The sequence below is a fragment of the Perognathus longimembris genome, chromosome 21 (assembly GCF_023159225.1).
Source record: "Perognathus longimembris pacificus isolate PPM17 chromosome 21, ASM2315922v1, whole genome shotgun sequence".
Lineage (NCBI taxonomy): Eukaryota > Metazoa > Chordata > Mammalia > Rodentia > Heteromyidae > Perognathus > Perognathus longimembris.
The window spans coordinates 18,515,329-18,659,507 of NC_063181.1; the positions used below are offsets into that span (position 1 = coordinate 18,515,329).

Here is a 144,179-nt window from a genome sequence, read left to right on the forward strand (position 1 = left end):
CAATAACATATTTTCCTATATTTAAATGTATTTCAATATTTCTTCACATGCTATATAAATTTGTAAGATTTTGAGTGCTCGTTGGAATTGCTTGCCAACATACCCATATTTGTCTAAAATGCTTAGGATTTAGGAAACAGCATATAGATTGACCAGGAAATTTCTCAAAAGTTTACTATATTTTTCATGACAAGATGTAATAGTCCATTTATATAACAAAATCGATCGCAAAAATGCTCTTGCAATTGAAGAGCTAGGGAATACTTACACATTAGTCCCTAAAAGTATAAGTCCCAACTTAATATAGTTCCAACAGTGCAAAATTTTGAAAAGTTAAATATGATTACCTCATAAAGAATTAACTTTAGTTTAATTTTTTTTTTTTTTCGGCCAGTCCTGGGCCGTCAACTCAGGGCCTGAGTACTGCCCCTGGCTTCATTTTGCTCAAGGCTAGCACTCTGCCACTTGAGCCACAGCGCCACTTATGGACGTTTTCTTTTTTCTTTTTTTAAGATTGTTATCTTTTTCTTTTTTTGCGGGGGGAGGGTTTTTTTTTTAATTGTCAGACTGATGTACAGAGAGGTTACAGTTTCATATGTTAGGCATTGGATACATTTCGTGTACTGTTTGTTACCTCCTCCCTCATTTCCCCCTCCCACCTCCCCCTTTCTCTTTTTGCCCCATGAGTTGTTCAGTAGATTTACACTAAACAGTTTTGCAAGTATTGCTTTTGTAATCATTTGTCTTTTTTACCCTGTGTCTCTCAATTTTGGTATTCCCTTTCAGTTTCCTAGTTCTAATACCAGTATACACGGTTTCTAATATACTCACATAAGATACAGTGATAGTACAGGTACAACCACAGAAAGGGGATACGAGAGGATCATCAATGATAGAAGCTACAGTTTCACATCGCATGTTGAAAGTAATTACAACAGTGATATAACAGTCATTTCCATAACATGGATTTCATTTCACTTAGCATCATCTTTTGTGTTCATAAGGGTATAGCTCTTGGGCTCTTGTGATCCTCTGCTGTGACTAGCCTAAAACCTGTGCTAATTATTCCCTATGAAGGAGACCATAGAGTCCATGTTTCTTTGGGTCTGGCTCACTTCACTTAATATAATTTTTTCCAAGTCATTCCATTTCCTTACAAATGGGGCAATGCCATTCTTTCTTATAGAGGCATAAAATTCCATTGTGTATATGTACTACATTTTCCTGATCCATTCATCTACTGAGGGGCATCTGGGTTGGTTCCTGATTCTAGCTATGACAAATTGTGCTGCGATGAAAATTGTTGTGCTGGTGGCTTTACTGTGATTTTGTTTGTGGTCTTTTGGGTAGATGCCCAAAAGTGTGGCTGCTGGGTCACAGGGGAGTTCTATGTTTAGCCTTCTGAGGAATGGCCATCCACTTTCCAGAGTGGCTGAACCAGTTTACATTCCCACCAACAATGAAGTAGGGTTCCCTTTTGGCCACATCACCTTCAACATTTGTCATTGTTAGTTGTTTTTTTTTTTTTTTTTTTTGCCAGTCCTGGGCCTTAGACTCAGGGCCTGAGCACTGTCCCTGGCTTCTGTTTACTCAAGGCTAGCACTCTGCCACCTGAACCACAGTGCCACTTCTGGCCATTTTCTGTATATGTGGTGCTGGGGAATCGAACCCAGGGCCTCATGTATATGAGGCAGGCACTCTTACCACTAGGCCATATCCCCAGCCCCATTGTTAGTTTTCTTGATATAGGACATTCTTACTGGGGTGAGATGGAATCTCAATGTTTTTTTTTTTTATTTGCATTTCTTTTATGGCCAATGATATAGAGCACTTTTTCATCTGTCTTTTGGCCATTCTCATTTCCTCATCAGAGAAGTCTATTTTTAAGTCTCTAGCCCACTCTTTGAGGGGGCTATTGGTTCTTTGCGGTTTTGTTTTGGAAGAATATAATTTTTTTAGTTCTGCATATATTTTAGGTATGAGGCCTTTGTCCGTTGAATGGCTGGCAAAGATCTTTTCCCAATCTGTGGGCTTTCATTTTATCTTGCGAGCTATGTTCTTTGCCCTGCAGAAGCTCTGCAGTTTGATGCAGTCCCATTTGTCCAACCTTTCTTTGATTTGTCACATTTCTGGGTCTTTCTTAAGGAAGTTCCGTGCTGTGCCAAGGAACCCCAGTGTTTCTCCTACTCCTTCCTTTAGTGTTTTCAGGGTATCTGTTTTAATTTCGAGGTCTTTGATTCATTTGGAATTGATTTTGGTGCAGGGTGATATATAAGGATCGAGTTTTCGTTTGTTGCATGTGTTGAACCAGTTTTCTATATATGTGGTGCTAGGGAATTAAACCCAGGGCTTCATGTATATGTTGCAAGCACTCTTTTCACTAGGCCATCTTCCCAGCCCTAGTTTAAAATGTTTATCATTCATTTAGGAAAATAATTTGCATGGTCACTATTGAATATTTCTGGTATTATTGGATTATTTTTGATTATCCATTTATTTACTTAGGCCATACTCCATTTTCATGGAACAATTACTAACTTGTCTTCCTAAGATAATTTCACATATACAGAAAATGGCTAGAAGTGGCGCTGTGGCTCAAGTGGCAGAGTGCTAGTCTTGAGCAAAAAGAAGCCAGGGACAGTGCCCAGGCCCTGAGTCCAAGCCCCAGGACTGGCCAAAAAAAAAAAAAAAAGAAAGAAAAGATAATTTCAATTACTTAGTAATACCTTTAATTTGTTTAAATAATTAAAATAATTTGGTGGGTCTAGGAACCATGTAGTATGGGGATAAAATTTGCCCCCCAATGACATGTTTTGTTTAGTTTAACATGCCATGCATGTGATTATTGTATACATGTGATTGTAGGGATTTAACACTCACACATCAAAACAACTAGAATATCAATGCCTAAGTCAAACTGACAAGTTAACATGAATCTTTAACTGATAGCAACAGCAGATTATAATAATAATAGTGATGAATAGTTAGCTATGCTAATTAAGAGTATACTACTAAGTAAGATGCTTTGAAGAGGGGATAACTAGTTAATGACACTAGTTAATGGAAGACAACTAGTTAAGAGGGCTAGTTAAGAAGGATGACTAGTTCAGAAGATGCATTAAAGGAGTCTAGGTAAGAGCTGTCAAGGAAACACAACTAGTTAATGTGAACACAATTATCAGAACAATTAAAATCAATGCCTAAGACAAAAGAATAAAAAGTAATATTACAATGACTATTTAACATAAACACTTAGGTCAAAATGACGAGTTAACATGAGCACTTAGTGTGAGATAAACCAACTTTTCTATCAAAGTTAGTTGCTTAAAAGACCTTGCTTTGGCCTGGTGTCTTGGGTTTTGTTGATTATTCTGCTAAGATGGTATCAGCAAGTAAAGAAAGTAGCAAAGTGTGCAAGTAAGACACATATGAGGTTGTTTCTTAAAAAAAAAAGTAGCAAAAGGAATACTGTATTTTATCTCTCAAGCCAATAATTTCAGTTTCAATAAACTATTGAGTAAAACCAACTTCTCTATGGTATATATGGTATATATATATATATATATATATATGTACATTGAAATAAAGAATTCTTCATTAAGCAACTAAGCAACTAAGGTGAGGGAAAATTTCAGGTCACAGGGGAATCTAATGTTCAGACTGAATACTAGAGTTCTTCATGTCACTCAGATTCAATAAATCCATTTGTGAATTAAATATGATGAATATGGGCCTGAACCACAAATCTTTCAAATTCTATGATTGCAGTAGCACATGCTGAATAACAAAATCTTTGCATCATGAGGAAAAGAAGTAAGGATCATTGCTTTGAGACTACTCAAAAGAAAAAAAATCTAGCTGTTTACCAGTAGCTTACCACTATAATCTCAGCTAGTTGGAAGTTTGAGAATCAGAGGATGATATTTAGAGGCTCGCAGGCAAAAGATTCATGAGACCTTTCTCAACTAATAGCTAAAAGGACCCTGAGATGTACAGGATCACGATTCCAGGCCTGCTCCTGCAGAAATGTCTGGGAGGTTCTCTCTCAATGGGCAAGTTGAGCATGATGGTGTATACCTGTCATCCCCACCATAGTGGGAAGCAAAAATAGGAAGATCTCCATCCAACCATATGCTTAGGTAGAAATACTAATTTTAACATGCTGAATAAATTTACTTGGTCAATATTTGGGACATAAATTATATACAATATCTATTATATTTATAGGTATATCTATTAAGAACTATTTCAATTAACTGTCCTTATATCTAGTACATTTTTAAACTCTAGATTTCCATGAATTTAATTCACATTTGTTAGGTAAGATGTTTTGGCCATAGTTAGTATGTTCTTATTTGTTACATTAATAATAATGTGGTAAGTCCTCTTAGACAGGAAAATCTGAAGTCTTTTGCTTATATTTTCTTAAAATTTATTTTAAGTAGTTCTTGGTTGTATTGTATTGAAAATATCTGTTAAAATGCCGCTTGTCATGTTAAATTGCATTGAGAAACCATTCTAGAGCCACTATTCTTGAAGAAACCTTGCCTTGAAGATGAATTGACTGGACATTTCCCTAATCATGCTGCTTTTAATGTTCATCATGAAGAACTTGATGTACTTGAAATTTTAAGAACTAACAATTGCCCTGAAAATGCCAATTAGCCTGAGAAGCTGACATTCTTTTCCTTCTGAGATGAGCACCACATTAAATCTTAATGAATAGAAGAATGAAAATCAGCAAGAATGCATCTTTTTGGGGAAATTAGGTTATAATATTTCTCTAGATCTAACTATGGCCATATCTGTTTCAATCTCTTGTTGCAAACTATCAAGCTAAATGCTGATAAAAGGATAAGATTATTGCTCGCTTCAGCAGCACATATACTAAAATTGGAATGATACAGAGAAGATTAGCATGACCCCTGAACAAGAATGACACGCAAATTCGTGAAGCCTTCCATATTTTTTGCCCCATTCGTAAGGAAATGGAAGGACTTAGAAAAAAATTATACTAAATGAAATGAGCCAGACCCAAAGAAACATGGACTCTATGGTTTCCCTCATAGGGAATAATTAGTACATGTTAAGGCTAGTCATAGCAGAAGATCACAATAGCCCAAAAGCTATGTCCTTATGAACACATGAGATGATGCTAGTTGAAATGAACTCCATGTTATGGAAACACGTTTTATAACATTGTTGTAATTATTTTCAACATGCTATGTGAAACCATACCTTTTTGTGTTGTTTCTCTCATATTCCCTTCCTGTGGTTGTCTCCCCGATACTGTATATATGTGTATTAGAACTAGGGAAGGGAAAAGTAATATCAAAATCAAGAGACAAAGGATAAAAAGACAATGATACCAAAAGCAATACTTACAAAACCATTTGGTGTAAACCAGCTGTACAAGTCATGGGGATGGGAGGAGTGGGAAAGAGGAAGAGGGGAGGCGGGAAGGAGGGAAGGAGGGAGATGGTAAAAAGTTGAACAAGAAATGTACTCACTGCCTTACATAGGAAACTATAACCCGTCTGTACTTCACTTTGACAATAAAGGGAAAAAATGAAAAAGAAAAAAAAAAAGCACATCCAAAAAGAAAGGATAAGATTACTAAATGTAAAAACTAGGATCTTGGTACTAATTCTGGTACTCAATCTCAATACATTATTTTTAAATTGCGAGTGTACTAGAGAACTAGATACTTATGAATGTCTGATTCAGTTTTGTATTCTTACCTGCAGAGATTTTTCTCTTTAATTGTATTATCAACTATTTAGCTCTTCTGAGAAATGTTGTGAACACTGTGTGCGGCAGCTTATGCTGTAACCCCAACTATTTGGAAGGCACAGAAAGGGTTGTAGTTTGAGCCCAGATTAGGTCAAAAGGCCTAGATCATAACTAAAATATAAGTAAACATAAAGAGATGGAGCATGGCCCTGAGCTCAATCCCCTGTAAACTTTAGATAGATATCATGAAACATGTAGTATATTTTCACATGAATATTTCCGTCATCTTTCCCTTCATCATTGTTTCTTTCATTGCTTTATTCTAGTCTATTAGCCTATTTGTCATTGAACTTGAGGTTTTCTCCTAATCAAATATGGTTTTCATCACTCTATATGCATATGTGCACAACCAATAATTTCAAAGCACCTTTCTTACAGTAAAGCCCCAATTTACTCATTGTAGTGGCTTCCTGTAGCTTAGAGTTATTAATGTTTAGCTGAAATATGGACTTCTGTATTCTTCCCCAAGGTAGCTTTCTTATTTTTAATCTTCCCTTTTACAAATTTGTATCTCCTTTATATTTTGGATAACCTCTCTTCATCCTCCAGAAAAAGCAAACAATTGAAAATTAAGTAAAGTAGCCATGTACTTTCCCCCACATTGTGTTTTGGCAATGATATTTAGTGTGTTCTTTCTCCTTTTCTGCCATGTGAAATACTAATTATTTATTAAGTCTGTTAACATATCACTCTTAAATTTATCTTTTAATACCATGGCAGAATAATGCTTCCTTTTTAAAAATAATGTCACAGTGTTTTTGTATAATTTTATTTGAAAAAGTGTAACATAGTCACATTTAATGCTGCTCTTGTGATTTTACTGATAGATTTCTCTATCCATCTATTTATCCAACATTGATTCATCAATACCTGAGAATCACCAGTTGCCTTTTTAAAATATAGGAAGCAAAATTGTAGGACACAAGTTTGTAGCCGGATACTGTGGTAGCCCAATAAGCTCCCTTCCCATACCTTAACATGCCCCTTTCCTAGGCAACAGTAGGCCCATTTAGTGAGGCAGGAAATAATCAGCCTCCCCCCCTCTTTACTTTGAGATGACACTCCTTTGGGGCAGCTACACCATATAAGGCAACAAGATCTCCTTAGAGTGACCTTCAGGCCTGGACAGCTGCAAGACCCCTTATCTACTACTTGGGCAGCAGCCATAAATCCTAAGTGGCCATGGTGAAGCCCCTGGTCCACACATCCACACCAAGGTCCCTGCCTCCAAGACCGCCCAGGTTATATATGTCATCCCAGACAGTAGATGGCCCTTCTTCTCAGTTCTCCCTTGTAAGAAGGGGTCTTGCCGGTCCCATTGCTGGCAATAAACTTTTCCTTTGTTCTTTGTACCTGGATGTCTCCGTGGTTTCTGGCAAAGTCTAGTAGATTCTAACACATTGGTGACTCATACTTGTAATCGAGGGTGGGGAAAATCCACAGGCAGAGAAGTTCAGGCGATTCCATCCCCATGGAAGAATTTGGGTATGGTTGCTTTAGTCGGTCGTCTAAACTACAGTAGAACAGCGCAGGTGGGCACCTCTGGAAGTGAGTGAGACCATATCTCAAAAATAAGCATCCAGTTACAAAACGGCCTTTGAGGTGTGGCTCAGCTTCCCAGCATCTGCCTAGAAGCACAACCTCAATCCCCTGTCGTCCAAAAGGAAGGACCTTAGCTTTTAACAAATGCATTGTCTACCAAGAAATTCAACACAAATCTATTTCAATTTGCAAAATCCCTAGGATAAATCCCATGGTAGGGAATAATCTCTGCAGAAAATATCTTGGAACAAAGGAAAAGAAAGATGTGCTGCCTCCAGAAGGTAAGAAGCTCGTGAGATAATTAAAGTCCAAAGTATTCACTATTCAGTGCAATGTATTCCCCAAACAGGAAGGCCGCCTATTTTGTCCAGCGTTTTGGGATAAAAGTCATAGATAGATTTCAGATATATGAACAATCTAAAAGGAATGACAAGCACCAAGCATTTCCATTCAACCAGATTCCACAGGGGAAATGGGTGTTTTGCACCCTGGGAGATGTTAACCACAAAGAGCTCCATTAGCAAATCCCACCCACAGAGATTTCCAGTGGGGATGCCTGAGTTCAGTCAGACAGTGAGAAGTGCAAGATCGCCATTCTGCACACCCTTTCCAAGATGTTGCCAAGTTAGCCCTGAAAGAGGCTCATTTTCCTCCTTCTGCGGGCTGCCTTGGGAGAAAGAGTGCATTGCTGTCTGTCTGCCTGCCTGCCTGCCTACCTACCTATATCTCATTTTCCTAGAATGTATAGTACACACTCCGTATGGAATGGTAGGTAGTGACAACTCTGATAGTTGACCGTTTTTCTCCACTTGGAATCTCTGCAAATCTCTCAAGCTTTGTCCCAAAGCCTGGGTCCTGAATCTTCCCCCACAGCCTTCGCGTTGCCAGGTAACCACCTCACCCACCGGCTAGTTTCCAGGGTCACCAGCTACTTCCGCCTCCTCTTCCCCGGCTCTCCAATCAACGTCAGGTATGGCTGTCACGTGGGGGTGGAGGCGGGGCCTGGAGAGCATTGCCCCCGCCCTTTCCACGCGGGCGTGCCAGAGTCGGCTTAGCAGAATCTGATTTCCCGCCCCACGGAATTGGCGGGCTGGGCCTGGCGGGGCGGGGTGCGGCGAGATACAGCGGGGCTGGGCGGGGCGGGGCGGGGCGGGGCGGGGCCCCGGGGCGCTAGCATTGTCACTGTGCCTGCTTCAGCACCTTCCACTGTCAGCGCCTGCGGCCTCTGCCTGCCCTCCTCCAGGTAAGAAGACCAGGGGCTAGGGGGCGGGGCGAGTGACTCAGGGGTGGGGACGCTCAGGTGAGGGGACACTCAGGTGCAGGGCCCCGGCCAGTGGCGGGCAGAACCGGGGTAGGTGCGGGATTGTTGGTGCTCCAGGCTTCTTGTAAGGAGCCTGTGACGCCAGGGATGGCAGACTGGAGTTAGGTGCGTCCTCAGGGGCTTTGCACACCATGCTAGCTTCCTAATTAATCCCCTGATGATCAACAAGCCACATCCAGAAGCCAGATCCACGCTTGTCAGCTACCCCTGAGTGTGAACCGTCACCGTTTCTGGAGGTAGTGCTTGCTTTTTCCTGTTGGAGGCTGTGAATTTATAGTGGATGTCTAGAGTCCAGGTGGTTCATTCTCATCAGTGAGCGCCCATCTGGAGACATCACTTACCTCACTTAAAAATGGTTTTAGTGTTAGGGTTGTACCGAGAAAGCTTTGATTGCAAAAGGAAATGTGTTACAGAATTTTTTTTTAAAGTCAATACAGAATTTAAAACAAGCATCTCATATATTAAGAAAATATTAAAATTACACTTTTTGTCCCCCAACACTCATACGCTTGCATGCACACACTGAATGGAATAAAAATTTAAACTGGATTTAAAACGGGGGTGGGGTGGAATAAAATTTGGTGAAAAGTTCAATCATGTATCAAAAAATCACATTTTTATATATATCGATTTGAAGAGAGATATGATACATTTCTAAGTAACTCAGAAGTATACTTCAAACAAAAAGTAACCCCAAACATTCAAATTCACTGTTTAGAAGGCATGAAATAGAATCCATTTAAAACTCAACATGATGAGATTATAATTACTATTTTCAGCCCTTTAATAGCATTTCTGTTACAGAACTGGTTAAGTGAAAATGAATTAATGAAGGTTGATAAATGTAAGCTCAACAGGAGCTTAAACGTCCTACGCATTTGTGATTTCTGGAGTGTCTTATCATTGCTCTGTATGAGGACAGAAGCTGTATTGATGCTGGACCAGTGGTGGTTATAACCTAATGGTAAAGACTTTCTGTAGCATCCTTTTTTTTTTTTTTTTTTGGCCAGTCCTGGGCCTTGGACTCAGGGCCTGAGCACTGTCCCTGGCTTCTTCCCGCTCAAGGCTAGCACTCTGCCACTTGAGCCACAGCGCCGCTTCTGGCCGTTTTCTGTATATGTGGTGCTGGGGAATCGAACCTAGGGCCTCGTGTATCCGAGGCAGGCACTCTTGCCACTAGGCTATATCCCCAGCCCTGTAGCATCCTTTTGAGACATTGCCTCAGTGGCCTAGATGTGTATGAAAGCAGAAGTCTGACACAAGTGGTTTCACAACTTTTGCTATTCTGTGATCTGAGCTCCAATGTGGTCATTGAGTGATTATGAAAAATTGTCAGCTCAATAAAATTTTCGAAGTACATTTCAGTGTATTATTTAGAATCACATTATAAACTGTAGTCTAAGGACATTGAATTAAGAGTTCCTGGGAATTGGAGCAAATAGTGACCTGTTTGAAGAACATACATGGAGAAAAATCACATACTTCTTGAGTGAATTGAACAAACTTAAATTATATGAAAAGAATAGTCAAATTTTAGCATTTATATGGATCTGACTTTACCCTGTGTTGATATTAATGGAAATGCTTAAAGAATCACAGGACTCTGAAGAAAATAGTAATTATAGTACTTGAAAAATTTTAAATTCTTTATTTTTGCAGTTAAATATAGATTAAACTATTTTAGTGGCTCATTCTTTACATAATAATGTATTGTATTAGAAAGACATAAACTTATTTAGGTTAGGACAAAACAAGTTTTAAATTCCATTGCTTCTAATAAAAGGAGCATTAGTAGGGCTGGAGGGTTTATGTTGTTGCTGATTTCTAAAAACTACTTTGTGATCCTAAGCCTGAACATAGATAGGCTAATAATAGTTTTTAATTTACTCAGAGAATACTAGGAACTCTTTTATGTTTGCTTGTTTATATGTTTCTTGCTTTGCTTGACTGAGAACTAAGACTCCAGCATGAATGATTAACTTGTCCTCATTAACAACATATACAAACTTCCCCAAAATCCACTATTCTTTTTCTAAACATTGTAATGAAGACTAACATGAGATTTCAACAATTTGAAGGATTTCTATTTTCTTCCTGTATTTGTTGAAATGTGACATATGCAAAAAGGATATAAAATAACCAGCATAGCCAGCCGTTCACTGTTATTGAATATTGAATGTAAGCATCACCCCTAGGCTCTACATAATTGTCTCATTTTACATTTTGTACAATTGTTCCATTGGAAAGTTTGACATACTTAAGTGAAGTCATGTGACTTTGTCTTCATGAAAAAATATTTTATTGAGGGCATTTTAATTCATCTCAATCTTTTGAGGAAATTGAGGAAGGGTTCTTATTAACTGAAGACCCTTTTCTTTTGTATAAGAGATATTTAACTAAGAGTTGGTTTCACATCCAAAACACTGTTCTGTGATGGTAGTGTGGCCATTATTCCTTCACTGTTAATGAGACTATGCCTTTGAGATTTATGAGAATAAATTAGATATAGATGCCTAATTTTTTTTGAGAAATTCCCCAAAGAATCTGTTTTGTGGAGTAACAGAATATGTAATAAATATGTCTTAAGGGTTTGGAGAAAGAGTTGTAACTTTTATAAGTAACAGATTGGTAAGGAAATACTACAAAATAATCACATACATATGTGGGTGTGCACATACACAATCATGATGGACTTGCTTATATGTAAAAGATTGATTAAAAAATTTTAAAGTTCATCTGGTAATGGGATATTACAATAAAAGTTTTCAGTGTGTTGTCATCTGATTTTGCTGGTTAGTGACTAGACAAATACAATAAAAGAGAAATTTAAATATTCAGATAGACTGGTCCTTGCTCCATGTATATATGTTTGTATATATGCATATGTATATATATGTGTGTATATATGTGTGTATATGTGTATATACACATATAAATATACATATATGCGTGCATGACTGCGCATGTGTGTGTAGAAGAAAGGGAGCCTGAACACTGGAACTTGGAACCATAGCTAGCACTTGCCAGTCACATCATCAACTTCTTAAAATAACTTCTTTTTGTATAGAATGACAAGTATTTTACTTTTTATTACTGTAGATGTACTTAGATAGTACAGTCTTGTAGGTTAATTACCTACTAAAATTCGGGGATTATGTATTTTAACATAGAACTAGAAATAAGCAACAATGTAAATCTTCCACAGTAAGATAATATAGGAGATAATTTATCAATATTTTGTTATTAAAAGGATGTTTTGTTAATTGTCATGTTAGGAAAATCCTGGCAAAAGATATACAAAATAATGTTGTTTTTTTGTGTGTCAGTGAAGGTGTTACAGCATTCAGTGCGTGTTTCTAATTTCAAATGCTAAGAAGAGGTGAACTCACAACAGTTCTTAAACAATATTATTTATGCTTAGACTTGTTTTATTGTGCAAATTCTTAGCACTTGAACTTGTGAGCATATATTCATATTCCAAGAAACTTCTGTAAATGAGGACCAGTCATGTAAAGATTGTTTTTCCAAGTTAGTAATAGGAAAGCTGGTCTACAACCTCCTATTCTAATACTTAGTATTAAAGACATTCTCAAGATTTATGTAATATATTACCACATGGCTTTATTTTGCATTATAATTCTTCAAGCTACTGACTCAAAAGTTAAAAAATTAAAATCACTTTAAATTTTAATAATAATTGTACATAGCATCCAAGTTTTATCTTATATGAGTAATATGCTGAAAATATTAGCAAGTACCTTCTTAAAATTCATAAAATTTATTGATTTGCCTGTAAATTTACTGGAAGTGTTGCTGTAGAGTATTTGACAGTTTCTCATCTGGTTACCTCAGGAGATGTTATTCCAGTGTAGCTCATAAATGTACATAATACATAAAATACATAAAATGTACATAATACACAAATACATGTATTTACATGTTAAATATAATATACTCAAAATTAAGATGCTTAACTGAAGCCTAGATTAGGCTTACCCTTAGGTAAAATCTTAGTTGGAGAAATTTATTTTCTTGGCTGTTTGGGTACTTCAGTGCTAGACGCCATCAGGGGCTCTGTTACTGAACATTTACTTTGCTAGCAGCTGAAGCATCTCCTGGGAGCTTGTTAGACTTGCAAATTACCTGGCTACACGTCTTTGAAGTGAGAATTCCTGAGGGATAGCTCAGGAATCTGAATTTCAACAAGCATCAAGTAAGTCTCTTGAAAGGTAGTGTTAGAAGTACTGGTGGCAAGTACATTATGACACTGGACTCAGTTACTTCTCGAACTAGTAATGTGCATGTAGCATTCTACTTCTGAAACTTGAGTTGGACATACCATGAAGTACTAGATAAACCTTATAGTGGACATATTTCTCTGACATTCCTATTACAAATATAGCTTTATTTGAATGTAATGTCTCACTTTCATATTTAATTGCATTTGTTGATGATTGGGGAACATTCTGTTGTTTAAGAACATAGTTTTGGATGAGTAGACTACAAAATAGATTATTAACCTGCTAGATCTAAACGTAGACCTCCCACAGTAGCAGATAAAATATTTCAGACTTCTGTTAAAATATCAGATACATATACTACTGTTTGTTGGTTTGTTTGTTTCTACTGCAAGTCCTGGTGCTTGAACTCAGGGCCTAGGCTCTGTCCTTGAGCTTCTTTTGGTCAAGACTAGTGCTCTCCTCTTGAGCCACAGGGCCACCTCTGGCTTTTTCTGACTAGTTTACTGGAAGTAAGAGTCTAATGTCTAATGGACTTGCCTGGTTTTGAACTGCGCTCCTCAGATCTCAGCCTCATTTCTAGCTTTGATTACAGGAAGGAGCCACCAGCACCCCACTTACATTTCCAAGTTTAGCAGCTTTAGGTAGCTATTTTAAGTTTCTAGCTGCCAGGCTTCCATTTGGGATTTCTCAATTTACTTCCCCAGATAATAGTTTAACACCTTTCCCAGAATATGAAGGTGCCAGCCCAAACTAGTTTCTACCAAATGAGTTTCACAAGCAGTTAAGCCCACTGGGCTTTAAAATCTCATGCAACACTTAGCTCATAAACTAGATTAGAGAGGAACTGGGTTCTTCACATTTCCAGAATAACTTGTACCATAGCTCCTTAAGTTACCTTTAAGGAAGAACAATTCTCTTTTTCTGTTAAGCCTTATGTAAGAAATAATCCCATATCTTTCATGACAAATACTTGTTTTATTTCATACTCTTCTGTCAATGACATATATATTTCTCCCATCCTATTTTACAATTGAATATGTGATTTCTCTCACCTCTGTTTTTCTTTGCCTAACTCTTACAGTGGTCACACCGAACATATGATGAATCAGCTTGTTTAAGCAAAAGTAAATTAGTCCTGCAGTGAAATCAAACACCATTTCCATATTGCATCACACAGTTCTATCATTTTCCAAAGACCGAGATAACTTTAACTCTGTAGTTCAAACCCTTGTGTTTTTAGTGGTTGAAATATAGGAAAGTGTATTGATAAATTTATGTATATGGATGGCAAAAGCAGCTGCAGACAGTCTCTACTTTTTTGAATCAATATCTTGCTATTCTGTTTTACAGTACTTGATTTTGTATAAAAATCCTAGGTTTTGCTGACTTAATTGGAATCTACATAGGTGTAAGTGGTCATTTTGCAAGCTTAGACTAAAATTGCTGTAAATAACATTGGTTTTTTTCTACTTGCTACCTAATTTAGGATTTCAATGTAGGCTAATACGGTACTTGACTTGCTGTGACCCATTTTGCAATCTAATCTTTTAAGAACATTACGATTTGACACATACTGAGAATGAATAGATAAAATGCTGTGTCAAGTATGGAAAAGTTAAACTCAAGAGCAACAGAAATGTATGAGATTAATCTTTGTTAATAGAAACTGCTAGACATAGTTTTTGAGTCCGTTCTTAAATTTTGCTATGCATATAAATCACCATGGGGTAATACTGACAACTCTCTACCCCTAGATTCTGATACATTAGAATCAGACACAGAAATCTGCATTGAAGAAAGTTTTTGCATTAATTGTGTTCATGAATTATTTGAGTAATATACTTCAAGTCAAAGTGAGATAATCAGCCTTCATAAAATATGACTATATATTACAGTGAGAATAGTATTGTTATTTCAAATTATGGATTCTTGAAATAGGAAGACTTTCTGTTAGGGAGCCAAATGGCTGATTTTAAAAAATACTTCCAATTTTCTATACTTTCCAGTTTTATTGAGACAATTATTATATGCCAATTATATCATTACATAACATATTTGTTGCAAAGCTCTGATCATATTTATCAAATCAACTTTACATATTAATTTTAGTGAAATATTTTAGTTTTTAATAATAAGAATATGCTTTTGTTTTTTTAGAAAGTATAAAAATCCAGAACAGTATAAAGGTGAGCTTAACAAAACATTCTTGAATCTTTACTTCCTCACATATATGTGACCTTTTATTCTACACTTTATATAACATTATTATATTATTATATATATATTATATATATAATATATATATTATAACATTATTATATATTATATAACATTATAACATTATTGTCTTAAATTTCGAGAGATATGGCTACAGTATTTACTTTTTATTTTTTACTTTTGTTCCTTCCTCTTTCTAGCAGATATTTCCATCAGAAATGATTATATTTTGACCTTCTATCTTCTTTCAGTTGTTTACTCAGTGTCAAGTGTGATGTTATTTCATACCATATTTAAAAAGACTGTAATAGGAGACCAATATTCAAAATTTCTCATTGTCTTTTGCTATATGATTATTTTTTATACAAAATATTCTCTTGTATATCATTTACTTGTTGGTTTTACTTTGGCTTACTTATGGATTATCTCCTGTACAAGTTAAAGTGATAGCCAGACAGGACATTCACTGGTTTTGTTGAGTGTTTTCTTCCTTCATTCTTGTCTTACACTGACTATTATTCAGTAAGTATTGAATGACTTGAGAAGTGATTGGTGAAGTTATGAATGTAAATGCATTTAAAAATTTTCACATAACTAGTATGTCACTTAAGTTATTTGCATAGACAGTTTCAGATATTAATTTTAAAAAATTGTCTCATGGGGCTGGGAATGTGGCTTAGCAGTAGAGTGCTTGCCTAGCATGCACAAAACCTTGGGTTGATTCTCAGCACCTCATAAACAAAGAAAGCAGGAAGTGGTGCTGTGGCTCAAAAGGTAGAGTGCTAGCCTTGAGCAAAAAGAAGCCATGGACAGTGCTTAGGCCCTTAGTCTAAGCCCCAGAACTGGGGGAAAAAAAAAAAATTGTCTCATGATGTGTTATTTCATGTTTGCTTTCAAATGAATATTTTTTACTCTATTTCTACCTAATATTTTGAATCTAATTCTTTTAAAATAGCAAAATTTTAAAAACTGTCTTTTGCTTATATTTATAAAATGAAAAATCCATTATAATCTTTGCCTTTTAAATTTCCCTAAATACCTAATATCTAAAAATTACTTTGTACTTTGATTTTTTCAGTGGTAAGGAATGAACCTAGGGCTTTACATATGATAGGCAAGTGCTTTACCACTAAATTATAGCTTCATCCCTAAAATTTTATAACATCTTATATTTGAAAAATTCCTGTAGCATTTGAATTTTTGAAATATACTCATTTATTACCTTAATAAATACTTTAATTAAATTTCATATTTCATTTCTGTTTTGATCAAGGATTTATATTTTAGGATGAGTTCATGGATAAGGTATCTTTTAAATTCTTATATATATTTAATTCACTTTTTCTTCATTTACAGATTGTATTTTGTCTCTTAAAGTACTGTGAGATCACAAAAGTTCTTCAGTTGAATATTGTTCTTATATCATGGGGATCTTAATTGTATGCAGTGGTGAGAAATAATGCTGAACTTGTGTTTCTCCACTTGAACATCAGATTTTAAAAATCCTGAAAGGATGCTTAGAGAATAATTTTAAAAATTCAACCTCTGAATTTTCACTTTATATATATTGTATGCATGTGTACACACACACACACACACACACACACACACACACACACACATTTCTAATCTGATTAATCAGTCTTTTCCTGATCCTAAGAAGTTATTTTTGGCTGTATGTTGGGTCTGCCTTTGTTCCTTAGGTATCTCTAAAATACTTAAATATGTTTACCATGAATTTTTATTCCTTGTATATAATAATTCTGAATATTTCTCTCTAATCTTTAGAACAACAACAACAACAAAGAAACAAAAATATTTCTCCATATTGTGTGGAAGTCTTTTTGTTGTTTTGTTGTTGTTCTTTGGACAGACTTTACACTGCTGTAGAGATCAAAAGTAAGAGATCTATTAATTACTTTTTTTTTTTTTTTTTTTTTTGGCCAGTCCTGGGCCTTGGACTCAGGGCCTGAGCACTGTCCCTGGCTTCTTCCCGCTCAAGGCTAGCACTCTGCCACTTGAGCCACAGCGCCGCTTCTGGCCGTTTTCTGTATATGTGGTGCTGGGGAATCAAACCTAGGGCCTCGTGTATCCGAGGCAGGCACTCTTGCCACTAGGCTATATCCCCAGCCCAGATCTATTAATTTCTAATGAGCATGTATCTTTTGTTTTTAAGTTGAACACATATAGTGACAACAACACCAAAAAGGTGTACAAACTTGCCGGGGGAAAGGCTTTTTAAATTTTTAATTTAAAAAAAAATTTCCAGCCGCATTGTGAATGGGTCATCTCAGACACTGTATGTTATCTTTCACATAGTACTTATTGTACTATCTATGTACCTGTATGTACTTATTGTACTTTGTACCTATTGTACTATTACATAGTAAGTATTGTTACGAAGTGGAATGCCTTTTTCTATTTTGTGGATAGTCCTCTTAGATTTTATACTGGATCAGTTATGAATCACTATTGCCATCATTGAATGAAATCTTATTTCAATACCTTAATTGTCAGTGTCTAACTTTAACTGTATAATACCTTTTACATAGTACCTATCAGAATAGTTATAGTGTCTTTTGTATTTTATGGAAATTCTTAGATTACAATGTTGGTTCTGAGACCTTTTAGTGATACTATGAAATTTTCTTTCTTTTATTTTTTGATGTGTTTCTCTTAATTTGTTACCTATGTTAATGAGGATTCTTTTAATTGTAAACAATATAAAATACAACTTTTACTACTAGCTTACAATAACTAAAACGTCTAAGCACATAACTAAACGATTATAATTGTAATTCATAATTATGTTCTGTGTTCAGTTCAGCTTTGTCAATGGGTAGGCCAGGTTAAGTGTATTAGGAGAGAAACTGGAATCAGTAATATCATTAGAGTGGTTGGTCCAATGCTAGATCTGCATTTGAAATAGAATATAAATGTATTTGACAGAACTTAGATGTAGAATTGCATACCAAAATAGGATAAGTAGTAGATGAGAAACAAAAAAGGGGAGTAGGAGCAGACAGGCATCTATCACTTCGAGCAGACAGGCATTAAAAAGGGTTGTGAAAACTAGAAGGACAGGATAGAGAAAACATGGTTTAGATTCGAGGAAGATAACAAAATGTAAAGAAATTCACAAAAGGTATTCTCAGACCAGATACTACCTGTGGAAGCATCAAGAAGGGGTGATATTGAAAACACTTGTGGAGAATAAGAAATCACAATGGAGATAAAACTTTTTATAACTAGTTACAATAATACGTACATTTCATCCAAGTGTATTATATATGCTAGAGCAAAGCGATTTTAGATTTATACTGTAAAGAAGGAAACAAATTGTTCTCTTTTCTCTCCCCTCCCCCATTTTTCTTTTTTTCTCTCCCTCCTTTTCTCTCTCTCACCTTTCTCCCTTTCCCATTTCTCCATTTCTTCTTCAATTTCTTTGTCCTTTGTCCCCTCTTTTTTTTTTTTTTGCTGGGCCTGGGGCTTGAACTCAGGGCATAGACTCTGACCCTGAGCCTCTTCTGGGTTTTTCTGAGTAGTTTATTAGAGATAAGTGTCACAGACTTTCCTGCCTGGGCTGGCTTCAAACCCCAATCCCCAGATCTCTGCTTCCTGACTAGCTAGAATCCTCCTCCCTTTTCTCTATTCCTTCCTTCCTTCTTCCTTTCTTTATTTTTCTTTCTTTTGATCTCTACAGCAGTGTAAAGAGTAACTGATCAATTCGATGAATTTGGTCAGATAAAGATGAATTTGAACCTGATATGTTGGTTGAGCATTTAATTTCATAGAAAAGATTTTGAAATATAAGTCTTCTCCACTATGGCTAGACATTTTTTTTATTTACAATGGCTTGTAGTTGACTTCTTCTATGAGTGAAGAAAAATAAAATAAAATTCATATGGCTTTTGTTTTCTTTTGAACATACTAGCATTATAATTAGTTATGGTTCTAAATTTTCTGAGGCAGTAAGGTGATGAATAATCAGCTAAGTATAAAATTATTTAACTCAAGCAAGTGAACGGAAAATAAACAGATTAAAAAGATTGACATTACATTGTATCCTTTTTAACCTAGGAGCTCTTTGTGTCTAACTTTATGTCTAACTCCTAAGGGTGAACTAAGAACTAATCTTCTCATTCCTTTTTCTTTTCTTAGATTTTCTTTAAAAGTCAGTAACCACTAGAAATCATTTACCAATTTGTTGCAGAGGCAAATTTAAGATACTTTTTGGTATATAAGCTAAAAACTAAAAAATTATTTTATACACTAGGCTGTAGAACTAGATAACAAATCTTATTTTATATTTTGTTACTTAGAGACTTTTATTTTCAGACTTAGCATCTTTTAGCAAATATTATTTGTAAATTATTGAAATGATTTTAGCTGGAAATGTTATGGGGTTCAGGGGAGGGGATTCCCCATCCCTCAAGTCCACTACTCAGAGACAGTCTCCAGCAGAAAGATGGATTTATTGGGGAAGTAAAAAGTGAATTGACCAGTTCGGTTAGGGACACAACACAGACTGTAACTGCGACATTCAACAGTCCTGGAACTGGGGTTTATAATAGGTAGAAGCTGTGCATTCTACAGCAGGTGGTCATGTAACACTGACACAGGGGGTTAACACAGGGGGTAGAGCAAATCACAAATGGGTTAAGCAAGCCATTTACAGAAGCAGAATTTTGCAGTCAGGATGACCTACTGTCAACTTTATTTTAGCAATTGCTAATATGTTTTCTTATTACCAATAAGCAAGCATAAGTGGGCTAAAACAATCCAGTACTCAATCATAAGTAAACCAACCCAACAGTTACCATGGCATTCCTATAACTACTATTATGATTATTTCTATAGTCTATGACTATGATCATTTTTTACTGTCTGTTACTCTGGTTGTTACCTAGGTACAGAGGGGAACAAGGGCTCCCTATATTTTTATTTTTATTTTCCTTTATTGTCAGTGTGGTACAGAGGGGTTACACATTCATATGAAAGGCAGTGAGTACATTTCTTGTTCTACTTGTTACCTCCTCCCTCATTTTCACCCACTTCCTCCCTCCCCTCTTTCCTCTCCCCCCCAAGAGTTGTGCAGTTGTTTTACACCAAATGGTTTTTGTTTTTTTTTTTGTTTGTTTTTTTAGTTTAGCACCATTTATTTGTGATCTCAGCTGTTGTTGTAAGCTGCTGTGTGTCAGCCTGTTCTCAAAGCATAGCATGCTCTTCCATTCATTCCTCTTGTCGGGGACAGAAGGGTCTTCGAGGCGGCACGCCAACAGAACAAGAGACTCCCATGACGCCAGCTTCAATGATGGTGCCATCCAGAGAGTGAGAGGGTCATGGCACATTCAATCGCGGCTTCCAGAGGTTTTGAAAAAGGAGCCTTTGGGGGCCCAGCCTGCCTGGCATTTTGATGCTGTCGGTGTGAGTTTTGTATTCCATATGGTGTTGGGAGGTAGGTTAAGCACACGCCGAAGTGTATCCCGAATTCGGGCTGTGGTGGCTTGGTCGCTGGCAGTCTTATTCCATATGGAAATAATGTCCTCCTGAAAGCGGACAGAGACCACAGCCCCACAGATCTCCTCCCCAACCATGAACTGTTCTCCTAGCATGGCCAGGATGAGGTTCTCCCAGCAACGGGAGGCCAAGCCCTTCCGCAGCCGAATGATCCACTTGCCGCCATTTTCATTTGCATCATCCTCCCACATGGGCTTAATTCCTTCCTTGAAGAGATGGAAGTCACTGTGGCCTGTCAGGTCCCCAGGCCGCACCATGTGGCTATAAAACCTCCAGAACTGCTCCACAGAGGCAAAGGTGCCGATCTGCTTGATATTCTGCTCATAACTCTGGGAGCTGGTGGGACGGCCTGGAGTCCTCCTGGAGTACCAGAAAATATAGTTGTACTGTAGGGGATGCTCTGCCGGTCCAGGGACAACAGCCTTCCTCTTACTGCTGCTCTGGCTCTTGTCTCGTTCCATTTTTTCCTTCTCACCATCTTTCTGTGTGCTGTTTTCTTCATTCTGATCGTGGTCCCCACTGTCATCATCTTTCAAGCTCATCGCGGTGGCGCACCTCGGCGGCCCACAGCCCGTTACCGTCCCCGCCCGTGGACCACGGAATCCCGGCTCCGAGGGGAGGCGACCTTCCCGGGCCACGGGGTGCGTGCACGACCCCAGATCCGGAGACAAGCAGGCCGCCACGGTGCCCACACCCCCCCTCGTCCACGCCGCCGAACCCACGCCCCGGGGCGGGGCGTCCAATCCCCTCCTTCCGGGCGGCGTGACCAGCCCGCCCCCCCCCCCCCCCCGCTTCCACCCCCCCCCCCACGCCGCGGGCCCCCTTCCTCCCTCCCCACCGAATGGTTTTGTAAGTGTTGCTTTTTGAATGGTTTGTCTTTTTGCTCTTTATCTCTCAATTTTGGTATTCCCTCTCCCGTCCCTAGTTCTAATACACGTATAAACAGTATCCAGGGTACTCAGATAAGATACAGTGGTAGTAGGGGGTACAACCACAGGAAGGAAATACAAGAAAAACAAAACTAAACAAACCAAGCAAACAAGTAAACAGACAAGGAAAAAGAAAAAAAGTACGACTTCATATGGCATGTTGAAAATAATTACAACAGTGGTATAACTCTTGTTTCCATAATGTGGAGTTCATTTCACTTGGCATCATTTTATGTGATCATATGGGTGTAGCTATTGGGGTATTTTGATCTTCTACCATGACTAGCCTAATCATGTACTAGCTATGCCCTATGAGGGACACCATAGGATTTATGTTTCTTTGGGTCTGGGTCACTTCACTTAGTATGATTTTTTTCCAAGTCCTTCCATTTCCTTACAAATGAAGCAGTGTCATTCTTTCTGATGGAGGCATAGAATTCCATTGTGTGTATGTACACATTTTCCTGATGCACTCCTCTGCTGAGGGGCATCTCGTTTGGTTCCATGTTTTAGCAATGACAAGTTGTGCTGTGATGAAAATGTCAAACTGCAAGGAACTAGTCTCATGGTGGGGGGGGGGGGGGTGCAGCCCTCTATCATAGAGTCATCACCAGGTTTTAGAAGCTGTTATAATTTTAACATTAAATCTTACTATATTTCCAGCTCTAAAAACCTCAGGCACCTAGTTCTAAGAAAACTGAGGGATCCGGCTATGTTCACATTTTTTTTCATTTCTGTGGGTGGGAGGCGGGGGGGTGGGGGAACTTAGCACATTCAAGATGGAGTCAGCTCTGCTCCCTCCTACAAAATGTTTGTACAGTATTAACTTCTTGTACTGAGCATATTTCACAAAGGAGGTTTTGAGAAAGCTTATTTGGCTGAAATACGTTATTGTTACCTTAGGTGCTGACTGTTCTGATGGCGAGTTTCCAATTGCCTTGATTAATATAGAAACGTTCTATGGCTTGGATGACTTACGTTTCACATTGGTTTGAGCAAGATGATTGGTATGAAGGACTACAAAGAGTAAGAGATACATTTATGTTGTAATTATGATTTTCTGTGATTTTTTTCATGCTCTTCTTCTTGTGCAGCTATATTATCATTAGTGTGTGGACACATTTGCATTACAGAGTTCTGGGGGTAACTAAGATAGTTATTAGATAATTTTAAAGTAGAAGTAAAATGATGGTTGATAAGAATAGCTGTAATTATATATTGAAGAAAAGTTTTAAATTTTTCCTATCCTGAGTTTAGATGAGTTCTTAATAATGTTTTTAAATTGTATTTAGACATGTTTCATAAGTAATAGTTTGCATATGACTCATCAGTCATAAAATAACAATACTTTCAAGATTATTTGACATACATAAAAACATTTAATATATGCCAATAGTATTTGTCATAATATAATGGAAATGTAAAAGTATTTGAAGCATATTGCACCTAATAAATTTTAAGTTAATTAATTATATTTCAGAAGTAATTATATTGTTATGATGGCAACTCTAGGATTTTAAAAATAGTATTTTGATTTATTATTATAACAGAAAAGCATTTTTAAATGTACTGCATCAAATTTGATTTAGTTTATAAAAATAGTTCACTTTTAAAATGCAGAACTTACTAGTATTTAAATGAAGATTGTATAGTGTTTTCTTTTCTTTAAATTGTGAAGGATAGAGCCAAAATACATCTGTCCAGTTTGACCACGTTTTCCTCATTGTTATTCAAGGGCATATGCTTCTACAGATTTGCAGTAATTTGTTTCTCTTCCTTTTCCCTGTTCTGCTTTCTATCATCATAATCGTACTTTGTGATTATACCAATCAGACATTTTCTCATTATTTTACTCCTTTTGAATTATTAACACTCGGCATTTCATAGACTCTTAGGCTTTTAATTTTATTCCAGGTAAATACTTGGGCTTGAATTCTTGGCCTGAGCACTGTTCCCGAACTTCTTTTGCTCAACGTGAACGCTCCACCACTTGAGTCACAGCTCCAATTCATGATTTTTTGAGTAGTTTATTGGAAATAAGAGTGTCATTGAACTTTTCTGCCAGGGCTGGCTTTGAACCACTGTCCTCAGATCTCCTGTGTAGGTAGGCCTGTAGGTGTGTGCCACAGGACACAGGTGTAAACCACTAGCAGTTCCCCGATGTTCTTGAAGGTTTTAACATAAGGGTTTCTTTCCTTTCTTTCTTTCTTCTTCTTCTTCTTCTTCTTCTTCTTCTTCTTCTTCTTCTTCTTCTTCTTCTTCTTCTTCTTCTTCTTCTTCTTCTTCTTTTTCAAAATTTTGTGTGGTCTACAAGCTTCTCCATTAGGAAAGAATAGAGAGAATAGTCTGATTGGGGAGGTAAGAGGGACTGATGCTAATAAAATATCTTTTAATAAAATGTATGTTATTTTAAAGTGACTTTGGAGCAGTCATGGAGATTATGAGGATTATGCTCTACAACTAGAATCCCAAATTTTGAGATCTGAATAATTTCTCAAAGATTTTATTTCCAGTTTTTAAGTTTAGCACAAAAATTAATTTATTTCTTCCTGTAAACATTTAAAGATAATCAAAAAGTCTTATATGATAAATGGTGATTTCATGAGAACGTGCTTACATTTACACAGCTCCTAAAGAATAGGAGGCTGTATAGTTAGAAGAAATTAATGCTAATATTCACATGCCATTTTTCATTTAGAATGCGATCTTTCATTCCTATTTATATCTGTACAGGAAGTGACCAAAACTTGAGCAAGAAGAAACTCAAACTTTACTCAACATTCATGTATTATTCAGTGAGCTTCAGTGCTTTGTAATTCTTCAGTAAACTGTATGTTATTTGTAGGTCAAAAAGATTAGTTCAGAATGAACAAATGCATCAATTACATATGGAAACTCAAGCCATTCACAGATTATGCAATATTCTGAAGTTAAGGTGATAACGGGCTGATAATAATTTTCGGGAATGTATAACTTGCCACAAATGTTTGTCTATATATGTATATTAATGTACTTTCAATCGAATATTTTTTCTTTTCAGCAATGCAAAGTCATTCATTGGGTCATGCCAAAAACAAACATATCAAAAGCATGGGGGCATTTCATTTTAAGATAACATTCAGTGCAAGCTATAGCAGTTTAATGTATTTTATTATCTTTCTGAATAAATATTCTAGATATTTCAGATACTAGCAGTTGTTTGAATTCATGATGTTTTTTTTAAACTACTGATGTACATACATATTTAATGATCTATAGTAACTTTTTATATTGTACTATTAGTCTTATCTACAGAAGAAAACTTAAAAATTCATTTCCCCCCTGTTGTGGATATATGAACTTGGTAATAAGAATGAAGAGTGTAGTTTTTAGATTAAATTAACAAAGGCTAATGACCCACTGAAAAAAATGCCACCATTTGCTAATTGATGATCATTAAGAGGAAGAAGAAAGATAGCATATTATCATTACATGATTCCTCCTGATGAAACACGAGAGTTAATTTTCCAGCAATATTAGTTATTGGTTCTAGCTAGCATACTTTAAGCTCCTGGGTAGTAAACTAGAAAAAGAAAGAGTAGCTAAATTGAGTAGAAAACATTCCATGGAATATACTGAACAAACTGGTGACTTGCACTGCATATATATTTAGGTATGTGTGCTTTGTGTGTGATCATTTTACAGATGATGTGTTTGACATTAAGATAAGGCTCTTAGGATAGTTTGAATATTTTATCAGAATAACCTAATGTAGACTAAATAGTGACTAATTAATGATACTTGGGTAAAACCAAGTTAATTATGTCTCTTGGATTTTTATTTAATTTCTCTGGATAAAATGTTTTAAGGTTATAATTTATATATACATTTTTGTTATTTTAAAATAAAGTATGAAGTTCACACTAATGAAAATGGATACTTAGAAGAGATAAATTGATAGTGCAAATTTAGGTTGTTTATCACATTAGGAGCTATTGTCTTTCCTTTGAGAAAAGTATTTTTAAATTTCATTTAGAAATATCTAATACTCTTCTGGATTCTAGCTTTGAAACTTCTTTGTTAATAATTTGTTGACATTATTCTTGAATATTATTCAATGGATAACTATATAGTGTAATACTCTCCATAGATATGCATTTTGCCTGATGATTTTCTGTAATGATTTTCAATATGATCATAGACTTGTCAACAGCCTCTCTCTATGATTCCTTCTTTTCAGTATCTGAGAATTTACTTTATACATAGATTAATAGAACTTTTAAAGATGAGAGAAATCTTGCAGAAAATCAAGTTCACAAACTATATTTTTGGTGCAAGAAATACGAGTCCTAAATTAATTGCCTGCCTCTTATCCATACTGTATGTTTAGTGCACAACTGAATCTTATTTATTATTCATTTCATATTAGCCCTGGGCAGTTTCTCCTGACAATATCATCTTCATTTCTGGAGTTGTTTAACGTCAAGTCAATTTTTGTTAAATATAAACTAGTTTCCAGCTTTCTTCTATCCTCTCCTAATAATGAGGAATATTTTTAACACAGCTTGCATATGTATCTAATGTACATCATATAGCTTTTATGGAGATGAAAAGTCAATGTAAAACCATGAAGTTCTAAAGGAAGTCTACAAGGCCTGCAACATTGGCTCATAAGATTTGAAATTTGAACTTGCTGCCTTGAGTGAGTTGCCAAGAATTTAAATTGATACATGTCACAGAAAATTCAGGATAATTCAATTTTTCTGGGAGGGGCACCCATCTGACATCATGGAGTAGCCTTCTCCATGGAAATAAGATCATTTAGATAGTCTATGCCCATTTTCTTTCACTATAGTCCTATCACTTCTTGTACATTTCTCAACCTGGCCTGGAGTCTATGCTATCTGTCATTTTTAAATCATTTCTTTTCGAACTGAAATTACTTGCCATGATGTCTATACATCTGAAAATTCACCTACTTTTCTCTGAAAATAGGAATTGAGTTTAGAAATATTAGCAGATTTTTGTCAGAGCATAAAAGAACTGAGGAAATATGTAAAATGATGAAGAAATGTATCAAATAATACAAGTGACTGACATTTCTTCAAATTTGTTTTAAAGGCAAATATGTCCCAGGTAAGGCAAGTGGGATTGCTCGCTGCTGGATGTCAGCCATGGAACAAAGACGTATGTGCTGCCAGTGGAGACAGGTTTGCATACTGTGCGACTCTGGCCATCTACATTTACCAGGTAAAATGATACTAATTGTTTTCAGTTGTTTATTATAATAGATGAGTTATTTATTACACACTTTAAGTCACTGTTACATGAAAAGTATACTATAACTTGATTTGCTTTTTTATTTATTAATTGTTATTTCTATTATGTTTGAGTTTTTAAACTTTTCAAAATGTTTATATTATTAAATTCCGATGTGAGGGACTTACCTTACCGGATATAGAATGTAAATTGTCTATTACAAATTATCAAAATTATTGCAGCTGTATTTTGAAATAATCTTTGCAGGGAAAAAAACTTTTATAACTACATTTGTCTTAACATCCTAGCTATGTTCAGTTATTTCTTACTAGCTCCCAGTTAAATGGGTCTGTGGCCTCCTGAATTTTTTCTTATACATGAGCCATGAGATTTATAACTCAAAGTCTTGTCTTTCTTTTTAAACCCAAAGTCAATAATGCTGTACCACCAGCTAACTTTTGACCTAAGCCAGAAATGTGAGTCATAATGGACTCTCCCTTCTACTAACATGCATTATCTCTATAATCTGAATTCTAGGCATTTTTGTATCTTTCCATGTCTTCCTTATATCCTCCTACTTGATGTATTACAAAGTTTTCTGTAAGTAATAGCTTCTCTACCTCTAATGACTCCTCGTGTACTCAATCTAAACTTTTATATCTGTATTTGTTATTCAGTCTGTAATATGAATGCCCAAACTTTACAGTATGGATTTTAGGACCCTAAGTGATCATTTGTAATCCCTTTGAACCTTCTGATATACCAAACAATAAACGTTTTGTAAATATTTCAGATCCTATGTGTCTTGGCTTTGATTTTTCTGATTTTTCACTTTGCCTACACTGTGTGTCTGGAGAACCTTTCTCATCTTTCAAATCTTAAACAAATGATATAAACTCTGTTACATAGTCTACTTTTTCCCTTTCTTGTGAAGCCTTTTACTAAGATAGAATGCCTCTGTACGTAATTTCATTTACTAGGAAGAGTCTTTCTGTTTATAAGTCTTAAAGTTTTGTATACTCTTGGGTGTTTAGTAGGGCATTTGGTTGAATTGAATAAATGAGGTTTTTAAAAGAATCTTGAAACATAAACTCATTTTGATAAGAAAAGTCTCATCCTGAAGTAATGTAATTTAATGATAGGTGATCACTAGGAGTGCTATAATTTATAGACAATTAGAGAAATAATAGCATTAATTAAGATTATTCCATTTTCCACAATTTAGAATAAGTTTTATGTAGTCTGTTCATCAATACATAATAATAGAAGTATATGTTTAGTATAAGTTAAGTTATTTCACTTCCTGTGCCTCCTATATAGAAGACAGGAACAAGCTTTCTATATATTTCCTCTCTTTCCCATTTACTTCCTTGTATTCTTCATGTAGCACAAACTTCTCTCTCAAATATCTCCTATACATTTCCCCCTACTCTTAAGTCCCTATTTCTTTCCTTCCCTCCTAACAAGAACTTATCAGGCAATAAAAGTATTCTTCTCAAGTAAAGATAGGAAGAACCAAGTAGATGAAGGCAGTACCTAATTCTTCTCAAGATTTTATGTACCTGAAATGTTATGCCATTTAGTGACAATGATGTAGAAAGACTAAGCTAAAATTTTGAACATTAAAAAAAAAGTTAAGCACATTTGCACATCATTAAACTAAAACAACCTAACACTTATTTTCTTTAAAAGTTAATATAAATAAATTCAGGTATCTAGTATAGCACCTTGCTTCAAAATACAACAGTTGAAATGACATTACTAAATGGGTGACGTTATGTCAATTAAACATACTATATTTTTAAAGGTGATGTTTAAATTAAAGTGCTTTGAAAATTATGCCACATAAACAGAAAATGTTACAATTATTTTCAGAGGGAATGTTTATCAATAGCATCTGCTCCCCTGTACACTGCATAGTCAGAGTTGGATAACCTGTCACATTATAGAAAATGACACAATGCATTATCTTTTTTTGCTGAACTATTCAATGGTATTTGTCAATGGTAAGATGACTTTTCTTTAACTTGATTTTATTCCATAAGCATAGTGTTATACTGAGTAAAATAATCTATATGATAATATAGTCTCATTAGACTAAATAAAGTAGACTTTTAAATAGTTCAATATTCTATGATGTGCTTACAAATACTATATAGATAATTTATAATGTAAGTGGTCACTGATGTGTAGCATGGCTTTTTAATGCATTTATTGTAGTTATCAGCTCTTCCACTGAATTTCTAACACAAATAGCAAGTTTTTCTAATATTCATTGGTTCTATTTGCAGTATCCACTACAGATAACTTAAATTGCCTTAAATTTTAAATTGAATTTATTGTCTCCTCTTTTTGGTACTGGGGATCGAACCCAGAATGTTGCACTTCCTAGGCAAGTGCTTTGCCACTGAGCTACATCCCAGCCCTTGATGAACTAAACATAAAGAAAACTACTTAAAAATCACTTAAATCGACTAATTTAAAATCACTACTACTTTAGTGCTAATCAGGTGAAAACAATGCTACTCATTATTTGTTTTTAATATTGCTTGCATCACAGTTGTACAAGAACATCTGAAGTTATAGAAAGACAAAGAAATTGCAGAAGAAATTATATAACTGCAGTTATAGAAAGACAAAGTATAGAAAATAGGTCATTAGCTAAAATTTCATATATACAGATTTTCCATTGTGATAGAAAAAGTAGAATTTATTAAAACACTAAACAAGAGCTTGAGGGTTATTCTTTCAATGTCAATTGATTCTGTTCTACTGATCAAAAATTACTAGACACTGGAAATGCAACTATAAGCAAACCAAACAAATTCTGTTTGTGGGACTTCCTTTTTTTTTGTAAGAACAGAAGACATGGAGAGGCTATGAATGAGGAAGTAAAAACAAAAGCTTATGGAACTATCACAAAGGCTGGAAAACAGGAAAGTTAGAGTTTAGATGCAAAGTCAAGGCCTGATATCTTTCTATAGAGGTACTTTTGAACTCAGATATGAATAAGTGAACGGATATCTGCATTAGAGATCAAGGGAAATGGAAGGGTAAGTTTGTAACACAAAAGTAAGTTTTCCTTAGAGAAACAAGTGCTTAACAAATAGGAAGGACAAAAGAACAGATGTTTGATCATTACTGCATAGGAAATTGAAGGTTATATTAGAAGTTAGAACTTTCCTGCAAAAATATGTACTTAAAGAAAGGTTGATAACATGTTGAATATATTGACTTAAAGATATTTAAGCAGCCTTATGAAAGGTTCATTATATGTTAAAGGGAAAAAAAACTGACTGTTACAAAATGACATACACAATATCATCTAATACATTATAAGATGATAAATAAATTAATCTACTGTTTAATGGAAGTACATTTACAAGTGAAATAGGGCATATAGCCTATTCGTTTCATCTACTTGCAAAGGAAAACACAACTTTATACCCAACTAAACAGCACATTAAAGGTCTGTGATTGACCCAGGCCAATTATACAATTGCAAATAGTCCATGAATAGTGTAGATGTAGCTCAAATGGTGGAGTTCTAGCCATGAGCAGAAAAAGCTGAGAGAAAACTAGAGCCTCTTAGTTCATGTCCTGGTACCAACACACACGCGCACACACACACACACAAACACAGAAATATCTATGATACTATTTTAGTGTATGCACAAATCATCTTAGTACTTTAATAGTAAACAGTCTTACTCTTTAACAAAATTTTAAAATTAAAATATAATGAAAATAGTTATGGAGAAAATCCAAAATACACCCTATAAATAGATTTATCTGTGTAAAATATAATAAAGCTCTGAATGTTAATATTTAAAGGTAAAATATCAATTTAATGGACATATTTTATAATTGTTTAATATTTTCCTAAATGGCTTATTTCAACAATCTGAACACATTTGAATGTAAACCAAGGCTTCATTTGTATTCATATCTGGATTATTAGGTGAACTAATTTTGTGCAGGTAGCTTTTGTTCATACAATTGTGGTTGTCAATGGATAGTGTATTATCTAAAAAGGAGCAATAAAATGTTTCATTTATATATTTTGTTTTAGTTGGATCACCGTTATAATGAATTCAAACTTCATTCAGTTATGTCTGAACATAAAAAAACAATCACAGCCATCTCTTGGTGTCCACATAACCCCGATCTGTTTGCAAGTGGCAGTACCGATAACTTACTGATCATTTGGAATGTTCCAGAACAAAAAGCTATTGCTAAACTCAACAGTGCAAAAGGTATATTACTTTCTTAAATAAAATACTTTTATTTCAGTAAGCATGTAAGTTTTATTAAAGTAATATTCTAAAACTTTTTTATAGTAACCTGTGTAAAAAACTACATTTCGCATAACTTTTGTGTAGGTAAACTCCAGACTAAAAGAAACTTTCTGACATAATTATACTTAAAATATACAATTAAGAATAAATAATTTTATTAATATATATAATATTAACATTTCAGAATACATATGAAATTGTAATTAGAAAAGACTGTCTTCATGGGACAAGTAACAGCCCTTGCCTGTTCCATTCCAGTTTTTACAAAAAGACAATACTGTGTATATATTTGGAATGCTTTGTGAACTTATTGTAATTTGGTCAAGGTGGATATTCCTAGTTTCCAGAAATAGGTCTTTTGAATTTGAACAATATTATCCTACTTCGCAGTTTCGCACTGAGATTTGTTACTTTGCCTTACCTCACAATGATAGTATGATTAAGTAATCGTTTTCCATGTTAACTGTCACAATAATTTACTCTATGATCAACAAATATAATTCAACTGTTGATGATGGATTTGTAAGTATTTCTGTAGGTGTATATTCAGATTTACTAAAAAAAATGATGATGGAAATCAGGCTTAGCAATCTCATATCTTCATTTTATTCAGAATTTTCTTATAATTATATTTAGCTGCAACTCACTGGCAGTTTTCTTTAAATTTCACTTCAATAGTAATATTAAAGTCCTTCAGAACTTTTAGTTGTGTTTAACATACTCAGCATTACTTTTGCCTTGTCCTTTCTGATTTAGGTCAGCAAAATGTTTTAAAAAATCAGTAATTACCCAACTGTGAGCTAAAGTATTTTCCAAATGAGGTTAGTTTTAAACTACAGTTTGGAAATTTCATTTCCAAATTCACAAAGCTGATTTTTAAATTTTCACTTGTACTAATTAAGCTAGTACACAGTAAATCACATTCCAATCTGAGTAAACCATATCTTAAAATTAACTATTCAGTAAGTTTCTGTGACTGTAGATAGCAGTTTTCCTTATGGTTTTTAGTATATGAATTTTTAAAAAATACTTGAAATACTTTTAGCAGTAAACTTTGTGGAATCTTAATAGTGGGAGTCTCAATGAAGATGTTTTCCTATTTCTCCATATTTTCTATGTCTCTTCCAATCAAAATCCTAAAAATTATTCTAGTGTTGTCCTTTGTGATCAGCTATGCTTTGAATGAAGTTTAAAAGTGAGATTAATCTTCACATTATTTAAAATTAGTTTTATGTGAAGTAGACTAAAATATTATATCATATCATTGTTCTCATGACATAGCAAAAAGTCCATACCACTGTAAGAAACATGATGCTTTGTAGAAGTACTGGTTGGAATTCATAGTACCCTTGCTAGTGATTTATCATTAAAAACTTTGCATATCACATCTCTGTGGTTAGAGATATTTTTCATTCGTTATTTATCTGTACTGCAATTTTCCATACCACTGAATGTGCAATTAAATATCAGATGTAGAATAATTAAATAGTTGTAACTTTGGATAAAGTTTGTGTTATAATGAGTAATTTTCAAATATTATTTCCAAACATGGTTTTAGTTTGAAGATTGAAAGTATTCATATTTTATTGGAAAAAATATTAGTAATTCTGAACATTTTAATTTAAAATGACACTTAAAATATTCCATTTAAGCAAAGGAGAAATTTACATTAGATAAGCTCTTTTTTTTTCAATTTCCATATATAGAATTTGACTTTGATTTTTTTTCTTGGCCTTTTTTTTACTGCATTATTTTTTCCTAACAATCAAACAATACATTTAACATAAAATGAGTATTAGTTTGCCCAATTATAGATGTTAGAATTGTTACCAGCTTTTAAAGTGTCACATTTTGAACAAGAATGGATAATCATTGTTCCTATTTTAAAATATTGTTGAGTGAATTACACATGTTGGTACTTTTGGAGCTCTTACAAGTTACTGTACATAATATCTCATCAGGGAAATATTTCCAATTGTTATTATACAATAGTATTTCTGATTCTTCACTTTCTTCACAGTGTATCTTTACTGTGCATTCAGTGAGTCAGTGTTCTTACTGCCTTCCTTCAAGTGCATAAGGGTGACTTGATTGATAGGAAGTAATTTATTCTTTACTTGGAAAAATCTGTTTCTACTTATATATTCTAAAACCCCATCAGCATTTTTATTGGTCTTAATTATGAATTTATGCATTCATTCACCCCGCAAATATTTAGGGAGATTCAATTATATGTCAAACCCTGATCTAAACATGATGCTTCCAGTTTCTGCCTCTTGGAGCACATAGGCAACTGGCACAAATTGAACTTTACTGTAGGCCAGAAACTTCCAAGTAGTCATTATTTGTATTTCTATCTTTCCCTTTCTGGGTATTGTTACCCACTCTATATTTTTAATCTCTATCTGTCCTTCAAAGTTTAATTCAAGTCCAATTTCTTTTTTTAGAGTACTAGCCAAAATGATTCCCAAAATTTCTCTGCACTGTTGGAAAACCCTATTAAGAATGGATTTCTAGGCCTTAACTCCACATAATCTCATATCTTATATTCATGTGGATGATTCTGATATAGTCAATGTATCTCTCTCGACAAAGTCCATAGTTTCTGTCTTTACTCATGATTTCCTGTGAAACTTGTTTTATATAAGATTTATTTCATTACAACAAGAGCAAGGATATTAGCAATAAATTGTGTACTCAATTTTAAACCTTAAAATGCCTTTATGTACGTTATTAAGCTTTCTTTTCTAGACATTTATGTAACTTAGATGGTTACCAATTTGTACTGGTATCCCCATTTAATAAATTAGGAAACAGGTTTAGATAGAGAAAATCACTTAATTCATCTAAGACAAAGCTGGGATTTGAATCTAAGCTTCTCAAAAAGCAAAGATTGTCCTCACTGTTAAAGTTCATTCTTATTAAATTTGTAGAATAGCTTTTGTCCTTTCATATTTTTCATTTCTACTCAATGGATCATTTACAAGATTCAGTCCCATTCTATCATTATACCTAGAATATCTATAGCAACATTTTATAAACAGACATTAAATATATATTACCCTAACATACCCTCTATTGAAATACTCTATAAATTTCTTTGACTACATGAAGTATATGGTGACTGAGTAGTATTTGAACTTGGCTAAATGTTTTTCTTTTCACATTGGATATTCTCTCCATCTACCTTTAGAAGTCTTTGGATAATATCTAATTCCCAACTAATCAAACAATGCATTTTTAAAGTGGTAATCTTATCTCACATTTGAATTTGTTTCATAAATTCACAATGAAAACAATATTTATTGGTATAATCTATGACACACATTTCTGTTACATTATCTGTATGTTTCATTTATTCCAGGAATGCCTGCCTCTCTGAGCTGGTGCTGGGATACACATGATGCAGTGGCATTTGCTTCCAACAGAGGTCCACTGTTCATTTGGACCATCTCAGGACCAGACAATGGAGTGACTGTACACAGAGAAGCTCAGAACTTCTTGTCTGATATCTGCATATTCAGATGGCATGCCCAAAAAAAGGGGAAAATTGTATTTGGTCATATGGATGGAAGTCTATCCATTTTTCAGCCAGGTGAGAACATAATTAGTCTGATCTCCTTATTCATTTCTTAGCATATACCCTTCTTTATTTCTATACATAAATAGTCTCCCAAAACATAAAACTTCCTACTAAAACCACCTTTTAAAGCATTTTTTTTAATCATCCTTACATATCGCCATGGTTAGGGAATTGAATCTTAAACACAAGGCTTTTGGAGGACATTCCAGGTCCAAACTATACCAATACTTGAAGGTAAAGTAACAGAATGTTAACATAAAAATAATAGTTTGAAAATACAGTTAAGGAATATACTTCAATCAAATGTTCCTTTGAAGTAAATTTTATTTATAGGCATGTGGTACATTTACCTTGGGTTTGTAGGTCTTTCTTTGCATGAATTCAATATTGCATGAATGCAATATTCATAATTTTGAAATTCATTTTCTAGCTTTAACAATAAAACATCAGTATTCTTGACAGAAAAATAAGTTATCATGGTAAAATTTTACTAAATAAGTACATGATTTTGAAGAAATAAAATTCAGATATCATCAAATCATTATTGACAGTTCTTCCGTTTTATGTTGTTATTTTTTTGAATTTTTAAATGCTAGAAAGTTTTATGTAATATTTAGGCATGAACTGGCACAATAAATGCCTAAATATTTCTCAAGAAACAACTACTAATGCTTTGGTTAATATACCACATTTTGCCTCTTATATTCTTGTAATTGGCTATCAATATATATCATTATATTATATCAAATAGAAATTCCAACAGATACTTATTTGGTAAAGAAAAACTAAAGTTTGTAATGGTTTTAGGCATAGTTTTGATTAAACCATAGAGAGGATCCTCTGTCTTCTATGATTATGCATACAAAAATTCTAAGTAAAATACTAAGATCAACATTGTATTGAAAGGTAGCATACCCTAATATTTAATATCAAAGTGGCCGTAACAAGATATTCAGGCCACTTTAAATAAATATCCAATAGAAATGATTTCTTTTGTGTCTTGGTTTGTTGAAAGTTATGTATAATTATGGAATTTCAGTGAGAGCTAAGGCATCGTTTCCTGGTATTATTTTTTCAGGGGAGGTGATTGATAAACACCTCATTTGAAGTTCATAATTCTTTGGCTTAATGATTGTTTTTTCTGATGTTGCAGTCTCTTCAGCCATGTATTTATTTATTTATTTATTTATTTAATTATTTATTTATTGTGTGTGTGTGTGTGTGTGTGTGTGTGTGTGAATGAGAGGACTAGGTCATTGGAAGTCACATATGGTTCATATTCAAAAATCTGCTTATTTTATCTTGACAATTATAAATATACAATTTATTTAAAAAAACCAAGTAGATCATTTGGTGGCTCTTTTTTACTTAACTACCCCTGTTTTATCTATTTTAATCTATATTCTGACTTTCCTGTTTAAGTTGATTCTCAGCAAATGTAATTATGTGTGAGAAAGGAATTGTAGCACATAATGATTCATTACAACATATTTCACTGTCCTAAACACATTAGCTAACTAACTTGTTTTTGGTAATTTATGAGATTAGTATTATGTCCTCCATTATAAAAATGAGGACATTTAGGTGATCAGAGAAGAACACACAGCTAGTGAAGAGTAGAACTATGATTTAGACCTGGGCAGCTAGCTCCGAAATTTATGCTTCCAATCACTTTCTGACACCCTCCTTTCCAGTACGCCTGTGTTGACCTAAGTGAAATTTGCTGTTGAGATTAACTTGTGTTATTTATATGTATCTTTCTCTTACAGCTTTCAGTAACAAATAGGAGACCTACCTATTCAAGGCACTAGAAACTACCAATGCACTTTGAATTACATCATTAGGATGAATTTATCCTCTGCATTCACATGTCAGTTTTTCTCCCACATAAAATGTGTTCTTAGTACATTCATAGATGGTTCACCAATGAGGAAAAATTAACATGCTCAAAGTTATTGATTTTTGTGACTTTTTTGAAAGAAATTTCTATTTTAATAGGCAATAAAAATCAGAAACACGTTCTGAGACCTGAATCTCTTGAGGGAACAGATGAAGAGGATCCAATTACAGCCCTGGAATGGGACCCACTGTCAACTGACTATCTTCTTGTGGCTAATTTGCACTATGGAATTCGACTAGTTGATTCTGAATCACTTTATTGCATAACAACATTTACTTTTCCAAGTGCAGCAGCTTCTGTACAGTGCCTAGCCTGGGTTCCCAGTGCTCCTGGCATGTTTATAACTGGAGGTAATTGTAATTTCTCTTCCCCAGAGTTGTGTGTGTGTGTGTGTGTGTGTGTGTGTGTGTGTGTGTGTGTGTGTGTGTGTGTGTGTGTATTCTTCAACTGATTTAGTGAAATCGTAGTCTTTTCTTGGTGAATTGGCACTTAGTTTACTTTTAGCTATATAGTATGTTACTAACATAATTACAAGTAAAAATTAAATTAAAGCTCCTTTCCAGGTTTCTGGAAATGTGCACACATGTGTGCACAAAAGAGAAAGTTCAATTTCAGATATAGCAGGATGGCAGTAAAGATGCTGACCAGAAAAGTTATTTACCTGTAAAAGATTCTATGAACCTGAAAACTGTGAGCCTAAAAGCTGTTACAAAGTCCGTTTTCTTCTCCTAAGTCCCACCTTAATAGTTGCTTTGGAGGGGCTGGGGATATGGCCTAGTGGCAAGAGTGCTTGCCTCATATACATGAGGCCCTGGGTTCAATTCCCCAGCATCACATATACAGAAAATGGCCAGTAGTGGCGCTGTGACTCAAGTGGCAGAGTGCTAGCCTTGAGCAAAAAAGAAGCCAGGGACAGCGCTCAGGCCCTGAGTCCAAGCCCCAGGACTGGCCAAAAAAAAAAAAAAAAAAAAAAAAATAGTTGCTTTGGAGAGTACTCTGGTAGGTATCTCCTTAATCAAAGATAAAATTACCATTTGGACTCGCAATTTCATTCATGTGTATGCACTCGACAGAATTATATATTTACACTCCTGTATGTAACATGGTAACAAGTTAACCATAAAAACAGATAGTAAATAAAATGTAGTTAATGAACAGTAGCAGATACACACTACAACATTGTGATCTTGGAAACTTTAGGACAAGTGGTAGAAGACTCTGAGGCAATATGTACAATGATTCCATTCATATGAAATGTCCAGAGTAGCCAAACCAATACATAGGAAATTGATAAGCAGTTTATGTATGTATATGAGTGCACCAGGGGGTGGGGATACTTAGATCCTTTCAGCAGTTTCTTCTATTGTTATCACTGTACCATATTATTGTTGAAAAGTGTCAATAACTGCTGCTAACATTTATGGAAGTTAAAAGTCTGTTGTTATTTTTATGTCTGGTCATCTTGGTTTCAAACAACATTTGTAAACATATGACGTTTTGATGATCTGACTAGACTCTCAAGTGGGTGTTTTGCGCATTTGGAATGTTTCCAGAACAACGCCTATTGATAATTATAAATTAAAGAAAACAGGATTTCACTGCTTACATGTACTTAATTCCCCTCCAAGGAAAAAATGTAAGTAAGAATATAAAAAATTTAATATTTTAAAATATTAGATTTTCTGTCAAATACAGTAACATTTAGTGATGTAAGTGCATCAAATACCAGATACTAGATAAAAACTTTTTAGATATAGCCTTGACAATATATATGTATGTAATGTACATGTTTATGTATATTTGAGTATATACAGAATTGTATAAAAATGTATTATACAAAGGAACCATCAACACTACACAACAAAAATATTACTGAATTGAAGATATTTAGAACCAAATTAGGTTTGCAAAACTCTACTAAAGGAGAATAATTCCAATTTGACAAGATATCTCTGTAAGAAACATCAATGATATTAGAGAAGTAGAATTATCAAGAGTGCTAGGATTAAGTTGATCTGACTACAAATATTTAAGTGTTCACATGTTTAAATTATAGTTTGTAGAGTTTATTACTTAAGTATGACAATGCAAATATGCCAATTATAGAGTCTAGAAAATATAGCTCCAGTTAAAAAATAGTAGATAGTAATTTGAATTACAGTTATAATATAGATATAATATAGAATTATTCTGTATCTGTTTCACTGTTTGAGTTCTTTTTCTGGTTATTATTCTTGATTTTAATTAAGAAAGGAGTAAAGCATGCTATAAATGAAAAAAATATTGCTTTAGAATTGACTTTTTATTCAAAGTAAGGACAAGTAAACTGACTTCTGGCTAGATCTGTCATTGGTTGCTCTGCACAGTAGGTAGTGTTACTGTTTTGTGTGGATCATTAAAACAAATGTGGGTGAGAAATTATGTCTTAAATTAAGAGCTATTGATTCTTCCTCACTCAAACGTGTTTCTCTTTTACATGTAAGAAGTAATTAGCAATAACTATTACCACTTATTGTAGCATCTAACATAAAATTCAGTATCAGCATAGTATCTAATTTAGTGTAGAAAAATCCCTATAAATGAACCTTGAGCCTTTCTATTGATTTAAAATGTTAATGTGGAGTCCCATCATTTCCAGAGCCTGCATGTTGAGAATCTAGACGTATTCGGGCTGGTGAAAAATATGATGAAGACTGGCCTACTCTATTTATTCCTATGAGTTTAGTATTTTTGTTTAGTGACTCTCACCTCTCATATCATAGAATGATTGAGCCATTACACATATTTTTCTTTGTTTTTTTTTACAAATATTTTCCATATTTTTAGTCAAAAGTTAGAAAATATATTGATGCATATGCCCATCTTGTCATTGTTGAGTAAATTTTTTCAGGCAATGTATTGTTAGACTTTACTTTTCCCACAAAATTTTCAACTTTTTAAATTTCTTGTTGCATACTGTAGCAGTATGCAATAAGAAAACCTATGAAAATGAAATTTTTAATGTGTTCACTGAAGATATATATTTACTGATTTCTATAAAACATGAATTGTGAATAGATTAATACAAAGATTCTCAAGAGCTACACCTGCAGTCCCATCCACTGAGAGGCAGAGCTGTACCTCAAGTGGTAGAGCACTTACCTAACATGCATGGGAGTCTTGATTCAATCCCCAGAATGGAGAGAGATAGAGACAGAGACAGAGACAGACACACAGAGAGAGAGAGTTGTTCAGTATAGTCTGGACCTCTTCTCACAGAATTTAGAAAAAAGGGTATTATCCATAATGAATACAGAAAGAAAGGCTTAATTATATTTATTTTCCCTCTCCCAAATCCTGGGAAACATTTATCCATATTTAAATATATAATTGATAATTGATCAGTCAAGTAATTTATACTGATTCTATTTTTATTGTGATTTCAAGAAATACTCAAATTCTAAGAAAAGCTTCCAAAGGACAAAATACAGGATAAAGAACATATACAAATATAAGTAAACAGGGAAACATTTACATATTTAAAAGTAGAAGACTGTATTCTGTGGACAATTTAGAAAAATTGAAAAAGTTGATATGCAAATAAGTCACATAATTCTTAGCTTAGATACTAAAGTAAACAGTACATCTGAAAAATAATTGTTTCTTTCCATTGATTAGAAATTAGTGTCAGAGAGTTACTTGCTTCAAAAGAAACTCACACACATATCCATATAGTTTATAGATGTGGAAGGGGAGGGGATATGGAAAAAATAATGTATATTTATAGAAATAGAAGAGATCAAACATGCACAACAGATTGTGGTTTTCACTCATTTTCTTCTGTATTCCTCCATCTGCATTGCATACCACGCAAAATGAAATCTAGCAAGTGCTTATGATTCCACATTCTGGCTGAGATTTGTGATCATTGATCCCAGTAATGGACTTTAAGCCAGTGAAACATCCTTTATATGTACAACTCTGTGGTTTCATTCCAATGGCAAGCTATTGTTATAAGTGCTTACTTTCCCCTCTTCTTTGTTAGTTTTAATCCAGTCTCCAAACAAAAATCATTATACATCCTCTACAAGCGAAGCAGTTCCACTCCCAGGCTTGACACAGAATCAATCATTTTCTCTTCCTCCTGGTCATGCTGTGTGCTGTTTCTTGGATGGCGGAATTGGACTTTATGACATGGGAGCCAAGAAGTGGGATTTTCTCAGGGACTTGGTATGTCTGAAGCAATTCTATTACACAGTACTTATTTTGGGTAAACCCATGATGTGCATTTTTTCACTATGTTAAAATTGATAGAAGTTATTTTTGTAAGTATTGATGCATTAAGACTTTTTAAGTCAGTTGAAATACATTAGAAAGAATATACAGAATAATGACAAAGCTATTAATATTCATTAAATGTTAAAAAATTAAACCTTAGGATATTAATATTTACACAGCTTGATAGTAATCCTTGCCCCATTATCCCCTTGTTTTATTGCTCTCATCTTATTTGTGAATTAAACAATGCTGTTTCTGTGGCAACTAAGAGGACTCACATTAAAGCAAGGTTCATTTTAGCTCATGGTTGCAGAAGTTTCAGTCTGTCTGGCTGCATTGCTCCTGAGTCTGGGATGAGACAGAACTTTTAGTGAGGAGTATGTGTTGATTCATAGCTGCTCATTTTGCAACAGCCAGGAAGCGCTAGGCCCAGCATCTGGAGTAGATGGTAATGGATTTGATTAATATGTTTGCCTTCCTAGCTGCAGCCCAAATGGCCAGTCTCATGGTATGGCTATCTTCACTGCATACTGCCTGCAGCTTCTTTGATCATTTTTAAATAAAAATACATATTTTGTTGTTATTATAGAGGAGATGTACAGAGAGGTCCCAGTTAAATAAGTCAGGTAATGAGTACATTTCTTTTGAACCATGTCACCTCCTCCCTCACTGTCTCCCAGTTTTCCTTCCCATCCTCACCCACAAGTTGTATAGGTCATTTTCCATATAGTGTCTAGTGAGTATAACTTGTGTATTTATTCATTTTTTATGTTCTCTTTTACCCTCACAAAGACAAATATACTAACAAGACAGAAGCAAAAGACAACAAAAATTTCTGTTTCCATTTCTCAGAGTTCATTTGGAAAAATATTGTTTTACATGATCATACACACATAGCTATGGAGCCTTTGTCATCTGTTCCTATGCATATCCTCCTTTGGTTTTACTGTGTGAATGACTAGTGACCCTTATAATTTATCATGTCCCAGTATATTTTCGTTTTTACCATACAATGTATTTACTTGTAGATTTATAGGCACATTCTAGTTACCAAATGTGGGAAACCATGCAACCTGTTATTCTTTGGGTCTGTCTTACTTTGCCTAATATGATTTTCTCCCCAAGTCTTTCCATTTCCTTACAAATGGTACAATATCATTCTTGCTGTTGGAAGAATACAATCTCATTGTGTGTGTGTGTGTGTGTGTGTGTGTGTGTGTGTCTGTGTGTGTGTGTGTGTGTGCATGCTACATACTCTTGATCTGTTTGTCCCCTGAGAGGCATTTGCATTGATGCTGTATCTTGGCTATGTTAAACAATACTTCAACAAATGCGATTGTGCTGGTAGCTTTAGTGTGGCATTGTTTGTTCAATAGTGTATAAATGCCCAGGAGTGGAATTGCTGGGTCATAGGGAACAAGTTTACATTCCCATCTTTGGTTATGTTTTATGTTCCTGCATCTCCCCCTTCTTGGTGCCTATTACTATATAGAATTCATTCCTTTTCTTGGGTCTTATCTTGAGGCCTGAGACTTGTAGGGCAGGTGCTCTACCATGAGTCACAATTCTAGTTCCCTGCCCTTTTTGCTTTCATTATTTTCAGAAAGTGCCACACCTTTGTGCTTGGAGCAGGCCTCAAATTAAACTCCTCCTCAAAGCTGAAAACACAGGTATCTACCTCCATGCATGGCACATTGTTAACATGAACTTTTGCTAATATTTAGCCCAAGCTGGACTTGAAGTTCAGTCCTCCTCATTTTCACCTCCAAAGTATCAGATTGCAGTGTAAGCCACCATGCCTCACCTTCTCTCCATTCTTTTAGCTGTATACATTGCCCTCTTAGGAGCTGTCCACAGGGATACTGCCACATGCTATGTCACCCAGGCCTTCCTTTAAAATCTAGATGGAAGCCTCTATAACCCAAAGACCATTATAAATTGGGACCTAAAACTGAATGCTAGTGGGTGGCTTACAACTGTAATTCTAACTACTCACAATTCTGAAATATAAGGATTGCGGCTGTAGGATGCTAACCTGGGCAGGAAAATCTGATTAACCACCAGAAAGCTGTAAGTTCAAGCTATCAGGAGCTATAAGTAGCTATGGTTCCACTGGTAGAGTGCTAGCCTGGAGCACAAAAACCTCAGGGACAGGCACATGTGCGTGCACGCGAACACACACACACACACACACACACTTTTGGAACCTACTGGGCATAGCTCAGTCCTAGCTACACAAGAGGCTGATATCTGAGGTTTTAGTTGTTTGGAGATAGCTTGGTTAGAAAAACAAGAGATAGTCTTATTGCTAGTTAACCAGCATAAAGCCAAAGTTGCCAAAGTGGAAGTGTGCCTCAAGTGAGCTCACTGTGAGCATATGAAGCCAAGTGAGAGTGCAAGGCCCTGAGCTCAATCCCCACTGTTACACACACACACACACACACACACACACACACACAGAGTTGTCTTCAAGGTATACAAATAAATTATATATGAAACACAAACAAATTTCATGTTTATACCTGGGTGACAGTATCAAAGTATCTCATTATGCAAAGGAAATATCCAAAATCTAAAGATACATGAAATCTGGAATACTTCAGGTCTCAAGCATTTTGAATAAAGAGCACCAAACCATTATTCAAAACTTAACAGCAACTCAGATTTTCCATATCATTTTTACTGATACTTTTTAATTACTGTCTGAAAACCTATAGCATATGTATGTTTAATGATTCATTATTCTTTGTTTGCTGATAATTAGTGTTTTCTCAGTAGTTAGGAATTTTTATACTGTGTTCACAGGGCCATGTAGAAACCATCTTTGACTGCAAATTCAAACCTGATGATCCAAATCTTTTAGCAACGGCATCGTTTGACGGCACAATAAAAGTCTGGGATATAAACACATTAACAGCAGTGTATACTTCCCCTGGCAATGAAGGGGTTATTTACTCACTTTCATGGGCTCCTGGTAAGAAGTATTTTATTAAGATCATGAATACAATTAAGTGACTTTTAAACTGAATTTGAATTATCATTTGAATTATCTTCTTTCTCTCAATTTCATGTTGTCTCAATTTGTATAAACATATGAGTAGGGGGCTGGAGATATGGCCTAGTGGCAAGAGTGCTTGCCTTGTATACATGAGGCCCTGGGTTCAATTCCCCAGCACCACATATACAGAAAATGGCCAGAAGTGGCGCTGTGGCTCAAGTGGCAGAGTGCTAGCCTTGAGCAAAAAGGAAGCCAGGGACAGTGCTCAGGCTCTGAGTCCAAGCCCCAGGACTGGCCAAAAAAACAAAACAAAACAAACGAGTGCCCACCATTAGGTACTTCAGTTTTAAGGAGGTTTCAGAGTAAATCACAGCCATAGTCGCTTTCATTCTTGAATCCTTTAATATGACATAATTACATAGAAAAATCACAAATCTAGATTTTAGCTTTTATTTCTATATCTATGCCTCTAAAACTGTGATTCATTTTGCAGGATAAAAGTTTTCCTGAATCATTATGTGAATTAAATTTGTGATATATGAATCATGTAATTTTATTTGAATCAAATTTATATTACCATGGCATTTCAGCAACCATCCCTTATCTTTTTTTGACTTACTTCTTTATACATCAGAATGATTAACATTAATTCATGGGCCTTCAAAGTATTTGGATGTCTTTGGAGAAAAAAATCATTTTCCTTGGGGCTGAGGATATGGCCTAGTGGCAAGAGTGCTTGCCTCATGTACATGAGGCCCTGGGTTTGATTCCCCAGCACCACATATACATAAAATGGCCAGAAGTGGCGCTGTGGCTCAAGTGGCAGAGTGCTAGCCTTGAGCAAGAAGAAGCCAGGGACAGTTCTCAGGCCCTGAGTCCAAGCCCCAGGACTGGCAAAAAAAAAAAAAAAAAATCATTTTCCTTAAGTTTTAGAATGGGCGTGTATGTGCTTGGTTACATAGATCATGGTGCATTGTACACATAAACTGCTTTGTTAAACGGTGAAAAATTCAATGCATAACCTAAAATTAAGATAAGTAAGGGAAAGGGTGACTTGGGAGAGGTGGGTAAAAATGTTGAAAGGGTGACATTGATCAAGATGCACTGTATTCATAAACTACTTTGGGGAATGGGGACTCCTACTTAATGGCAAAGAAAGAAAGGAATGTCAAATGCTACTCAGTGGAAGAGATTCACATAACTTCTTGGCTGCTAGGCTGGTAGGTGCTTTTCCACCTGAAAGCCACTCTCAAATCCAAGCTTACTCCTACATTTGAAATAACTAGAATCTCATGATATTTTCATTTTAAAACACTGGGAATTATAGAGGAATGTAATCCAAGTAAGGGTTATATGTGATGTAATTTTATAATACATAATATAAATAATATTTTCCACTTATATCAAAACTATAAAAAATATTTTCTAGCCTAGCACTGATGGCTCATGCCTGTAATCTTAGCTACTTAGGAGGCCAAGCTCTGAAATCTGCAGTTTGAAACTAGCTCATGCAGACAAATCCAAGACACTTTTATCTCCATTTAATCAGTAAAAAGCCAAAAATAGAGGTATGGTTAAATGACAGGTTGCCAAATTTGAGTGGAAAAAAGCCAAATGAGAGCACAACTGAACTCAAGTCTCAGTACTGGCACTTTTTTTCTCATAATAATTCCAGTAAATCTTCTAGAATAATGTCAGCTGTCTCCCTTTCCTAATATCTCTGTGTTTCTAAACATCCAGGTATAATCTATAAAGTATCTTTACACGAGACCACTTGTTCTGGAATGTGTCTTAATTCAGTATTGCTTATATCATATGTAATCCAGAAATGAATAAAATGATGCAGTCCACAAGCAAAAGAAAAAATGCAAGTCTAGAGCCCAGAACTCAAGTAAAATTGGTTAATCCATCAAAATATAAACTAAATGGCCAATCTTACTGAGAGTATAATTCATTTTGCATTGAGAATCTGCAACAGGAAATAATTTTTTTGAAAAGCTATTACTTTTTGATGTATGGTTACTAATTAATTAGCTTTTAGATAAATGCAAATGAAATGTAAAATACAGTTTGAAATATGATATGATGTAGATAGCTGTATAATTTCATCTGTATTTTAGAATAAATAACAGGAAAATAAAAACTGTAAATAAATTTGTAAGTAAGAACCTCCAAAAGGTAACAGAATAGAATACTATAAAATACTACAGGTATGATGAGGTATTTTAATGCTGATAAATCATCCATGATAAAGAAACTCCTTTGTAATCTTTTGAAAGAAATCTTATTTTTGTCAAATATATATTATGTATTATCTAACAAGGATATTGTTTCCTAAGGTGGATTAAATTGTATTGCTGGAGCAACTTCCCGAAATGGGGCTTTTATCTGGGATGTTCATAAGGGCAAAATAGTACAGCGATTTAATGAGGTAAGATGTAATTACTGCTGTTGAGTAAGCAGAGCACTTCATACTTTGTAAATGTTTTACTTCTTAGTTTAATAGTAAAAAATATGCTGATATGTATATTCTCTCAATGACTAATCTATTTGAGGAAATACTTGCATTCTCAAATGTAATCTGAGAATTTTGCCTCAGACTATAAAGTTATACTCTGAAGTTATATTAGAGATTGAGAAGAATTTTAAGTCATCTTCCACAAAATCTAGGCAAAGATTAAAGGATGAAAAAGAATAAATTCAGAAGCCACAAATTATAGTTCTGATTCTCTTGATAATATGCTTCAGCACTGAATCCTTTTAATGACTTGATTCTGTTTCTTCACTTAGAAAATAATGAGCTTAGAGCCCATCATTTCTTTTATTTCCCTCTAGTCCTTGAATTACCTCACTGTAGCAAAAGTCTTAACATTGTCCATCTTCCTATGTGTAATGCCATGTATTGTATTATCCTTAGGCTTAATAATCATCCTATATTTTACTGAGTTTCATTAACATTCAAAAATTATATACAGCGGGGCTGGGAATATGACCTAGTAGTAGAGTGCTTGCCTTGTATACATGGAGCCCTGGGTTCGATTCCTCAGCACCACATGTACAGTAAAGGCCAGAAGTAGTGCTCTAGCTCAAGTGGTAGAGTGCTAGCCTTGAGAAAAAGAAGCCAGGGACAGTGCTCAGGCCCTGAGTTCAAGCCCCAGGACTGGCAAAAAAAAAAAATACATGCAGCATAATATGTACATTAGGTGTGCATTGGAGAACATGAGCAGAATACAGGCTTTTCTTTCACTATCGTGAAATTCTGTTTACTTTAAATTTAAATTATTAAGCAAGTAATTTCTTTGAACACTGCTTGCATGTTGAAGGCTTTAAAACATTTATGCAAAAGCATAGGGGCTGGGGATATAGCCTAGTGGCAAGAGTGCCTGCCTCGGATACACGAGGCCCTAGGTTCGATTCCCCAGCACCACATATACAGAAAACGGCCAGAAGTGGCGCTGTGGCTCAAGTGGCAGAGTGCTAGCCTTGAGCGGGAAGAAGCCAGGGACAGTGCTCAGGCCCTGAGTCCAAGGCCCAGGACTGGCCAAAAAAAAAAAAAAAAGCATGTTTATTGCTTTGAACACTGCCTAGCAGCTTTGATCTCCCAGAGGGGATTGCTATCATGTAGTATATGGAAATGTTGCCAAGCACTGCTAAACAATTGTGCTCTCCAAAGAAGAAACATTTATAAAGATTTTTAAAAAAAATTCTTCCCTTTTCCACATACTACACAACAGCACTTTTCTGCTAGGCAATACCCAATCTGGTCTTCACATTACCATTGCCGGGACAGTAGCTTATCTCATAATAAATAGTGAAAGAAATGAGTCTGGAAATTAAACTTGTGATCAAGAGTCAAAATATTTGTTCTTACCTTAAGTTCATTTCTTCTGATGAAAAAGTAACGTTTCTTTTCATTAGCACTTAAGTAGCTCTGACTAGTAATCCAAGCTATTAGTATGAAGGACACATCTTATATTCTTTCAAGGCTTCCCTAGCAGTCCCAGCAGGATATTAACTCAGTATCAAAATAGCCCCAACTCTATGTTACAAATATGGAGAAAATTAACAACTTTAATGAACTAAAGTATTTGTGACCCAAAAGAGAAAATGAAAGAAATTTAAACTGCTATGGATAGATGTACTTCTCATGAGAAAGGAAAATTAAGCCTCTGTCATTTAAACTGAATGAATCCAAGTCTTCCTTCCTTAACCTAGTGAAAGAGCCTTTCAAACCTGGATATTGCCTCAGGAAGTTGAATCTCTGTCTTTATAAAGCAAACTGAAAATGTGCACTAAGAAATCACTTTAGGTTTACCTTAATGGCAGCAAAAAAAAATTTTTTTTTTTTTTTTTTTGGCCAGTCCTGGGGCTTGGACTCAGGGCCTGAGCACTGTCCCTGGCTTCTTTTTTTGCTCAAGGCTAGCACTCTGCCACTTGAGCCACAGCGCCACTTCTGGCCATTTTCTGTATATGTGGTGCTGGGGAATCGAACCCAGGGCCTCATGTATATGAGGCAGGCACTCTTGCCACTAGGCCATATCCCCAGCCCCAAAATCTGAGTCTTAAATCAAAAAGAAAATTTAAAATCGACATCTAGAAATGGGTCAATTTTTGTTCACCCTGCAGACAGTTGACAAATGACATCCTAAGCATCTAGTGTACTCCTTGTGTCTTAGAAACTTGAATAGCACTAGCTATCTCCATAATATGTCTTCAGGTTTACAGGTAAATGGTGAATAAATTACTATAGGAAAATTTTGTATCTCTTCTCACTTCTCAACAAAAATGAACTCTTGAACCTAAAGGAACAACTAGTAATAACTATTACTCACTACATCTCTTATATTATACTTGGAGTAGCCTTGGTTTGAAATTCAGCCTAGAATTCACAGTAAAAGAAAGTAAGCAGACCTTAATTCTATGGATAACTGAAAATGAAGACTCTTTTTATCTGTGCCCCTCCCCCAAAAGAAACAGATCCAGATAATACTTGTCTTTAAACAATAGATTTGTTTCTTAAGTGTGACAGCTTTGCAAATTCTTAGATTAAATTAGCTATTTGGACTGGCTGCTGTGAAAAGCCATCTTTGCACTGTTCCTGCGTCTTGCTCGCCTCGGCCTCCTCAGCCACTGCCGAGACTCTGGCAGCTCCCTTGCCTGAGTCCCCCCAGCTCTCCCTTTCTTTTTTTCCTCGCTGCACCGGATCACCGGCGTGCCCCCCACCATGTCAGACGCGGCTGTGGACCCCAGCTCTGAGATCACCACCAAGGACTTGAAGGAGAAGAAGGAAGTCGTGGAGGGAACAGAGAAAGGAAGAGACGCCTCTGCCAATGGGAATGCTAATAAGGAAAATGGGGAACAAGAGGCTGATAATGAGGTAGATGAAGAAGGTGGAGAGGAAAAGGAGGAGGAAGAAAGTGATGGTAAGGAGGAGGATGGAGATGAAGATGAGGAGGCCAATGCAGCTACAGGCAAACAGGCAGCTGAAGATGAGGAGGAGGAGGATGTTGATACCAAGAAGCAGAGGACTGATGAGGATGACTAGACAGCAGAAAAGGAAAAGTTAACTCAAAAAAGGCCGCCATGACCTGTTCCCCCTCCACTTCCCGTTTCAGAATCTAAACGTGGTCACCTTGGAGTGGAGAGCCTGCCGCGCTCTGCGGGCGGGCAGCGTCACCAAACTCTCCACCACCCCACCAAAACTACAACGAGAATTTGCAACAGGGGACGAAAATTCCAAACCTTCAAGGCCCTGCTTTTTTTCTGAAAAGTACTTTAAGAAGGAAAATTTGTTTTTATTTTTATTTACATTTTATATTTTTGTACATATTGTTAGATCATTTTTAATGATCTCCGATGACCAAACCAGCCTTCACAGCATCCCGTCCTACTTCTGACTACTTGTGGTGTGACCACATTCATTATAATCTCAAAGATGGGGAAAAAAATCTTGTAAAAATAAAAGCAAAATAACAACAAAAAAATCTTATTCCGAGCATTCCAGTAACTTTTTTGTGTATGTACTTAGCTGTATTATAAAGTAGTTGGTTTGTATGAGATGATTAAAAAGGCCAAAGATAAAAAGGTTTCTTTTTTTTTCTTTTTTTTGTCTATGAAGTTGCTGTTTATTTTATTTTATTTTATTATTTTTGGCCTGTTTGGTGTATGTGTGCAATGATGTTGTCCCACAATAAACCGGAATTTTATTTTGCTGAGTTGTTCTAACAACAACAAAAATTATCTATTTGTTCTACTAACAGTAATGTCTCTGTTAGTATTATTCATAATAGAAAAACAATACTTAGAAGTCAATAAATAAGAGAAAAAAGGGGTGAATTATTTCTTATTGATAGGTATTTTGCATTTTTTGAAGCATGGAAAAAATGGAATATTCTGCATTGCCTGGAGTCATAAAGATTCCAAAAGAATAGCCACCTGCAGTGGAGATGGTTTCTGGTAAGTACTACGTATCATATTATGACATGCACTTGTCTATAAAAGATGTATTTGATCATTCTAAATTTGTATCAATGAGATTTTATTTGCATAGTTCTATATGTTATATATCATATTATATATATATATATATCAGCCCATGTAGGTGCACGTTGTATTGCTATATCACTAATTAGTAACAATGAAATGGTGTTTAAAAATACAAAATTGTTTTCCTATTAACATATTGTAATTAATTTTAGTATTATTAGAACAATTGATGGCAAAGTTCTACACAGATACAAGCATCCAGCTGCAGTCTTTGGTTGTGATTGGAGCCAAAACAACAAGTAAGTATATTTTTCCAGTAATCATTATATTCGGGAGATATTTACAGAACTATAAAATTTGGGGCTATTTGCATGTAATTCCATTATAATCTGGCATTTAGCTCACTTCATTTCCAAGAATTTTTTATTTCAAACTTTTCTTTGATAAAATATAAAGTATATGTGAAAATATGAACTTTCTCTAGATCTTGTGAAAATAATATGAATTGTGATTTTGCAGACCAAATGTAGGAAATGTGGAATAGTAGCACCTTATTATGCTGTGTTCTGAGTGAAGTCACATATACTTCACTAAATATAGAATTGCATTGTTAAGTTATGCATGAAATGGCCTGCTGATTAAACCATCTGCCATTATTTCCTATTTAAAGAATTAGTGATTGCTAATTAAAAAAAAACAAAATAAACAAAAACTAACAGTATCCTGAGCCTATTTTCTTATTCTTTATTAGGTCAAAACTTCCGTGTCTAGTCAACCAGTAGAGCTCATTCTAATTTCCGTTTAAGTGTTCTTTCTCATGACATCTACCTTCCAGTAAATTAATATGAGTTATGTTTCTGAAAAATCGTTTAATAAACAATGTTAACAGAATAAATGGCTAATGATTTATATAACCCTAAATAGATTAAGAAAAAACATGAATAAAATCTGGCATTTATGAGTTTTTTTTAAATCAAGAAATAAAACAGCACTCTTATCCTTTTAAGGCCACAGTCTACTAAATGAAAACAATCTATTATGTGATTACATAGTAGAAATTTTCAGAATTCATATTATTTTTGAAAAGTATATCATACATGGGCATTTACTTTGTGAAAAGAATACACTGTAATACCTAAACTTTTGGAACACTGATGAGAGTTTAAATTAAGACATTGACTATATAATATTTCAGATTTTGTTTTTATCACTCTCAGAAGCCTTTTAAATCATTTCCATGCTTTATATGTTTTATTCTACTTTTAGCTTGCCCTACTTTTTTTTTATGTTTCAGGGAGAGTACACATTTAAACAAACACATCTGAGCACACCAGTCTACTGATTAAATCCTTCATAGTTTTACACTGATTACAGAATAAAACTGAAACTCCCACCTAGCCTTATAACAAAGTCCTTGTGTGATCTTGATTCCAGTCTGGTTAATTAATCTCATCCAAGCCTTGCTCACATTTCTTCGGGCCATAGTGACTTTCCATTTCTTAAACTAGCCAGACAGTTTTCATCTCAAGACTTTTGCTCATGCTTCCCACCATTATGTATGACTCTTCTCTCCACTACACACTACAGACCCCACATCTCACTCTCAGCAAAAATACAACATTTACAGTCCTTCGTGACTTCAATATTAGATAACCTTCCCTTATAATTGGCCTTTAGAGCAGTTATTGTTGCTTGTTTTTGGTTACTAGAGATTAAATTTAGGGGCTCACTATGCCACCTGAGCTACTCTCCAGTCATCTTGCTTTTAGTCTGTTTTTCAGGTCACACTTTCCACTACTTTTGCCCCTTCTGGTGTCAGACTGTAATCCTACTTCCTCCTCTTTGTAGCTGGAGGCTTATGTCACCACACTCAGCCCTAAAATAAAATATTTAATTATGTAATTAGTTGCATATTGGCTTCTCCCCCACTACTGACATGTAAGCCAAAGAGATCACCAGCTAGTTTCTGTAGAATATTCATAGCAAAACATAATGTTGTTAAATCTCAGTCTGTTAAAAAAAAAAGGTAGATTAAATGTCCTATAATTACTTGTCAAGTATACACAACAATAGGATTAATTTATAGCTGAAAAAAACAGAACAGTTATACATTCTTATCCGCTTTATGGAGTCAAGATTTGGGCACTTGAAATAAAAATTTTAGTGCAGCATTTTTAGTTAAGAAAAAATTTTAGAACTACAGGTCCATTATTCTTAAACTGTTATGAACCTGTCTTATTGCCCATCTGTGTATTTCTCATATGTATTTTTAATTTATAAAATATAAAATTATTCCCCATGTATTCATATTCTCCTTTGCATTTTAGCAGAAAACTAAAAATAGCCTCTACTTACAAAACTGTATTCAAAATGCATGGAATTACAAGTTGGATATGTTTTGTGCATTGTTAATGCTTTTGATATTTCTCGAAGATCATGTACCAGAATCTGCATGTATGCAAAATACATTGTGTATATAAATCTATGTATAGAAAATAATTTTCCAAAATGTGAAAATTGGTCTGTTTATCAGTGACCCTTACAAAGATGTAATCTGTACATGTCAGTTGTAATTCTGCATGTGAATATAAAATATAAAACTCATGTGACACAATCTGCAATTTGAAATTTTGCAAGAATTTTAATGATGGTTAAAGTCCCAAGCATGTAATTCTTTAGCTTTAGCATGAGGAAACTATTTCTATGAAGCATAGAACAGATGCTCCTCAATTACACTCTTGACTATATAATTTCCGTCACGCTTTCCCTAACAATATTCAAAACAGGGAACAAGGAGTGTTATACTCTCACTCTTGTGAGAATAATGAGAAAATAACATTAAAAGTCACTCTTGTTAGAATAATGAGCAAATAACAATAAAAGATAACAGTATATTTCCAGAGAATCTTTAGATTTCAACAAATAGAGCACCTCAAGGAAGTGAAGGCACACCAGAAAGAAATGGAAAACTGGACTGTGTCTTACTATCTGTTGAGACAGCCTGTTCTGCAGGGAGCTTTTCCAGCATTGTTCTACATGAATCATAACAACCAGTATTCACACTATCTACAAAATACGTAACAATATCCAAGGCATATCGTTAATTTTTTTTTACCTACATCAAGTAACCAAGCATCACTCATACTGAAAGGACCTTTCTAAGATAAAATAATTGGAAAGTACAAGGTTCAGGAAATTATAAATCTATACCTACTAATAAATAACCTATAAAACCCAAATGTATTACCTGTGACAAGATAAATAAAATCAAATGCTAACAATAAAAGTGAAACATTTGAGGAAAAACTCTTCCTACAGGTATGCAGTTTCTACAGACAGACAGTGGCATGCATTATTATCTATATAGATATATAAATATATGATGTCTACATTTATGTATCTCTATATAGTTGCTCTTTTGCTAAGGAAGCAAAAGATTATATGTCTATATAAATTAAAGCTGTTGTACATTTTTCAATTACTAATAAAAAACAATATAAAACTAACCTGTTTTAATGCTCCACTGTTGGCATTTCAGAGACATGATAGCCACTGGCTCTGAAGACAAGAATGTTCGCATATATTATGTAGCCACCAGCTCTGACCAACCACTGAAAGTTTTTAGTGGACATACAGCTAAAGTGTTTCATGTTAAATGGTCACCTCTGAGGGAGGGAATTCTTTGTAGTGGTTCTGATGATGGGTATGTATTCTTGCATTCTAATTTTCTTGAACTTGAAATAATAAATATATTTTCCCAGAAATGTATGTGTGTATATAATAAAATCATACATGAAAATATTTAAGGCAGCTGTGCTTAACAAGTAGACATTTCAAAAAGAACTAATACTAAACTCCAACCAAAATTTAATTCTACCATACTTATATAATCTTTTTGATTCTTACTTGCCTATTTATTTTACTCACTCTTTATGCTTATTTCTAGGTTATCTTCAGGAAAATTAAGAAAGATAATTTTAAATGAACGTGTGGAAAAGAAAAAAATATTCAAATCTTATTTATAAGATATAGAAATGAGTTATGTTGCATTCGAATATTGAGAGAATAATGACAAGAAAAACATTCAATATATTAAGTACAAATACAATTGTAGTTTTTAGTATTATTGATCCATACTTGGTTAAATATATGGATAAAAACCATGGACATGGAGGTCTGATTATATTATTATACACCTCCCCCCCCAAAAAAAAAACAAGTGAGGGAAATAAAATGAATCTTTTTATGTGAAACACAGACTTGTCATAGAGAACAAAAGTATATATTATAATTTGAATTATATAGATAATATTCTATTTCCAGTTCTGTTCGAATCTGGGATTATACTCAAGATGTTTGCATAAATATTCTGAATGGACACAGCGCACCAGTGAGGGGATTAATGTGGAATACTGAGATTCCCTATCTACTAATATCTGGCAGCTGGGACTATACTATAAAAGTATGGGACACTCGAGAAGGAACTTGTTTGGATACTGTGTGTGATCATGGTGCAGATGTATATGGTAAAATATTTTTCATGTATATTTGTTACATATGTTAATGAGACTTATAATTCCTGGGCAGTACCACATTCAATATTTTCATGTATATTTGTTACATATGTTAATGATACTTATAATTCCTGGGCAGTTCCACATTCTAAAGAAGTCACAATTTTCTCTTGAAATAAAATTTCTTCTCATTGATAATTAGCATATAGAAATATCAAAGTATAAAAATGATAGTTGACAGTCATCAGAAATCATCAGAAGATGTTTATTGTTCACATTGAATTAGTCTGTCTCTGCAGGTGTGTTTATGTTTCTGTGAACATACACATATGTACCAAGTGCATATGCACTATATATATAAAATATTTATAGGTTAAATTTTCTTGCTTTACTTACAATGACTGCAGAGTGTAACATGTGGAATAGGAAATTAATCATAATGTAAATACAACTTGTTTAATCATTTCCCTATTTTTGTATACAAACAGCTATATATACAAAGTATGCACCAAGTTGCAGTAGATGTAGAAACTCAGATGACTTTTCTGTTATACATCATTTATTCTCACTTGTACTTGTGCTTGCTCTCATTCCTAATCCTTGATTCTAGTGAGTAGACTAAGGATTAAAAATAACAAATCCTTAAAGAATAATACAAATCCCTGGCATTATCCCAAAGGCATCTGCCTTGAGGCAATGTGGGACTGAGTGTAGGAGAATCCTTTTTTCTTGATGTTCTTTATTCTGGAATGCAGTTTCCAGTCCTCCATCTTGTAACTGGAACTCCCATTAACTCGTGTAGGCCATGTGCTCTATTATGGCACACTCCGTGCTTAACCAAAAAAAAAAAAAAATGCTGTTATAGTATATACATTGAGGACCATCTAGTTTTTAATAATTATATATTCATGTTTACAGAATGTGTTAAATAATGGATTATAGTTTTACATTATAAGCTACCATTTTAATTTAATGTAGGCAGAAAGTTGGCCTCTGAGAATTTCTCAGTTATTCACATTTCTTCATCATTTCAATTCTAAAGAAGATTAATGAGGTATTTATAACTTCCATTTTTCAATATTTATTCTTCTTAAACATACGTTTGTTTGTTTTCTATCAGGCTTAACATGTCACCCAAGTCGTCCCTTCACCATGGCCTCTTGCTCCCGTGATTCCACAGTGAGACTCTGGTCATTAACACCTTTAATCACTCCTTTACAAATAAACATTCTGGCTGACAGATCCTGGGAGGAAATTATCGGGAACACTGGTATTGAACATATTAAATTTCATTATTAAATAATATTTTGTAAGAAGCATTTACTTATGAGATTATATATCTTCTTCAGATTATGCTATTGAACAAGGCACTCCTCCTCTATTGTGTGGGAAAATGTCAAGAGATATTAAACAAGAAATAGAAAAGCTAACTGGTAATCCTCGAGCAAAAAAATTAAGATGGTTTTCAGAATGTTTATCAGTAAGTACTGTTAGAATTAAAACATAAGCATTATCCCTTTAGCTAAAATGAACCACCAAAGCTCTGATTCATTGCAGCTAAAATATGTTTAAATGTGGATCATATTTTGCCGAGAAAAAGTATTATTTTTAAATACATAGTTTCTCGTTCTATATGCTTTACAAACATCCATATAGTTGTATTCATCACCCCCAATTGATTTTGTCTCTTCTGTCATAGTCTGTGTAGTAGAAGAAATCAAATGTTGCCTGATAGGCCGTGGTGCCTGCCTATAATCCCCACACTTGGGGGCTGAGTCAGGTATAGGGTCATGAGTTCAAAGCCAGCAAGGGCTGTATAGTAAGAGAAAGGTGAGGAAGTGAGGGAGGAAGGAAGGGGAAAAATATACAATGAGAAATAATAAATGAGGTTATATATAGTTATACATCATCTAAAAATATACAATTAAAATTACATGAATCTACCTTGTAGGTAAATCTACATTATAATTGTGTGAGGGTTTTTTGTTGTTGTTTTTTTTTTTTTTTTTTTTTTTTTATTATCAATTGAACATAAATTTTTTTTTTTTTTTACAAGGTGCTGTGCAAAGAGGGTGCAGTTACATAGTAGGGCATTGTGTACATTTCTTGTGATATCTTACAACCTGTTTTCCCATCCCTTGTCTAGGTCAGGTAGACCCATATGCAGTATACAATGTATCAAGCACATATACAGTGTTCACAGACTTGGTCTCTACTGTCTCTCCATCTCCCTTTGTTAACAGTCATATATCAGGGAGATCATGCCCCTTTGTTTTCTGTGTTCTAGGCTTGTCTCACTCAACATTATTTGTTCGAGTTCTGACCATTTCCCTGCAAATAACAATATTTCACCATTCCTAATCGCTATGTAGTATTCCATTGTGTATAAGTACCATATTTTTTGGATCCATTCATCTGTGGAGGGGCATCTGGGTTGTTTCCAAATTTTGGCTATTGTGAATTGTGCTGCGATAAACATGGAAGTACAAATGTCCTTTTGATATCTTGGGTTTTGCTGTTTAGGATAGATGCCTAGGAGTGGTATGGCTGGGTCATAGGGTAGGTCTATATTGAGCTTTTTGAGAAACCTCCATACTGTTCTCCAAAGTGGCTGTACTAATTTGCACTCCCACCAACAATGGAGAAGGGTTCCTCTTTCCCCACAGCCCCTCCAGCATTTGTTGTTTCCTGAGTTCAGAGTATAGGCCATTCTAACTGGGGTGAGGTGGTATCTCAGGGTTGTTTTTATTTGCATTTCCTTTACTAGCAGGGATGTTGAGCATTTCCTCATGTGTTTCTTTGCCATTTTTATATCTTCTCTTGTGAAGTCTCTCTTTAGCTCTTTTGCCCATTTCCTAATAGGTTTATTGGGCTTGGAGGGGCTTAGTTTTTTGAGTTCTCTGTAGATGACAGATATCAGGCCTTTGTCTGTTGCTGTGCTGGTAAATATCCTTTCCCATATCGTTGGCTGTCTTTCTATTTTGGTGGCTATGACCTTAGCTGTGCAGAAACTTTTTAATTTGTAGTAGTCCCATTTGTTGAGTCTTTCCCCTATTTGTTGTGCGCCTGGGACTCTATTCAGGAAGTTCCTTCCTGTGCCTATAAGTTCTAGTGTCTTTCCTACTCTGTCCTTCAGTAGTTTCAAGGATTCAGGTCTGATGTTGAGGTCCTTGATCCATTTTGAGTTGATCTTGGTGCATGGTGATAGGCTTGGGTCTACTTTGAGTTTTCTGCATATGGCTGCCCAGTTCTCCCAGCACCAGTAGTTGAAGAGGCTATGTTTATTCCATTGTATGTCTTTAGCTCCTTTGTCGAATATCAGTTGGCTGTAAGAGTGCGGTTTTATTTCTGGGTCTTCAATTCTAATCCACTGGTCTTCCGATCTGTTTTTATACCAATACCATGCTGTTTTTGTTATGATGGCCTTGTAGTAGAGCTTGAAGTCTGGTATGGTGATACCTCCTGCACTATGTTTTTTGCCTAGAATTGCTTTGGCTATTCTAGGTTTTTTGCTGTTCCATATGAACTTATGGATTGGTTTCTCTATTTCAGTGAAGAATGTGGCTGGGATTTTGATAGGTATTGCATTGAATTTGTATAACAATTTGGGCAGTATGGCCATTTTCACTATATTGATTCTGCCTACCCATGAGCATGGGAGGTCTTTCCATCTCCTTGTGTCTTCTTTGATTTCCCTTATTAGATTTTTGTAGTTTTCATTGAATAGGTCCGTCACGTCCTTGGTTAAGTTGATCCCTAGGTACTTTATTCTTTTTTTGGCTACTGTAAATGGAATCGTTTCCATAATTTCCTTTTCTGTTTGTCTATTGCTGGTGTACAGAAAAGCTGCTGACTTTTGTGGATTGATTTTGTATCCTGCTACTTTGCCAAATTGGTTTATTAGATGTAGGAGTTTGGGTACTGAGTTTTTTGGGTCCTTGAGATATAAGATCATGTCGTCTGCGAATAGGGATAACTTGATTTCTTCCTTGCCGATGTGGATCCCTTTGATGTCCTCCTCTTGCCTTATTGCTATGGCTAGGGATTCCAGTACTATGTTGAACAGAAGTGGGGAGAGTGGGCATCCTTGTCTTGTTCCTGTGTTTAGGGGGAATGATTTAAGTTTCTCTCCATTTAATATGATATTAGCAGTTGGTCTGTTGTATATGGCTTTTATTGTTTTGAGGAATGTTCCATCTATTCCTGTTCTCTCCAAAGCTTTTAATAGGTATGGATGTTGTATTTTGTCAAAGGCTTTTTGGGCATCGACTGAGATAACAATGTGATTCTTGATTTTAGTTCTGTTTATGTGGTGAATTACATTGATTGATTTACGGATGTTGAACCATCCTTGTGACTGAGGGATGAAGCCTACTTGGTCATGATGTATGATATTCTTGATCACTTTCTGGATCCTGTTAGCTAATATTTTATTGAGGAGCTTTGCATCTGTGTTCATTAGTGATATTGGTCTGTAGTTCTCTTTTTTTGTTGGATCTTTGCCTGGTTTGGGGATGAGTATGATATTAGCTTCGTAGAATGAGTTCGGGATTTTTCCCTCCGTTTCTATTTCGCGGAAGAGTTTGAGGAGTATTGGAATTAGCTCCTCACTAAAGGTTTTGTAGAATTCATTGGTGAATCCATCTGGGCCTGGGCTTTTCTTAGTAGGGAGGTTCTTGATTACCTCCTGTATCTCACCGTAAGTTATTGGTTTATTTAGTTGATTTATTTCTTCTTGGTTCAGTTTGGGCAGTTTGTACTTCTCTAAGAATTGATCCATTTCTGTAAAATTATTGTTTTTTGTTGAGTAGAGGTTTTGGAAATAGCTCCTTATGATTGTTTGAATATCGTGTGTATTTGTTGTAATTTTTCCTGTGGAGTCCCTGATTTTACGTATATGAGTCTCTTCTCTTCTTTTTTTTGTGAGTCTTGCAAGGGGTCTGTCAATTTTGTTTATTTTCTCAAAGAACCAGCTTTTAGTCTTATTTATTTGTTGAATGGTCTTTCTATTTTCAATCAGATTTATCTCTTCTTTAATCTTTGTAATCTCTCCCCTCCTAGTCGTTTTAGATTCTGTCATTTCTTGTTTCTCCAGTTGTTTTAGTTTCATCGTGAGGGTATTCACCTGCTCTGCTTCCATTCTTTTAATGTGGGTACTGAGTGCAATGATCTTGCCCCTCAGTACTGCCTTAGCTGTGTCCCATAGGTTTCTTTGTGATGTGTTTTCTTTGTCATTGTGGCTTATGAATTCGTTGATTTCATCTTTAATTTGATCTGTGGCCCAAGTGTTGGATAGCAGCGTGGGGTTTAGCCTCCAAGAGTGTGTATAGGCTCTGTGGTATCCTTTGTTGTTGAGGGTTACCTTTAATCCACTGTGATCAGATATAATACATGGGATGATGTCAATTCTTTTGTATTTGCTGAGGTTCTTTGTGTGGGCTATGACGTGGTCTATTTTGGAATATGATCCATGGGCTGCTGAAAAGAAGGTGTATTGGGTCTCTGTAGGGTGGAAGGTTCTATATAGGTCTGTTAGATCCATTTGGGCAATGGTGTTATTTAGGTCCTCAGCTCCCTTACTAATCCTCTGGGTGTTGGATCTGTCTCTTGGAGAGAGAGGAGTATTAAAGTCACCCACTATGATTGTGTTTGCATCTATCTTGCTCTGTAATTCTGTGAGAATTTGCTTGACATATGTCGGGCCTCTTTTGTTCGGTGAGTATACATTTATCACCGTGATGTCTTGATTCTGGATTTTTCCTTGTATCAATATGTAGTGTCCTTCTTTGTCTTTTTGAGTGGACTTTAAAGAGAAATCCAGCTTGTCTGAGATCAGGATGGCTACACCTGCCGTTTTGGTGGGTGCATTTGCTTGGTAGATCTTGCTCCATCCTTTCATTCGAAGCCTGTTTTTGTCCCTTGCTGTAAGGTGGGTCTCTTGTAGACAACAGATGTCAACTTTTTGCTTGCGGATCCATTCTGCCAGTCTGCTCCTCTTGATCGGGGAGTTTAAGCCATTTATATTTAAAGAGATCAAGGATAAGGGTGTTTTTTCTCCTTCCATTTTCTTGTTGGGCTGTTTTTTCCTGTTGTTTTTTTTTTTTCTTCTTGTCTTTAGTGAGCTTGTGTTTCTGCTGGACTTTGGCTATTGAAGTTTCTTTCTGAATCTGTCTGTGTGTCTTTTACGATCTCTGTTGGGTGGGCTTCCCCTCTTAATATTCGCTGTAGGGCTGGTTTTTTATTCACATACTCCTTTAGCTCCTCTTTGGTGTGGAAAGATCTGGTTCTCCCTTCGAATGTGAACTCCAGTTTCGCTGGATATTTGATCCGAGGTTGTAAATTGTTATTCTGAAGTACTTGGATGGTGTTCTTCCACTCACTTCGAGCTTGGTAAGTTTGTGTGGATAAGTCGGATGTTATTCGAATCCTCTTCCCATTGAAAAAAGTTTCCTTCTTCGCTTTGGCTGAATTCAGAATTTGCTCTTTAATCTTGAGGTCTGTAGTCTTGAATATTATGTGCCTTGGGGTGGTTTTCCTGGGGTCTGGCCTGCCAGGTGTCCTATAGGCTTCGGTTACCTGGATGGGGTCCCCTGTGAGATTGGGGAAGTTTTCTGCAATAACTTTATTGAGAACATGATTAAGCCCTCTGCTCTGATATTCGGCTCCTTCTTCTATTCCAATTATACGCAGATTATATCTCTTGTCTTTGTCCATTAGTTCCTGGAGTAATCTTCCCTGAAGCTTCACCTTTTCTTGGAGTGTGGTCATTTTCTGGTTGTTGTCAGCTGCTTCATCGTCCAGGCGAGAGATTCTGGATTCCATATGGTCCACTCTTTGTGTTATGGTTTCAATTGCGGAGTTTATGGATGTCAGAGAGCTATTCATGGTTGTCATATCAGCTCTGATCGTGGAAATTTCTTCCTTTAAAGAGTTGTATTTTAAATCTATTTTTTCATGCATTTCAATTCTCAGGGTGTGGAGATTTTCTTTAAAGGCGGCTTGCATTGTATCCATTTTTGCTTCCATTTCTTTAAACGAGGCTTGCATTGTATCCAGTTTTGCTTCCATTTCTTTCTTGGCTTCCTGGGTGTCCTTCCAGATTTCCGCTCTAAACTCCTGGAATTGTTTTCTGATTTCATTTCTGACGGTTTCGATCATTCCTGTTAACATGTCCTCATTTGCTTTTTTATTCTCCATCTCCTCTCCAGTCGTGCTGCTTTTTGGAGCTGGCGAGTTGGCTTGTCCTTTGATGAACTGAGTTATGTTTCTTTGTGATTTGCGCATCTGGAAGTCTGTGTAGTTCTTCCCTCCCTTCTGTGTAGGCGTGTCTGCGTCAGCAGGTGCTATCGCTGTGGCCCCGCCCACCAGTGCAGGGCACGCCTATCAGAGCGGGCGCTTTCGCCGGGGCCCCGCCCTCCTGTGCACTGTGAGTCCCCTACAACAGGCACTTAAGTGGGGTCTGCCTCCCAGAGCGAGCCCTGGGTTGTTGGGTTGTGCTTGCGCCCTCCCGCGAGTCCGTTGGGGGGGTGAAGCAGTATGTGTGGGGCCCAGTGGGATCGACTGTCCGGGTGTGGCTTGGCACCCTCAGACCTCGCCTCCGCTTCGAGGAGGGGGAACGAGATCAGGCTCAGGTGACCCTGCTGGGCTGGTATTGCCCACCAGCGCCTGTGATTTTAGTTGTAAGAGTCCGCAAGGTCTAGGCGCCTCGGGTGGGGCTTGCCCTGCCGGCCGTCCCTGGCCCCTGTTGGGAAGGGGACGGGGCCGGTTCTGCCAGTTCAGGAACCTTTGGGGGCTTGGGGCTGTTCCGCCCTTCCCCTGCTAGACTGGCTTCCCAGTGCCTGCTGGGAGCTTCCCGCCTGATTTGGGGAATCTTTGTTCCCACGGGAGTGGGGAGGGGGAGGGAGGGAGATATATCGTCTTTGTCGGGCTTGGGTCTCCCGTTGGGGGAAGGGATTATGGGGGACTCACTTTTGCTGCTTTGTGTGCGTGTCCCGCACCGCCGTTGGCCCTTCAGGGGTTGGCGAAGTGTCGTGGTGGCTCCCCCGTTCCCTCTTTCTGCCGCGCTCTTTTTGTTGTTGTTTTTTCACCATTTTTTCTGTGTGCATTCTTTCATCTTTTAGCCTCCAGGTGGCAGTGACAATTTATGGAATTTGGTTGCTGTGATAAAAGGGCAAGATGATAGCTTACTTCCCCAGAACTACTGCAAAGGAATAATGCATTTGAAGCATCTGATTAAATTTAGAACAGTGAGTACAATGTGCAATATGATGTATTTAGTCAAATGTTAAGTAGAAAAATTGTAAGAAAATAAAATATTCATAATCAGATAGGTATGCTGAAATAAATTAACTCTTCAGAGATAATTGTGTAAAACCATTGATAAGAGTATAAATTGATTTAAGAACAGGCTAAAGCAGTAACAGTTTTCATAGATTGAATCTCATAATATTGTTCAAAGATCACTTGAAACTTCCTGAAATGTTTTATCCTTACCCAGTTACCAAGTGATTGCATTGTATGGATGGCTCTGATTTTAGTCTTAGACAAGCACATCATTAGCTATAGACCAGGATGTGCTATATTAAAAATGATCTTGTTGTAACTTTAATGAATGCCAATATGGGATTAATTATTTTATACCTGATACTTTGTCCATTATCAACAACAGAACCTATTCAGAAACCCAAAAGGAAAAAAAAACAGTTTGTATATTTTTGATGAAATATCAATACTTAACTTGTGGAACATGAAAAGTATATTAGTAGTGAAGATTTGACGGTCACAGGAATGATTTTTTTATAAACAAAATTACTTTGTAAGTAACAATCTGAATACTTGATCAGTATAAGTGAAAAATCTGTTACAGTGTAGGAGCTGAAATGAATCAATCATTTGTATGTTCATTAGAGACATATCTCCTTTTTAATTAAATAGTACTTTGTCACTAACTTTTGGCCTTTGTTTTCCTGAATAACCACCATACCTGGAGAATATAAAGGATGCTCTGATACCGTCTCCTCTCCTAGTACCTAATCCCTATTGTGTTTAAAAATTTTTGCTTTTTAGTATGTAGTGTCCAGTTCCATATGCTTAAAAATACCCAGTTATCATATAACAAATTTTAAAACCTACTGTTTTCTTTTTAACCAGTCTGAAGCGCAAGAGCTAACAACAGTCAAGATGTCTAAATTTGGCGGTGGCATTGGGGCACCCACTAAAGAAGAAAGACTGAAGGAAGCTGCTGAAATACACTTGAGATTAGGACAAATTCAGAGATATTGTGAACTTATGGTTGAACTTGGAGAGGTAATGTGCCACTAAAGTAAAATTAGTCTACTGTAGTATCCTAAAAATATGATTAATGTTAAGTATTAAATCTAAGAAGCTTAGTTATTTTAGATGATTATTTTCTCAGGTAATGCCCGGTACATATCTTAAAATAGGTGATAGCAGATATATACCTTAGGAGAGTAGTTAATACAGGGAATTCTCTAACAGAATTAGCCTAATTCATGAATCTGAAGAGAAGTCCAGTCCTGTTTTTATAAGGCCTCTGGGTAATTCTCCTGCATACTAGTCTTTGAGAAACACTACCATAAGCATTATAAAGTGATTTGGACAGCTTATACATTTTAATTCTTACAGTGCTACTTCAAAGTATCTTTCTCTCTATTTCTTTGGAGGCTTGCATTCAGTAAAAAATATATTTTCAAACAACAATCATAGCCGGCTTTGATTGAATACTGAGCTTCTTGAATAGCAAAAAAACAATATGACAAAAATTAATTATAAAGAAACAAACTTTATAAAAATGAGTAGGAAAAGAAAATAAAAACAATTAACACATTTGTTCAATGTAAATAAATTAGAATAAAATAGTTCCTCCTTAATCGAAAATAGATCAAATTATCCTGGTACATTAGAAGAAACGTCATGATATTTTCAAAGTCTATATTTAGTTACTATTCTTTTCTTTGTTGCCCTTGTTTACTGCCTCCATTTCTTCTTCTGTCTTTCAATCGCTTTTTCTCTAGGTCTGCAATTGAATTTTGCCTGCTAAATAAGATAATTTTATATATTTTTGTTTTATAATGTTATATTTATTCTGGGTGGGATCCATTAAGTAAAATACAAAAATGTTCCTAGAAATCCAGAACTACACATATGCATTACTATAAATATGAACTCATCAATGTCTATTCATAATGTAATCAAAATGTATATTGTTGCCTTTCTTTCTTCCCTGTTATTCTAGTGGGACAAAGCACTGTCAATTGCACCTGGGGTGTCAGTGAAATACTGGAAGAATTTAATGCAGAGGTAAGACATGCCTTAAAATCCTATTAAAACAGAATCAGTATAAATGTGGAAGCAGCTATTGAAAATTCTTTTCATGTTGTATCTTTATAAGTGGACTTTTTTGGTCTGTTAATCCAATAAGTTAATGAATATGTCATGGTTTAGTATTTGTCCTCACTTCTAATGAAGACAATAGAAGGCAAATTTCCTCATTTAAATGTGAATAAAGACCATCACACATTCTGACTACTATTATACTGAAACTGAAATAAAGGTTATCAAACATCTTGTAGAATACTATATAATCATAAATATTCTTCTGGAGACACAAATTTTCATCAAGTCCTCTTCTTGGACTGGTGGTAGAGAATGGTCTGAATAATGAGTACATTTAACTAAATGTCTACTTTCGAGTGTCATAAATCAAGAAATTGTTTTCATTTTTTTCTTATTTATTGTCAAAGTGATGTACACAGAGGTTACAGTTTCATACATTAGGCATGGGTACATTTCTTATACTGTTTGTTACCTCCTCCCTCATTCCCCCCTCCCCTCCCTTTTCCCTCTCCCCCCTATGAGTTGTTCAGTTGGTTTACACAAAACAGTTTTGCAAGTATTGCTTTTGTAGTCGTTTGTCTTTTTATCTTTTGTCTCTTGATTTTGGCATTCCCTTTAACTTTCCTAGTTCTAGTAACAGTATATACAGTTTCCAATGTACTCAGATAAGATACAGTGATAGTGCAGGTACAACCACAGGAAGGGGATACAAGAGGATCATCAACAATAGAAGCTACGGTTTCACACGGCATGAACATGGAGTTCATTTCACTTAGCATTATCTTATGCATTCATAGGGGTATAACTATTAGGCTCTGTGATCCTCTGCTGTGACTAGCCTAAATCTGTGCTAATTATTCCCTATGAGGGAGACCATAGAGTCCATGTTTCTTTGGGTCTGGCTCACTTCACTTAGTATAATTTTTTCCAAGTCCCTCCATTTCCTTAAAAAAAAAAAGAAATTGTTTTCATTAAACAGGTCTAGTGATTCCCTAGGACTGATGTAGTAAATTGTCATACCTCCAGCAATTCTGGATGCTCAAAGTCCAAAGTCAAGTTTCTTGCAGAAGTGGCCACTACTAGAGACTCCCAGAGAGAGTCAGTCATATGCTTCTCTCAGTTTCTATTGTCTGCTATCTGTCTTGGGCATCTCTCAGTTTAGAGATATGTCAAGAGCCTCTGCCTCCCTTCATATGGCATCATCCTTTGTTTCGCAAGTTTAGAATGTCTTTTGCTTACAAAGACTATAGTCACACTGGATTTAGTGCGTACTCTATCCTAATCCAATGTATTTCCATATTAATTTAATAAGTCACATAAGCAAAGACTCTATGTCCATATATGTACAATCATGGGTTGCCTATATAAGGACCACAACACATCTTTTGCAGAATACCTTCCATTCCACATATACAATTATTCTTTATTCTATACCATCCTATTCATTTACAAACTATTTATTTAGCATCCACTATGTACCACTACTGTGCTGTATGTGATGAGTAATTCTCCTACATCTGGCATTTAAAAATGGTGATACTGGAATTTTAACTTGAGGCCAGACAGGTACTATATTGCTGAGCCATGCTTCTAGCCCTTTTCTGTGCTGGTTATTATTGACACTGGATCTCACAATCAAGTACATGGATGGACTATGCCTATTTTAGGCTTCTCAGTGTACCTAGGATGACAGGCATGTACATCTGTGCCCAGCATCTTCTGCTGAGTTGGAATCTTGTGGACTTTTCTGCCCATGGTAGGCAGAAACCTTGGTCTTCCCAATATCTCATTGCTTAAGTTGACAGATGCTTGCCACTAAACCCAGTTAAGAAGTGGTCTTGCACACTTTTCGGCTCAGACAGTCCTTGAACCAAAATCCTCCATTGTCAGAGAAAAAAATTATTTTTCTTGCAGCAAATAGTTTAGAAAAAATATCCAGTTATTCATATACACAAATTAAAAGGAAAACAAAGCCTTACTATGAAATCTGGAAATATTTCTACTTTGCCACAGACTGAGAAGTAAGCTGTTCCCTACTCTCCTTACAGGAAGTTAAGCAGGAGCCTTTTTCTAGCCTTCAGATTCCCAGAACTGCAGATGATTCTAAACTTATGTAACAGCACAACGCATTTGTGAATGTTACTGTTTGACCTTTAACAAGGTCAAGTTAGCAGTTGGTAGTTATTCCACAAAGCATCCTATGAACCTCAAAATCTTAATTGATTTTATCCAAGATGAAGGTATTGAATTTTCATGACTGAACTTGTAGAATGAATGTAAAGATTGTCTGATATTCTATATAATTGTTGAAATATTTTCCAGTACCTCGCAATATGAATATGCTTCTATCATGGTACTTTTCATAAGTAGGCATCTGTATGAAAATACCCTTAGATATATTGTGATACAGAAAACCTGACATAGGCTTGTATATTTGAACTGAAAATAAGAGATAAACAACGGAATAGGCAAGAAAATGTGTTCTAGGTCTTCAGAACAAAGTAACTAAAAGGTGTCTGCTGTAGTTGGCTTATAGGAGCTGGTGGGGAGTTAAGAGAAGATAGCATACAGAGATTGTGGAATTAGGCGACAGGGAGATGTTTTAGGACTCTTAAAAAAATGTTCAGTTTTTTTATTGTTTTCTTCATCCAAAGAATATCAGAAGATAGTAAAGTGTTTCAAACAGAGTTATTCAGACAGATCTTGAAATTATCATTTCAATTTAATATCATAAATATGCCCTTATTTTATTAGGAGAACTGACCAGCTAATCCTGGAAGATAAAGATGATGTCATTCCATATTGCATAGCCATTGGGGATGTGAAAAAATTAGTCAACTTCTTTATGTCAAGAGGTCAACTTAAAGAAGCCTTGCTTGTTGCACAGGTACAAACACATAAACATACCAGCTACAATGGATGACGGGTGGGATAATAAGAAGGAGAAAATTGCATTGATTTGCCTTTATATAGTTGGCACACATCATGGCTTGAACATTGCCTGTCTCCCTAACTTTTTCTACTTCAACATTTTAGTCATTCAATCTTCCTTTTCCACTCTGAATTTCTTTTAAATATTTTATTATACAACCATTTCTGAACTTACAAGCATCCCTGAATTTTGAACCATGTGCACAGTTCTGACTACAATAAACATGCATTTCAATTGTTTTTTAAAAATCAGTTATCTTAACTTACATATTGGTACTCATGATAGAGTTAACATAATTTTTTTAATTCCAAAGTTAATTCCAAACCATACTATAAATTTCAAACATAGTATAAGTATAAAATTTGTTGAAAAGAATAAGTTGACTGCTTATCAACAAATCAGTTAGGATTAATTAGAGGCTTAACTAAATTCTAGGCGGCATGTGAGGGAAATATGCAAACTTTACATGTTTCTGCAACCAAAGGAGCTTCAAATTCTGATGATGTCTACAAGGAAGACTTGAATGAGTGAGTGGTTTATTCTTTGTTTGGGGTTAACACATTTTAAGGCTGGTTTCACATCAGTAGTATTCAGAGGCCAGTTTTGAAGGCTAGTTTATTTTCCTCTGTATATTGAGGAGTTGCTGCTTTGTGCTTACTGCTTACTCACGATGATCTAGCTCCATGACAGCATCCATCAGGTATTTAGACACAGCCTGTCTACATTTATATCACTTTCAGAAAAGCAAAACACATTCCAATAGACAGCAATTAAAGCCCTTAAATACTTAAAAAAACTGACCAAGTCATGCTGGGAGGGGTTGTGCTGATAAAAAAAATAATGTTTCACTGTAAAGTCAGTACCTGTAATCTCCAACTGTATCTGTAATCCCACAATCCTATGATACCACAGAATAGCATTTATTCCTCTTTTACAGAAGACTTACAAATAGCTATTTAACAAAAGAAGCAGAAGCTAGAATTTGTCATCCTTTTAACCTTTCCTAACTTAATTCTCCATCTCAGATTACTTCTGTTCGCTTCTACTGGGACCCTGAACAGTAGAGTACATACACGTTTACAATACTCATGATGTAGGAAAGCATCACAAAATGAAAAGCAGACAGTGTACAAGAACCAACATCTCCTGGATCCTTGCAGAAATTTCTGAACTTGGTATTAAAGACCTAATAATGTACACAAGACAGATTTGGACACCACTTAAAATTTTACAGTGTCATCCTAACCTGTAATCCTTCTAAGGGTCAGCTGCCCGTAAACCTTAGTCACACACCACCCAATGCAGAGTGGGGATATTTAAAAATCAAGCTTTTCTTTTGATAGTTGTAAAGATTGAGACTGATGAGAGGCTGATCACATCATATACTGGAAAAGACTGCTTTCTGACTGTTGCTTTCCAAATTACTGCTTAAACTTAAAATGTGGGTATATAAGGGAATCCTGTTTTGTTCCTTTATCACCTTTAGAAAGGATATTTGTTCATTTTTATGATGGAATCATGTATTGGTACAGAGTTTTGTTGATATTGTTGTTGTTTTCCTTTCTAGACTCCTACACAAAGTCAGTAATGAGCTGGCAGAATGGTATTTTCAGGATGGTCGAGCTGTATTAGCTGCATGTTGTCATCTAGCTGTAGATAACATCGAGGTACCACATTTCAAATTGGTGTATGACTGAAAACACCCTTAGATATATGATATTGTTTGAGGGAAAGATAGGTAATTTCTGTGTAAGATCTGGCTTTGTGTACTTCTAAGTTTAAGTAATTTCTCTCAAATTAGCACACATAAATTCTATAGTTTATAGATTCTCTTGTTTTATTTATTTTTATCACATGATACATACTTATAATGACATTCAGAATAATTTATCACTGTTATACAGTCTACTATTTTCCTAATAGAGTGAAGTATTGAGAATGTTACAGCACACTATTAAATCATAAGAATAGATAAAAGAGTTGTAAAGTCTTCTAAATTCTGAACATTTTCCTATGTGTCCTGTTATCATCTTTTCCATCATCATTGTAATTACTCTGACATAGATACTTTATAGGACTATTATAATCAATATTTTATAAGAATAATTGATTTATAGGTTAATACTACTTTATCTACTTTATGAGCTTGGAAGGGAATGATGATCCTACCCAGCAGCTATGCAACTGAAGAAATTATTTTCTTATTGAGCAAGCTTGCTATGGCATACCTAATCCGTGGAAATGAACTGGAGTTGGCAGTCTGTGTGGGCACTGTACTAGGTGAATCTGCAGCACCAGCTACCCACTATGCCCTAGAATTGCTGGCAAGGAAATGCATGATGATTCCAATGTGGTAAGATTTTGTTTTAATGGACAGAATACTTTTATAGTTATAGCATGCAGTTTAAAAACATGATCAAGTGCAGTTGATAAAATGTGTGTTGGGAGAACAAGTCCTCTCTTTTTATACAAAGATATGTTACTAGGAGTGGTAACAGGAGAATGAAGTAATGGTGAGAACTACCATGGTGATATAATAAAACTACTATGAGCCCTTCTTAAATTGTAGTTCCATAATGTTTCAAGCTCTCAAGGTGCTATGAGATGATATGTGTGTACTTCTTTAGATTATCAGGACCACAAATCTCCACATCATTTATAATTTTGTATATCTACACTTACTCTTAAAGGTCTTGTAATCCTAGTTTAAGGCTTCAAATATAAAATCATTTTTCTAAAATAAAACAGTAAAAAGGTTTTCCTGGGGACTTAAGAATAGAACCTTTCCCCAAATTCGGAGAGGACTTTAAAAAAAATAAGTCCTGGGAAATACCCTAGGGTAAATTGGAAATCTAGGCCAAAACAATTTTCCCTCAGATATGCACAGCCCTGTTCTTGTGTCAGATCTGTCATTAAGATAAGGTATCTTAATGCTATCTTAAAAGATAAGCTATCTTAAAAGATGTGTTGCAATCTATTTAATAGATGTTTGTTGAATAAAAATAACTTTAGTTTTTTTCCTCAAAATTCAAGAAGTTTTTTAAAAAAATTGTTAGTCAGGATTTTGAACATTTTTACATCATGCATCCATGCATACAATTACAGTTAAGATGAAACTATTTAGGTTACTGTAACTATTGAACATTACAGGTAATAACGGTAACAGTGACTAATACCTACATAGTGCTTACAATTTGCTAAATACTGTTCAAATCACTTCATGTGGAATAAACCATTACTTCCTATGAATTAGATTGGTTTGCCTCAGGTCTCAAAATGATAGAGTAATGTTTCAAAGCTGCAGAAAGTATCTCTAAAGTGGATTCTTAGCATGATAATGTATCACTTCATATGTGGCTAACTTAGGAAAGAGGCAGACTTTCCATTCTGCTTAAAAAAATTACCTTTAAGTAGTTGTACAAAACAGTTGCCATTTAACACAGCAACTTATTAATACAATGTATTTTGATAAACTTCACCTTTTTCAACATTCTCAACCATCTCTCCCAATCTACCTCTCCCTCATTTTTCTTAATTCTGTAGGCTATGCACTATTTTATGGTATTCTCCCCTTCTCCTCATTTTCCCACACCTTCCCCTTAACCCCACCTCCCTTTTGAGTACCCTTTTCCTGGTGTTTTATTTTTCTGAAATTTATCTTTGAGTTCATAAAGAATTCCACTATTTGAGTTTTCCTTTGAATTTACCACATTTCAGTTAATACATTTGTATACACTTGAACACCACCTAACATATTTACTGTTAAATTTATCAACTAAATCTAGCTTCTATATATAAGGAAAAATATGAAACTTTTGTCTCTCTAGGTCTGACTTAATTCACTTAACATAATTTTTCCAGGTCTTTCCATTTCTTTACCAAGGGTACAGTATGATCCTTTTCCATAGGTGAATAAATTCTATGGTGTCTATCTACCACATTTTCTTGATCCATACATCATCCATTGAGGCCATCTAAGCTGACTTGGCTATGGTGAATCATAGTGTAATGAAATGGTTGTGCTGCTGGCTTTAGTGCTTTTTGTCTCAATCTTGGATTTGGGAATGAATTTGAAAGTCTTGTGATAGTTCTTATTTTTAATCATATCTTACAATAATGTTAGACCATAAAATATAGTGCTACCCCACTATCAACTTTAGGTTTACACTTATGTACTACTGAGTTTTCAGGTATCCTTCTGTCAAAAACAATAAGACTAATTACATGGTCACTATTTTTTACCTTAGGTCAATCCCAAAGGTAGTAGTTCCATTTCAGTTTATCTAGTTAGTGGTTACTTTTAGTAATAATAATTTTTAAAAACTTCTATTAACTTATAGCTCCTTTCATAAAGTTCTCCCTTTATATAGTCTTAGGTATACCATTAACTAGGCTAAAATTTGTACTCTGAAATGATCCCAAGAGAAATCTGTAGCCTTGCTGGATACCTAAAGATAAAAAGTAAATCAACAGGGGAAAATGAGGGAGGAAGTAACAAGTTGACTAAGAAGAGTACACACTGCCCTACATATGAAACTGTAACCCCTTTGTACATCACTTTAACAATAAATAAATAAATAAATGAAAAAATAAACCAACAATAGTATATAGTGTAAAGGAAATATTCATAATTTTATAAGATGAAAATTAGTCATCTAGTTACTGATAAAGGTTTTTATTCTTTGTGTTTGAAATATATTTATAATATTAAATATTTTACTTTTAGCTTTCCATCTGTTGGATACAGGTACTATCTAATTTTATTTTTAAGCATGATTATTTAAAAATTCGTTAGAATGTTTACTTAAATATTCATGTATTCATTTTGAAGATTTAAAATGATGTTTCTTCATTAATAAGTGCACATTAACTATTCATAATGTTGTACATTACTCTAGTTTCCCTTCATATCTTATAAATCCTTTGTCTTACTTTATATGTAGCATATAATTTGTAGCAAATAAAACCTAGTTACAGAGTTGTAAGAACAGTTCTTACAATCTAAGTACATGACTTTATAATTTCTTGTACAATACATTATATGCTCTATTTATGGTACCAAATAACTAATTCTGATATCAAACAAAAACACTCTTCTGAGTAACAGTTAAGCATTTAGAACATTTGATTCAGCTTTATCATTTTAGAAACAAAAATATACCCGTAGTGTACATCTCCCAATAATGTACTAAACTTTCAAAAACATATTGAATTTAAAAATGAATTTCCTATGAAATGAATTTCCAATAAATTTCACTACATTAGGTGTAATATATGGCAATAAGTCAAGATTATGCTTGTGGTTGATAGAAGTTAAAATATAGTTCTAGCACAGCTGATTTATTTAAAGTAAAAGCAACTGCTCACTCTGTACTCTCATGGACATTGTTTCAATGCAATAAAATTTTGGTATTGGAAAATACATTTTACTCTTCATAGTTTTTAGCAAGAACAAGTCAACTAATATAATTTAGAACTTATTAAATAACTCAAAGATTTACCTGACCAATAGTAATAGATCTAGAGTGATAACCAACATTTTATTCTAAAAATCTTAACATAAGCCCAGTTTAAAATATTACTACTTGGGGCTGGGAGTATGAAGCTCTCAGTTCGATTCCCCAGCATCACATATATGGAAAACGGCCAGAGGGGGCGCTGTGGCTCAAGTGGCAGAGTGCTGGCCTTGAGCAAGAAGAGGCCAGGGACAGTGCTCAGGCCCTGAGTCCAAGGCCCAGGACTGGCCAAAAAAATAATAATAATAAAAAATAAAATAAAATATTACTACTTTAGTAGTTTCATGTGTACATTTTTCTTTTAATTTTGGAGTGTGACACCAAAGTTTCAAATTATACTTATTGTTTTTCTGTATTCTTTATATTATAAGCCCTTCTCACATTAAAACAAAGTGATTTATTTGCATAAATGACTGACGTGTATGTTACTTAAAGTCTTTACAAATAAAATGAAGGGCTTCCTTCTCAAGAGTCTCTCATTCACAAGTTTATAAATTCTGATTTGAAATATCACCTACCCTAAACTCAGGCTGAATATTAACATATGAAATTCTTGAAAACTAAACAATACCTTGAATGACCAAAAATTGTGGGGTTTTCCCAGTTATGATGAATACAGGCAAAAAAACGTAAAACCTTGGTGATTTGGAAGGTTTATACAGAACATATCTGTAGATATTTTAACACTTGTAGCTCTTTAGTACTGAAGTACTTTTAATACCTTAGGACTAAAGTACTTTTAATACTTTAACATGTGTGAGCCCTCTTTTGAAAATTATAAATGTTATTTTCAGAGTATGTCCTTAATAAAGTTGCTCTTTCTCCTATGCAAGCAGGAATTTGGCAGCTGATCTTCTCCTAATGATTCCTGACAGCGAACTGCATTTAGTAAAACTCTGTGCATTCTATCCAGGGTGTACTGAAGAAATAAATGATCTTCATAACAAGGTAGGGTGAGGATATTACAGGTTACAGTTTGAAATACAATATCATGATTCAATTAATTTTAGATTCAAGCAAATACACATTTGTACAGAAAAAAATGAATATGTAGTCCTATTGGCTTCCTTATAAATTCAACAAAAATGATAACATTAAGAAGTAACAATTGTCTTTTTTCTAAGGTTTTGCAATTTTTTTAATAAATCATAATTTATAAATGTATTGAAATGTGAAAAACAGGATTTTTGGATTTGCTTTACAGAGAAAACAAACTCATAGAAGAAACAAACTTGGACAAATGACTTAAAGTTGGAGTAAAAGTTTTATTAAGTCTAACACTTAAGTCCCAGACCCTTGCATCTGAAAGTAGGACTATAAAAGCTTTTCAAGACAAATGACTTTAGAGCTTGAAAAGCATTCATGAGGCAAAGTAAACCATGTACATTATTCTAGAGTGATTAAAAACTATGATTTTATAAAATATAGAAATTGATATACTAGCATTATACATAAAAATTAAAAAATGTTTAACAGTGGGAAGATAGTTTATATAGCTACTAGCATATTCCTATACTTCTTTGCGAATAGTACACACAAACATATCACAAGACTTTCTGTAAATAAGAGTAAATGGCCATAAGATATTGTTAAAACCTAGCATATAAAAATATCCATACATATATAATCTGATTTTTTAAATAACCATGAATGAACTTACTTGCAGAATAGTTAATGAACAGCCTATGGGAAAAGTGCATGCACACACACACACACACACACACACACACACACATTCAGTTTTCCTCTGTAGGTGAGTGGCCCTATTCATTTAACAACTTACATTTACTGAGTATTATATTAATATAGATAGATAATAGAAAGATAGATAGATAGATAGATAGATAGATAGATAGATAGATAAAAAATGTACACAGTGTTTGGATAGAGGTGTGTGTGTTTGTGTGGGGGGGGGGGTTGGTATGCAACATAAGGGAACATACTTGTCCAAAAGATAATTGTCCAAAGTTAATCTAACCAGTAGAATCAGAGATTATGGGATATTTTAACTTCTTTTTATACCTCTGTGTAAAAAATTAGTGTGTAAACCTAATTGCAAATTTTACATTTAAACTACAGAGGATGGAGCTGGGAATATGCCCTAATGGTAGGGTGCTTGCCTCATATACATGAAGCCTTGGTTCAATTCCTCAGCACCACCATATATATAGAAAAAGCCAGAACTGACACTGTGGCTCAAGTGGTAGAGTGCTAACCTTGAGCAAAAAGAAGCCAGGGACAGTGCTCAGGCCCTGAGTCCAAGCCCCAGGATTGGCAAAACAAAAAAAACAAAAACAAAAAAAAAACTACAGATGATATGGAAGAAAGATTGCAATTATTCTGTAGTGTTTTTATGTTTATATGTCCTCTGAAGCAAGGGATATAAATGTTAAAGTAAACACTTAGAGAGGTTACATAACAACCTAAAGTTATACAGATTTGGTATTATTTGTTTTTTCTTTATTTCATTGGGGGCTTGAACACAGGGCTTGGTACTCTTGCTTGAGGTTTGCACTCAAAGTTGGCTCCAGTTCTGGCTTTTTGCTAGTTTAGTTGGAGATATGAGTCTCATGGATTTATCTGCCTGGGTTGACTTCAAACTGCAGCCCTTAAATCTCAGCCTCCTGAATTTTATAGGCATTAGCCACCAGTACTTGGCATATTATTTTATTTGTTGTTGAAAAATAATCATAGTGCATATCTGGAGAGTCAGTCATATTTTATTATATGCATTAATAGTGAAAAATAAATCTAGAGATGTTACACACCTATTTTTTTCAAATACCTATCATTTCTTTTTGTCAAGATCATTTACTCTTTGATCTAATTTGAAATATATACTATTAATTATGGTCATATTCACTGCCCCATTCGTAAGGAAATGAAAGGACTTGGAAAAAATCATATTAAGTGAAGTAACTCAGACCCAAAGAAGCATAAACCCTATGGTGTCCCTCATAGGGAATAGCTAGTACAGGAGTAGGCCAGTCATGGTAAAAGATCAAAATACCCCAACAGCTGCACCCATATGATCACATAAAATGATGCCAAGTGAAATGAATTCCACATTCCAGAGACAAGAGTTGTAACCACTGTTGTAACTATTATCATCCCATGTGAAACCATACCTTTTGTATTTTTTTATTTTTGTCTTTTTTTATTGTTTTGTTTCTCTTGTATTCCCTTCCTGTACCCTTGCTACCACTATATCTCATCCAAATACCCTGGATACTGTTTATACAGGTATTAAAACTGGGGAAAGTAAAGGGAATACCAAAATTGAGAGACAAAGGACAAAAGACAAACCATTCCAAAAGCAATTCTTACAAAACCATTTGGTGTAAATCAAGTGCCCAATTCAGGGGGAAAGGGGGATGGGGAGGAGAGGGGGGAGAATGAGGGAGGAGATAACAAGTTGAACAAGAAATGTACTCACTGCCTTACATATGAATCTGTAACCCCTCTGTACCACACGTTGACAATAAAGAAAAATGTTTAATTAAAAAATTATGGTCATATTTCCATGCAGTTACAAAAACATTCAGAACATCCTCCCCCTATCTAACTTTGTATTGTAGACCCATCCCAAAGACAAGGGCAGATAGTATTCACTTGGTCTTCAGCCTCCACTCTGAAAAAATATGATCAATTTTTGCTTAAATTTGTAGCTCTTTGGAAAGATAAATGAATATCTGTGCACATGTTAATGATTATACAACTTCACAAGGAATATTAAAAACAATGTTATGTAAATAATTTTTGGAATTCTAACACAGGAAAAGAATTTGTTCTATATTCTATTTGAAAATGAAAATAAGAATCTCAGGAACTTTTCTTCCCAGGCTAGCTTTGCACTACAGTCCTCCGATACTCCTCAGAAACTAGGATTACAGTGAACCACCAGTGCCCAGCTTTGTTTAAAATTTTTATTTTTACCAAAAAATTAATATACATTTATTTTCATGCTTTAGTACTGAAATTTCATGGACCTAAAGGTGTTAAATTTTAGAGCCTGACATTTCTAGCCTCCTTGAATTAAAGTGGTTTAACCTGCATTCAAGGTGAACTTACAATGTAGCGGACATGCGATGATGAGCTTTCATGCTTGCCATAATTGATGTAGCTTTTGTCAGTATATTTATTCTAAAAGGAACTAATTCCACTGGACTTGCCAAATCATAATTTTACAGTAGGGCAATTTAATTCTACCTCTTTTACTGTGGATTTTTGTGATGAAAACATGACTCATTAATTACTGACCTCATTTATTATTACTTGATACTGTAGGTGTTTTTAATAAATATTTCCATTTACAAGTAATTGCATTTACATGTATTTTGGGCAACTGTAATAATGCTAGAGAGACTGAGTATAAACATTATTTAATATTTATACAACTGCTTTTGTTCCAATAAATCTTACTAACATTGCTGTTCACTCAATTATTTTCTAGTGTAAGCTACCCACTGTACAGGAGTGTTTGCGATTAGCTGAGGCAGCCCATACAAATGGCAATGTATTTGAAACTATAAAGTATTACTTACTAAGTCAAGAGCCTGAGAAAGCTCTTCCTATTGGTATTGACTTTGTCAAAGGTAAGTTTAGTTGGTAGTATAATTCTTAAATGTTCACATCTATTTGGTCTGTTTATTCATTTTTATAACTAGCATTTGCCACTTTTGATCCTCAAAAGAGAGATTACTGATGTGAAAATGTGGCATCTCTTCTGATTTTATGGTATGGGGACTTGAGAGACAGTGAAAAGAAAATACCTCTATAGAGATAGGATGGGATGGTAGAGAAATAACTGTATAAATAATTGAAGGAACAAGTTTGGAAACCATTATCTTAAAAATATTTTACTTGATTTTGTTTTCTAGACTACATCAGTAGTTCAAATTGGACATTGGACACTATTTACCCTGTGCTTGACCTATTGAGTTATATTCGTACTGAAAAATTAATCATGCATGCATGTACTGAGTGAGTACTTTTCCTCAAAAATACAATGAATGTCAATGCAATGGTTTAAAATGGTACTGACAATGAAGAAAGGATTATATTGGCAGGTGGTTGGCTCTTGAAGAATAATTACATTAGGGCTGGGAATATGGCCTAGTGGTAAAGTGCTTGCCTCGTATACATGAAGCCCTGCGTTCGATTCCTCAGCACCACATATATAGAAAAGGCCAGAAGTGGCACTATGCTCAAGTGGTAGAGTTCTAGCCTTGAGCAAAAGGAAGCCAAGGACAGGGCTCAGGCCCCGAGTTCAAGCCCTGGAATTGGGAAAAAAAATTACATTAGTAGTTTTGTAATATTCTTAATAAAAATACAGAGGTCTACTTGAAATGAATAATACATATTTGAGGTGTTATTCAGCAATATCTAGTATATGAGCTTATATATTTGTGTGTATAGACATTCAAACAGACATACATACCTGATTCTACAAAGACTAACTTTATCAGAGTTTATAAATGGTTGAAGATCTCACATTCTCAAGAAAAAAAATGTCATAGTTATGAAATTTTCACTTCTATGCTCATCATAGTATGATGGAGGGAAACACACAAGATAGAAAGAAGAAATAGGTACCATTTGTAAGTACCATCCTAGTACTGATGGCTCATACCTGTAATGTTAAGTACTCAGGACTTTGAACCTGGAGGATGGCAGTTCAAAGCCACTGTCTACAATTAGGTGGTAAGAGAGCTTGAGTGGAGGAGGTATAGCTCAAGCAATGGATAATTGAAAATACCCAGCAAGAATTTTTTGCAAAGCTCTGAGTTCCAGTCTCAGTACCAGCACACACACACACACACACACACACACACACACACACACACACTAATAATACCACTTTACAGACATTGAGCTTCCTATAACAAAAGCTCTAGAGATGTGGGCATAATTTGTAAGAAGGTATTCAGGATTTTATTTTTGTTTCAATACATGAAAATGATAACACGGAAGCCTGGGAACCTGGAAAAATCTCTTCAATATGAAATAGTGTCGGTAATTTTTGTCATTTCCTGCAGTCTGCACAATTTGCTATGAATTCCTAAAACTGACAAAAGAAGTAAGTGAAAGATAAATAACATAAAAAAGTCAGAAGATGGTTGGAGGATGTAAGTCAACAATAAAGCAATATTTTCTTAATTTGTGTGACAAACTGGGTTCAAGTCCTAGCACAGCAACCCCTCCCTCAAAAAAGAAAACAAACACAATTGGGAGTACAGAAAAACAAGCAAGGAAGGGTTAAATCCTACTTAATGGCTTTTTTTACATTAAAATATATAACACAAATGTCTAAAAAGTACATGAACTATATCCATGAATAGTATTTTTACTCTACATTGTAGAACTAAAATGTATGTATATTCTCTTTTAGAGCTCGAAATGAGTTACTAATCCTATGTGGTTATACTGGTGCTTTGTTGGCTATCAGGAGACAGTACCAAAACATTGTTCCAGCACTTTATGAATACACAAGGTAAAAAAAATACTTCTATCATGAAATTCGAGAAATTTCTTTTGCCAAGATAGATAGCCTTCAAGTGAATCAGAAGCACTAAATCCATTATTATAGTATTAATGTTTCACATATAATTACAATAAGAAAAAAATAATTATTAAGATGATTTTAGCTTATCAATGATGAAAATTCTAATATTATCTATGTACGTGGATATATATTAGTCATACATGTCAGGACATTCTAAACAGGCATTCTAGGACTGCTGAAACCGTCCACTAATTCTTTTGAAATCCTGGATTCTTCCTTCTTTTCACTCTGACATTCTTGGATTCTTTCCTCATGATCACAAGATAACTGCTAAATCTCCATATCTTATGTCCATTATCTAAGCAGGACAGAGGCAAGGGTGAATGCTAGACTGCAAAACACTTTCTTAGACAAATTTCTCTATGGTGACAATTCCATCTTTATGTCTTGTCTTACTGCCATATTTCCATAACCAGGTAGATAGGTAGGTAGGTAGGTAGGTAGGTAGGTAGGTAGGTAGGTAGGTAGGTAGGTGGATGGATGGATGGATGGATGGATAGATAGATAGATAGATAGATAGATAGATAGATAGATAGATAGATAGATAGATAGATAGATAACCGTCAGTTTTTCATTATCTGTTCCTTCCCTTTCCTTCTTGTCTCCCTTCTCACTTTCCCCCGATGTCTCTATTCCTCTTCTCTTCCCTCTTTTTATCCAGAAACATCATTTTTGTTTTGCCTATTCCCTTTATGAAAAATGACTCCATTTTATATCCAGATATACCATATCATTTGTGTTTATAAAGCAGCCTGCTGAACTCCATCCTTACATTCAGCCTTCTCAGAATTAAAATTATCTTTCTTTTCACATCTCTTTTTCCTGAGATCTTTGCTTTTAATGGTCCCATTAGTGATCGGGGTCATGTTTAAATGTTCTCATATACTGTGGTCATTACTCAGTCTTGCTAGGCTTGTCAACCATTTTCCATACATTATGCAGCCCATTTATTTCTATATTCAGTCCCTCATCACACCAGTGTTTCTTAAGCATGTGGAACTTTCGAAGGCCTTAAATTCTAAATATGTAAGGGAGCTTTATGTCAGATGGTAATATCTTTTTCACTTTTCAGTCAGCTCTTAAAACGTCGAGTGGTGTCAGTACCTTTAAAACTTGAGCAGCTTTCTGAGGAACTGGATGCGTGGCGAGTATGCACACAGCTCAGCAACCAGTGAGTGAATTTGCTGTAACAATTGGACTGTAGAAGGGATTTACTATTGTTGACAAAACCATTGACACTGTGTCACTTTTTCAATTTTAGCTGTATAATGAATGATGATTTGTTTAGCATGTATTCAGTACTGATGATTCTCCTTCCTGCCTTTTTTAAAGTCTCTTTTTCTCTCTCTTAAGTCTCAACTAAATTTGCCTCCATATATAAAGGAAAACTTAGTTATCACTAGAGTCTATTTCTAATCAGTGTCCATTGTGTGATTCTACAAAAGTGAAATTTAAACATCTGTTGAAAATATAGATCAGAAGACTCTCTGGACACACCTCCTTCTGATTCCCAAAGAAATGTTTATGCAACTTTGCTAAAGAGACTAAAAGAAGAAGCACTCCCAGGAATGACTGGACCTGATTATGTGACCGGATCAAATCTTCCCAGTCATTCTGATATTCACATCTCTTGTTTTACAGGATTGAAAATCCAGGTACAATCTGTTAGACATAAATTGTGCATTTCTTTTTGAAACCCTAATTCTAGCTATTCAGGAGGCTGAGATCTGAGGATCATAGCTCAAAGCCAGCCTGGGAAGAAAAGTCCCCATGAGACTCTTATCTCCAATTATCCACTCAGTTAAAAAAAAATACAGGCACTGTGACTCAATTAGTAGAGCACTAGCCAGGAGTACAAAGAGGCTCAGGGACAACACCAAGGTTCTGAGTTCAAGCCCCACAACCAAAAATAAAAGTAGGTAAATGTGAAAAGGCATGAGTCTTGCCCCCCCCCAAATGCTATTGGTGTGTTCCATAATAGTGTAAATTGTACTTTCTCTCTAAACTAAATTCAGAGAGAGAGACAGGAAGAGAGAGAGAGAGAGAAAGAGAGAGAGAGAGAGTCATTGTATTGTTATCATGGAAGCAGTTCATTTAATAAGTACACAAAATAGCCAATGACATGTATGTCTAGTTAAAATGTGCTTTAAAGTACAGATATGTCTTACCCTGAGGAGTGTTAAATAAGAGAAAGGAACAATCTCAATAGTAATAGATATTCTTATTTAATTTTTAAATTTGTGCTGTATAAATACAAAACAATAAAAAGTGGTATGTAGATATGTCACAAATGAATATATTATGCATATTCTTACCATGAGTTTCTGAGCTTTCAGCAGTTAAAAGCATTGAGAACCATCATGGGGATAACTAACTCCCAAAGAATGGTCCCTAATGTACAATCAAATTGATGATTAAGAAAGATCCCAGACACTCTCACTGAAACCCAGGAGTGTAATTATCTTCAAGTAGAGACATCTCCATCAGCTTGCAGCACTAGTTATAGGAGTCCTCAGGAAGTAAACATTAAGGAGTCATATGAGGGACTAGGGGAGAATATGGATCAAACTAGAAGAGTTCCACTTCCCAGTAATGCACACATCTTAGTAAATAGATTCTCCTATTTCTAATGTAATGCTTAAAAAAAAAACACCAAACTAATATTCACATGATAGGCCAATGAAGAATGTATAGGCCATTGTGGATCAAAGTCTTCATAAGACAACAGCAGTATGTGCCAACATTTAGGGCACATATTTGCATATAACTTTATTATTCATTTGGGTTCATAAAGAATCAAAACAGTAAATTCAGTTACATAATGAAGATTGAAACTTATGTAAGTTCTGGAATGTATTTTAGTCCACTCACTTTGCATTCTGTGCCATTTTAATACAGGGGATATGATGTTCCTTTCCTCCACCTACGATAGCCAGATGACCATTAGGTCAGCTAACCCTTCTGTACCAAACCTACATTCAGGAAATGATTGTCCAATTTTTTCATGTAAATTAACAAACATGTCTAATGGAGATGTATTGCTACCTCCCAGGAAATTTCAATTTCAACAAGGAATTAATGTGTGTAAGCTATTATTACTAAATTCCAAGTACAAACTTGAATGTATCTACCTACAGCTGTGATGTTCTTTCCAATATCTAAAATTAATTTGTTAACAAGTGTATCTTTTGATTCTATAATGAAACTATGGTTGATTTATAACCTAGTTCATAAAATTAAATTTTTACTTTCATGGTCTATAAGCTATATTTTTTCAAGAATATTGTTTGTATGATTACTCTGGACATATATATTCATTGATATAGATAAAATATAAATATGGCCTTAAATCACATGAACAAATATAATTTTAAGTTATTTAAAGGCTCATAAAATGTACATGTATTATCTTCTAAATCACAAGATCAAAGATCAAGATCCTGGTTTTAAGAATTTCTTCAACTATGTTGACATAGGCTACAAGATGAAAATAAAATAGTGGCTATATTTAAGTTATACACTTTTACAAAATACATTATCTTTGTGGCCATTAATTAATAATGACTATGGTTGATAGCACTACTATATATAAAGAAGATAGAATTAAATTATATTTTGCTAGACATCAGGTAATAATGGCATAACACTATTGTATTTGAAAATATTTCTATAGCTAGTAGCATTTAAAACAAAACAAACTGTTCTCATATTCTTCAATTCTATTTAACATTACTTAAAAATCACTTGTGGTTTCTCATTGCAGTGGTTCTGTTTCTGGAATTTTAAAATGACATTGAAAATTACCAATTCATCTTTTCTTTTCCAACGTTTTGCTATATATAGGGCCCTGTATATTTCCTTGAAGATGGGAAATCTGCTATCTCACTGAATGATGCTTTGATGTGGGCAAAGGTGAATCCATTCTCACCTTTAGGAACTGGAATACGACTCAATCCATTTTGAAGATGACATTTCTCTGCATACCTATTTTTTAAAGGAACTTTTATGGGTTTGTATCACCTTAATTTTGGTTGTCTGAGAGCCAAAGACTGGTAGAAGGATCAAGGGTGAGAGGAAGTGGGGAACGTGGTAAATTTTATTCATTACTTGTCAATATATATACATATATATATAATTTAAAGGGAAAACAAATGTCTCTTTTATAAATTGTAATAGCTACATTTAGGAAGAAGACAATATTTTAAAAGGACCAAGTAATTTTTAAAAGTAATCAAAAGTGAATATATGTTTGACTGTGAAAGGTATCAACATTTTATAGTTAAAGCATTGAAACTTAAAAAATAGTGCACACCAAAAAATAGTTTTTGACGTATGGTAACTATTTTATGAATAACTGAGAAACTGAAAGCCTTGAAATATCAAAATGTAAAATATATCCAAACATAAAGTTAATGAACTTCTTATCTCCCTTATCATTCTTTATAAAATGTAAACTTCTGTTTAGTAAAAATTTACATTTATAACTTTAATAAGTAATAATTGGGTATATATCAAAATATTTCTAAATCACCCTGAAGTTCAACTGCCAAATTATAAAGGCATAAGTTATATAAAAACACAAAAACAATGGGGTGATAATCACCACATGGTCAAGGTTATGTTTGTGTAGGAACTTGCCTTAGATGAAAATTGACTATTCTAGAAGTTATTTGATATGTACAGATATTAGATTTGATTTTTGTATTGAATATCAATATAATTATGTTTAATTGAGTTATATTAACTTTCTTAAAAGCATAATTTAAAGCAAATTATTTTCAAATAAATTTCCATATAGGATACAAGTTAATACATTCTATAAATTTAATTTTTAAAGTACTTGTTGAAAGTAGGAGTCTTTAACTCCCATTTTCTAAATGGAAGAGGAAATGTTTCTCTTCATCTATTTTCCCTAGTCAGGTTATAAAACGAATACTAAAAAATTATTTAAAGGGTAAAGTTCTGAAATATTTCAGTTGAACTATAATACTATGAAAGTAATGCATACATAGGAAAATAATTGTTTTACTACTCAAATTGTTCACCCAAAATTTATAATACAGGTGATTTTGTTTTATTAAAAAAGTGAATTCTTATGACTAAAATAATTGTGAGCTTTATTATTGTCATACTATTGCATTTTAAATATTTCTTGAATCTTTTTAAAAAGCCACTTCAAAGTGAAATAATGTATTTATCTATGTTTCAAAATTATACTAGCCACTTCTATATGCTTAAAAATCACGAGCTGAAATTCTATTTTACAAGAGTATAATAGATGAGAATATAGGCAACTCAGTGATGCTGTGACTAAAATGTTAAAAGATTTTGTAATTTAATCATAATCTCTAACTCAACCTTTTCTCTATTAATTGGCAGTATGCAGTAAAAATCCTCACTTAAAAACAGTAGTGCGGGGCTGGGGTATGGCCTAGTGGCAAGAGTGCTTGCCTCATATACATGAGGCCCTGGGTTCGATTCCTCAGCACCACATATACAGAAAATGGCCAGAAGTTGCGCTGTGGCTCAAGTGGCAGAGTGCTAGCCTTGAGCAAAAAAGAAGCCAGGGACAGTGCTCAGGCCCTGATTTCACGGCCTAGGACTGGCCAAAAAAAAACAAAACAAAAAAAAACCAGTAGTGCCTTTTCTTAATTTTGTTTTTTGAAATAACTATATAGGCTACTCTATTGTGGTTTAAGTACATCAAAGGCTAAGCTAAACTATACATGTAAAATAATCATTACTTTCTGCATTGATGAAGGAGGGTACTACTTTACATATATAAAATAAAAAGAAAAAATCCTATATCTCTAAGTGTAATATAGAGCATACTAATTTCTGAAATCTATGTTGAACTGGTTAAGCTACCATTCTACTATTCTTATACTTCAACAATATTCTATATTTTTATGTTAACTATGATTATTCATTCTTTATAGAATGATAAATGTTGTTTGACATGTCAATTTTTATAAATTGTACCTTCATATTAAAAATAAAAACTTATACAATATTTTTTCATATGCAATAAAGTAATACAAAGTTGTTTTAGTCTGAAGATATCCAGATTATAATAATGTGGAAAAAAATTATTTTACTGCTTTAAGTATACCTTTACATAGGAGAATGACTCTCACGAGACAATTATTTTTAAACCAATAGAACAATATTTTTCTTATAAAGTTATGTGACTAACCAAAATACATTTAAGTGAGCTATGTCTTGTGAAAATATATACTTTTGTTAGTCAAACTAAAATAAAAAATATATATATACATATACATAGCTTCCCAGATATGTTCATGAACACAGTTACATTAGAGTATAAACAGCATTTTTTTGTGTTTTTTTTGTTTTGTTGTTTTTTTTTTGCCAGTCCTGGGCCTTGGACTCAGGGCCTGAGCACTGTCCCTGGCTTCTTCTTGCTCAAGGCTAGCACTCTGCCACTTGAGCCACAGCGCCACTTCTGGCCATTTTCTATATACGTGGTGCTGAGGAATCGAACCCAGGGCTGCATGTATACGAGGCACGAAGCACTGTTGCCACTAGGCCATATCCCCAGCCCATTTTTTTTGTCTTTATAACAAGAAAATTTACTCTATTTGGTTATTATGGCAGAAAACAATCTAAATAGAGTAAAAGCTTCACAATTATTTTCTAAAAATTTATCTTTTAATATGAAAGTAATTTAATAATAGAGTACAGCTTTCTGTTCAACTTTTAATAAATGAGACATTAGTACATAAGTAATTTAAATATTTACTTTCTAGGCTAACTTTAAATATTGTTATGGAGCTATAACAGCACTATCATTGTCTAAATTTATACATCAAAGGTATTTCAGTACTATCACATCTTAATAAATGCTGCTGTTAGAACCTGCTATGACAGAATTATTACGCTGAACAAAAACCTGTCCCTAAGACCAACACTGAGAGATTACTAATTCTCCATAAATGTTAATTCATGTGGAAGAAAAATCAGAGTTGTTGCCATATTCAGAAAACTAGGAAATTCACTCCATTATGTTTAGAGGCTGATTGTTCACTTATAAGGAACACTGACTACATCATACAACTTACTCCAAAATTAATATAAAAAGAGAAAAATTCTTACTAATACAAGATATTACAGTGGCTTCTGACCCCATGATGAGCATCTGTTAGGTGAATGAGAAGTCCTACTGCTGTTAAGTCTGCTGTATTTTCCTAGAAAAATTCATTTCTTCCTTTGTCAAAAATCCTGTCTAAAGTCAATAGCCTTCCTCATCTCCACCTGTAGTGTTGGCCTTGTTCACATGACATTCGCAGGCTCTTGAGGTCCCATTTTGACCATTCTTGCCATCTTTATCTACTAATTGGTTACACAATGAAACCTACAGGCTATTTTATATTTCCCACAATTTCCAATAGTTTCCACAGGAGTCTAAGGAATTTACCATAGTCTGGTCGTGGTGATGACCTCTTTCAGGAGACTGAACTCAAAACCAAGACAGGAAAGTAACATTATTCTGTTGTTTGCAAAGTGCAATTCTTTTGTATGCAACACTTCTACAACTATCAGCACTGCTTTTAAAACTCTTTCCTAACAATTATATTTTGTCGACTAAAATATTATTCTTTCAGGGGTGGTAATACATGCATATAATCCCATGAGACCCTACTAAAAAAATAAATAAGGAACTGGAAGTGTGGCTTAAGTAGCAGAATATTTGCCCAAGCAAGTGTGAGGCCCTAAACTCAAACATCAGTACTGCCAAAATTGTTTTTACAAAGTTGTATTTTTAGATTGTCTCATTACAATGCACGAAAGAAGGTATTTATCTATGTACTGTTATATCACCTGAATTAGCTGTCTTAATTCAGTTAACATTGAATTCTGATCACATTCCCAAGAAGTTAATCTAGATTACCAATACTCTTCCTAAATATCATCTATCAAAAACAATGTGAAATGTAACAAGGATGTCTCTGAAGATAGAAATACAAATAAAATGTTTGAATTTCAACAAGAAAAAAATGACAAGTATAGCTGAAAACTGACATCTCAGAAGTCAAATGAGACAGTTAAAGACATAGTCTTGACTACGGGTAATTCCAGTTGAAGAACAATTTGCATATAGTAATGAAGAATTACCAAGTCTGATTAGATAATTAGTCGTACAGGATATCTACCTATTTTTATTTTTGAGAGAAGCATAGATCATGGAAGCAATAGGTAAGAGCTTCAAACTGAAGTAGTTGAACAGCTCAACACCAGACCCTCATTCCAAGAAAACATGAATTTTCTTCTGTACAATCATTAATCACAAGGGTTCACCCACTCATTAAAATGCTGTTTGTTAGGCTGTTCATGGGCGGGAGCAAGATTTTTTTTAATGTGCCAATGAATTTTTTATTAATGGTTGATGTGTGTGTGTGTATGCGAGAGAGACTGTGTGTGTGTGTATGTGTATAGTTAGTGCAAAGTAGTAGCTCAGTTTCTAATGAGGAAATTGTTACTTATTATCTCTATAAAATTTGGGAAGGAACTCACTTATGGAGAATTACATTTTACTGTAACTTTAAATATATTTTGCCCATACCACACTAACTTATCTAATAGTGTATTTTCAACAGGTGTTTAATAAGTGATTGTTGAATCAACTTGAAAAGAAATAGTCTTTAGCCAAATTATGGATAAGACACTACCTTTACTTTATTTACTACTGAAACACTCCCAGCACTATGTGATTTTTTACCACTGTAGTATTATGAAAGATGGCATCATTTCTTCAAAGCCATGTGGCAAGCTTCCTTTTCAAGGTTCCTTTTCCATGTTTATGGCAGGCTTCATAATCGAAGTACAAGAATGTGTTCCCGATTGCTTCACAGGAATTTGCTTGTGTGAACTGCCAGCACTACCTGTTTTTGCTGGGATATTTAAACAAAACAAAATTTATGCAATTCATTATTATCAGTATTTACAGTATCTCAGTATAGACAAGATATCAGTATTTACAATAATACTGAGCATAGATAAATGCCAATTAAGCAGAATGTTTAAACCGTGCCATAGAGTAGTCATGGATATAAAAACATCTGAATGTCACCCACCTTGAAAAGTCATCAGCAATGCCTAAAAATATACAGGGCTTATTTTGGTGCATCTGACACTGAATATGACTCAATTATTTTTAGATAATTGCTTCAGAAAGCAGCTGAGGCAACCATGGCACGATTTTGTACTTAGGTCTGGCAAACATACCTGATTCATCATGCAGTTTCTGGATCTGTGATTACTCTGAGGCATCCACACTGGCCACCCAGACTATATCTAGGTCACTAAGTTCTAATGTGAGGGCCAGTGGCAGCTAAGAAATCTATTCCATTGGCCCACAGTTTGCTAAATACTAGATTTAGGTAGGAATTAGAGGGACTTAAGAGTTTAAAAGTTAAAAGACACACACACACATTTTTTTACCTACTTTAAAATTATAAAGACTTTCTCTATTTGGTAACTAGATGTTCTCATTGGATGGTTTGTGCTTTCAGTGCCATGATAATGTGCATACTTAACTGGAAAACTTAAGTCAACAATCCAGTGTTTTCTGCCTCTCCTCCTGCCAATACCTTTCACATTATTGACCTAAATGCATCACCTTACCTTTTATCAGAAAACAATTGGGCTGGGTGCTGGTGGCCACACCTGTAATCCTAGCTACTCAGGAGGCTGAGATCTGAGGATCACTGTTCAAAGCCAGCCCAGGCATGAGATTCTTATCTCCAACTATCTACCAGAAAACTAGAAGTGGCACTGTGGCTCGTGTGGTAGAGTACTAGTCTTGAGCTGAAAAGCTCAGGAACAGTGCTCAGGCCCAGAGTTCAAGCCCCATGAACCACCAAAAAAAAAAAAAAAAAACGGGCTGGGAATATGGCCAAGAGCACTTGCCTCGTATACATGAAGCCCTGGGTTCGATTCCCCAGCATCACATATATAGAAAATGGCCAGAAGTGGCGCTGTGGCTCAAGTGGCAGAGTGCTAGCCTTGAGCAAAAAGAAGCCAGGGACAGTGCTCAGGCCCTGAGTCCAAGGTCCAGGACTGGCAAAAAAAAAAAAAAAAAAAAAAAACTGAAACAGAATCCAGTTAACAGATGTTGAAAAAATTCTTAATTGTTCTCATCCACATAATGATCAGAGGTGAATTCACAGCATTCATTAATTCCCAGTGGGTCTAGACTAAGAGATTCCACTTATCTGGAATATGTCAGAGAAAAGTAAAATAATAAATGTCACCATCCTATTCTGCTCTGCTCTGTCTAGTGAGAACTTCCTTCCAATAGCAAACATATCTACCATTTTGAAAAGAAGAGGAAAGATCACTGGAGTAAAAGAGAATCATCAAAGAGCATCCAGAGAATCATAAATGACAGCACTGAGAGAATAGAATGAGGGAAGCTGTATAGAAGTACATTATTACAATTATAAAAGCAAACATCCATTGTGTTTGGAGTCTTGATCTGTAGCAGTGATAGCATACAGATATTCTGAACACTAATGTGAGCTTTAAAAATGTTCCAAACAGATGACAAAAATGTGAAATATCACTTAGCAATTCAAATAGTTGGCATCTTTTTTTTTGGGGGGGGGGGTTACATTACATTTATTTCGTACACAGGAAGGAAGCCATGCTGTGATTCCTCACCACCCTTCCTCCTTTTGTTTGCAGGTCTCAAAGGCCTTTCCCATTCCCAGTCAAATCCAATTAGCCATAAAGAGAAAGAAATAAGACAGTGAGAAAAAGAGAATCTGAATCCCCCTGAAGTCTCATTGCCATACTGTAAGCCCACCGTGACTCCTGCTCTATGTTCCTTGGCTCCCGGCTTCAGTTCCCACCCAGATGGAGCTTTTCAGGCATGCACTAACAGACGAGGGTAGCGCTTGAAAGAGAGAAGTTCTCAGCCTCTGAAGGTGTAACTATGAATATTTGTCTTTTCCTGGACACTTTCTCATGTGAGTGGGATTCCACCATGTTAAGGTCTACATGCCCATGCTTAGAGCTATGGTGAGGTAAATAAGCTTGATGGGCTGGCCTTATACCTGAATATTCAAAAGTGTGTTTTGAGAAACACTAGTACTACAAGGTCATTGAATAAAGCAAAGTTATATAATAGTAACAGGCGATCAAACAGCTTGGAAAATGCCTCCTCCTTTAATATTTACAATCACATAGTAGCATATTAAAGGCCTAGGTGTAAAAAGCGTATCTGCATTATATTCTTTAGCAATATACTCATCATTATATTCATTATATATGTATATATACTCATTAGCATTATATTCATCACCTGACTTCAAAATTGTAACTTCTTGTAATGGTAACACTTTTTAAAAAGCTATCTGTTGATATTACACTGTTAGATCTGATGTAAATAAAGAATGTTCCCTAGCCAATGAAATCACTCAACACCTAAGGAAACAAAACACTTCAGCAATGAGGCATAATCCTATTCTATAACCTCTTCAATTGTTGTTGTCAGATAAATTATAGGACACTCAGATTAAATTGAATTTCAGCTGGACAATGAACATTGTTTAGTAAAAATATGTCCTCAAAATTATTTATTATGTTAGCCTGTGTTCTTATTAAATCTGCCAACTCTTATTTTATGGGACATAATAGTGTAAAAACAGCTATCCATAGGACATAAAGAAAACATGCATAGCTGGGGCAGTGTTGTTCTTGGGCACTGAATCTTGAGTTTCATATCACTTCCATGTGTCAGGAAATAACTATTTTGGGACTTTTTCCCACTATCAAAATATAAAAAGCCACCTATAACTGTGAGCTATTCAAAAGCAGATGACTGGCTGAATTTCTTCCATGGGCTTAGGGTTGCTATAATAGAAATATTTTCCAGGTGACAAGCTTTAAACCAGTGGCTTCTTGTAATACAACTGTTAGGAAAGTCGAGGGACCCAATACTTTCATGTGCCTTAGGGCTGACACTTCCTTCAACCACTGAAAAACTGTATTTTGAATTCTGCCCACAATTTCCCATTTCAGATTTAACCTCTTAAAGAAAAAAAATGAGAACTAGGCGAGAGCTCTCAGAAGTAGAAAGTATTGTGCTGGGAGGATATATTACACAGTGGTAATTTAATGTAACTTTAGAATAATAATGATTTTATACTAACTCCTTAAAAAAAACTGTCATCGAGCAAAGTAAAACAAAAACCCATTTTAAAAGAAAGCATTTACCAGAAAACTTACAAAGAGGAGGAGCAGCTCTTTCCTTTTGAAGCCTTGCATGAGATTTGCGCCCAGGGGGCTGGGCAAGAAGATGATCAAGGGTAATTTCTCCCACTGTTGGTTTCACTTCAAACCGTGCTAACAAACAAACACAAAGGTTATTTTTTAAGGCATGATGGCTATCAGAATAAGATACCATTACTTTAAAATTAAATAACTTACTAAATCATATCATATTCCCAAGAGTAGTGGGAAAAATAGACCATTAGCCCCTTCCCCACATTGCTCAAACTATTTGATGCTCAAAATAATTGTTTGAAATAGTCAATTTATAGGTAGTAATTTTATGTTCTTATGTTTCTATTACTTTGAGTGGGTTGTTTTTTGTTGGTGGTGGTTGGTTGGGCTTAGTGGTACCACTGGAGATTGAATTCAGGACCTTACACTTGCTAGGCTAGTACTACTCTACAACTTCATGCTCCATGCCCTTTTGCTTTTAGTGATTGTTTGTTTACATACAGCATCTAGTGTCTTTGAGTGAACTACTCAAGAGACTTAATTCATGCCTATGAACTTTTGAAATATATATATACATATGTGTATATATATATATACATATATATACCAGATGATAAAATGATACATTACTAAAACTCCAAAACCCTCTGCTGTCTCTTCTGGACACTAACTAGAAAGATAAACACTGACTGCTGTCATCATAAGTTAGTTTTACAGGTACCTTTATCTCACATGAACAAATCACACAGCATCTGTTTCATTTCTTAAACCTATTTACACTCTAAAATCAGTAGCAAACTTATTTCCACAGTTCCCATACTTCAACTGATTATATAAAAATCTGATAATTAGGCAATTTCCCTTTATCTCCAAAAGGTTATTTCCTACCCAGCACTTCACTGAAGCGTGAAGATGAATCAAAAGTACTTTCTACTTATCAGTCATGTCCCCTGAGGGAGGCACAAATCAGTAAAATGCCTAGAACTCTAATTATCACTATTAATTACCTTGGCAATAAATAAGAGCATTTTACAATCAGCAGTGTCAAGAATGTAGACTAGAGAGAGTGCTACTCAAGAATCAGAAGGGCTAAGGTGATTGATTGTGGCTAAGGAAAAGATTTGTTCAAAATGAGACAACAGACACAGATTACTCCTTTGCAAAGGCATGATAGAATAATAATAAACTAATAAGACAAATAATAAGGGTGTTAACCTGACAGAACTAGAATGCCAAACAACAAAAGTATTACCGTAAAATGTGGGGTGGCAGGAAGTGATCAGCATCAGTATTCTAATAGACTTACTTGTACTTTACACATAAAGACACCAGTTTTAGATTAGGCTTAATGTGTGTTTTAAATTTTTAATGTTATCCCTCAGGAGAGTGAAATTTTAAATTTTTCAAAATTGTACCCAGAAAAGTCTTTAAAACACATTCATTCCAAAAGTAAATACGAATTTGTTCCATAATCTCTAGTAGCTCAGTGGTACAGTGCTTGCCCAGCATGTTTAAGACCCTAGTTCAGTCTCTAACAGGACCGAGAGGGGGGAAGGAGAGGGAGAAAGAGAGAGTAGGGAAAGGGAAGGGAGGAGGAAAATCTTGAAATGGAGAGCTATGAATACAGATCCAATGGTAGATAATAATTGGGAATCCATGACAACAAAAGTTGCTGGAAACAAAATAGAAAAGTCCCTTACAATTGACCCTTCAAAGAATAAATTTAAGGACTTTATGAAGTATAACGACTACAGAGCAACACTAAAAATACATGGATGCTGAAGTGGGGCTCTCGTGTAAGAAAAGTTGAATAGAGAATTTGGAAAGAGACTTTGAAGGTACTTGAAACATGAGCATGCATACAAATCAGTGGTAAAAGAAAAGACCATTCAAAAACTGGTAATGAAGCAATTTGTCCTCTATACGTTGCAGATGAACTAAGATCTTAAAAGTGAAAGGCTCCACTTTATCAATTTCAGTATAGGTGATTATAATGTCATCATGGAAACAGTGCTAACAACAACGTTTTAATTCATTCTTTATTGCTAGCATAACAAATTATTATATATCTCGTGATTTACAACAATGGCCATTAAAAAATATCTGTACAGAAATAATCTATTTAGGTCCTGTAGTTTGATTCTGAATAAAATCAAAGTATTGGTAGGGCTCTGTTCCTGTTAGGGCACTCTAGGGATGAGTTTTTCTTCTAGTAACCTACATCTTGCTCATTTCCTGAATAGCTTGCAAGCCACCCAAGTATCTGGAATACTGTGAGGTAAGATTCCAAAACATGAGTGGGGCTGGGCGCTGGTGGCTCACACTTGTAATCCTAGCTACTCAGTAGACTGAGATTTGAGAACTGAGGTTCAAAGTCAGGCAAGGCAGTCCTTGAGACTCTTACCTCCAATTAAGTGCCAGAAAATCAGAAGTGGCTCTGTGGCTCAAGCTGGTAGCGTGCTACTCTTTAACAAAAAAGCTCAGGGACCGTGCCCAGGCACTGAGCTCAAGTCCCACAACCAACTATAAGAAAGAAAAAACAAAACATGCGTGGGATCCTAAACAAATGTAGGAAGGAGTTAGGGAGTCCACTTGCTTGGACTTGACAATTACGCCATCATCCCTCTGAAAAGCTGGAGTGAGTTTCTGTAACCTGTCCTTCCATCCACATACCACTGAAGTAGAAATCCTGATTGACTCAAACATTTCCATTTTGGGGGGTTACTTGAGTTTATATGTAAATTTCTTTCCCATAAAAGTTTACACGAATAAATTGGCAAACATTTTTTTCTAAAAATATAGTCTATGCCAGATGTTGTCTTGTGCTTCCATCAGAAAGAATAAATAATAAAGCATTGCAAGGGTAAGAAAGGATTCTACTGCCAGCATAAAAATTGTCTTTTCCCATTTTTAGCCAGTGCCAGAAGTAGATATGTACTCATGGTGTGGCAAGCTTTTCTTTGCCCTTTATTCAAGAATATCTCATTGAGTTTGAAAGAACTCAAGCTGCTTCCAGGGAAAACGTACCTGGATTCAATTGTCTGGTTAGTTTTCTTTGCAACATCTGTAAAAGAAAGAGGAACTCTATCTTAAGTTCATTGCTGAGCATATTGGGATTGCTTAATAATTCTGTTAGTCTAATATTATCCTTAATGGACTTCGAAAGTGTAGATCTGGGAACCAGAGGTAAACTCATCTGGTAGCTATAGTCTGTGAAATTCACGTAGTCATCCTGTATACTTTTAATTCTGGAAATAAGAAAAGGTTGACAGGTCATATTTCATTCATGAGCATCATAAAAAACTATCTTTAGTTGTATTACTAGAAAATTGTATTACAACTTACTCTCGATGTGTTAACAAAGTGTAAACCTCTTGTATCAATATTTCAGGTACTCCAGCTTTACAATGAATAGTCCCATGGATTAGTTCTTGAGGTAACTTAAGTTTCTTTTTTGCCATAAACTTCAATAGTAAAAAGAAATATTTTCATCATAAGTAATTATATAATAATCACCAATCACTACAAACTTACTTTAATCACCTTTTTCCCTCAATTTTCTGGTGTTCAATACATTAGTTATCAAGATAATACATTATCTTTCAGTAGAAAACAACCATAATATACCATACTAGTTAAAACAAATACTTTTGTTATACTCAGTTCTTGTAGAATCATAGGCCTTTGGGGCGTAAACAGTTGAACGTTATAAACTTGCAGTACATGAAAACAAACTGTCAACATCTTAGCACACAGTTACCCCTCACACATGCACACACACACACACACACACACACACACATCGACATTAGGAATCAAACAATAGCAAAAGATATTTTACCTTTTCTATCTGTGCCCAATTATCCAACTTGACTTTTAAAGAGCATCCATTTTTGAAGGATGTTATTTGAAGATCCCAGGGGTAATATATACAGAATATCTCTGCAATCAGGAAGCCATTTGAAAAATCCCTGATCCATAGCAACAAAGAAATGCAATGGCGAAGTTAAATAATACAATTTTATAATTGGCATCAATCTAGAACTCCATACTGATAGTAAATATCTTTCCCAAAATGTTTACTGTGTCATCGAGAAGGACCGGGGGCAAAGCAATTTGTTAAGTTTGTTTACACACCAAAACCTTTGGTGTTCTTTAAATGAATCTAAATTATCAATTTTAACAAGATCCCCAAGTGATTTATATACACAATGAAATTCCTATCATACCTGAAGTTTTTAAAAAGCCTTGACTCTCAGAATTTTTGTAGTCCCAAATCATTCTATATTGAGTCTACAGTGGTTGAAGAAGCAAAGGAAATGTTTCATGTTGTAGTTAAGGCTTTTGTGCCCCAAGTGTTTCTGTAGGTATGTATTTGTGGTGAGTAGGTGGGCGGGGTGGGGGTCTTGGATTGGGACATAAAGTAGAGCAGGTGCAGGGGCCCAATCTCTGCCAGTGGCCTTTCTGGTGGGCTAAGCCTTGGCTGGCTCCATCACCTGCTGATGTTCCTGGGAAAGAAGCTGAGATCTAGGCCTTGGAGCCAGCGCAGAATGCATCGGGGCAGGCGGGAACTCTTCGGAGGATTCGGGTACACCAAACACTTTTTTGACTTCCCTTGGCAAGGAACTGCTGACTGAGACGAAAGTGAGGGTGACTTGACTAGGGCTGCCGCCGGCTGACCCACACACTGTCCTTCCTGGCCGGCGGCAGCCATGGCGCTTTCTGAGTTTCTATAGTAACAGTAGCGCAGGGGAGGGGCCTGGCTGGGGCGGGGCCTCCGCTTCCCTAGGTCGCTATGGCAGCAGGCGCACTGAGCCTTTTGATGGAAGTGAAGGGCTGAGAGATGGGGGCAGCAATCTCCAGCTTGAACAATCTCTGAGCCTGAACAATGTGGGGAGCTTAAACCTTGGCCAGAGCTTCCGATCACATCCAAGGTTGGTTAGACTCACAACCAGTTATGAAATTGTCCCTTTTATTTCTCGGCTCATAAATGATGTGCTCTCAAGGACAGGACAATTATTTTTTTTGTTTGAAACTTAGAAGGAATAGAAGGGGTCTTTCACTACGCTGATTTCTTCAAAATCAAACACACCTATTAAATAATTTTTAAATCATGTTTATAAAATTTACATATTTGACTACAATTCATAGATTATGCTTTCCTACTTAGAAAAGATGCCCTAGTGCAAAGATGGGGAACATCAAGTGGTAAACTGAGACCAGTAAAATCATTTGGTAGGTAACTGCACAGATACACATGCTTCTCAAAGGCTGCCCACTAATATCTGCTTATATTGGTAATTTTGCAATGCCCACCACTGACTGTAAGTATCCACATGGCCATTGTCAGAAAATGTCCTAGCAGAAAGGGGTGTGTAAATGAAAGCCTAGCAGATGGGCTTGGAAATGTATATGCCAACTTATGACTTTGGAAGGGACGGTTGCCTTGGGCTGCTTATTTCCACATGTGCTTCTGTTAAATCCCGGAATTACATCTCTTGCTCTCTTGGGAGAGCAATATGATGACCTTATCTAGCAGCATGATGATGACCTTGTTGAATTCCCTTGGAGAAATGGAGGGAAAGAGAAAAACACAAGTAATAAAATTGTAACATAAGGGCTTTTTAGTAAAATGAATTTGTTGTGCTTAGCTTGTAGTTGGAGCATATTTGTCTATTCCCATTACACTAGTCTACAGGATTCATTCATTTAACAAAAATTTACTAAATTTTTACCATATGCCAAGATATTTGGCACATATCAGTGAATTATACAGAAAAATGATTACACATATGGGATGGGCAATTGTAAATTAAATATTAATGGAAGAAAAAGTCTCTTACATTAAAATATATTTAATGTGACATGCAGATTACACAAGATAAGGCAGGACAAATTTTAGTGTCATGAAATTTTTGAATGCTTACTCATATATGGATTCTTAATAAAGTAAATTAATGTGGATTTGTATAAGATTAAAAGAAAAAAAGAAATGAAATTCACCAAGTATTGTTAGTTTGCATAATGAAGTGTCTCACCAATAATTTATAAGGAACTACCATAAACTAACTATGCACTACATCTTCATAATCCAATAGAGCCGTCACTAGCCACATATGACAGTTCAAAGTTAAATTTTGCTGCAGTAAACTCAGTAACACTAACCACAACTAACTTACTCAAGATCCATTGTGGCACTATTGGATAGCACCAATACTGATGTTTTCAGCACACAGGAAGTTTTATAGAATGTGTGTACATTAGAACACCCATAACAGAGAGATGCAAATAACAGTGAGCATGTTATATACACTGATAAATTCTACCATTGTAAAATCGGAGGAGAGATGAGCCATCAATTTGATCTGAGGGAGTCTAGAAAGAGGTGAGCACTGAAGTGGATTTTATAAGGCAATATTGTTAATTGATTAGAGGACTGGTTCTATTCTTATGTATAAAATAAGAAAATAAAGAGAATAAACTTAAAAGGGCTCTCTGGAGGTTTAAACTAGTCAAATATGTACAAGACCTGTGGCAATAGACAATACTATTCCTTATTGAATAGAAATTATTCTCAGATGACTGTGGAAATCCGTTGGATAAAGGGGTAGGGCCATTTCCATGTAGAAAAACTAATATTAGTAAAAACATAGAAATGTGTTTTTATGAATGTCAGGAAATAAAAAGAACCCACTAGGCTTGGAGAAATAAGCATTAGAATGAAGATTAACCCAAGATTTGGGTTGTAACAGCTAGAGAGAAGATTAGGGCTATCAATGGGGTTTAGTTATGAACTGTTCTGTTACAGAGTTAGCACTTCCCCATGTAATGAACATTCCTCATTAAGGATAAATGCATTCTTTTATGCTCTGTGATGCTGGATCTGGAACTCTGAAATGTGACTTCTTTGCTAAGCATCTGGTAAACAGTGCCAATATCAGGAAGGAAGGAGGGATTTGCTGTTTTCCCATCTGCTTCATGTTCATTTCCGTTGTTACCACAGCAACAAAGCTTCACCTGGCCATGGCAGCTGGTTCCGATCTCCCTTTTATTTTTCTTAGCTCTTAGCACTGGTCTCTTCATATTCCCCCAGAGATTTTAGCAACTGTTCAGAAGCTGCCCTCCTCAGAAGTCTAGGATTCTAGATTGTATCCTAGCACCGCTCGTGTGTACTTCTAAACTTCAGCATCAACTGGCCTTTAGGGATAGGAAGGACTGGGTTGTTATAAGCTCAACATGTCCATAGAGCTGGTTATTGTGTCTGGCAGCATCTATTTCTGCATTCACTTAATTATTCCACTTTAGCTTTCTAGTTCATCAACATCTGTTTAATCAAATTTTTTACATTAAGTTCTTGGTGTTAAGTACTTGGAGTGAATGCTGTTTGCCCCACAAGATGCTGAGGTATGTAAGAGAATCAAAGACCTTTTATCCAGGAATATCATTCTCCCAGCATCATCTTCAGTCTCATTTCTATCGAAATATCCTACATATACTAAAGGTATGAAAGATTTCACTCCATAGTGAATCCTTCATAAATCTCTCCAAGCACAGAACCACAGGGAGAAATAATAGCAGTAATACAAAACATAAAAGTTGGCAATCAAATAAAATCAGTGATTTATAAAGGAATAAACAACTTCCATTAATTTTATGATTATGCATGCAACTTTGTATAGATATATGGCTATTAGCCTTTAATTGCTTGGGTGTAACTGTGTCTGCATTATTAGGGTTTAAACTCAGGACCTTGTGCACAGTAGACAAGTGCTCTTTACTTAAATTTTGTCCCCAGCCCCCTTGTTTCTGTTTTATTTTTAGAACAAAAATCCCACTAGTTTTTTTTTTGTAGGCCGCCCACAAATTTTTTATCTTGCTTTCTCTACCTCTGAAATCCCTAGTATTACAGGCATGCAATCCACCACATCTGGTTTGAAATGCCAGACATAGCTTGTAAATTGCTTTTAATGCTTTACAAGTGTTGCCATTTAGATATCTACTTATGTGCAACCGATGCTTACTATGTCTACTGTTAAAAAGGTGAGTGATTCAAATTACATTATTGGGTTATATGTAAAGCATACATTAAAAGAGATAGAGAAAACTCTCTTTCATCAGGACTATGCACCAGGAAAGGATTAGAATTTGGATAACTTTCACTGAATGTAATTTTCTTGACTAATACACAAAAAGATTAAAACATAAGGCCTCACTGCCAAGAAATACAAAAGGTACGAAATTGCTTCCCACGGAGACAAGCTGGAAAAACATCTGCCAGTTTCATAGATACCTGCAGAGGACAAACACTCCTGGAGAGCCGGTAGTGAATGTCCTACCTCCTTGTCAGAGGGAGAGGAGGGTGCATGAGTGCCACCCTCGGGCCAGCTCCCCTTGCAAGGCAGGTCCTGCAGGTCCCCCGGGATGCTGTCTGCTGGTCCAAATGGAAAGTTCCCACCCCATATGTTCTCAGCCAAGGAGTCTTAAATCTAGGAAACTCCAGTCTGTTACTAAAAAAAAAAAACCTAACAGAAATCCCTCACAATCTTTGCCCAGGATGAATACATTTTTTGCCAGGCAAACCTGTGTTCTGTGGGGAGGAAAAAAAAAAACAAAAAAAAAAAACAGTTTTCTTTTCTGTCACTATGTAAACCTCCTGAAACAAACTATCAAAACCAGAGCTAGGCTCACATGGATGTGCAGATTAATCAGAAACCTCTAAGAGATGGTTCTCGAAAAACACTACCACTTATATTTCCGTTTTTCCCACCTCCATTATCCATGTTAGTTCTAGCATTGAGCTGCCTTTGTTTTTGTCAGTAAGTTCAAGATCTTGGGATCTCACTCTAACTATCCATTTTGTAGCTGTCATAGGACTATAGATTTTCAGAATTGGTTTCACTGAAATACTTTGGCATAGTTTATAAGGTGATTATATTTTTTTCTTGAGAAATCACTTTTAACCCGTAGACTACCTTCAAAACAATCTTTTATATGTTGTAAGACATGAGACTTCAACAAGCTAAACTATAAAGTGTTTATATGTAAACAAATAGGACTATATTTAAGATCTTAATATACCTATCTGTATTACTACTTAAATATTTTATATTCCAATATTGGAATCAAAATCTTAAAAGTGATTACAAGAAGCCAGCTGCCAATGGCTCACATCTGTCACCCTAGCTACTCAGGAGGTTAAGATCTGAGGATCATGTTTTAAACAAAATATGACTCTTATCTCCAGTTAACCACCAGAAAACTGTAAGTGGCACTGTGACTCAGAGTGATAGAACACTAGCTTTAAATGCTTAGAAAAAGCTCAGGGACAGCACTCAGGGACAAGCCCTGAGTTCCAGTCCTACGACCAATTCCCACATACACACAAGAAAAGAAAAACTATATGTGATTACAAGAGTATAGCTCAGCTGATAAAAATGAGTTTTGACTAATTTTGGATCTAAGTAGAAAAATATTTTACTTCCAAGTATACTGAACACTGTTTCTGTACAACAAAAGGTAATACATTGTCAATTCCTGTGTATGATCAATGGGCCTTATGGGTAAGCTACTCTGTTGAAGTACTGAAGATCAAAAACATCTTTTTCTTTTGGATATCTGAAACCATTCTGACAAGACAAAGTATTGAGGCAGTTAGAAAAGCTCAAATAAATTACTGATAAAAATAGTATAAGAGAATACGGTTTATGTTTTTGTATGAAGGTCCTCAATGTACCCCAACATTTGAGTGAAGTGTCTTTGCATCATAAGGCATGTGTCCAAGTGTGCTGAATTGGACGGTGGTAGGATAAACTTCCACTTTAAAATGTAAAGTTTAGGGGCTGAGAATATAGCCTAGTTGTAGAGTGATTGCCTTGCATTCAAGATACCTGGCGTTCCATTCCTCAGCACCACATATATAGAAAATTCCAGAAGTGGCACTGTGGCTCAAGTGGTAGACTGCTAGTCTTGAGCAAAAAGAAGCCAGGAACAGTGCTCAAGCCCTGAGTTCAAGCCTCAGAACTGGCAAAGAATAAAATAAAATGTGTGATGTGGCAAAGCAAAGCAGGGTATCTACTCTCTGTGGATATCTCAGTTTAGGTGGGTGGAAAGTAACTCTTTGCTTAGTTCTCCTTCCAACATAACCAATCCTATTCAGATGTACCTTCTTTTGTGAGTATATTGGGATCTAGTGGGTCAGGACAGGGAATGGGAAGGAACAAAGCCTGGGACTACTAAAAGTGTCGCTTCCTCCATGTGGGAGAACAGAGCAACAGTAAAAATAAACAAAATCATTTCCATGGATGGAATTAATAAAGGTGACTCATTCAAGGTACCTTCTGAGCAAACAACTGAAGTTAGGGTCCTAAAAGGTGACAAACCATATCCAACATGTTAGATTTGTCTATTTTAAATCATGAACTGTAAAGATGCTACCTGGGTAAAAGAATAAAGATGAAAGATTGGAATCATTGCCTTCCATAGAATCAAACCTTGGTTTTCTCTCAGTTCTTTTTGTAGTATTGGAGTTTGAACTCAGGACATCATGCTTGGTAAGCAGATGTTCTGCCACTGAAGTCATGCCTCTAGCCCTCTTTACTTTTGTGACTTTTCAGATAGTCTTAAGTTTTCCACCTAGGCTGATCTCAAACCATGATATTTGTACCTGTACCAAGAGTTGCAGGTGTATGACTCCATATCCACATTGTTTGTTGGCATTGAAGCTCACAATCTTTTTGAGCAGGCTGACTTCATAATGATCTTTTAGATCTCTGCCTCTTTGGTAACTGGCATTACAGGCCGCGAGTTATTATGCCCGGCCAAGCTTTCCTTCTCAAAGCCTGAGGTAGAGCTTGAACTAGCTAATTCCAATTTGTATACTGATAAGGGGAGATCAGCCAACAATGTATTCTCCATGTCGTTAGTCCTTTGGTCTCATCTAGGTGTAGTCACACCATGACAAAGAAACTAGAAGACCTGCTATGCTAAACAACTCACCCTGACCTACTACTTCAAAGAAGCTATACTTTCATATTCCTCTCATTTCATTTTCTTTCTCCAGACATTTCATGTAGGGAAACATTTTAGTGCCCATGCATGAGTCTACAATGTGATCTCTCTATTGTATATTGGATATTCTTACTGATGACTTCCTTCTTGAATCAATAAGCAATCACCTTACGACTCTATTTTGGTTGATATCATATCATATTAGGAACCCAAATCCTTTTTTACTTGAGCTTGAGGAAATCATTAATCAGTGATTCAAAAGCATGTTTTATTAATATTCTGGCACAAAACTCTAGTAATGAGTATTTCTGGGAACTTAGCCTTATCAGTTTTGCTTATATGATGCAGAGCAAACAAATTCAGCTACAACAGCTATTTTCTCATATATGTCTTGGTCATTTAGATTCCTTGGAGTCTCCTGCTTCCACTGTGAAAGGGTCTCTCATGTGTTACTATTTGGGGAAACTTTTTGTGGTGCTTTCTATGGCTATGACTGATGTCTGGAATGAGTTGATTTGACCCAGAAACTTAGTTTCATGATTTCTAGCCCATGGTCTTCTAGTTCCTCTGCTTCACTGCTGGTTCTGTGCTTCACCTGCAAAATGTCATGGTGGTGGGAGTATGTGGAAGAAGCTGCTGACCTCATGGCAGCCAGGAAACAAAGAGACACAGTGAGGTAAGAGGTAGGAGCCTGAGACAAGCCATAACCCCTCCTCACAAGAACACATCCCTTGGGACCTACTTTCTCCAAATATGCAGCATCTCCAAAGGTTTCAACCATCTCTCAGTACCCCATCAAATGATAATCTCATTGGAGGATTTTTTTTCAGTGATTACATCACAGTCCTCAAGATCCAATCATGTCCCAATTGTTGGATCAGCTATCAATGACCAAGCCCTCAATACATGAATTGGGAGGAGGGGGCGTACTTCATATGCATACCATAACAGGTGTCAAAAGTAAAAATATAATATTGATATGTTGCTTTTAAAAGGTCAATTATTAATCTTTAGTCACAAGGGTTTTGGAGCTCTACCTTCATCAAAGTCAAAATTTTACTTGTCTTCTCTCTGAATCTATTAGAAATGATTGCAGACAGTAAAATTTGCTCGGTTGCAGACAGTAAAATTTGCTCGGTCACCATAATCCGAATCAACTGCAGTGGTACTTTTTGTTCCCTTGCAGGAGCAGACAATTCAAAGTACATTTTAACTGGTTGGATCTATGAATTTGCTTTAATAACTTAAATATTTTACTTACTTACTGAAAATTGTTTTATAAAACCCATGAGAAGTACCTGATGCCAGACCTTGTTAAACAGGCTATAAACCCCTAACTAGATCACCTGAACAATGGAATAATGGCTTCCCTCTGAGCTATTCACTTCCATATTTATGAATTACTTTTTGCAGTTAGGATAATATGTGATTAGCATAGTCTTCCTAATACAAAAATTTTCATAACAAGTTATACTCTATATTTGTACTTCTTTCTCTAATCTTAAATGTGGCTATGCAGGACATACTGAAAATGACCACTTATCTACTTCTATTTTTGGCAATTTAAAGTATAGCTTAAAAAGGACCACTGATGACTTAGGGTGAGAAAGGGGCTTTTATATTTCTTTTTTTGTGTTATCATTTGGAGACATAGTATATTCTGAACACTTGTCTTGTGTAAAAAGAATTTTAGTTATAGGGTAGTTCTATGTTTAATTTGTGAGGAACTGCCATACTGTTTTCCAAAGTAGTTGAACAAACTTGTGTGCCCACCAACATAATAATAGAGTTTTCTTTTGGCCATTCTAACTGGCTTGAGGTAGAATGTCAGTGTCATTTTGATTTGCATTTTCTTTATGGCCAGAGATGTGGAGCATTTCTTTTTGTGTCTAATTGCCATTTTTACTTCTCCTAAGAAGTCTCTCTTTAAGTATTTAGGCCATTTATAATTGGGTTGTTATTTCATTGAGGGTTTAATATTTGAGGATTTACAGTTTTGAGCTGTATGTATATTCTGGATGTTAGGCAATTCATCTCTGTTGTATATCTAGTAAAAATCTTTTCCTATTCTGTTGGGTTTCTATTTAGCTTGATTTCTCTATGACCCAGCAATCTCACTTCTGGGCATTAATACAATAGATCACAAACAAGGTTACATGAAAACCATCAACGCAACCATATTGATTGCAACACTACATCATAGCCAAGACATAAAAATGTGATGTGTCTGTGTGTGTAATTAAATTTCACTCATCTATTAAAAGAATGATACTATACCATTTGCAAGGAGTTGGAAAGACGTGGAAAAATTATATTATGTGAAGTAACGCAGTCCCAGAGAAACAAAGATTGCATTGGTTCCCTCCATTTGTGGTAGATAGAATGTACCTATAAATCTGTAAGTAAACAGGTTGGCCAGTATGCAAGCGGTTACAAATAAACTAATGGGAGTATAATAAACTCTATGGAAAGCTCAAATAGTGCAATCATTTGGAAATCTAGGTCAAAGCCCAACAAAATCAACACTGGAAAACAGGTATATCCAAAAGGAGAGGGGTATATGAGTGAAGTGGGGAATGGAGGAGAATGAAGTCAATAATTCATTATATATACCACAAAATTAAGAAAATTAAGGGGAGGGTTAGGTTGAAGTGGGTGAGTATGTTGAAGGAGATGCTGCTCAAAACCCAGACAAATTGTACTCATAAGCTGCTTTGTTATACGGTACCTCCTTTGTACAACCACTTAAAATAATTATAAAAGAAAAAACTGAATTTGAAGCACTGATATTCATATCCATACATAGAAAATTCTGAATGTCTCTGGTGTGGGAAGCAGTACTATTCAAGATTCATGACAAAATGTTTCCTGTATTAATTGTAAAGGGCATATCTTTGTATTTTATTTGAAAATTCTATGACTTCAGATTTGTCTTCCATTTTTTACAGATTTGATTTAGCCTGATGGTCACGGGACTATATAACCCTCCACCTCTTTATTGGCTAAATATGAAGTTCTTATTTTCCAGCTTGTATATAATTACTGATTTATAATTCCTGAAATGAAAGAAGGCTGGAATATAAGTACAAAAGCATTGGAGGCAGACCTTAAGAAGTTACTCCTGAGAAAGGGTTTAAAAATAGCCATATCAGTGTATGGCAGGAAAGAGGACAGTCTAACTTTCTATCTTACTTGTCATGGGCCCATTTGCTTCAGTGAGATGATTTTTTATTTTCTTTGTACAGAAGAAGGAAAGTTCTATTTTCTTCATTTATGGATCATTAGAATGTCAGGTGTACATTCAACATAATGGATGTTTTGAAAGAGATACATCTTTATTCAAAAAGAACATAAACTGTCATTTCTACATTGTACTCAATTTTGTCAATATTAAAACACAGACAACCAATGACAGGAGTGAAAATTACCCTTAAACTATTTTGGGACATAGAGATCTTTTAAAATATAATACAATTGGAGTCAATAATTAAAAAACTTTTTAATAAGTAATGTTTTTGTCATTGAAAAAACACAAAATGGAGAATTTCCCAATCTTTTTTTTTCCTTAGTTAACTAGAGGATGTATGAGAACAGTGACTATGTATAGGTATTTAAATGTATTACAATCAAAAATACAGTAAAAATTCATAAAACAACTGTACTAACTAGAATATTTAAGGTGAAAATTGGTGTTTTACTGCTTCTCTGTCTCATACTATTACCTTATGCTTAATTACATCTTAATATGAAGCATTCATTATGCAAATGAAGTAGGAATTTCTGATTTTCACAGAATTTTTAGTTATTTTACCACCTTATCGATACTGTAAGAAATTCTGTAGTAAGGTTGGCAGCTGGAGTTCTGATATCAGGTGCAATCTGGGTCTCCCAATGTAGTTTCGGATACACAGTCGGCAAAGTTGGCAGAGAGAACTTGGGGTAGCTATGAGAAGATCAGAAGGTATTTGTTCATTCTAACCAAAACAAACGTTTATGTTGCAGGATACATGAATTAATCAATAACAACAAAAAATTATAATGCTTTGTAGCAAGCTATACTAGTATAACAAGTATACTAGGAAAGTTTACCTAAATACATTTGTATTGCTTTGATTTATGAGATCATACAACAAAGATGATTTCTGTGCTCAAGATTATGAAGTTGTTTTAAAAGCCTCAGAAATACATACTGGTTTTCAGAAAGGGTTATTAGTCAAAATCCATAAGTACTTTATTTTTTCCTCGACAGAGGAAATTTTTAACCATATATTTTTCCATAAATTCAGATTTGATATTTAATCTTTAAAAATGTTGTTGCAGGGGCTGGGGATATAGCCTAGTGGCAAGAGCGCTTGCCTCGTATATATGAAGCCCTGGGTCGATTCCCCAGCACCACATATACAGAAAATGGCCAGAAGTGGTGCTGTGACTCAAGTGGCAGAGTGCTAGCCTTGAGCAAAAAGAAGCCAGGGACAGTGCTCAGGCCCTGAGTCCAAGGACCAGGAATGGCAAAAAAAAAAAAAAAAAAAAAAAAAAAAAATGTTGTTGCAATCTCAGAACCAAGTTTAACAAATTATACTTCAAATGAAGTTGTTGTTTGTGGGTTTTTTTCCTGATTTGAGATGATCTTTCCTTGTTATATATCTGCAGCATTCTACAGGAAACATACTCCCTGATAAAATGGAATGTGTTTCCCAAAATAAAATTTTATGTCAGAACATTATAATGTGCATTGTCAAAACAAGCTGAATATCCTTAAACAAAGGGATATGAAAGGTTAGATAGGGTGAAAATTAAAATGATGAAATTGTCTCTTTGTGGGGTACTATGTTTGAATTTAAGATCTTTGTGTTCTACCTAGGTGTTGCTTGCTATGCAACTTAAGCCCCAACCCAGCCCATTTTTGCTGTAGTTGTTTTTATTTAGATAGAGCCTCATGATTTTTGCTCCAAGCTGCCCTCAGATTATCATAATCCTTCCTATGCCTCCCACAAGAGATGTGGTCCATTACATGCAGCTTCTTATTTCATAAAAAAAAAAAACTCTAACTTTTTCCTCCAGACTGGCCTTGAAACATGATTCTCCCAATTTCTACCACCTGAGCACTTAGATTTCAGGATAATAAAGTCTTGATAGATCCCAACTGAATTGAAAAATGTTTTTAAATAAATATTGACAAGGTTCCAAAGTAAATCTTCCAAGTTGCATGCCATTATTTTTTTATGTCAAACACAGCATCCCATTTCCAAATATTTCAGGCAAATTTACTTTTTTGAGTATGCTTGTGCCCATCTCTCCCCCTTACCTTCATGTTGAAGTAGTATTCTTTCCATCGCACTGTTAGCTGTAGCTACATCAATAGGTCGCAGAAGCTCTGTATTCTTGGCATTGATATCTGCTCCAAATTCCAGCAGTAAGTTTACCACTTCTGTACTGGACTGTTGAGCAGCCGCATGTAATGGAGTGTCCCAATACTTGCCTTTCTGAACATCAGCACCTGCATTTAAATAGAAAAGAATGGCAAAGACAGACAAAATTATTGTGTGGAGGTGATAGGGAAGGTAAAGAAGGATAGATACAGAGGAACCTCTACTTATAATGAATTATTTGTCTACATATATATGCATGTCTTATGTATTCTTCATGAATATACTATATATACATACCATATCTAGATACGCATATATAGATATATGCGTATCTAGATAAGAAGGCACACATATTTGTCTCTTTTATTCTCAACTATTTCTCTGCATGCTTGATACAATTGTGTGTGTGTGTGTATGTGTAAGACATGTAGGTATAATGTCTACAGACTTCCTGCCACATTTCACTCACACTGTTGATACAAATAACTATATAAAGACACTTCACTTTTCAAATGGAAGAGAGTATCAATGAGGTTAAAACTAGAAGAAATTTTTACAATTTTATGAGGAAACAGTATTTGATGAAAATATCCATTAGCAACTCATGAAAGGACATTTTGGTATTTTTTGAACCCATTATAAAATGTTTTAATAGAAAGATTAGTATTCATAACAAAATAGTAAAACCTAAATTATATTTGTTATTCCAAGTTTAGAGGAGAAAATACCTAGAAAATAACCTGTCAACAATCACTAACAGAACTCATGTTTAAGGCACTGTATGTAGTAAAATTGAAGTATTGCTCATTCTGCTTGCAAAAAAAAAATATTGTAGCTTATACAAGATTAGAGTTACATATAAAGAGATTACAATAGAATTGCCAGTCTGAATATACCAGGGAACAAATAAGGGTCAAAAACAGTAACATAGAAATAATTTGCTCAACATATGCATATTTTAGCACCTACTACATAAGAGAAAATACTGTGCTAGAAGAAGCGATAATGGGATGGAAATGCTGGGGAGTGGACCTAATCCCCACCATAAAAGAGCAGCAGTTCTCATGGGGTGAAGAGCACTGTGATTTCAATCAATTTGGAATGTTTCTCAATGGGCTCTAACTAAACCTTAAAAAGTATGTTATTTTATGCTATTGGAAAAAAGACAAAGGTATTTCAGTAAAATGAAGCAGAAAGTCTGGAAAAGAGCTTGTTGTTTTGATGGATTTGTTCAGATAAACACGCACACTTAGTACCCTTATATTCAACTCTAAGGACCTTGTGTTATTATACAAAGAAGGGCTCCAGAGTCCTTTTGTATGTAAATATGATGTGTGCAAAATATAGATTATACATCCATCGATGAATTTTGAAGTGTTCTCATCAAGAATGAGGTTACTAGTTATAAACTTCTAAGTGAAAATATAAAACCTATTTAGTAATGAGATCTAATTTCCAAATAAACGTGGAGAAATAATTGCTAAGGTATTTGGACAGAGTGGAAGATATGTTAAGGAAATATACCAGCATAAAGAAGCTTCCAGACGCAATGGAATTGCTGTGCCATACAAGCTACATAGAGAGGAGTGCCCAAGTGAGGAATGTCCTGGTCAACATCTATGCCCCAAGCTATCAGTATGTCCAGGCATTCATGGTGACCTGCCAACACAGAGGAACGATGAGGTTACTTTTATTTAATATCGACTTCCACATGCTTCTCAGCCCCCACCCTGCCCCCAATTTAATGTAATTCATTGAATACATGAAGTGTTTCATATCCAGGAATTTTCCCCTTCTCTTAATTTCATAACTAAGGTACCTTTGCTGGCAGCCTCATGTGTGGGAGATGGAAAGCAGGACTCCAGCTGGGCTTTGGCTCCATATTCCAGAAGAAGTTCGGCACAGCTTGCACTGCCTTGCGAGCACGCGTTGAACAATGGAGTCACGCCGTCGATGGTTACTGCGTTGACCTAAGCCAAACCCACAATCTAAGAATGAGACTCGTACGTCATGAAAAAGTAACTGAATTAATGAATACATTTCAAAAAAATATGTGATCCATTCATTGAGAAAATGTCTGCAATAATTATCTCTTACACATCCATAAGATGGCTCTAAAACTTCTATAAAGAAACAGAAATATGATGTGGCAAATAATTCTCAGGAATTGGGCAGACAGATAATGAAAATCACGAGAAAAACTATATTCCAGTATGAAGCAAAAATGATTTTCAACACTGAGTTAAATTTTAGAAAGAAAAGAAAATGTAATAATGATGAGTTTTGATGACGCCAATTTGCTGATGGTGGGTACTTAACATTGTAATATCAGTCATTCAGTTTCTGATAATTTATCTAAAGAAAAATCATCCCAAAGATGAGAGAAAATATTATAGGCTTAATGAGCTTCATCTATTGCTACTTTAGAGTCATGGAAGCAGAAAATAACCTAAATATTCCATATGCTTATGCAGCAGGTTGCCCATTCATATAATAGTGAGAAATTCCTTTTTGAATCCCCTGAGAATGTTGAGGCAATTCAGGGCTTCATTTTTATTATGTTATTTTTAAAAACGATTGAGAAAAAGAAAAAAAAAGTAATTGTATTTGATACTCTGTCGGTGGATATGAAACTATGTGTGTTTGCAAAGGTGCTTACATTAGCTCCAGCTTCTAGAAGAGTTCTGGCACATGCAACATGATCTCCCAGGCAGGCTTCATGCAATGGGGTGATGTGATCTATGGTTACTGCATTTACATTATAACCCTAAAGGTGACACAAAAAGTTTTCAAAGGTGAGCACAAAAGTATAGTAAATCACTCAAACCAATGTTATTTAGGAATATTTTATTGTAAAGGTGATGTACAGAGGGGTTACAGTTATATAAGTAAGGTAATGGGTACATTTCTTTTTGAACAGTGTTATGTCCTTCCCTCATTTTTCCCACTTCTCCTATGCCTCCTTGCCCCCAAGTTGTAAAGTTCATTTGCAACATAGAGTCTAGTGAGAATCACAGTTGTATTGATTCACCCTTTGTCACACTGTTTCTGTGATTCAGCTACTCTTCAATAAATCAGACCAGCTTATATACAAGACAAAGGGGACAGACATAAAAAACAGTGACAACAGGGCATAAACTAAAGGAAAAAAGAAAGAAAGTAAACAGAATAACTACAAATAGTACCTTATAAAAACCACTTCCTTCCAGTTTTTGGAGTATATTTTGATGAGCTTCATTTTATATGGTCCTATAGCTAGCTAACGAGCTATTTCTATCCTCTGCTAAGAATATCATAGACATATTCTAGTTATTACAAATGAGGGACAATATGAAGCTTGTGTTTTTCTTTGTGTTTGGTTTGCTTTCCTTTATATAATTTTTACCAAGTCTTTCAATTTTCTTAATAACGGGTGATGTCATTTTTTCTGATGGCAGCAAAGAATTCCATTATGTATATATACCATGTTTTCTTCATCCATTCATCATCCAGGTATCTAAGTTGATTGCATATCTTAGCTATGGTAAATAAAACTGCGATGAACATGGTTGTACTATTAGCTTTGATGTGGTCTTGTTTGTGGTCATTTGAGTAAATGCCCATGAATGGGATTGTTGAATAATATGGGAGCTCTATGTTTAGTCTTTTTTTTTTTGCCAGTCATGGGGCTTGAACTCAGAGTCTGAGCACTGTTCCTGGTTTCTTTTTTGCTCAAGGCTAGCACTCTACCACTTGAGCTACAGGGCCACTTCTGTTTATTGTTTGTTTGTTTTTCTATATATGTGGTGCTGAGGAATCAAACCCACGGCTTTGTGTATTCGCAGCAAGCACTCTATCAGTAGGCCATATTCCCAGCCCTTATGTTTATTTAGTCTTTTGAGGAACATCCATATTGCTTTCCAGAGTAGTTGAACAAGTTTACATTCCCACCAACAGTGCAACAGCATTTCCTTTTGGCCACATCCCCACCAGCATCTATCAATATTAAGGAAATATATTTTAAAGATTATAAAACCTCATAGAAGCCAGTTTCTAGTTTATCAGGAATGGCCAGCTTAAATACTATCAAAGCCATTTTTCAATACTCCTTTGCCTTTTTCCTCTATGCAATCACAGTTGATCTGAGAAGTCATTTTGTGAACCGTGGTGAACTATACGAACTCTGCCCTAGTTCTCTATGACTCTGACTGTTCTGGTATCCATTTGATTTTTTTGTTCTCTTCTTTCTTCTCTTCCAAGACTCAATGATATTTTATATTCATATCCACTGTTATAAAGCATTTATTTGCACATGTAATTTGTCTTTCTCTATCTAAATCATTTCATTTACTACCCTACCATTCCAGTTTTTATGGCTGAAGAATATTCCCTTGTCTATAGACATCACATTTTATGTGTTCATGGCTGAAGGGTATCTGGGATGATTCCATGTTGGCTATTATGAAGAGTGCTGCAATGTTTACAGCACCGTAAATAGTTCTTTGATTTGGTGATTTCATTTTCTTTACAACTGGAAATATCCAGACATAAAATAATGTTAAGAAGATGAAAATATTAATTATCCTGATTTTGTTTAGGTCCCAGTGTGTCCATGTATCAGGGTATCAAGTATATTCCATAAATGCATGCAATTATTAATTTACTCAAATTTATTTGAACAAATCATTAAGGAAATAGAAACATTAACCACCTTGATTTGATATTTACATGTCATACATATATATAAAGTAAACATGCTCTAACCCATAAATATATAAACCTCAAGAAAAATAATCCTGTTGTTCTAATACTGTAATACCTTGGCCTAAAATGTCTTAAATATTTTGTTCAATTAATAGATGAAGGCACATTTTCTTTAAAATTTACTGTGTTGATTTTTGAGGGTTTTTCTTTTACTTCTATCTTTCTCTCCCTTTTTCCTTCCTTCCTCCTTTCCTTCTTTCTTTTCTTTCTTTCTTTTTTTCTTGGTAAAACTAAAGACTATGTATGGTCTGTCCCAAACTAAAACAATTAAATATTATTAGGATATGAGATCCTTTGCCTTTTTGATATTATTAGTAATTCATTATTTGACAATCTTATATAAATACTAATATAGGAAGTATTTCAAGGCCAAATAGTCTCAGGTTACAGATCATGGTAATCTGAAACATTACTAACTCCAAAATGCATATCACAAGTCCTAAGATGAAACTCCAAAAATAGAGCTACACACTAAAGTTTTGTGACTATTAGGTGGCAAATTTTAAGATCCCTTAACTATCCTTTTGAAAGTTTCAAGTTCCTAGCCAGCAGTCTGGTTTGAAGTGCCTGATTGCTGCTCACTAGAGAGACCAGATGGCAGGGTCAGAGGCTCTTGGTGAGCTTCTCACTGTTTTTGGTTGGCCTGATGATGAAGCATGGATACACATTGAGAAATACCCTGGAACTGCTTGACCCTATCCAAAGGATTACCCCTCGAAATTACTGACCTTTTTATAGGGTTTCATTTTCCCCATCATTAAGTGATGAGCAAAGAGTCACATGGTTGTCACAGAACTGGACATCCCCATGGAGACATCTCATACCCATATCCATTTTACAGAAGAAAAAAATGGAGCTTAGATAGTGCTATGAGCTACATCAAATGCCAGTTTAGGTGTCCAAGTGTCTCGATTCCCAGACAGGACTGTTTAAATGAGACCACAAGACCACCCCTTTCTCATTCTTGGAAAATTCAATTCTCATTGATACCAGAAGGTAAAAATGTTATAACTTCCAGACCTAGGTATATATTTGAATAAGACAGGAATCTTTAAAACCAAAATACATAGCCCATAATAATTTCAGTTTCAGGAAGGAATTGATGTTTTGTTTTTAAATTTTTTTCCTTTGCTTTATTTGAAGAGCAAGTAAATTCTATTGCCTGCATTATTTATGTTTATAGATTACCATAACATTGTTTTCCCAGGGGTCTGAATATTCTTTTTGTTTGTTTGTTTTGGGCTATTATGTAATTGAATGAAGTCTGAAACAATTATTTGCACACATTTATGGAGGTAAGCATATTGAAAATGCTTAATAATCCCCAAATCCAATTACTAGTCACGTAAATATGTATATCAGTGAACAAATATACTCTTTGAGAGATTCAAAACACTGAGGCCAATGATCATAACAAAATAGTTTGAATGGATATTCAAAAGCAAACCAGAAACTACTGACTTGCCTGAATTGTATCAAAATGAAAAGGTTGTATAAAATGCATACAGTATTACTATGTTTACGTGACTGGTTTTAACAATCCTCCATGCTCATCAAAACAGGTGCATTGTAAACACAATGTGTAATATTTTTACCTGTGATAATAATGTCCTTAAAGCAAGAAGACGCCCTTGACTTGCAGCTTCGTGTAGTGGTGATCGATCTGCCCAAGAACCTGTCAATAAAAGAATAAATAAAAACATGAGGCCAAAGAAATCCCTCAAGGGCTCAGTCAATTACTACTATGATTCACACGAAACATTCAACAAGGTGACTGAGAGCCCTCAATTCCACACACTAGGAAATTTTATTCTTACCTGAAGGCAATTTCCAAAGTCCACAGGGCCATAATGCATGTTCTCGAACTCTACACTAGATTCACTGTACCCTCTAAATTCCTCCAAAGAGGAGAGAAATTATAATTTGCAGATGGCCCCAAATGGCAGAAACAAAAAATATTTCATATATTTACATACAACCAGAAAAAGATTAAAGCATTTTGGCATAGATGTCAACCCAAACAGTCACTTTATAATTTTTCTGGACTTCTCTTTTTTCCTCCTGGCCCCAAACTTCAGTTTATTAGCATGGCAGTAATCCTGTCTGTGCCACCCTAGGAGGGATTGGCAGGCAACCTCTTCCCCAACCATGTTCTGGAGAGTCTGGCCTTTTGGGGTCCCATCCTCTGGTTTTCCTCCCATTAGAAGAATCTCTCCTGTTGCACAAAGTCCCTTTTCCCTCTGTTCCTCAGTCCCCCTTGGCGCCCAGCTACCACCCAGAATCATACAATCCTCTTTCATCTCTCACTTTACAACCACCCAGGTGAGTATAATGTATAATGATTTTTTCCCATTTCAACTCAATATGATGGATGCAATTTACTCAAAATGATATAATATTAGATGTTTTAAAATGATGAAGAAAACAGAGCTGGATGTCTGTGGCTCAGGCCTATAATCCTAGCTGAGATCTGAGGACTGAGACATAAAGCAAGCAAGGGCCAGAGAGCCTCTAAGACCATTATGCCTAATTAACAACACAAAAGCTAGAATTGGAGTTGTTGCTCAAGTGATAGAACACTAGCTTAGAGAAAAAAGAGCTCAAGGACAGCACATTTTCACCAGAAAAATAATTTCACATCAAGGACTCAATTCTTAGGTAAAAGTAACCCTCACTGCAGAGAAAATCTTCCCAATGATCATGGTTGTTATCTATCTTGTCATTGACTACTTCTCTCTCTTTTTAAATTCATAGGGTACAAAAAATAAAAATGTATTTAAAAAAACTGCTGATTCTAACACAATGGAAATAAATTCATTTAGCTATTAATCAGAAACATAAACTTTATGAAAAGTCTATCTCAAGCTTGTTTAATAGGTTGGGAAATATAGTTGAATGAATGCTGTGTTTTAGAAACCATCTCACTGTCCCTATTTTTTCAGATCGTTAAAAAGTCTGCATGTGATTTTGCCCGTGTCACTACATGTGGCCTTACCTGAGTTTTTTTATCACACCATAAGTAAACTGCCACTCATCGATCTTTTTATGCCTAATTACACAATAGCATTTGATTAAAAATGTAATACTAGGGGGCTGGGGATATAGCCTAGTGGCAAGAGTGCCTGCCTCGGATACACGAGGCCCTAGGTTCGATTCCCCAGCACCACATATACAGAAAAAACGGCCAGAAGCGGCGCTGTGGCTCAAGTGGCAGAGTGCTAGCCTTGAGCGGGAAGAAGCCAGGGACAGTGCTCAGGCCCTGAGTCCAAGGCCCAGGACTGGCAAAAAAAAAAAAAAAAAAAAAAGTAATACTAGGGGAGAAGGGAAAAGGAGGCCAGAGAAAGTCTTTATTGTTGGTTTATGAGCAATATTAATAGCTATGCTGGACAGCATTTATTTTGTCTCTAGTAATGGGTAAGCCCTATGTACAAGGTCTATTCAGTTTTTGTAACAATGATCTGAGGGATGTGCAATGATGATTTCCATTTTAAAAATGAGGAAATGAAAATTGGCAAAAATTAAGTGACTTAGAGGAATATGTAACCCAAATGCCTAGGTTTTACTTCTTACCACAATCCAACACTGCCTTCTTTGATTTGCTTATTGTCATACATACAGTAATATTCTACAGGGAAAGAAATCCCCCATCTAGGGCTGGGAATATGGCCTAGTGGCAAGAGTGCTTGCCTTGTGTACATGAAGCCCTGGGTTTGATTCCTCAGCACCACATATATAGAAAATGGCCAGAAGTGGTGCTGTGGCTCAAGTGGCAGAGGGCTAGCCTTGAGCAAAAAGAAGCCAGAGACAGTACTCAGACCTTGAGTTCAAGCCCCAGGACTGGCAAATAAAAAAATAAAAATAAAAGAAAGAAAGAAGTCCCCTGTCCACAATATCTTCTCTCAAATGCTGATGGTATAAGTTTTATGGAAACAAGTACAACATGATGGCAGTTAATTCCTGCAATTTTGAGTTAGAAGCTGTATTTTTCTAAATTCTTAGAGTTTTTATGTCAGAAAACTAGTAAGAATTATATGTACTGAATGAAGATCCTCAACACTCTAATGATATCCTAAACAAAGACAACTTAATAATTTTAAAATTTGCCATCTTCATCTTTGGATCTAATGAGCTCAGAAACATTTTTCAGAGTTCTACCCCTTCTCCAGAATGATTACTTTATGATGTCGGCAAACTGAGATCTTTTCACAAGACTTTGTTCAGTTCTTCCTTTAACAACAAGTACATTAAAGGCTATTTCAAAATTAATTTGTTTTCCAAAAATTCTGAAATCAATACAGAAAATTGGCTTATGCCACTGAGGTTAAGATGGGTTTGATCACAGTGTTCAATGATTCAGAAAAGATCAATTTGTAAGTCTTTCCTTTCTCCTCTTCTCTCCCTTCCCCTTCCTTTCTCCCCTCCCCTCCCCTCCTCTCCTCTTTTGTGCTCTCTTCCCCTCCCTTTCCCCACCCACTCCTCCCTTGCCCTCCCCTCCCCTCCTTCTCTCCTCTCTTCCTGCCTGAAGTTCAGAATGGCTTTGGTACCCCTTACTGCAACAGTCTTGGCATTAAGAGAAATGAATTGTTGATAAATCTTAACTAAATAAAAATATCTTTAGTCCTCACTAGACCGGTCATATAAATTTTCTTGTTTTAACCCTCCCAGAGATCCTTAGAAGGATACGAACCTATTATGCCCATTTTCCCAGCCAGGAAACTGTGACAGAAGAGACTGAAATTCACCCCAAATCTCAAAGTGTCTAGTTATAGATATAAAACCTGAACTGCACCCTCTTTAACTAAAGAGACAATACAACATGCTAACTATTTTAGTAAACATTAATACTACAAATTTCTGTGAAAACTTTTGCTGTTATAAGTTATTTCACTGGTATATGTTTCTTCTAGTATCTGTATAAAATAAAACAGAGTGTTGCTCTGATAAGAGGCTTACAGACACAAAAAATGGTAAAAATATACAAAAAGCCAACCCATTCAAATTATTCTAAATTACCATTAATTTGGTCCTTTTCTAATGGTGGGTCTGTGTGTTATGTATTCTGAGAATTTTAATTTTAGGAAAAAAGGCCAGTGAAAATTAAGCCTTATCAAGTCTTTTTTTTTTTTTTAAACCGGTTGTGGGCTTGAACTCTGGGGCCTAGACACTGTCCCTAAATTTTTTTGCTCAAGGCTAGTGCTCTACCACTTGAGCCACAACACCACTTCCAGTTTTCCAAGTGGTTTACTGGAGATAAGAGTCTCAACAGACTTTCCTGCTCCAGGCTGGCTTTGAACCACAATCCTCAGATGTCAGCCTTCTCAGTGGCTAGGATTACAGGTTTAAGCCACCATTGTCCAGTTTATCAAGTCGTTATGGGAAGAAAATTAATGAAACACCCTAAAAATACCCTAGAAATGATACAATTTTTACCCATGTTTATCATTAGTCACAAAGCAATGAAGATCATGGTTTTAAATTTGAAGCACTGTAAGACTGTAATAAAGACAACTATATTTCCTTTACAGATAGATAAATACATATTTTATAAAATGTCTTAGCTTATCTAGAGGTGTCCATCTTGCTTGTCTAAAAACATAGTAAATCAGATATCCAAGTCTTTGATTTCTGCATTAACATTAGAATTTTTTGTATATTACTTCCTCGTAATGTGCATAGTCTTACTATATGTTTAAAGCTGAATTTTAATAATGTACAGTAATAATGTTGGTAGTAAATAAAATTTGGTGGCAATATAATAATTTATAAGAGATTAGAGCATGATGCTTTTGCTAACTAAAATGCAAAAGTCACCGTCATAAAACAAATTCCTCTGGGGGAAATGACCATGAGATGAGTTCCAGCTTCAAAGGTAAAATTTGATAAATCATCCCTACTCTTTTATTTCATCATGAAAAAAAAATTGAGTGTGGATTGAAACGCTCGACTTCAGAACATATGCCAGTTTTCACTGTCAATATTTAAACAACAGAAAAGAAAACTCTTACTAGTTTTCAAAATCGTTTGCAAATGTGGAACCACAATATTCAGCTTAATCAACAGAGAAATGGCAAATTAGTAAAGGCTTTAACAGTCAATGCTCAAACATATGCTCAGATATAAGTCATTACTTGTCATTTGTATAATCATCTGGATTTTCCTTCCTATCTGATATAATAAAATTTTACATTAATTTATTTGTTAGACTTGGCATAACATTAAGATACACGCAGGATTTTAGGATACTGACTTTCCATAGCCTGCCTTTCAGTCATCACTAGCTAGCATGATGATCAGATGTTGGGACTTGCAAACACCTCAGCCAGTGGCCTTTTGGATTCAGTTTGGACTCATTTCTTTCTATTAGTAAGAGCTTTCGCATCAGCAAAAACTAACAGTATTTGCATCCAAGGCCTTTGTATATTAGGCCTTTTTATATTCTTCCCCGCCAGCTACTCTCCTTTGCATCAAAATGATTTCATTAGTCTTCTGAAAAATTTTAGCATATAATGTCTACAAAATAGCTATACAAGGGCCAAAATTAAGAATTGCTAGTGGAAAATGACAAAAGGGTTGACATTGATCAAGATGTACAACTACTGAAGAATAGTGTTTTTTTCTTTTTAATGCTGTTATATTTTCTTTCTGGAGTGGCAAGAAATAAAGTTAACCAATCTTTTAAAAGAGTAATTTGTAGAACATGCATGCTTCCAAATAAAAATAATCTTTCATTTTGAATTCTGCTTTCTTAACTCAAACCTTACCTCATTTACTTCTCAAAAATTTCTTAGAATTTTCTAACTCATCTTTGGAGCATATGAGGATTAAAAGATACTAGATAATGTTCTGTTTTCTAGTTACAATAAGTCTTTCCTCTTTCCTGTTTCTCCTCAATCAACCCTGAAAATTAGTAACTACAAATTTGTTTCTTTTTAATGTGTAACAATAAAGATCTTACTTTTCGTTATAGCTCTGTTTTACATAGGATTTATAAGCTTTCTTAACATCAAACAAAATATACCTACCTCAAGATCAAACACCACTACAAGATTATGCCCCTGAACTTCTATTTAGTAATTTTGTAATCTTATTAGACTTGGAGTGTCTAGAATAGAAGCAATAAAACCTCTACTCTAAAGATAATATTTTCAATCTAACGCATTAGAAGAAATTATTCACAGTGAAATTGTTTTACACAATATCTAACTTTCATCATGCTGCTCAAATGCATACTGTTCCAGACTGTGCAACTATGCAGGAGGTAACTCTGCCTATATTTAGAAATGGAACTGGTTTCTAGATATATGGTAGATTATTTACCAGGTGAAAGCCAGCCTTGTCTTGTAAACAACGCATTGCTAGAGGAAAAACATTAATAGTTTTACCTGTAAATATATATATAATTTTGTAAAGATCTGTATCATACCTAAATCACCATCTCCCCAGGGGACTTCAAGCCAGCCACTGCTAAAATAAATCCGACTCATATCAGCCTGGGAGGGGAAAATTCTTCACTTGTCACTTGCTAATTCTGTTCAGCCATTTTAGGAAGCCCTCTATTCCTTGTAATATGATCCTTTACCTCCACAAAGAAAAGTAAGTAGCTTTTGGAAATCTGATTCACTTTCAGAATTGCTTTAAAAAAAATTGATTGCTCCTATTTATTTGAAAATCTGATTGTCCTAGCTTATTTTTTCTTCTTATACTCTATGCTCTAGAGTAAGATATAAGAATTATAATTTGACCCATGTCTCTGGCTACAGTGAGACAATTTATTGTACAGAGTTTGTTCCCAGTCTAAGTGCTTCAGTGAAATGAAATGTAGACTCATGGAAAAACTCCCCAAGGATTAGCTCAAACTCATTTTTCCTTACTGTTCTCAAAATAGGAAGTATACACACACAGAATTATAACAAGTTGAGAACAAGTGACATTTTCATACAAAAATTCCCCTTTCCTAATATATTCAATACATTTAAGCTCTCTTAGCTATACAATTTTAAATCAACCATCTTTTTCACAAACATTTTGCAAGGCTGTCTAATTTGAGGTCCTATTTTTCAAGACTTCTCTCAAATGTGTTTTGTATAATATTAAATCATTTTACTCACAAGTTTAAAAGTAGGTTAAGTTGCCAAGCATTTATTAGCTTTTGCTTTTATGCTTTGAGTCAAAAGACTGACAGAACAGGAATTCTTGAGGCCAAGCCTAATAAAGGAAAAATGCTTTTTTAACTAATGTCTCTAAGGATTGGCACTGTCCTGTCTTTTTATTCTTACCCTCTCTGCAAAGTTCTCCAAAACCATGGTAGCCAAGATCTGAAACCAGGAAACCTTAAGTATACAAAACTAAAGCATGTGGGGTTTTTGTTGTTGTGTTGTGTTGTTAGGTTGTTGGTTTCTTTTTTTTTTTTTTTTTTTAAAGAAAAGTTCTCTTTTCACATACCCTCTGAATCCTTATGATCTTAAGCTCAGCTTTCACATCTGTATTCACTCTTGACATCCCTACTAGTTCTCTGGACATAAATATTATCTGCATTTTTTTATCTCAATACCAATACTCTCCTCTAAATACAAGACTTTCATTTCCACCTGTCTAATTAATTTCTCCACTTTAACATCTAGATAGCAATTTGGTTTAACATGTCCCATACTGAACTCTAGACTTGCTCTTTCTAAAACCTCTCTCTCAGTAAATGGCAACTCAGTAAATGGCAATTTATCCAGTTGCTTCTATATTGCTTCTCTATTTTTCACACTTCACAGGCTAACACCTGGAATCTCTTTTGCTTCAACCTTTCAAACATCAACAAAACTTTAACTATATCTCAACCACCACTACTAATAACTTGTTTCAGGGGCTGGGAATATGGCCTAGTGGCAAGAGTACTTGCTTCGTATACATGAAGCCCTGGGTTCGATTCCCCAGCACCACATATATAGAAATATGGCCAGAAGTGGCGCTGTGGCTCAAGTGGCGGAGTGCTAGCCTTGAGCAAAAAGAAGCCAGGGGGGCTGGGGATATGGCATAGTAGCCATAGTGCTAGTGGCCTAGTGGCAAGAGTGCTTGCCTCCTATACATGAGGCCCTGGGTTCAATTCCCCAGCACCACATATACAGAAAGTGGCCAGAAGTGGCGCTGTGGCTCAAATGGCAGAGTGCTAGCCTTGAGCAAAAAGAAGCCAGAGACAGTGCTCAGGCCCTGAGTCCAAGGCCCAGGACTGGCAAAAAAAAAAAAAAAAAAATAGTCTCTTAATAACTTGTTTCATGCCACTGTTATTGTCACAAAAGAATCTTAAGTTTGTTTCTACTCATATCTTTCCAACAGTTTATACTAAACACAGGAGCCTGAATTAACTATTTTTATTAAAATCAGAAAGGCAGTGGCCTCCCTATTCACCCAGAATATAATTTCAACTCTTTTTGTAATGGTACTGAGATTTGATCTCCCAAAAGTCTTCATTTGTTACTGCTTTACCTCTTGAGCAACATCCACAGTCCTCTTTTGCTTTAGATATGTTTGGGGCTGGGTTGGGTCTCCTTTTTTAATTTTTTCCTTGGCTTGTCCTCTGTGAATCCTCCTGCTCATATCTCTCATGTTGCTGGAATTACAAGGGATACCATCATACCTGGGTTTTTTGTTTAGCTGAGGTTCTTACTGCCTTTTTTGGCTCAGAACCATGATTCCCTTAATCTCTGCTACAAGAGTAGCTGGGAATCACAAACCTATGCCACCAAGCCAAATCCTCACTGAGGTTTTGCTGTTGTTTTTATGACCCATAATTGCAATGCTCTGATTTTTTTGGACCAAGATTTCCAGATAATTTGCTGTCACCAGATTCTTTCATTCAATCTATGCTACTGAATGAAACTAAAATCTACAGAGTCCCGAAGTCTCACACTGAGCCTGTGGCAGACAGGAAGTCTATCTCACTAGATGGACATATACAACCCAGACAAAACCCATGACTGCCTCCAAAAGCACTGCTGCGATTTTTCACTTTGGGACTCAAAACTTTAATGGCTCCCAATGTGTACAGTTTATCATTGTTCCCCAGGAAGGAGAGACTATCTGTACTACAAGTCATTGCCTCCTGTTTTCTTTTGTTTCCTAAAACTAGCTTACAGATTCTTTTGAAAGCTAAAAGTGCACATTTCCCAGTAACAGTCTGGTTTCATTTTATCTTCCCTGTGCTCAATTCTCTTCCTCATGCCACCCAGTGATCTGTCCAGGAATCTCTGTGCTTGTGGGTCTTGCCAGTTCTCCTGCTCAGCCATCAGGATCTTCGGAAGTGTAAACAGCAGTAGCTTCTTTAAGTCAAGAGGGAGGCTCCAGGTAAGGGAAAGGAACATTAGTAGGGTGAGAAGAGGGAATGAAGAGTGAAAAGGTCAAATGATAACTATGAGAGATGAAAGAAGAGACAGTAGGGAAGAAGAGAAAGGAAGGTAGACATCCAGTAACACAGACTTTCCATATTGATCTCGAGTATTAGGAAGAACCTCTAGATCTAAGGCAACTCTACTCACAACTCCAAAAAGTAAGAAGGCCTCACAAGACCTAAGTCTGTTTTGTTTCCTCATTTAGGACAATAACTGGCAACAAATCAGTTGGACATTTTTTGTTGTTTATTGTTTTTACAAAGGTTAAAAATGGACCTAGTGGGCTGGGGATATGGCCTAGTGGCAAGAGTGCTTGTCTCATATACATGAGGCCCTGGGTTCAATTCCCCAGCACCACATATACAGAAAATGGCCAGAAGGGGCGCTGTGGCTCAAGTGGCAGGGTGTTTGCCTTGAGCAAAAAGAAGCCAGGGACAGTGCTCTGGCCCTGAGTCCAGGTCACAGGACTGGCCAAAAAAAAAAAAAATGGACCTAGCCACTGGGTTTATCCAAGGGAGACCTGAGGAATGAGCCTGCTGTGTTTCCTAGTATACCAGTATTCCGTTCCAGACTTGGCAAAGCCATACTGGAGATGATAGGAGGAGACATTATTTAATCTTGGACCTTACCAATATTCTTGAGTGTCTGCAATGTTTACTTTGAAATCATAACCATATGGTGAATTTCCTAGTTTGTTATGGTTCTCTCTATGAATGGGCATGCAGTGAGTCCTTCTTAAAACTGGCTAATATTTATTAAAGTATTTCTGGAAGAAATTTTGAAAAAGATAAAAATCCTAGTCAGCTTGGTGGGACTGCTGAATCTTTGCACAGGGTTGGCTGGGGATGTCGCTAAGTGGCAGAGCACTTGCCTATAATGCTAACTAGCATGCACAAGGCGCTGGGTTTGTAAATAAGTTGAATTTTTTTCTTTTCACTCTGTGTTGGTGATTAAATGTGTGGCCAAAGACATGCTAAAGAAGCATTCTACCACAGAGTTCTCTTATATTTTGACTGGGTCAACTTACAAAATTATTTCTCACCAGATTATTTTCATTCTGATCTCTGTCTTCATCATGGTTCAAAAGCTGCCTTCTCTAAAACACCTTGCGAGACTTTCAATAAAAGCGTTCCCTTCTCTTAATGGTCCTCAACTCTTTTTTTGTGTGCATAAGCACTTTGAGAGTGAAGCCTTCCCAAGTCACACAAATAGAGGCTGAAAACTCTTGGAAATTTAAAAAAAAATATTATTTGATTGTATATACATTGTGATCTTTTCCTCCTTCTTATTCTTTCCTTCCTTCCTTTCTTTCCTTTCTTCCTTCCTCCCTCTCTCCCTCCCTCCCTCCCTCCCTCCCTTCCTTCCTTCCCTTCTTTCCCTCTTTCCTTCCTCCCCTTCCTCCCCTTCCTATTCCTCCTCCTCCTCCTTCTTCCTCCTCTCCTCCTTTGTTCTTCTCTTTTTCCTTCACTTTCCCTCTCCTCCTTCTTTTTGTGGCACAGGTGAAATAAATCAAGATCTAATGCATGTTGAGCAAAAGCTATGATGTCTCTCAAAACATCACCAGAATCAAACTCTGATACAATCTCATATGTTACCATACAAAGCCTCATAGAAACCCAGATAATGTTCCTATGGTGCTATGTAGTAAGGTTAAAAACAAGCTTTGGAGAAAGGCACATTTATACTGGACTGTATCACATAGTTGCTGTTGTAACTTAGTAAGTTTTCATAATTAGTAAATCTCATTTCACATCTATAAAATGAGAGCATTAATATGACTGCATTTTTAAGTAGTAGTAGGAGTTAAAATTCATAAGGAGAAAAGTTTAACACAAAGCATTAAAAAAAGCATAACCTTAATAAATTCATTTTCTTTGTATTGAGCTTGAGAGAGATTAAATGATTTGACAAAGTTATAATAACTGATGGAGGCAGAAAACCATTTCAGTTCTTTTGAATATCCAATGAAGTTTCATAATATAATATTCTCATTTTAACCCCAGAAATCACAGTAGGCTACCAATCTCTAATGGAGCCATGATAAATGCACTAAATGACAGAATAAACAAGTGAAAAAAATTGGCTTCTAAAGAAAAAGAATCATGAAATATTTTCTAAATGTTCATATAACAGCATATGTACTTGAAAACTTAAGATAGCATAATAAGAGCTGAATTATTAGATAGCTATAAAGTGATTTTTACATCAAATAAGTTGTAAAACAAAATTTCATAATAAATATTTTCAAATAGAACCATTTAGAACATTTTAGCAAATACTTTTTCCAACTTTATCATAAACACTTCTTTTTCTTTCTTTTTTTGTTTTGTTTGTCTTTTGTTTTTTTAAGTGTTGGTCCTGGGCTTAAACTCAGGCTTAGGCACTGACTGTCTCTGAGGTTTTCTGCTTAAAACTAGCATACTACCACTTGAGCCACAACAATGTGTGTATGGGTCTTAGAGCTACTTGGAGGTAAGAGTCTCATGGACTTTTCTGCCCAGGATTACTTTGAACCCCGATCCTCAGATCTCAGCCTCCTAAGTAACTAGGATTACAAAAGTGGGCCACCAATGTCTGGCTAACAAACACATTTTAAATCAAGATGAGAATATGACTTTTAATATTTTGCTTTCATTTAATGATATAGCCAGGCCATTGATCTCTGTCACAAAATATAATTCTGTAATATTTTCAGTGACCACTTTATGATATATATTTTTTCATATACATATATATATATCTCACTGTATACCACTATTTGTATGGTTGATCACCTATAAATAATGTTTAAGTATCTTTTGGTTTTAGGAAATCAATATAAAATTCATCTCTATAAATGTGCTTATGATAAATTCATCAAATTACTTCTAACATTACTGGGGATATTTATATTCATATTAACAGTACAAGGAAATTTTGAAATAAAAGTTTGCCAAGACATCTTACATTTTAATGAAGGCACAGAACATTCGCCGTTACTGTATTTTCAACATACTTAAACTCTATCCTTGAAGAAGATATAAAAATGGTATTTTAATATATAACTTTATGGCATATTTTTCTCCACAGTCTCTGTCTACTTTGGGAAACATGAGAACCATCAAAATAAATTTATGCATTCTTTTCTTTTTCTTGTTTCCATGCCACATAAATTAATACCTGGTAACCTCTTTATTTAAGAAATGATAATGCCATTTTATTTCTATAATCATTGTCTGTATTTATCTAGAACATTAAAGGCCGTGAGTGGTATGAGGAAAACTACTAATGCTTCTAGCATAGGGTTTAACATGCAGGAAATAGGCAAAGAACATTTGTCCAATTACTTGTTTCTATACAATCATCTATCTTAATGTATGCTTGTGTACTTTCAATTTAAAGTTAAATACATTGTTAAAACATAATAAAAAGGAAATGTATTTGTGAGGAGGGGAAACAATCCCGTTGCTTTTTACAGTCTTTTAACGAAATGATTACTGGCTCTACTGAATTTAGTTTTGAAAAGCACAATAGTTTATAAATAATTATCTTCAAATTCCAGCTGTTGGATACTGACACAAGTGTGATGATGAGGGGCATGGTTATTTTATTTCTGATCTTGCAGGTCCAACATTTAATCTTTAATGGATCACATTGGTGTCCAAACAAAAGTTATGTTAATGGTGGGTACTTAATTAACTCCCTCACATAACTCCTCTTCAGTACTGTGCATATTCTTCCTACCTCATTATTTTCTGTTACTAAAACAAATAGCTACGTGTCAGAGCGTTTTAAGGAAATTGTTCTTTTTTAATTAATTTATTGTCAAAGCAATGTACAGAGAGGTTACAGTTTCATATGTAAGACAGTGAGTATATTTCTGACAAACTTGGTACCTCTTCCCTCATTTTTCTCCCTCCTTCCTCCCTCCCCAAATCTCTCCCTGCCTCCAAGTTGTACAGATGGTCTACAGCATATAGTTTTGTAAGTATTGGTGTTGCATTGGTTTGCCTTTTACCCTTTGTCTCTCCAATCTGATGTTCCCCTTCCCTTCCCTAGTTCAGATAAACATATATACAATACCCAGGGTACCAAAATCAGTTACAGTGACATCAGAGGTAAAACCATGGGGAAGAAAAACAAAAGAAAAGGTCATAATTTCACACTGTACTTTGAAAATAACAACAATAAACCACTTATTTCCAAAACTTTGGAGTTCATTTTGCTTAGCATCATCTTATGAGTTCATATGTACATAGCTATTGAGCTACTGTGATCTTCTGTTAGGACTATCCTAGATGTGCACTAATTATTACTAATGAGGGAAACCATAGAGTCAATGTTAAAATTGTTCCTTTTTTTTCTTGTAGCCTAAGTCAAGCTCCTAGTTGATTCTAATTTATATGACTTAAAATTTCCATATTTGTCGTAAATAGTCCTCTCCTGCTTAATCAATCACCTGTTTGTTTCTATACAGACTTAGGAGAACTTGCTACAACAGAAAGACAAGCAAGCAACAACAAAGGAAGTTAAAGGTTGACCATCACTTTTAATGTTCCCATCATAAAAATGAACCAACAAAAGCAGTTTTCATACAATAAAAAGTAGAAACACTGGTGCAATCCTTTCCCATGCTACACATTTACATCTCAGAATTGCATTCCAGAAAGCAGCCACCGTTCAAAGTTAGTATATGCAAACTAACATGTCAATCATTTCAAGACACCAACAGATTTGCAATGGCTGCTCTACTAACCTTGACTGGTCAGAATAGCCCAGCTAGCTTTTCTTTTGGAAAACCTTTCCTCTCTATTTGCTAGCCTTCTTTTCGTGAGGATCTGCTTAATGCAGTTGCCTTCAAGAGAAGTTTCTGCAGACATAGTTAGGTGAATGCTTTTGCCTTTGAAAAACAAGGTATTTTAAAGTGCAAAGGCTTTAGCAAGAAGAACAACTATTAGCGCCTGGTTTTCTGCCTGCTTTTCCCTTCCCTTTAGACTTTCACAAAGGTACCTAAGTGCTGACTAATGAATGCCTTCCACATTGAACTCTATTTAGAAACCCTGAGAGCCAGGCTAGTAGACGCCTTGCGGTGGATGGGCTAGAAATACGGTAGCATTTTCTATTTTTAAAGTGGGGATGTACTGCTGCCAGAAGTTTTTAACTATTTGTATGATACAGAAGGTAAAGATCAATGGGTTAGGATGCTTTGCTTGGTTGAAATAGAATATAGATGAGCATTGTCTTCAATTATGAAAGCCAGGTGTAAATGATCTACAAATCAATCAAATATGAAATCAGCCATTGATAATAGCTGCACATCAAATATTGCAAATGGAAAGTTCAATAGTGGCCAGTGACTAGGTAGCCTTTTCCCCCCTTTATCTTTGGAAATAAATACTTTGTGTGCATTAGGGTGAGCTGGGAGCCAGCTCATGTTTTAATTCTGTAAGAATCTAAATTTAGAACTGCCTTCAGTATGAATATCACAGACCTCTAATTTATATAGAGACTACTCACTATTATGCATTTTATGGAGGTCATGTCTAAACCAAAAGATACCAGCAGAAAATTTAAGTCCAGCTTAAGCTTTTTCACCCTAAAATGCAGGAAAAGAGACAATATTGGTGGGGGGGCGTCATGTTCCTGATATTTTTTTACTGGCATGTTCAGTTGAAGAAGGCACACAGTCCCTGATGGAATCAGAAGCAGGAATGAACTGTGATGGCCTCCAAGGATTAACTGAGCTGGTGATCACCTTACAGGGTATTAACATATTAAGAGAGGTCTGCCTGGATGAAAGATGGTGACAGATTCTGTTATCTACATTTACTTTTTAAACACCATTTCTAGGGCTCTGTTGTTGAAAACAAAATATGGGAATACTACAATTATAACAAGGAATTTAGGGAGAAAAGAAACCATCCCACAAGGAAGATGCATCCCTAGGCACTGTCTTGTGTTTTGCTGTGACAGTACATTGCTGGAGTTTATTACAAGTAAGCCATCAACAAATACTAAATATATATATTTCCCCTATCTTGAATTATGATGAATTATATGAGCCAGGGCAAGTCCTCAGTGATATTTTTGCTTCAATTCCTAAAAAAAAAAAACCATGAGGCACATTGAAATCATTTTTTTTGTACCCAATACTGTTGGATTCATCTTTTATGACTACCTAGATGAAAATAGTATATGAACTTTATAGTTTATATTTCCCCTTCAGATGCTAAATATCCATTCCCTCAAAACCAGTGCAGCTTAGGCAATTTGTCTAACCTATTTAGTTCAGTATATACAGCTGAGCCAACTAACCACTGCCTTTTTTTCTAAATGTTATGTATAAAATCTGTACATATGAAAGTGTAATAATCCACAGAAGCCATAAAGCAAAAAGTAATTTTAGTCTCAAATGAACAGTATTACTTATGTTTTTGCTATCAGAAAAGAAATAAAGGGAGCTTTAAGTATAGAAATCATTTGTTTGATCTTGTCACCAATCCCCAGTGAGAAAGAAGGTAGTGCTGAAACTGGATAAGTTTCACAAAGGAGCACTGGAAACCACAGAAGAAATAAAACAACTTCTGCAGGACAGAAATCTTCATTGTTACATACTGAACTTGGAAAGTTAAAAGCTAAGAAGCAGTGTGACAGAAATCTTCATAATCAGGAGTGAATAAACTTAGAAAGTGGGATGACTTCTGACAACTTCAAAAGAAAAACAGACATGAATTTAATTTCTTTAGTTACTATAACCAATCACAAACCTAGTTCATTGTTTCCAAGATGTAGTCTCTAGATAAGTTAATAAATTTTTAATCTACAGATTAAAATTTGAGAATCTCTCACATCTTCCAACATATTGTGAATATCACTGTTGCATTGGTTTCCAATTTATCCTTTGTCTCACCATTTTGATGTTCCTTTTCCCTTCCCTAATTCAGATAAATGTATATGTAATACCCAGAGTACCAAAATCAAATACAGTGACAACAGGGAAAAACCATACTAAAGCTAAGTGAAAGAAAAAAGAAGTAATTTCACATAGTAAATTAAAAATAACTACAATAAAAAAGGTAGCAGAAAAATGAGGGAGGTGGTAACAAGTTCAACAAGAAATGTACTCATTACCTTATATATGTAACTGTAACCCCTCTGTACATCACCTTGACAATAAAATTAAATTAAAAAATAAAGAAAAGCTGAATTTACTCATAATGATGAGTAATGAAAACAAGATGGAAAGTCAGTGCAGATATGTGTGAGTGGAATTTTATTTTTAAATTTGTAGTGACACGTTAGAATTTCAGTCATGGGTGCTATGCACATGTGAAATGTAAGAGAAAAGTAGAAAAAAGAAAATTAAAATATCTTAAGAAGAATTGACCTTGTTCAAAAAGAAATGTTCTTATTACCTGGTTTATGTAACTGCAACCTCTCTGTATATCATCTTTACAATTAAAAAAAATTGAATGACCTTCCTTCCTTCCTTCCTTCTTTCCTTCCGTCCATCCCTCCTTCCTTCCTTCCTTCCTTCCCTTTTTTATGAGGTACTGAGGTACTCAGTACCCAGCTCAAGTGGCTCTACCACTTTAGCCACACTTCAACCTCTTTAAGGATATTTCTGAATAATGGACATTTAGACCTCCACTGTCAGAAAAAGACAGTTAAGGTAAAGGCATTCCTTCTAGATCTGGGTTGGCACTTTCCCCTGTGTTTAACCATTGAATATGTCCAACATATGTGCATATCTATCATTAACTTTCAACAACTGTCGCTTCCCAGCTTTACCTTGCATCATCTCAAATTTAACCTCTGTCCCACAAAAATTTATAGGATTATTTTCAAGCAAATCTCAATATGCCACATCATCAATATGTATATCCATATATACATATATATATTTCAATATCTCCCCCCAAAATGAATGCTTTGTAATTTTCATAGCAGTATCTCAACAAAACAAATAAAGCAATTCAATAGCATTGACAAATACAGATTTCATTTTAAAAACGTTCTATGATCATTTCCTATGGATATATGTAAGTACAAAAATTCATTAAACTGTGAAATTAAGGTGAATGTGTATCATATTGTTTGCAAGTTATAGCACAGTAAAATTATTTCCCAAAGGAAAAAAGAGCAGTTCTATTTATAAATTTCCTTCTAAAATAATATCTGAAGTGATTTAACTTAAATCCTTTGCTTTGAAGGAAATACTCTAATTTCTTCATTTTGGATATTTATTTTGAAATGCTCAATTCTTATTCTAAAACAAAAATTTATTTTCTTTAAATTACTAAGAGCTCACCAACTACAAAAAGGAATCTTCAGTTGAAGACCACACAAAGAGTGCTAAGGTTCTCTTTTACCTGGAAGTGACAAATTTCCACATTTGCAAAGCATCTTGAATGGCCATTATTCAAAGGTTGGGCACTTCAGGCTTCTTTACAAGGCATGCTGTCAGACAGCTCTAAGAACTAACTTTTGAGCCCCATCCTTGTTCCATTTTGTTCTTTACTCAGTTTAATTTAAACCTAATTACTGGAATCTATTAGTACAGTGATAGTGAACGAGGGCAGATAAGGTCTGTAGGCAAGCCCAACACAAGCATCTCAGGAAAAATATAGGATGATTATTATCCAACAGTAGCCTTTGTGTGCACATTCTCTGCTTGGATATGGCCATTCATTTCATATATGAAGGTTGCCAGGAAACTGCAGATATCAGCCTTTTGGTACATGGCATTTGCTCTTATATCTAGAACCATGTGGTCAGTAAAGGCCATGTGGGACTAAAAGAATCACAATGAGAGGAAATACAGATAAGATGACTTCAAAACCACTCATATACCAGCAAGGCCCAAACACTCTAGCAAAGCATATTTGTTTACCATGTGTTCACAAGGATTTGCAGCTTTAGTATCTGGTACAATTCAAAAACCTACAGGAATAATATAAAGCTCCAGTAAATATAGTTTAAAATATATGGTTTCAACAAAAGGATTTTCATTGTACATCCTAAAGCAAAGAGTAAAGACCTTCTACTGAAAAAGGTATACTTGTCCCCAGTGTTAAGGAAGATTCAACAATGAAGCCTAATTTTCCTTTAGCTTTTACCTAAAGATCATTTTACCATACTCTGACATTTAATACTGAAAACTAAAAAGACTCTCAAAATGATGAAAATACCTTGCATGATTTTAACTAAGGAAACTATGTACCTGAGTAAAGAGTATTTTGAACTACTATGAATAATAGTGGGGTTTTAGTAAACAACACAAATAACCTCTGCATTCACAAGGAAAACAATAAAACTCAATTTTAATTCTCAAGGCTTAAAATGTGCAGCACTACCTTAACTCTAACCATTGAGACACATTAATTTTCTGTTGCACAATGAATGCATAAGGTAAAAATGGATATGGTAAGATATATTTATTAGCTTACTTATTTAATATTTATTATGTAACTAGCAGCTGCTATGTTCTGGGAACATTAAGACACTTGCTGCCTACTTAAGCCTTAAATTCCAGTAAGCCTTTTCAAAACTGCATCAATCTTAGTAATTGTAAGACACCTTAAATCTGGAAGTCAAAGATTCTAAAAGTCTCAGGAAGGTCAGGAATTCAACTACATTACAGATACAAATATTTAATAGCTAATTTCTCAGAATATTCCTGATTTACAAATACTTTCTATGGGTTTTGTTTTGTTTTGTTTTTTGATCTTTGGACTTGAATGCAGGGCTTGGGCGCTGTCCCTGAGCTTTTTTTTGCTCAAGGTTCCTGCTCTACCACTTTGAGCCACAGCTCCACTTTCGGTTTGGGGATGGTCAGAGACAAGAACCTCGTAGACTTTTCTGCCTAGGCTGGTTTTGAACCATGATCCTCATCTCATCCTCCTGAGTAACTATGATTACAAGCATGAGCCACTAGTGCCCTGCTAACTTTTTATGAATCTTAGTTTGTAGTGCTCTGCAACAGTGGTGTCTATATTCTCAAATGAGAGAATGTGATGTTATTACAGACAGAACATATCCATCACTAAGATTTTTTAAAATACAAAAGAATTTGGTAGAAAAGGCAGAAGTATTTTTATTATTGTTATTCTTGACACAACAGTGATTAGTGATATGTGCAAGTAACACAGTCCCTGATGCTCTAATACCAAACTTTAGAGAATAAACCTGGAAGCAGCCTCAAAGGACAATTCGAATCTCACCCTAACTTCTCACACAGAATAACACAGGAAAGCAAAGCAGTTCGACCATCACTACATGGTCACAGCACAACAAGATCCCAGTCCAAAAAAAATTGTATATTTTAAAATAAATGAAGAAGCTAACAGAAAAATGGAGAAGAAAGGGTTGACTCTTCTTCCTCTTGTGTCCTTTAGTCCATGCTGAGTATTATCGAGGCACTCTGCTCTCTCTGACTGCCCAGATCTTCTGAAGATCTATCCTATACCTAAGATCTGCTACAAACCGTAGTTCTCCCATTTGTGTTAAGAAGTTACCTTCGGCTTCATAGAACAAAGTTTTCCTACTGCAAATGGGTCCAGTGGGGTGATAGAAGCATGGGAAGCTGGGAGATTACTCCCTATGAGCCTGAGGAACTAAGCTGCCCATCATGTATGCCAAGATCCTTGAGGGGTAAATAAGTCAAAATTTCTCTGCAAGACCACAGGAAGTACTGTGAAATAAGAGCTGTTACATGTTATTTGGTGACTCAAAGCAGTTGTTCTGGGCAGATCAGTGGAGGACATTCTTCACATTCCACACTAGGGTGACTCAAGTCATGATAAAGTCACAAAAGGTAACTTGGGTTGTCTAGGCTAAAAGCTCCTCTAGTACAAAAATGATTCACCGGAAGGCAAAAGAACATGAAAGAGTCATGATATTATCACGCTAAAGTGAACATTCACTTGAGTGATTTACAAATCATTTCAAAGGGCCTTACTAGTTTAGAGAGCTCTCACAGAGTGTGCTGGCACTGTTTGGGGCTCTGTCTTTAAACACAGCTGACTGGGTCCACACTAGGAACTTATCAACTGAGCTTCCCGGTGGCTGCAAGCAGAGTGCCCATAGCTGGAGAAAAGGAGAAACACACACACACACACACACACACACACACACACACACACACACACACACACACACACGGAGAGAAAAGAGAAAGAGAAACAGGAAAAAGAAACTAAGAAAAGAAACTAAGTTTTAAAAAAGGACAGACCTCTGTCATCATAGCTTCACAGTCACCCACAGGTCAACAAATCTGTGGCACTACAAGAAGTGTAAGCTTTTCTGTTTTGTTTTGTTTTAAAACTTGTGCTCTTTTTTTTCCTTCCCAGTCCTGGTCCTGGCACTTGAACTCTGGGGTCTGGGCACTGTTTTTGAGCTTTTCTCCATCTCTTTCTCATTTTTTAAGTGCTCAAGGCTAGCACTCTACCATTTCAGTCACAGTTCCACATCAGGCTTTTAGTGGATAATTGGAGATAAGACTTTCACAAACTTTTTTGCCTTGGCTGGCTTTGAACAGCAATCTCAGAACTCAGTCTCCTGAGTAGCTAGGATTACAGACATGAGCCTGAATTAGCACCTGGCACCTTGAACTCTTTCTCATATAACTTTGCTACTAACTCCATATGAATGGAATCCAGTGATATAAAATAAAGGAGGTAAAAACATACCTAATTTTTAACAATGCACACATTGTAAGGTCTGAAATGAGTTTTTACAAGAGCGCATGTTTAAGAAATAGATCTTGGCCATTACATCAGAACAGAGCGTTTGCCATTCTCATAATGTGATTCAGTTTCTAGTCTTTTCTCTGTTCTCACTTTGTTCACACTCTGTTCTATCTCTGAACCGCAAATGTGACATTTTAAAAGGGTCACCACTTCACACAAGGTTGAAATTGGTCAAATCTGTTGTCTGAGGAGGAGACAGCTGCAGACAAAGTCTGAATGCAACATGGATTAGAATTTAATAGAAGAACAATTTACACACACCTTTCTTTTCCCCATACTTTTTTCACTAGTTTTTTCCCCAATAACCAACTACCATGTTCAGGGCAACTGTGAGTACTGACAGCAATCCAAGTAATTTAGGTTGATTTATTTCCCATGTTTTGCATATTTGCTAAAGTACTTTTTAAAATATACATTTCTAAGAACATAAAGCATAGAAAATTAATCTCAAGTATATTGGTCTTAACTCCAAGGTTACTTGTCAAGATGGCATTCTTTCCTCTTTGGCAAACCAGGCCCAGGTGTTTTCCAGGCCCTTTTGCGATTGTCACACAGGAGGCCCAACCCTCTGGGGGCCTGCTGCTTTCCCCTCCTTCAATGTTGATATGGTGAAAATAGGTGAATAGAGGTCCCAACACTGGAGACAGAGGATTCCTTCCACTGAAATCCTTTGCAATCCTATGGATGGATAATCTAGTTGTCTTCATGGGCAAATTAAGACTTGTAAATTTTTGTTTGTTTGTTTATCATTCCAACCATGTTGCTAACTGAAACAAATTCTAGAATTTGAGTCAAAGACACAATACCCATAGTGACATATGTGAATGATCTGGATAGTGTTGGTTTTCTTCATTTGTTCATTTAGAGGTCAATTTCCATAGTCACTGTCTTTTACCATTTATTTGAGCATACTTAGTTGCACAACTATAGGCCTAGGATGGTTAGAACAGACAGCACCCTATATTGAAAATGGTTAGAAAATTCACTGACTTCAGTTGGAATATCTTCACTTTCTCACTCCCTCATTTGCTTCTCTCTCTATTCCTTCTTACCTGGACTGTTCATAAAGTACCTGCTGTATGCTAGAAAGTTTAAACAAGTCTCTGTCTTAATGTGACGTACAACTAGTACAACATAGACAGAACTTGATAGTGTAGTCAATGCTGAATTTATTTTGACTATCAAAAATTACGATAATACAACCAGTCTCATAAATGATAAAGAGGAGCAAGATCAACAGCAATTTAGATTAATGCTTCTACTCTTCTCTAAGTAAAACAATAATGCTGTACCAGCTCTCCTATATTTTTAATCATATATATTTTTTGTCTCTGTAGAAGAAGTTTAATAACACAGGTTTAGGTGGTGACAGCTACAAAAATGGAAAGGGGTAGCATGTGTGGAAAAGCTCTGTGAAATGCAATTAAAGCAGTGCATTATCCATAGAAAGTGAGAGGTAGGACAGGTCAAATCAAAGCCTCTGAACAGAAAATGTCAAGAGACTGGAGAATTACACAGGTAGTGCCAATTATTGGGAAATTGAAGATGTGTATTCCTTTCTCTTCCTCATTTTCTCCTCTGTCGACAAGGCTCACACATGTACTGGAAAGGCAACACAAAGAAGTACCTCTACTCGATGACAGAAAATGCAGTGTTCAAAATTTTCTTTTTAAGCCACACATGATGTGACATGGCTAGCATCCAAACACTGGTGAAACAGAGGCAGGGAGATGGATAATTTGAAAATAGCTGAATATACTTAGTAAGGCATGGTCTTTAAAATGCCAGAGAACAAAAATAGTTTTGTAAAATTAGTAGACTGCTGATTTCTAAAAGGACTCTCTTAATTAATAAGCATTCATAGTATGACCAAAATTCAGTAATTTGCTCAAAGTGATTTTAGCTACAACTTATAAAGCACAGCTGAATACCTCTTCTGTATACAATGGATAGATGGTATGTAGATAAATCAATTTATTTCATCCATAGTTTACCAAATTGCATACATATTATAGATATAGATATTATTGTAAAGGTGATGTACAGAGGGGTTACAGTTACAAGGTCAGGTAATGAGTGTATTTCTTTTTGAACAGTGTTACCACCTCTCTCATTTTCTCCCATGTCCTCCCCAACTCCCCTGCCCTCCCCAGGTCGTAAAGTTCATTTCCAACACAGTGTTTAATGAATAACAATGTGGCATTAGCTTACCTTTTGTCCCACAGTTACTGTGATTTCCCCATCCCTTCCCCCAAATTATCTTAACTTATATAAAGGACAAAGGGTACAGAAATGTAGCTTAGTGCTTGCCTAGCATGCATGAGGCCCTGAGTTCAATTCCTTGCTACCACATCAACACACAAAAAATAAGTCAAATTATAAAAAATAGGTATACTTCCAAAGCACTTGGGATTTACCTATTTTGAGAAATTGATATTTTGCTAGAATATTTTTAAAATTAGGATAGTCTTATTCTGATATCACCTGTTGTTAGGTATGGGGAAGTCATACAACATTCCATTTGGATAAAGTTTCTTGATTCTCCATTATACTCCAGCCAGGCTTTCTGTAGTGAAAACTCTTTGTTCTTTATCACTTAGTGGACATTCCCTAAAGAGAGAAGACAGAAAATCTAATCTATCTATCTTTATCTACCTATCTTTTATCTCTCTCTCTCTCTCTGTTTTTTTTGCAAAGGTGATGTACAGAGCAGTTATAATGATATGTCACTGTAACTAGTAAATTTCTTTTAGAACAGTGTCAGTTTCCTCTTTCCTCATGTTCCCCTCCCAACCCCGCTCTCCTGCCCTCCAAGTTGTATAGTTCATTTCCAACGTAGTGTCTAATGGGCGAGTCATTGTCTGATTAGAGACTTAGCTTCCATCAGATAGACGTCTGCAGTGGTATAAGGAACCAGCAACTGCTCATGGAAGGCACACCTCTTGACAAGATACTTTGCAAAACCATTGAAGAGCCCTGAGTAGTTTAAACATGGATTAGAAATTGGAGGGGATTTTTTTAATTATCCAAAATGATTCTGTATGCTTATATCCATATGTTATCTGTATTTTTAGAGATTGTTTCTTGTCCTCTTGTTACCTTTCAGTTTCTAGTCAAATACATGACAAGAATTATATTTGCCTCATGAGTATTAGGTTAATTACCTAATATTCTCTTTCTTTTTATTAAGTACACTATCTTTAAAAATAACCAACTAGTAATCATATTTCTTATAATCCTACAGAACTATATATGAGATAATTTATGCATTCTTTTTAAAATTAAGCTATAAGGTCAATAATCAAATAATTTAAAAATCTATATATTTAAAGCAAATTAATGTTTATGAATAAAAACATAAAAAGTCACATTAGCTCCACTGACCTTGAATACTGTTTACTTAAATAGACTTCCATTTCTCTCATATTTTTGGAGTATTATACCAATTAGGCATGCAACTATTGTTTCATTAGTTAACATTCAGAAGAAGTGTTTTCTTTCTAACTCAAATTGGTCTTATTTTGTTGTTGGTATTATTGTTGTCAAATATTAAGTGACCATAAAGCTTTGTTTCTACGTAGCTTTTACTAGTTGAGCAATTTCATCACAAATAAAAATTTATGATGTTCAAATTTTAATCAGTAAGTTTACAAATTCTGCAATATATTTGTAATATCACATCATCATAAAAATTCCTTTTGCTTTTTCTTGATGCATGTTAGAAATGATCATTTTCCCAGAATTTGGAAACCAAAAGTGTTCCTAAGTCTCCTCAGTAATTAACCAAAAGTATGCTTGGTTGCTACTGAGAAGTTGAGTCACAGTGTCATGACTGCTTCTCTAGTCATGATTTAACTATGGCGGCAGTGTGTTGAAACCTTTTTAGAAGAAGGATGTCTTCTTCTCAACCATTGGTGGTGGCTTCAGCCAATTCTTTCTGAGAAGGAGTGTGGCAACATGGTGATAGTAGAGGGCGACTTTTCACATTACTTTCACCATTGTCAATTGTCATTTAAATCAAGCTGCACACTTGATGCTTATGGTGAGCCAGAAACCCTATGGAGGAACATGCATGGCATTTTGGTATTAAATTTCAGCTTGTTTATACTCTGCCTATAATTTAAGACTGTAATCCTTCTGAAAATAGTATATGCATCAATGAAGGCTTCTATTTTACTCAATAGGTGGTTGTGACATGGACGTTTTAGCTGACCTAGTGAAGAGAGAATGCCTTATGCCATTTCACAGAGTTATGCACATTCCTGGCAGGCCCAAAATGTTAACTGTTCTAATTTCTAGAATATTGAAATAGTCAACACTGAAAAGGATGTGAAGTGATGATGCATATAGTATGTGGTCTGTAATAGTGTGTGTACATAAATAATATTTAAATAAATGAGGGACACTTAACTTTAAAACATTATTTTATGCCTCGCTTTGAAGAAAATGTCTCCTAATATTCAACCTAAGAAGCTTGAGGGAAATAGAGTCACTTTGTTAAAGAGGAGGAAAGAGGTCCATGGAAACGTTGTTCTCTCATACCTTCTTATTGTAGAAAACTCTTAAATATACTTAGACAATCAATTTTTGATCTGTTCTCAGTGAAAACAACAAGGCTTTGCAGGACTGATACAGTATCATTGTAATATGTATGCCTTTAGCCTAAACTTACAGTTAAATTTTCAGTTTATCCATCCTAACTTGGTATCATTTGAGCTTTTCCAGTCTAAGAAGCCCACCATCTGCTGGTAGCATTGCTGGGATGGGGTAGGAAAGAGGGAGAAGGGGAGGAGGCTGGAAGGAAGGAATGCTTGTTCTCTGTGCATCTGCCAAAGCAGAAATAACAAACATTCTGCATTTCCTAAGCCAGCTCTTTGTTTCCTTCCCTTCCTTGACTTTCCTTTTCTCCTCTCCCCTTTCTCTTTCCTTCTCTCTCTCTCATTTCTCTCTCTCTCTTCACCCATTCTAGTTCTATTTGAAGGTAGCTTTGGAAGAAAAGGTATGTTAAATACACCACCTGCTTTCCATTGACTCACCTTCCTCCAGTTTAGAAAACCTGCTTAATGTGCTAAAATTCCTTCAGAGATGCTTGGTGCTGTCATGGAATCCATTGGGATGGGTAACAGTTCGCCCCCACCAAGAAAGCATTCCATCATCCCTGACAGGAAGTTCAGGAAATTCATATTAACGCATCACACAGAGGATTCTGTGAAACACCAGTAGTGGTTACAATTTCCATAACTCGCTAATGACATTATAATCTATGTGGCAAGGTCATTGATGTATTTATTTTTGGATGTATGATTTTGAGAAGATCAAAAATCCCTTGGCACCAGGTAGCTGCCTTTTTCTCTAACATTTATTATGTTTTGTTCCATTTTGAGCCTACCATTTTTGCTTCTATATTCTAAACTCTCCCCTTCCTTCTCTCTTGTTTTATTTATATTCAGCTTGGCTTCATCTCCACTTCTGCGGAACTTAATGTATTCTGACTTAAATTGTTCTTTCTCTGCAAACTGCTTTATACTCTCATCTGACCTCAATTCCTTTCCCTCTTGAATACTAACACAGTGAGTGTTACAAACCCTCACTCCTTTATTATTCTTTTGGGGGCGAGGGTATTGGTATTTAAACACAGGGGTTTATGCTTGCTGGGCAAATGTCTTACTCTTCGAGCTAGGCTCTATCCTTTTCAGCTCTCTTTAAATATAAAGTGGAAAAACTAAATTTTAGGTGGGTTCTTGTTGAGTTTTTTTTTCTTCCTTGGCTAGACTGGACTGAGAACCTATTAATACTTCTTACTCTAGTTGTTTAGAGAGCATGGATGTACCACCACATCCACCTTTTCCTGTGGAGATTAAGTCTAATGAATATTTTACCCAGTTTGGCCTTAAACTGTGATCTTCCCATTTTTGGTCTACTAAGCATATATTAACATAATTTTCTACTTGATGGATGTTTGGTTGTTTTACATATACAGGGCTTAGCTTGTTTATTCTAAGCTTTTGTTTTTTATTTAAAAAGTTATATATTATATGTAACATATATAAGCTATATATATACACATGCAGCACATAATACTGTGTGAGAAAAAGCATGATATCTAAGCATTCTTCTCAACTGATTTAAATTTAGAAGTATAGGATTTTAATAATGCAACAATAATACAAGAAGCAGACCTATAAGATCTATTTTTCATTGATTTTTCCATCCTTAGTATATGAAAACTTTGTAAATTTTGTCAGTGTCAACTATCATACTATACAAATTGTCTTGAACTTTCTTCACCAACATATCATTGATTTTCAAAAAAAACCTTAGTAAATAAGGAACAAACATCATGCCTTTTCTAAAAATAAACAATGTGCCTCTTCTAAAAAGGAATTATTTTACCAACAAAATGTTGGTCTGTCTTTAGGCAAGGCACATATGATTTAGAAATAACAGGTGGGTGGCCAGGCATCTGTGCCTCATATCTGTAACTAGCTAGTTATGAAGCTAAGATCCAGAGGCTCATGGTTCAAGGACAACCAGAGCAAACAAGTCTTGAGACTTCATTTGCAAAATAGATAACAAAATGAAAAACTGGAGACACGGCTCAAGTGGGCATGTGTCAGCAAAGCAGTCAAACTGTAAAGGGCAAGACCCGGAGTTTAAATCACGGTACTGAAAAACAATGAAAAGAAAAAAGGGTAGAAACAAAAAAGAAGAAAGGGTGAACATAACAAAGAAAGCAATAGCAGATTGAGAAGTGAACAAGTTTCTAAGGTGTTGAAATGGGAAATAGAAAGTGTATTTATCACTATGGATAAGAACATATTGTGGAAAATGGGAATACAAAGTAGAAAAATATGTATATTTTTAGTATAGATTTGATCTAACTATCTCAGGCAAGACTTTTTTTTTAGCTTTGTAAGGTACCATTTGTACTGTTTTAAGATTATTTTCTCTCTCCTATGGACTTGTGCTTTGGGAAATACCCTATTCTTAATGTCAAACATAGAGCCTTTGAATTTATACATACACAAATTAACACTGTGTAAGTTGTACTAAATGAGTGCTTCAATGACTGAAGGAAGGAAAAGAATATATAAAACAAATGTATACAAAGAGCATTTCTAGAAAAACCTGATTCCTCTTAAGCTACCACCAGCTATGTCAAGTTCTTTGTCTCTAAGAATCAAAGAAGAAAAGTATGAGTATATCAAAAGTTGACAAAGTCATTTCTAAACTTTGTTCCCCAACTTCATTTTTATTTTAGGATTACAAAAGAAATGTTCAGGAATTTAACATAATAATAGAGCTTCTACAAAATAGAACCACTTGAAAAAAATAATAGTAGCACTTTCAAATATAATGTCATATCTTTTGTCTTTTAAGAATAATTGTGTTATTTCTATTATTCCTATGTAGAACTATTTTACTTAAGTACCAAAAATGTGTTCAGGGTATTTTTATACATTTATATAACAGACTTCATCAGACAAATTTACTTCCTGAATGTTTTCATAGTGAAGATTTTGAGAAATGTTCCTCACATACCCACTCTCATTCACAGTCAACACAACAACAATACAGCTTCACAAAACAAATTGTTTCTGAGAAATAGGTGAAATATAAAAGTCATTGCTGCCATGGCATCTTCTCATGACAAAACAAATGATGAAACATTATGTCAAATTTCAGCTGCTTTGCCTACCTAGGTTGTGCTATGTACTCTGAAGGGACAGATTCTTTTGCCAGTTGACTTGAGGTAGCATATTTATAGTGTATCCTATTTCCAGGTGTCAACCATAGTTGTGATGAAAGTAATGGTTGTTTAATAGAAGCCCTAAAACCAAACTTATGAAATCACAAGCACAAATCCTCTATCAGAGGATTTTGCATACATTCTACTCTGTAGAAAAAGTCTCTGCCAGGAAGCCTGAGGAAGCCAATGTCAGCCCTCTATTTCCCAAGTCACATCTAATAAGATTCATCACCTGAGGAATTTTCTACAATCCAAAATTGTGTTCATGGCCTTGCACACTCAGAAACTAGAGATATCAGCAAAGCTGGAGAAAATCCAAATCTCTGAAGTAGATTTACAATCCAAGGAACACAAAGTACCAGTGATTTATCTGAAGGTGCAAATATATTAATTTACAAGCAGAGTTAAATTTCAGGGGAACTAACACTCTCTGGTCTACAAGCTAGCACATTTTCTTTTATTAATGGGCCAAATCATAATCAGGAGGCTAGTGACTTAAAAAGTGCCCCCCTGAAATACATAAAACAAACAAAGCAAGACTAGAATTTAGTTTCTAGTTGTTTCTACTTCCTGGTTTTACAGTAACAAAAAGTATGTGACACACCAGATTCATCAAGCATTTAATGATCTACCTTCCTATGACACACATTGGCCTCTGTGGCTAATTAATCTTCCTTCTTACTAATATAATAGACTCTGGCTTACCCCAAGGCAGCAACTGTTCCTTCAGCCTATGCTATTTAAAGGCAT

At 35.3% G+C, this 144,179-nt stretch overlaps 5 protein-coding genes and 1 non-coding gene across 8 annotated transcripts in view; 3 read left to right on the top strand and 3 right to left on the bottom strand.

The window, feature by feature from the left end:
- The first annotated feature begins 4,863 nt into the window (after positions 1-4,863).
- LOC125339744 lies at positions 4,864-4,970 on the top strand. Its single transcript, XR_007208596.1, has one exon. It is a non-coding gene; the product is annotated as a U6 spliceosomal RNA (small nuclear RNA).
- Positions 4,971-8,479: 3,509 nt separating this feature from the next.
- On the top strand, positions 8,480-84,490 carry Wdr17 (WD repeat domain 17). Its single transcript, XM_048330763.1, has 30 exons — positions 8,480-8,578; positions 22,467-22,589; positions 26,664-26,792; positions 30,874-31,057; positions 34,464-34,694; positions 36,681-36,932; positions 38,096-38,218; positions 40,607-40,791; positions 43,645-43,813; positions 46,177-46,268; positions 50,211-50,293; positions 50,536-50,622; positions 53,862-54,026; positions 54,647-54,849; positions 55,958-56,107; positions 56,187-56,317; positions 62,958-63,083; positions 63,988-64,143; positions 65,093-65,157; positions 67,948-68,080; positions 68,561-68,652; positions 69,693-69,792; positions 70,339-70,478; positions 74,478-74,589; positions 78,095-78,236; positions 78,522-78,624; positions 80,033-80,134; positions 81,279-81,377; positions 81,681-81,861; positions 84,050-84,490. The coding sequence occupies exons 2-30, from the start codon at positions 22,524-22,526 to the stop codon at positions 84,167-84,169; spliced, it is 3,921 nt and encodes a 1,306-aa protein (XP_048186720.1). The 5' UTR covers positions 8,480-8,578; positions 22,467-22,523; the 3' UTR covers positions 84,170-84,490.
- LOC125339567 (eukaryotic translation initiation factor 4E type 2-like) lies at positions 20,259-21,253 on the bottom strand. Its single transcript, XM_048330765.1, has one exon. It carries the CDS (start codon positions 21,174-21,176, stop codon positions 20,466-20,468), a length of 711 nt encoding a protein of 236 aa, XP_048186722.1. The 5' UTR covers positions 21,177-21,253; the 3' UTR covers positions 20,259-20,465.
- Positions 48,934-49,466, top strand: LOC125339568 (prothymosin alpha-like). Its single transcript, XM_048330766.1, has one exon. It carries the CDS (start codon positions 49,062-49,064, stop codon positions 49,380-49,382), a length of 321 nt encoding a protein of 106 aa, XP_048186723.1. The 5' UTR covers positions 48,934-49,061; the 3' UTR covers positions 49,383-49,466.
- A 4,483-nt stretch (positions 84,491-88,973) lies between the features above and the next one.
- Spata4 (spermatogenesis associated 4) lies at positions 88,974-97,169 on the bottom strand. The gene is made up of 6 exons (XM_048330798.1): positions 96,952-97,169; positions 96,297-96,426; positions 95,801-95,919; positions 95,483-95,703; positions 92,459-92,575; positions 88,974-89,118 (listed from the first exon to the last, which is right to left on the bottom strand). The coding sequence occupies exons 1-6, from the start codon at positions 97,167-97,169 to the stop codon at positions 89,006-89,008; spliced, it is 918 nt and encodes a 305-aa protein (XP_048186755.1). The 3' UTR covers positions 88,974-89,005.
- A 9,605-nt stretch (positions 97,170-106,774) lies between these two features.
- Positions 106,775-144,179, bottom strand: part of Asb5 (ankyrin repeat and SOCS box containing 5) — a 58,072-nt gene continuing 20,667 nt past the window's right edge. Inside the window, exons 1-7 of one of the 3 annotated variants that reach the window (XM_048330850.1) lie at positions 128,686-128,877; positions 115,170-115,249; positions 111,491-111,598; positions 110,651-110,801; positions 110,356-110,490; positions 108,768-108,959; positions 106,775-107,405 (exon numbers count right to left, since the gene is read on the bottom strand). In XM_048330850.1, coding sequence (XP_048186807.1) covers positions 107,278-107,405; positions 108,768-108,959; positions 110,356-110,490; positions 110,651-110,801; positions 111,491-111,598; positions 115,170-115,249; positions 128,686-128,809 — 918 coding nt within the window. In that variant the 5' untranslated portion in view covers positions 128,810-128,877 and the 3' untranslated portion in view covers positions 106,775-107,277. Of the gene's footprint in view, positions 107,406-108,767; positions 108,960-110,355; positions 110,491-110,650; positions 110,802-111,490; positions 111,599-115,169; positions 115,250-120,997; positions 121,059-128,685; positions 128,878-144,179 lie in introns of those variants that run through there. The other 2 variants (XM_048330849.1, XM_048330848.1) reach the window with 2 other exon arrangements.

Coding starts and splice junctions, on each gene's coding strand:
- LOC125339568 (XM_048330766.1), top strand. CDS start 49,062: ATGTCAGACGCGGCTGTGGACCCCAGCTCTGAGATCACCACCAAGGAC.
- Spata4 (XM_048330798.1), bottom strand. CDS start 97,169: ATGGCTGCCGCCGGCCAGGAAGGACAGTGTGTGGGTCAGCCGGCGGCA. Junction 95,920..96,296: donor ATTGGGCACAGATAGAAAAG/GTAAAATATCTT, acceptor TTACTATTGAAG/TTTATGGCAAAAAAGAAACT. Junction 92,576..95,482: donor AACCAGACAATTGAATCCAG/GTACGTTTTCCC, acceptor TTTGTTTGTTAG/CACGGTTTGAAGTGAAACCA.
- LOC125339567 (XM_048330765.1), bottom strand. CDS start 21,176: ATGAGCTTGAAAGATGATGACAGTGGGGACCACGATCAGAATGAAGAA.
- Wdr17 (XM_048330763.1), top strand. CDS start 22,524: ATGGCTTGGATGACTTACGTTTCACATTGGTTTGAGCAAGATGATTGG. Junction 54,850..55,957: donor TCATGGTGCAGATGTATATG/GTAAAATATTTT, acceptor GTTTTCTATCAG/GCTTAACATGTCACCCAAGT. Junction 56,108..56,186: donor GGAAATTATCGGGAACACTG/GTATTGAACATA, acceptor TATCTTCTTCAG/ATTATGCTATTGAACAAGGC.